The sequence below is a fragment of the Rana temporaria genome, chromosome 1, assembly GCF_905171775.1.
Source record: "Rana temporaria chromosome 1, aRanTem1.1, whole genome shotgun sequence".
NCBI classification, from domain to species: Eukaryota; Metazoa; Chordata; class Amphibia; order Anura; family Ranidae; genus Rana; species Rana temporaria.
Genome location: NC_053489.1, coordinates 471,096,357 through 471,240,535, shown reverse-complemented (window position 1 = coordinate 471,240,535; position 144,179 = coordinate 471,096,357). Strand labels below are relative to the sequence as shown.

The following is a 144,179-nucleotide window of genomic DNA, read 5'->3' as shown; positions in this document are numbered from 1 at the left end:
GTTCTACAACAGCTGGAGGGCCGCAGTTTGAGGATCCCTACCCTACAGCAAGCAGCTTGCTTATGGGGCCACCTGAGCCGAGCCACAGCTCTGTGTCCTTGCAGACACAGAGGTGTGGCTCGGCCTGCCCCGCGAAGCGCAATTGGCTCCCACTGCTGTGTCAGCCAATGAGGAGGGGAGTCCCAGACAGCTAAGTCTCTTGTGCAACATCTCTTAATCAAGATGGGCTCAGGTAAGTATGAGGGGGGCTGCTGCACCCAGAAGTTTTTTTTTTTCTAATCACATTAAGATAAAAAAACTTTACAAGCACTTTAAAGGAGAAGTTCAGCCTGAGCTTTTTAGGCTGGGCTTCTCCTCTGGGTCACAGGAGTGCAATTCGTTTTGCACTCCTGTGACCCGTTTTCAGCGGAGAGGGGGGTCTGTGCTGATAATCAGCACATTGATTATCAGCACAGCCCCCTCAGATGTGCAAATGAGCTACCAATCGGTGCCCCAATAAAAAAAAAACTGCAAGTGCCCACCACAGTGCTAATCCGTGCCCGGTAGTAACACCTGTCAGTGTCCATCAGTGCTGCATATCAGTGCCACCTATTGGTGCCCATCAATTCTACAAATCAGTGCTTTTTCATCACTGCCCATCTGTTCCACCTTTATGCACCACATTAGTGCCCATCAGTGAAGGGGAAAACAAAATTTTATGACAAAAACGAAGGAAAACGTTTTTTTCCCCCTAAAATGTTGGTCTTTTTTAGTTTGTTGCGCAAAAAATAAAAACCACAGAGGTGATCAAATACCACCAAAAGAAAGCTCTGTTTATGGGAAGAAAATGATAACAATTTTGTTTGGGTACAGTGTAGTATGATCGCGCAATTATCATTCAAAGTGTGACAGTGCTGAAAATTGTTCTGTGCAGGAAGAGGCAAAAGTGCCTGGTGTTGAAGGAGTTAAATAAGATCTACCCAAACAGTTGATGTATTCAGGGCCAGGGCCAGCGCTAGCGCAAGGCAACATGGGCACTTGCCTTAAGGCGCCAGGGAACAGGGCGGAAAATTGACCGGTCCATGACAGTCGCCCGATCATCGCGATAGAGTGTGTGTGGTGTGGGCTGCTGCTGCGGGCGGCATCTAAAGGACGAGTCCCCGCAGCGGCACTGACCTGTGCAGTCACTCTGTCTGTGTGTGACAGTCTCACTGTCTCGTCCTTGGCTACGCGGCCTAAGCGGTGCCTACGTCCTACGTCAGTGAGTGACGTAAGTGGCCCTGCCCCTGGTTCCCCTTGCCGCATGATGTGAAGGAGCGAGGGCTGCAGGAGGCGGAGCAACGGACGGACCAGACGCGCACCAGCAGGCAATGCAGCCTGCGGCGTCATTCTGGAGGCGACGGCGACCTGTTGAGGGACTCGGGGCGGGAGCCGCCTGGTGCACAGATTGGTGTTCAGAAACAGGTAAGGGGGACCGACCTGCTTTAAAGTTTCCTGTTTAACCACTTAAGCCCCGGACCAAAATGCTGCCTAAAGACCCAAGGTGTTTTTACAGTCCGGGACTGCGTCGCTTTAACAGACAATTGCGCGGTCATGCGACGTGGCCCCCAAACAAAATTGGCGTCCTTTTTTCCCCCACAAATAGAGCTTTCTTTTGGTGGTATTTGATCACCTCTGCGGTTTTTATTTTTTGCGCTATAAAAAAAAATAAAGCGACAATTTTGAAAAAAATGCTATATTTTTTACTTTTTGTTATAATAAATATCCCCCAAAAACATATATAAAAACATTTTTTTCCCTCAGTTTAGGCCGATACGTATTCTTCGACCTATTTTTAGTAAAAAAAATCGCAATAAGCGTTTATCGATTGGTTTGCGCAAAATTTATAGCGTTTACAAAATAGGGGATAGTTTTATTGCATTTTTATTAATTTTTTTTTTTTTTACTACTAATGGCGGCGATCAGCGATTTTTTTTTTTCATGACTGCGACATTATGGCGGACGCTTCGGACAATTTTGACACATTTTTGGGACCATTGTCATTTTCACAGCAAATCTTAATTGTGAAAATGACAGTTGCAGTTTGGGAGTTAACCACAGGGGGCGCTGTAGGAGTTAGGGTGCACCTAGTTTGTGCTTACAACTGTAGGGGGGTGTGGCTGTAGGACTGACGTCATCGATTGTGTCTCCCCTATAAAGGGGATCACTCGATCGATGCGCCGCCACAGTGAAGCACGGGGAAGCCGTGTTTACATACGGCTCTCCCCGTTCTTCAGCTCCGGGGAGCGATCGCGACGGAGCGGCTATAAACAAATAGCCGCGCCGTCGTCCCGGATCGCTCGCATGTAGCGGGGGGGGGGGGGCCGAAAATGCACCTTTGTCTGAGTTGTCAAAAATCCTTGCACCGGCCCTGGACGTATTCATAATCTCTCTTCTGTTGGTCGGTCACTGTATCTATATGTTGCCATCGGCAAAAAGAAAGTGATACGAATCTTGGACTAACTCAGACTGAAAATGAAAGCATTTTAAAAAACGTTGAGTTTCCTTGTCATGTCTTAATAGAAGCTTTTATTTTCACACCACCAATGCCACCCTGTTCCTGGAAAATAAATCTACAGATTCCATTGTGGATATATTAAAGCTGTAGTAAAGTCATGGTTGTAAACAGGGCCGATCCTGACCTCCCTGGGGCCCTAAGCAAGATGACATGTAACATTAAAGTTGAGAAGCGGGGGGGGGGGGGGGGGCGCTGTCAACAGTGACATGTCACATTAAAGATTAAAGTTGAGATGTATGGGGAGGAGGTGTTCTACTGTCGGAAATTACATCTTACATTAAAGTGAGAGACGGGGGGTGCTAATTTCCTACCTCTTCTCCCATGCAGCCAGCGAGTTGAGAAGTGGGGTGAGGTGCCGAAAATTACTTCTCACCAGGCGGGGCTTCTAGTAATTTGGGGGGCCCTAGGCGGCTTGCATAGTGAGCCTATAGGGCGGATCGGCCCTGGTTGTAAATAACAAAAATGGGCCCCTTGCAGGTTTAAGTCATAATATACTTGTATGCACCCCAGCACTTCCATCTTCACCTAGTCTTCCTTCCTGGTTCGGAATCTTCGACCGTTTGGATGGCCGGGCAGTGGTGATGTCCCTCCCACGCATGGGAGTGAAAATACTGCGGCATGCAGAGTGGGCCAAAAATATGGCTGAGCTGCGCATGTGCGGCTCAGATCACATTACTCGCTGACAGGCAGGAGGGAGATTTTATGACAGAAGAGACCTCTAGGGTCTGTTACAAAAGCCCTGTCTGTCAGCAAATTTTTTATTGCTTCAGTTTGTCCTTCAGACCCGGCTGATCACAGATCGGGGTAAAGGCCCAAACACAGCGGCCCTTTACCATGTGATCAGCTGTCAGCCAATGACAGCTGATCACAGGATGTAAATAGAAACCGGTTATCGGATTTTCTCTCCTCACGCTGACAGCGCTTAGGAGAGATGAAGAAAGCCGATAACCGGCTTCTGTAAAAGGGACATTGGTCCTAACATTGCCAATTGGTGCCCACCAGTGTCGCCTATTAGTTGTGCCCATCAGTGCCATCTATCAGAGCTCATCAGTGCCTACCACTGGTACAGCCTCTTCAGTGCGGCCTCATCAGCGCACATCAGTGAAGGAGACAAATGACCCGTTTGCTAAATATTATAACAAACTAAAGGAGTACGCGCCAGAACTACACAGTGGCGTATACATGTGATGGGTGGATGTTAAGGCCTGTCCACTCTCCTGCCACATATATGTGTACAGTGGTTGTAAACGGGTTACACTACACTTAAAATGTTCTCATTATCAGTTCAGCAGACAACAGGGGTTATTTACGAAAGGCAAATCCACTTTGCACTACAATTGCAAACTCCACTTGAAATTGCACTGAAAGTGTACTTGGAAGTGCAGTCACTGTAGATCCGAGGAGGACATGCAAGGAAAATAAAATACAGCATTTTAGCTTGCACATGATTGAATAATAAAATCAGCAGAGCTTCCCCTCATTTCAGATCTACCCCTTTTTTAGATTTACAGCGACTGCACTTCCAAGTGCACTTGTAATGCAATTTCAAATGAACTTGTAGTTTGCACTTGTAGTATTGCAAAGTGGATTTGCCTTTTGTAAATAACCCCCAAATGTCCTGTTCCTTGTGAACTGCTTATAGGTCTTTGGGATCCCTTCAGGTAGCTCTCCCCCAGTGGCGGCTGGTGCTCCATTTTTTTTTGGGGGGGCGCAAACAAAACCCCAACCAACCCCCCCCCCCCCCAATGTCACCCACAGACAATGTGACCTGCATTTAGACAGAGGGATAGATTGGATAGGACAGATAAAGAGATGGATAGATAGATAATCAATCTATCTATCTATCTGATTATCTATCTATCTAATTATCTGTCTGATTATCTATCTATCTGACAGATAATTAGATAGATAGATAGATAGTCAGACAGATAATTAGATAGATAGATAATCAGATAGATAGATTGAATATCTATCTAATTATCTGTCTGACTATCTATCAATCTATCTATCTATCTATCTATCTATCTATCTATCTATCTATCTATCTATCTATCTATCTATCTATCTATCTATCTATCTAATTATCTATCTCTCTGTCTGATTATCTATATATCTATCTAATTATCTATCTATCTATCTAATTGTCTGTCAGATATATAGATAGTCAGACAGATAATCAGATAGATAATCAGATAGATAGATTGAATATCTATCTATCTGATTATCTGTCTGACTATCTATATATCTGACAGACAATTAGATAGATAGATAGATAATTAGATAGATATATAGATAATCAGACAGAGAGATAGATAATTAGATAGATAGATAGATTGATAGATAGATAGATAGATAGATAGATAGATAGATAATCAGACAGATAATTAGATAGATAATCAGATAGATAATCAGATAGATAATCAGATAGATAATCAGATAGATAATCAGATAGATAATCAGATAGATAATCAGATAGATAATCAGATAGATAATCAGATAGATAATCAGATAGATAATCAGATAGATAATCAGATAGATAATCAGATAGATAGATAGATAATCAGACAGATAATTAGATAGATAGATAGATAGAGAGAGAGAGAGAGAGGGACAGAGAGAGAGAGAGAGACAGAGGGACAGAGAAAGAGAGACAGACAGACACAGACAGAGAGAAGGACAGAGAGAGAGAGATAAGAGACTTGTAAAGCATGGCTGTAGGTCGCAGAGCAGGGAGCCCTCCCTCACACACACAGGAGAAAATGTAATGAAGGCTTCAGCACAGATCGGGTGAAGCATGGCCCCCCCTCCACTCTCCACTCTCGAACACAAGCTGACAATACATCCAGCACAAGGTGCTGCTCTATGTGGATGGAGTGGACACTGGACAGACACTGGGTTAAAAGAATAAAGGGTTTTAATAAGAATATTTTACTTACCTCCATGTCCTGGAGCCAGAGAACTGAAACTGAAAGTGACACAGCCGCCCACCCGGGAAAAGCACTGCTAATTTCCTAGCAGTGCAGAAGGAACCAATGTGAGGGGCTGGAGAGACACAGGACCGATGTGATTGGCTGGAGTGGCGTCCTGCACATAGCCACAGAGCTTAAAAAAAACTTGCAAATGAAACGTCTTGCTGCAGCATTGGCAGGACGTTTCAATGATGCCTATGCCTTAACATCGCACTGTTCCCGGCGCCCAGAGCCCGCGCCGAACACTTAAAGGACTTTTTTTTTTCTTAAAGGGCCAAAAAAAAAAATGTTTTTTTTCATTTTTTTTTTCATTTTTTTTTTATTTTCTTTTGTTAGTGGCTTTGGGGTGGGGGGCGGCGCCCAGGCGCCCCCTATGGACGGGCCGCCACTGCTCTCCCCAGTATTGATTTAGCTGTGTTGGACCAAGCCATCAGTGTTACCAGTACATGAGAATTCGTTATATATCCATACTCTGCATTTAATATGTCTTGGTCTATACTGGATTCTCCATATGACATTTAAGGGGAATCCACTTCAATAGGTGGCCAGCTGAAGATCTCCCTCTCAGTCATAACTGGATTGCATAGAACTTAAAGCGGGGGTTCACCCTATCGACGGGAAAAAAAAATTTTTTTTTTTCTTTTACCTTAAAATCAGGCATTGTAGCGCGAGCTACAGTATGCCTGTCCCGAATTTTTTACCCCCGTACTCACCTTGTAGTCGTCCATCGAAGATACCGGGGAATGGGCGTGCCTATGGAGACGGAGGATGATTGACGGCTGGCTCTGGCGCGTCACGCTTCTCCGGAAATAGCCGAAATAGGCTTGGTCTTCACGACGCGTGCGCATAGCCTGTGCGCAGGCGCCGTGAAGAGCCGAGACCTACTCCGGCTGTCTTCGGGGAGAGTGACGTGCCAGGGCCGGCCGTCAATCATCCTCCCTCTCCATAGGCACGCCCATTCCCCGCGGGAGCCGAAATCTACGATGGACGACTACAAGGTGAGTACGGGGTTAAAAAAATCGGGACAGGCATACTGTAGCTCGCGCTACAATGCCTGTCTCGATGGTAAAATGTGTCGGGGGGGGGGTGAACTACCGCTTTAATAAATGATGTGGGGGAGCAAACCTTTAATTATCTACTTGTAGACAGTTTTAGGTAGAGTTTTATATAGAAAGCCCTTCCCTGTTCCAGTTATAGACAGTCTTGGTAGTGTAAGGGGTTAGCTCGGTAGCGGGGTGTGTGACCCCTTGGGTGGGTTCACTACACACTGAATTTATACAGACAGGCAGTCGAAGACGGTTGAAAACAAAGATTTTGGTTTATTCTTCCATCTTGCTGGAAACAAGTGCAAGCATCCAAACAGCATAAACAAAATCAAACATAAAATAAACCCTGGCCACTTGGGGCGTCTACCTTCCACACAGGAACCTATCTAGGGAGTCTAGCACAGCCTAGTGCTGGGCAGACACTGCTGGTCATACAGCAGAAAAACAATAGTCTTTTGATTTTTATCACACAGAAAAATTAATCACCTCCTCAGAAGACTTTCAGCACACTGCTCTCCTTGCTCACAAAGCCTCAGGATGCAGCAAATCAGTGGTAATCCTCTGGATTACTTAGAGGCCTTAATTGCCTCATTCTGAACAGCTGAAGTTTTCCAACGCCCTTAGACCTTTTCTGGCTACTTTTGCAGCCGACGCCTAATAACAATTGGTGTATTGTCTAAACAAGGCAGAAATGTATGTCCCGTCTGTGACAACACCCACAGATTTACCTAACTTCCTGTCACAGTAGTCATATGCTGACTTCTTCCTGTTAGGACTCCAGAATACACCTGCATAGTCTCATGCCTTGGTCCATGTGTCGGAAATCACTGAAACCATTGGAACAGCATGATAACCTTGTATTTTCAGGAGATGTTAGCAATGGAAGCTTCCATACTTCAAGGGGTTGTAAAGGTTTGTTTTTTATTTTCTAAATGGGTTCCTAGCTAGTGCCTTGTTGGTTCACTTACCTTTTTCTTTGATTTCTAAATGTTTTTTTTCTTTGTCTGAATTTCTCACTTCCTGTTCCTCCTCAGTAAGCCGTTCTGGCTGACTATCCGCCACTCAGATAATGGGGGCAAGCTTACTCAGGTGAAACAGGAAGTGAGAAATTCAGACAAAGTAAAAAAAAAACATTTAGAAGGGAAATCGAAGGAAAAGGTAAGTGAACCAACAATGCACTCGCTTAAAGAAACCAATTTAGAAAATAAAAACAAACTTTTACAACCCCTTTCAGTATAAGTGCATTTTTATCATCCATGATCCTTGGGCATCTACCGATACCTTGGTTATCCATTTTGGAAGGACTGGCCCTTTTAAAACATGAATGTCGTTAGTGTGCAAATACCATGTTTGTCCAATACTGGAACATAAATGTAGATTTTCCAGTGTGTGGTATTGTGTTGCCTGGAGGGAAATATCTTTTGCAAGAGTATCTATCTAACTCATGAAAGAATGCTGAGCTCACTGCTGACTACTATTGTCTGTAAAGATACTTATTTTTAAGGCCTGAATTTCTGGTTTGTTCTGATTTTCAGGCACTTGTATGCTTTCCTTTGCATTATACTAATTGCTGTTACATACAGGACTACTCCTCTTTACATATTATTTCTTGTTCCATTTTATTGTATAAAATATATTGCTACAGTTGTAAACTGTGCTATGTTTGTATTCCTTCTTGCAGTAAATCATCACCTCAATTTATAAAAAAGGTGACATTTTTCAGTTCTGTAAGAATGTGGGGATCAGAACATTTGCTACAAAATCCTGTACTAGACTCTCCTGTTGGGGTTGCCACCTGTATGGGATTCACCAGGACAGTCCGGATTTTGAATCCTGTGCCTGGGTTTTAGTCCACCTGAAACCCGGATACATTATTCAGACAGGAATGTGACTCAGAACAGGGCCTGACAGGAGGGTGAGGGGGCACTATGTGTGCCACATTACTATTCTCTTTGGAGTACCCAAAGGTGTCCCAGGTTGTTACAATCTTAAAGTGTATATTAAAAAAATAAAAAATTTGTCTGTGTGCCACTGAAGTGTTTTGAGTTGGGTTTGCCACTTTTTCTTGAAGCCAATCTCACCTGCAGCTCTGGCAGTGTCATATTTTAGGCAGTAGTGGTGAATGATATGGCATGCAAATTGATTTTCAAGTTCTTAGACAAAGAAGTCCTATAGGTGGGGTTCAGTGCCTGGACGCTAGGGATTGTTAATAGTATTTTTCTCCTAAAGAGAACTGTAGTTTATTATTTTTTATTATTTTTTTACAGTTACAATAAAATACAAGAGGGTTAAGAGGGCCTTGCTCATGAGAATTTACAATCTAAGAGAGTGTGGCAAGTGGTACAGAAGGTTGTAATTGTTGGGGATGAGCTGAAGTCATATGTTTTTTTTCTATGCTGCAATTTATTGCAATTTAAAAGGTGGTTTGAATACAGTGGGTTATACACTACAGTATCCATTCAATGGATTGGGAAAATGTATACCCATATGTTTAGCTTAAAAAAAACTTTTTTTAAAAAATTTTTTTTGTATATATTAAATGTTTTTTAAAATTAAAGCTGAAATCAAGCCACAGTAAATCCAACCCCTCCAATGTGACCCCTTACATTGGATTCCTTTTGTCTTTTATGTCTAAATCTAAATAGAATACATAGGCATTTCAGTAAAACTGTCGAAGTAGAAAAAAAATTTTTTTTACTAAACTACCACATGCCCTTTAACATTGAGCTGGAGCTTTGAAAACCATTGGTTCCTGGCGTGGACAGGCACCAGGCTCTTCGATACCCAGGAAAGGATTGCCAGCAAGATGGTGGCTTTTACTACCTACCCCCCCCCCACCCTTTTCCTTTCCATGGCGTGGGGAAAGTAGGTGTGTTGTTGCCTCCTACCTTGAGAACTGGTTTTAGGGGTACCTTGTGTGTTTTGTAAAAAAAAGAAACGCCCACACCATGAAAAATATGTTAAATACAGGGCCGATCCTAGGCAGGGTGCACAGGGTGCTCCGCACCCCGGCGCTGCAGAGGTGGGGGCGCCGAAGCTCCAAAGTGCTCCCCTCCCTCCTCGTCTGTGTCCAAAGCTGCTGCCAATCATCCCATACACTCCCAGAAATGCTCTCTGAGTGCCACCCTTCAAGTAACCAAAGATGCCACATATGCCCCCCCCCCTCTGTAATGTGCTTCTGCTCCCAGAGCGCCCAAGCTACAAGGATCTATTGGACAAGTACTGATCTATGGGGACACCTGATGTGGGGGACACCTGCTGGGGGGGGCTCTGATGGGGGACACCTGCTGGGGGGACTCTGATGGGGGACACCTGCTGTGGGGGGCTCTGACGGGGGACACCTGCTGGGGGGGACTTTGATAGGGGACACTAATGAAGACTTCTTAGGGGAGCATCTCTGTGTTTGAGTCGTAGCCATAGAAACATTTGTAAAGGGGAGGAGTTAGTAAGATGACCATGCCCATGTGTGGGCGCCAGAAATATTTCTGCACCCAGGCGCCTCTGACCCTAGGATCGCCCTGGTTAAATACATTTTTTCACTAAAGTTCATTAATATTTACAGTTTCAAAAATGGCTGAAGGTGTCTTATACATTGAGAGGAGCTCCGAGTAGAGGAGGGAGTATCGGCCATACCTGGCCAATGCCCCTGAAAGCTGGAAATTACTGAAGTAGACCGTGATACTCCAATGGTCTTCACTAGCTTTTATGTCCTGTGCTGAGTGGCTGCACTTCTGAATATTGAATGAACACAGGAGGTTGGCTACTTGGCATTGACGCCATTCAAAGAAATCTTTGCATTTTGTGAATGAATGCGAAGCGTTCTCTGATTGGAAGAGGTGAGGCGATGATGTCTTGCTCTCCATCTTGTCCAATCAGAGACTGCTTTGCTGATCATCCCACTGGTGAATAAAGCTGGAAGCATCAAGCATTTCAGACTTCTGGTTTCAGCTTTGTCCTTCCCCAGCAGTGCTGACAAGGGAATACGCTTACCATGCCCAATCTGTGCTTGATCAGCTTCAGTGGGGTACAGAAGTGACATTAGGGGTTTACTATATTCCTGATGTCTCTTAAAAGAGACTCTACTTGTAACGGAATGGCCTGTGATACCCAGAGACTTTTGAAGGATGCAGGGTACTCCTGTGCCAGCTTCACTAATGACTCTTGGGTCTAGGGTCATCCTATGTTTAATAGGGGCATAGGATGAACGAGAAATTATATTATGAATTACATGAGATGGGACAGTAATGATAATTCATGTATTGCAGGATATCTTGAAATATTATAAGTTGTTAATTCTGACCACAACAGGTCAATAGGAGAGTGTCTCATTCAATGTGAAACATAGACTGTTGTGGTGCTAATTAAGTCTGGCTTCTGAAGGACCTCTCATTGTGGGATGCTAATGGCACTGTATTGTGTGAAAGTTCTATTGATGATAGATATGTGTTGGCAGTCTGAAAGGTCAGATGTCTGACCTTTCAGGTGTAGTGGATTAGCATGTCAATTATGTTTACTAAAGAAATGTGTATTATGTAGCAGGTGAGAATAACTTATCGCAGAGTCAGAACGTCTGGGGAATGATTAGTGATTTGCTCATTTGAATGTCATTATCTAACGGAATGTGTATTGAGCACCCATTGTGTCATGTTGTGGGTGGAGTTGAGTCATTGTCCATATTTGGCTTCTAACTGTATAAAAACCTGAGAGTTTACCATTAAAGTGTTCATTCGGAACCAGAGACAGAGCTGTGTGTGTCTCGTTTCTGGGGGAAATCCAATGGATCGTGTCTGCTGGATTGTTGGAGTGTCGGATAAGCTGTCTTGGGTTGGTGGAATGGAATATCGTAAACGGCGTTAACCCCTGACCGTTACACTACTTATATGTAAACACATAGGGGGCTTGCCAGCCTCCTATGCAATGGCAATAAAATTAAGTAAAAAAACTTTAAAAATCAAAGTCAGACATATAAAAAAAAAAAGTTTGAAACCCCTCGCTTATGCACCTAAATGCACCTGTTCAGTGCACCTTCTTTTGAGGCAGCGATTATGCTACACATAACGCACACGTTGGAATGTATGCAAAAATCCAAAAGCCACCCACGAATAGTCAGGAGTTTAGGGCCTAGCAGGTGTTTATTGGCCCAGACTACAACCTTCATGCACCTACAGTAAACCAGGAGGATAGCATTGGTCACAACTGTGTGCCTATCTATTCACAAAGGGTATGCACTTGTAGGTGGTTGTTTAAGCCCAGATTCACACTGACGGCAGGAATGTAATCGTGCAAGTTCAGCAGAACTCGCACGATTTCATTCCTGCATGTCAGTCCCGACTTTGTGGGTGATTTCCGAGACATCTGTGCAGGTTGCTGCACAGATGTCAATGGAAATTGCACCCTGAAGTCACCAAACAGTACAGAAACTGCTTTTGGGAATCATTGCAGCACCGCAAATGAGGCGTCGCACCGATTCAAACGGTACCATTGCCGCCGATTTAGCATGCAATTTCACATGCCAATCCGCTCCAATGTGAACCAGGGCTAAAGGTGTCTAAATGTACGCGGGGTGGGGAATGCAAATCTGTTAGCTTGCCTAAGGGCTCCATTCTGCCTTTATCGGTTTCTGACTGGCCTGCAGGGAAGAGCAAGGTGTGTATGATATTGAAATTCATAGTTGGTATACCACTTTCATACAAAACATTGCAGCTTGATTTACTTCTCACTCATTTCAGCCACACCTATTGCACATGCTTTTACTTGGCATGTATCATAGAGAAAGGGTAATTTTTTAGCTTCTGGCATTGAATCAGCTAAGTATGAAGAGCTAGCTGGTATTTTTGGAAACTATTTTCAACTCTATTAGAATACAGAAAATTATTTATTATAACTGCAATTATATTATGTCAATCGGGATCAAAGTAGACCTGGACTCTGAAGATTTGCTATGTTATAAGGAACATTTTGAAGTGTTAATGGTGCCTAAGCAGAGTCCTGAAAAGTTTACCTTTTTTATGTCTGAAATTTGCCCTGAAAGTAGCAATGTACTTAGTGACATGTAAGGGGAAGATCTGTAGTCTAGTCTCGGAAGGGGCACTTCCAGAAAAAAATTTTTTGCAGGCAATTTTTTGGAGACATGGCTGGTGTTGGAGCTTCAATCATCCCGGCACCGTGGTTGTTATGGTGTCAGAATGATTGAAACGCATTATTTTTATTATTACATTGTTATATAAAATTAAATGGTTCAACTCGCCATAATGCAGAATCAGTGGGAGCCTGGAGTGTGTTGCTTTCCACGATCGCTTGCCACAAGTTAGGGATTGTCACAAGTTGCGGGTTGTCACTTGCCACGTCACCTGCCACACGTTGCGGATTGTCACTTGCAACGTCACCTGCCACACGTTGCGGATTGTCACTTGCCACGTCACCTGCCACACGTTGCGGATTGTCACTTGCCACGTCACCTGCCACACGTTGCGGATTGTCACTTGCCACCTCACCTGGCACGCGTTGCGGATTGTCACTTGCCACGTCACCTGCCACACGTTGTGGATTGTCACTTGCCACAAGTTGCGGATTTTGTCACTTGCCACATCACCTGCCACACGTTTGTCACTTGCCTGTCTGTCACACGTTGGAGATTGTCACTTGCCTGCTCCAATTGTCCCATGTTGTGTCCCAGAATCAGGCAGCAGAGAGATGATGTAACCTCTCTGCTGCCCACACCGAGAGGGCAGAAGTGCAGGGATGCAAGGCGGGCGGTAAGAGATGATGTAATCTCTCTGCTCCCCCACTCGCCTGTGCTCACTCAGACACTCACCAAGCTGCCCAGCTGCCCGGCCCGCACGCTCTCTCTCCCGCCAGCGGAGCCACCGGCACTTTTAGTTCCCCGGGTGCCAAGCTGCACGCTCTCACCTGCCCGCTCCCTTACCAGCCTGCCGAGCTGCTCAGCCCACTCGCTCTCATTCTCACCCGCCCACAGAGCTATCGGATCCATGGTGCCGCCCGCTCTCTCACCCGCCAACTCACCCACAGTTTCTCAGGGGAGGGGGAAATTGCCCCATTGCGCCCCCCCCCCTGGATCCGCCCCTGGCTGCTTCACACAATGTGTGGTGACCTGTGTTTTTTCCACACTGGATAAATGCAAGCCACCGCTAGGGCACAAAGAAAACAATAGTTTTCTATGTAGTCTTTTTACACCACAATGCTGGTATGATGTGCAGTGCAACACGCCATGCTACAGTGTGAAGACATGCATGAATTGTGACTATGTGACACTTAAAATAAAGTAAAAAAAAGAAAGAAAAGAGTCAGCAGTGCAATGTGCTGAAACATGCATTGCATCTCTGCCGGCCAGAGCTCACACCGACAGCTGCCCTCACAGTAAATGCTGCGTTTTACTGTGCAAGCTAGTGTGAATCCTTTGTCAAGGTAGTTTGAGAATAGCGGCACTCCAGGACAGATGAGAATAAAAGTATCTTTATTGAATTTTTTTTTTTTTAAAAGTCCAGGAAATACACACATTTCCAGGACAGTCAGTAAACACTTTTTCACACATCAGTGCTTATTCATTACTGAGTATTCCAAGGAAGACACAGCCCCAAATGATCCATACAGGTCAAATAGAATCGCATTGATACACATTCATGCACAAAATACATATAAATGATCCATGTACATAAATAGTAAAGAAGAAAAAGTTCCATATATACATAAAATAATCATAACTAAGGATGTAAATCAAAAAAGAAAAATGGGCGCTCAAACACTAGTCAACCAAATTGTAAATATGCACATAAAATACACCATATAAACCAAAAAGAGAAAAAAAATATATAAATTAAAAATGTAACAATATGAATGTAACAACCAATATACAAAAATAAAGTGTGTGTGTGTGTGTGTGTGTGTGTGTATGCATCTATATAAAAACACAAACACTTGCATTATTTTACACCCCTAGTGCTTTTGTAGATTCTGCTATGTTATCTTTAGATAACCCATGGTGCGCTGTGAATCCTTTGTCAAGCATTAAAGTTTGTATACAGTAAACAGTACAATATATAGTAAAAACGGATATATAAAACATTGGTTTTACAAAGTCAGCAGCTGCAGTATTTGTAGCTGCTGGCTTTTAATATTTTTTTTTTTTAGTGGCACATCCGCTTTAACACACATTAAAGCACCTCCAGGTTCAACATGCTTTTGCAATGCTTCACTGATGCTTTTTGAAAGTCTGGCAAATGCCCTGTGTGTGTTCATTTTCTATTTGTTTTAAAGGAGCCCCAGATCATTAGTACCCCTGTTAAGCAGATCTCCAGCTCCATTATTATCACCGTTCAACAGATCCACAGCTTATTAGTACAATCATTCAGCAGATTCCAAGCTTATTAGTAACCTCGTTCAGCAGATGACTTGCTCAATAGTAACCCCCAGCTCTGCAAATCCCCCCCCCCCCCACTCAGTAGTATCTCCCAGCTCTGCTGATTCCCCCCCCCGCTCAGCAGTAACTCCCAGCCCTGCTGATCGCCCCCGCTCAGTAGTAACTCCCAGCCCTGCTGATCGCCCCCGCTCAGTAGTAACTCCCAGCCCTGCGGATCGCCCCCGCTCAGTAGTAACTCTTTTTTTTTTTTTTTTTTTTTTTTACGGCCACAAAACATCTAACAGGTAGAGAAGCTTAGAAAAAAGGGGTGGAGATAAGGGCCGTCTAATGTGAGCCACCCTCACTGCGCGTAGCTGGAGAATAAATGTGAACACTAGTGATATTTATAAAATAAATGAATAAATTAATAAATATGCAAGAGCTGCTGCTTTAAAAATTATAGAATCCAAAATAGTTAATATGCAAATACAGTGATACCTATTATAAATAAGGTGCCAAATGTGATATTAAACAGCGCTCAAAAAAATATGTGAAAATGTAAATATCAACAAATATAATATTGGTACAGTGACATAGTGAAAAATAAATAAATAATCCACCCTCTAAGTGAGTCAATATATAAGTGTCCAAAAATCCGTGCAAAAATCGCATCAAAAAATACCAGGTTGGCAAATAAAGTCCATGAACTGTCTAAGTGAACAAAAAAATATATATAAATAGTTCATAAATGGAGAGCAAAGGAAAAGAAAAAATCCTTCCCGATCTTCAATAAGTGCTTTCACCACACCACAGTGACTGCGTGCTTCCACCACCCATCAGAAATGCAAACTCACCGCAACAAATGGCCTGACACTTTCGTGTTTAGGCACACAGGCTTGTTAACTGACCCCCTCAGTTTAGTTGATAGAACTCCTTCTTTTCATATAGGGTGGAGCATTCAGTTAAACAGATGGAGATCCGAAGCAAAAAGAAAACTCCAAGATAACAGCCATATGCAAATAAGAAAAAGAGAGCACAATAGTGTGATACTGTAACACAACTTTTAATAACACACTACAAATCTCCCAAAGAATGCACTCACAAAGGTAACTCTTGTTACAAGCAGTGTATAAATCCAAAAACTGACACGGTGTAAAACAAAAAATAAAGATATCCTCCAGGTGAACTAGTGGTCACAGCGGACCAACGAATAGCCCAAGTGTTACTCACAGCCCTTGTGCAGGTGTACTGGAGCTGCTGCTTAGGTAATTGAGCTGGTGGCAGATTAGACCATTCCACGTTCAAGCTTAGAAAGTTAGGTGTGCGGTTGTGACTTCAGTAATCACTCCCCGACATGTTTCATCGAAATGATTTCTTCATGGGGTTACTTACCAGCTGTCTAGTGCCGCTTTATATAGTTGCCAGGGTCCTCCCTCCCCCCTTGTGTTAATCAGTAGGCACGCATCATAACAAGCTGCAGCTGAGTGGACTTACGTTCCTCCCAGCCATGCTAACATGCAGCTGATCCGCTCATCCAATCAGAGCAGCATCATCGTCATGACGCTGTAGCTGGCATTCTTCCAACGTGGTGGAGGCCCTCAGTGGCGACGTTGGTGTATTACACCACATCCCACTGCCTAGTATCGAATGTAATGTCTAACCCCGATGGTTAAACTGGGGTATGACACTCAACCTGCCTGCAGTGTATTCCATAATGGAGGGATGAAAACCAAATATTGCTGACTGTCAGCTTTTCGGATGTCCCTATGACCACAAGTTACCTCTAGGGTCTATGCATACAGAGTATAGCAATATAAATTCAGAAACACAGAGTACATTGGCTCTCATTATTTAAGCACAAGAGCCAGCCAATTAGTGGTGTGTATAGTTATGAATGACATGTATACATATATAAAATATATATTATATAGCACTCTAAAATCTACAAACACATCTCTAGACAATAAGTGTATATACAAAATATAAATGATATTTTAAAAATTGTATATAAAAGAGTTGCAGATATTGTTATCCATATTAAAAATGCATAAAAATATTAGTTAAAAGATATTAATAGGAATAAACAATATATATAAAATAATACATATATTTTTAAAAATGTTAAAATTATTTAAAAACATTATATTAAAATGAATACTGGAAAAAGATAATAAACTGGGCCATGAGCTGTAAATGACATGTGTATAAATATACGTTAGTAAAACAAATAAATGCTCTGGTTTAGACGTAAGTGGGTGTACTACATCATCCCCATATGCATGCACTCATCAAAACTCTGATCATGACGGGTAGCCCAGTTGTTTGGCCCCCTTATATAAACATAGCTCATGATCATCCTATATATGTAAAAACGCATGTCTCAAATCTATTGCTCATAATTTAGGCATTGCTAATGAAGCAATTCACATCCAGTTCTATGTTTAGTCCCCTCGGAAAATGGCTTTTTAACAGGAAGATCCATTGAGTTTCGCGCTGCGACAGGTCTCTCACCCTATTTGAGCCTCTCCACGAAGGGTACACACAGTCAATGCCGCAGAACTGAGCTAACGAGGGGTCTTGGTTATGTTTTTCTTTAAAGTGGACTGACACACTATGATACTCGAAGCCTTTCTTAATATTCGCAAGGTGTTCAGCCACTCGAATCCGCAATAACCGCTTGGTTCTCCCTACATAAAGTAGCCCACCTGTTTATGGCTGAGTGGGAGGACAGGCACGTTTTTTATAACCGGAGACCCCAATTATTATTTTATCGGAGGTTTATAGACGATATTTTATTTATATGGGAAGGATCACAACAAGAAGCACTCCAGTTCCTGGGAGAACTCAATAATAATTCCAATAATATTAAACTGGAATACACGATCAGTGGAAATACTGTCAATTTCTTGGATGTGACTATTCAAAGAGAAGGAAATAAATTAAAGACTAAAGTGTATTTTAAAACCACTGATCGGAACAGTTACCTGTCCATTAATAGTGGACACCATCCAGCGTGGATTAAAAATATCCCTAAGGGGCAATTTTTAAGAGTTCGACGCAACTGCTCAGATGTCACTGACTATCTCTCACAAGCACAAATACTCAAGAATAAATTTGTTCAAAAGGGATATGATGAGCCAGCTTTGAATACTATGATTGAAGACATTGCTGTTATCCCTAGAGATAAATGCTTGGAGAAGAAGGCAGAAGAGCCAAACAATAATCAACACCAATGCGGATTCCTGTCTGGGTTTCATGCCCAATATAGGGAGGTAGAGGCCATTTTTAAAAATCATTGGCACATCTTGGGCAAGGACAGACACCTTGCCGAAATTCTTCCGAGTCAACCACGATTCATCTACAGGAGGGCTCCTAATTTCGGTGATAAGGTGGTTCGTAAGATTTTAGATCCCCCAGACCAACAGGCCCTTAGAATAGATCTTAAAGGATTTTTCTCCTGTAGGAAATGCATCTGCTGTAGAACTGTACGAACAAGTAACAGGGGTAAACAACAGGTCATGAGTAGTGATGGGAAGAGTTTTTCTATTAAAGAATTTATTACGTGTAACTCTTCTTACGTAGTATACCTGATCTGGTGCCCCTGTGGGCTACTTTATGTAGGGAGAACCAAGCGGTTATTGCGGATTCGAGTGGCTGAACACCTTGCGAATATTAAGAAAGGCTTCGAGTATCATAGTGTGTCAGTCCACTTTAAAGAAAAACATAACCAAGACCCCTCGTTAGCTCAGTTCTGCGGCATTGACTGTGTGTACCCTTCGTGGAGAGGCTCAAATAGGGTGAGAGACCTGTCGCAGCGCGAAACTCAATGGATCTTCCTGTTAAAAAGCCATTTTCCGAGGGGACTAAACATAGAACTGGATGTGAATTGCTTCATTAGCAATGCCTAAATTATGAGCAATAGATTTGAGACATGCGTTTTTACATATATAGGATGATCATGAGCTATGTTTATATAAGGGGGCCAAACAACTGGGCTACCCGTCATGATCAGAGTTTTGATGAGTGCATGCATATGGGGATGATGTAGTACACCCACTTACGTCTAAACCAGAGCATTTATTTGTTTTACTAACGTATATTTATACACATGTCATTTACAGCTCATGGCCCAGTTTATTATCTTTTTCCAGTATTCATTTTAATATAATGTTTTTAAATAATTTTAACATTTTTAAAAATATATGTATTATTTTATATATATTGTTTATTCCTATTAATATCTTTTAACTAATATTTTTATGCATTTTTAATATGGATAACAATATCTGCAACTCTTTTATATACAATTTTTAAAATATCATTTATATTTTGTATATACACTTATTGTCTAGAGATGTGTTTGTAGATTTTAGAGTGCTATATAATATATATTTTATATATGTATACATGTCATTCATAACTATACACACCACTAATTGGCTGGCTCTTGTGCTTAAATAATGAGAGCCAATGTACTCTGTGTTTCTGAATTTATATTGCTATACTCTGTATGCATAGACCCTAGAGGTAACTTGTGGTCATAGGGACATCCGAAAAGCTGACAGTCAGCAATATTTGGTTTTCATCCCTCCATTATGGAATACACTGCAGGCAGGTTGAGTGTCATACCCCAGTTTAACCATCGGGGTTAGACATTACATTCGATACTAGGCAGTGGGATGTGGTGTAATACACCAACGTCGCCACTGAGGGCCTCCACCACGTTGGAAGAATGCCAGCTACAGCGTCATGACGATGATGCTGCTCTGATTGGATGAGCGGATCAGCTGCATGTTAGCATGGCTGGGAGGAACGTAAGTCCACTCAGCTGCAGCTTGTTATGATGCGTGCCTACTGATTAACACAAGGGGGGAGGGAGGACCCTGGCAACTATATAAAGCGGCACTAGACAGCTGGTAAGTAACCCCATGAAGAAATCATTTCGATGAAACATGTCGGGGAGTGATTACTGAAGTCACAACCGCACACCTAACTTTCTAAGCTTGAACGTGGAATGGTCTAATCTGCCACCAGCTCAATTACCTAAGCAGCAGCTCCAGTACACCTGCACAAGGGCTGTGAGTAACACTTGGGCTATTCGTTGGTCCGCTGTGACCACTAGTTCACCTGGAGGATATCTTTATTTTTTGTTTTACACCGTGTCAGTTTTTGGATTTATACACTGCTTGTAACAAGAGTTACCTTTGTGAGTGCATTCTTTGGGAGATTTGTAGTGTGTTATTAAAAGTTGTGTTACAGTATCACACTATTGTGCTCTCTTTTTCTTATTTGCATATGGCTGTTATCTTGGAGTTTTCTTTTTGCTTCGGATCTCCATCTGTTTAACTGAATGCTCCACCCTATATGAAAAGAAGGAGTTCTATCAACTAAACTGAGGGGGTCAGTTAACAAGCCTGTGTGCCTAAACACGAAAGTGTCAGGCCATTTGTTGCGGTGAGTTTGCATTTCTGATGGGTGGTGGAAGCACGCAGTCACTGTGGTGTGGTGAAAGCACTTATTGAAGATCGGGAAGGATTTTTTCTTTTCCTTTGCTCTCCATTTATGAACTATTTATATATATTTTTTTGTTCACTTAGACAGTTCATGGACTTTATTTGCCAACCTGGTATTTTTTGATGCGATTTTTGCACGGATTTTTGGACACTTATATATTGACTCACTTAGAGGGTGGATTATTTATTTATTTTTCACTATGTCACTGTACCAATATTATATTTGTTGATATTTACATTTTCACATATTTTTTTGAGCGCTGTTTAATATCACATTTGGCACCTTATTTATAATAGGTATCACTGTATTTGCATATTAACTATTTTAGGTAGAGAAGCTTCCATTTTCTTATGGGAATGACAAATCCTTTAAATATATTCCTTGAAATGTGTCATAATGAATTTAAGGAACAATTCCCTGTCTCTTTTCCCTCTTTAGAGGTGACAAAGACAGATGTAGACAAGCAGACTGTGCCACGATCACCCCGCAAAAGACCCTTGACCATGGTAAATGTTACTGAGGTAGGTCATCACAAGATGTCAGGTGCAGTTCCTGCAGATGAAGACTATAAAAGCTCATCATCCAAAGAGGTACCAGGTGAGACATATGCCACTCCGTACTAGTTTGTTAACCTGCCTAGTTGGGCCTCCAAAAATATGGTACTAAAAGTAAAAGGATAACTGGCAGACCTCTGTGTTGTTTCATACAAGATGAATTGGTATACATTTGTATTGTTCTGTTAAATTTCTTCATCAAGCTTAGGTTATAAGCAGGGAAGTGCAAGCATCCATTATCTTATGTCTATTGAGGATAGCAACTGTAGCGGTACCCCCGTGGGGGCTACTGACTCTATACCCCACTGGCTACCCAGAATCTGCAAATTCTCTGTTACCTCTGACACCTTGGGTTCCATTTTGAAATGTTGCGTTAGTAATGAGAAACTGTATGATGTCTGTGAAGGTAGATTCACACCCGTGGAACTACAAGTCTCACCAGCCAGTCTGTAGAAAAGAACTAACTCAGCAATACCGTAATCTCTATCTGGATGGGCAGATGCCCTCTCACCACAAGGGACCCCAATAGATGTAGGGCTCCGGCCGCAATCTCCTCTGGTGTCTCCGTTCGATGAAAATGGCGCCGCCACACCTCAATGCGACTCCCGGTGGACTGAAGTGCAAGTGGTCCCAGATGCTCTGGAGCGCAGGCCAGTCCGCTTGCTGGAATAGCGATGCTGTCCTCCAAGGTCCCTCTGAGGCATACGATCTGGCTCTCCGCTGTGTAGGCCGCAGTCTCTCACTCCCTATCACACAGACCTCCTGCTGGCCGGTTCAGAATGGCATCCAGAGAGGCTGAAAACAGGCCGCGCCTGTCCTTTTATCTCTCCTCCCAGCAGGCTGTTCTGCGCGCTTTGCATTGTGCCCCCAGAAGCTGTTAGCCATAATGTGCTAGTATGCACAGCAAAAACTGAAAAACCTGGACCTAATGTACTGCCATTTAATTCCTGACAACTGGCCAAAGATCTAATCTAAGTATCTTTCCAGTACCATAATTACACAATGCATATGAATTGTATTAAATCCTGGGGAAATATAGAAGACCAACATCCCAATTAAGACACGCATAACTCTATTATGGGAATTTTTCAGGTATCAGAGTAACAACTCTTTTACAAAACGGCAACATATAATTGAGGTGACGCCAGTGGGATCTATACCATTAAAACATCTCATTGATTACATCCTCTAAAACTGCTATGTCATAGTCACTAAACTTCTCCATTACATCCTTCTTGTTACAAATAATTTAAATGCACAAATAATTGCTGAATATTCTGAATAATCTTATGTGTCATCACAGGTTCTTCTATGAAACAATAAAAACGTATCACTGTGCAGGACTGTGTTTCTTATATACCATATCTAGCACTACTCCCAAAGGAGCTGCTGGTTTAGATTTCGGCCTGCTGTTACCTTACTGTTCCATATGCTCGTTTCAGGGGTTCTCCTTGAAGAGTTGTCCACAAAAATGTCTGCACCAAACACAAAGTCTCTTTTCAAGCTTTTTATTGAACAAAGTTCTCCAACAGAGGGGTAGAGGGATGGGGAAAGACTCGGGTACCTTTGCTTTGCGGATCACGGATACAACTTAGATCGAGAGGATTAATTCAGTTCCACATTGGATTTCAGCCACCACCAGATAGGCCTACTCTCACTAGCCTAGCAGCTGGTGCGAAGCTCGTCAAAGTCTCTGCCACAGACTTGATAAGTGTTGCCAGGCGGTCCCACGATCTTCTGCCACAAGATCTTGTAACCACTCGCATACTTTGTATAGTTCCTATAAAGTACACCACTCACGGTGCCAAGAATCTTTCAGCCAGGCCGGCAGCACAGTGAGGTAAATTTGCCAGAATACGCCCTTTAATTGAATCCCACTGGTTCAGCTTCCTCCCGTAGGTAAGGTAGAGAAAGACCATCCCTGGATCAGTAGGCCCCAGAAACTCCTGGGCCTACTCTCAGTTGCGAGGCCTCGGACCAGCCGGCCCCGAGGCTATGAAACAGCTCACACATCCCTGAGGCCAGATAGACAACAGGTCAGGATCGGAAGACCCCGCCAAACGGCGTCCGTTTCTTAAGTACCCCTCCCCAGAATGCACAGTGGGTTGACCACGCCCGTTGAGCTGCTTCTGGGAAAGAGATACCCAATGCATCCAGCCTGCTGCCTTTCCAACCTTGACCTGTGGTAACAGCGACACCCACCGTCAAGGGGAAAATTTTGCAACCCAGCTGAACTGAAACAGAACCAACAATTCAGCATAATCCTTCTGAGCTAAACTACAGCTCGGGCAACTAAAATTTAACACATAGCACCTACTCAATGGGAGCATGGCGCTACATATAAAATTAATTCAAGTGTCATCCTGCACAAATAAATACCTATGTCAAAGCCCAACGTTGAAGACAGTCTGAATAAATTAAAGGATATGTATTGTCACAGAATACACTTATAAAGTCGCCATTGTAATAGCAATACAAACATTTATTTTAGACCATCCAGTATAAGCTTATTTGAAAAATCTCCTTTCGTGTTGTGTATGTTGCCTTTTTTAGGATGACCAGATATTTCCGATTTCAGGTGGCTGTTCCCGTAGTGCCCCCAACTTGTAAGCAAGTGCTGAAAAGGTGTCTGTGAATTTTTTAGCCCTGTCTACACTTTGGGCTCCTGTGTTAATTGCATTGTTGTTTGTGTATGTAGTGAGTCACAGGCTGCCCGGGTTGGGAAGGAGTTAATGCAACTCAGATTCTTCCCGGGCTTTTGTGGGCTGTGCCCTCTATGCTGTCCTCATATAAATAAGGGGGAGGGCCTAACAGAGACAAACAACTCACATGAGATCACAGGAGCAGGCTGGCTATACTATGTAGCCCACAGTAATCAACACAGAGAGAGAGAGAGAGAGAGAGAGAGAGAGAGAGAGAGAGAGAGAGAGAGAGAGAGAGAGAGAGAGAGAGAGAGAGAGAGAGAGAGACTTGTAAAGTGCAACACATGCAAACTGAATCGCCTCTGGGCGCTGTATTCATTTCATGGGTAAGGAACCCCTTGACCTCAGAAGAGATGGGTTTTAATCTTTCTCCTGAAGGCCAAGTGGTCCGACTCCAGTCGGATGGTGGTTGGTAGTGCATTCCACAGGCGGGGTCCTTGGACTGCAAATCTTCGATCTCCTTTGGACTTGTATCTGGCTTTGGGTATCTGGAGGAGGTTTTGATTGGTGGATCGCAGAATGCGATTGGGGTTATGGGCTTTTATTTTTTCGCATAGATATTGGTGGGCGTTGCCTTGAATACACTTATGTATTAGGCAGAGTGCCTTGAAAGTGATTCTGTCTTTTACTGGCAACCAATGAAGGGATCTCAGTGAAGGTGAGATTGATTCCCATGGTTTTTCCCAGTCACCAGTCGAGCGGCCGTATTTTTAACGACTTGCAGACGAGTGATTTGGTATTTGAGGATTCCTAGATAGAGGGCATTTGCGTAGTCGAGTCTGGAATTGATGATTGTTCCCACCACGACTTCAATGTCCTCTTTCGGGATAAAGGGCGTGAGTCTGCGTAGTAGGCGCAGCAGATGGTGGGATCCGTTGACTACTGACCCTATTTGTGCATCCATTGTCATGTAGGTATCGAAAATGTCTCCGAGACTTTTGACTTTGGTGCTAGGGGTGATAGTTTTACCCAGAATGGGTGGGGGAGTCCATGTTGACGCGGGGTGATTTTTCCGGTTAGCGTGAAACAGGAGAAGTTCTGTTTTCGAAACATTGAGTTTAAGATAACTGTTTGTCATCCAGTTATCTAATAGAGTAAGGCATTTCTCTAGTCCAAGAGAATGATCCTTTTTGTTGCAGATGCGGAAATACAGTTGTGTGTCGTCTGCATAAGAGTGATAAAGTAACTTCTGGTTACTGATGATTTCAAAGAGAGGGCGAAGATAGATATTAAACAATACGGGCGATAAGGGAGATCCCTGAGGGACTCCGCATGACACCGTACGTTTTTCAGAAGTGAAAGACCCCAGTTTCACTATTTGTGATCGGTTTTCCAAGAAGGAGGAGAACCAGGGTAAAACACCTTCAGCGACTCCGGCTACTTTAGCTAGCCTAGCCAGTAGTAGTCCGTGGTCTACAGTGTCAAAAGCCGCTCTTAGGTCCAGCAGTATCAGGAGACAAGATTCTCCTTCGTCTGCGGCCTCTAGAGCGCCATCCCATATTTTGAGCAGCGCCGATTGAAAGCCGACGGAAGCCTGATTGAAACGGATGGAGTAATTTATGGGTGTCTAAATGCAGTTGCAGCTGTTGTACAACTACTTTCTCCATTACCTTGGAGAAGACATTTAGAGCTGTTATGGGCCTCCGGTTGTTTGGGTCTTTGGGGTCGAGGGTAGTTTGTTTTTAAATTGGTTTTATTGTACCTTGTTTTAGCAAGGTGGGCACCATGCCCTCCTTGAATGATTGGTTTATGAGCTGCGTGATAGCTGGTGCCAGTATATCGGCACGTTCTTTCAGCAGTTTAGTGGGGATGATATCATTGGGTGCTGTGCTATTACGCAGAGTCCCGATGATGTTTTTAGTGGCATCGATGGAAATGGGTTTTAGAGTGAATTTTGGTGATTGCGTCGGATTTATGTGGGTATTAGGTTTGTGATTTGGGGGGGGGGGAGTTGGTGACGGTTCCATTTTGCTGAATACTTTCACGGATTTTTTCAATTTTATTAATGAAATAATCCGATAATTCATTGCAAAATTCTTGTGAATCAGAATTGGGGGCCTCTAAACAAGCTGGATTCATAGTCTGAGTGACCAGCTTGAAGAGTTCTCGGGGGCGGTTAAGGGCATTTGCGATGATGTTGGAGAAATTATTTTTTTTGGCCGTGAAGATTTCTTTGTGATATTTCTTTGTTATTATCTTGTAAATGGTGTGGTTTTTATCTGAAGGGCACCTTTTCCACGCAGCTTCTGCTCTTCTACGCTCTTGTTTTAGCAACGTCAGCTGGTCATTAAACCAGCTGGAGTTGTTTTTCCAGATGCAAGTTTTGCGTTTTGGTGCTACTAAGTCAGCTGATTGTAGTAGCGCCTTGTTGATGGCGTCAAGTGTTTCTGTGGCTGTTTGTTTTTGTTGGGTTGTTTTTATTTTGTTCCCTAGTGTTGTTTTAAAGAGTTCCGAGTGGAGCTTCTTCTGAGATCTAGTCCAGTGAGCTGTCACCGGTTTTGTCGTTTTTTTTTTGGGCTGGCATTTTTGGTGATTGTGAATTTGATGGCATGGTGATCGGTCCATGGTTGCGGCTCATTTCCCAGGACGTCAATTTCCAAATCTTGTTTGAAAATGAGATCGAGCGTATGGCGTGGGGCCTTGTATTAGCTGCTGCAGACCTAATCCTTCCAGATGGTCGATGCAGGCGTCGGCTACGGGGTCCAGCGAGGAGTTGGCCCAGAGGTTGAAATCCCCAAGCACCAAAAGGTGTTTGATGTTTAGGGTATATGTAGAGATGAATTCCGTCAACGACGTGAGAAGGTGCGTTTTTGGGCCTGGTGGTCTATAGCAAAGTAGCATATGGACCGTATCTTGGGGATTTGTTTGTAGCTGCAGAGTGAGGGTTTCCATGAATGGAAGCGAGTTTTGAAGGACTGGTTTGGTGATCGAGAGGTGAGTCTTGTGGATCACCGCCAGGCCCCCCCTCTTTGCCCCACTCTGTTTTGCATTTGAATGCGATAATTTGCTGGCACCAATTCTGCTAGAATGGTGTTGCAGTCGGCTGTCAGCCAGCTTTCTGTGATGAAGAGGCAGTCTAGATCGTGTTGAAGGATGAAATCATAGATTTCTTGTCAGTGTTTTACTGCCGATCTTGTGTTGACCAAAGCGCATATTATTCGCTTGGGCTGGGGTACCTGCGCGTAGTTTTTGACTGTTGATCGTCGATTGATTCTCAACAGTCGCTCATTCCTTAGAGCTTTTTTGGTGACAACTGGGAGTATAGAGGCTCCCGGATTGTTTCTGCAGAGTATTTTAGGTAACCCATGGTCGCAGGGAAGTAATGTTGATTGGGGGGGTCTTATATGGTGATGGGCGGAAGACTGTCCAAGTGAGCCGTCACTCGTTGAGTCTTCTCTCCCCGATTGGTCCAGAGGAAGGCGAAAAACCCCAGGCGTGCTGTGCCAATCTGCAGCGACCGGGGGAAAAAAAATTCCTTCCTGACCCCCTCAACGGGCGATCGGTGCAACCCTGGATCAATTGCCTAGGGGGGTGTGTGGGGGGGATATGTACCCCTGTGTTAAACTATGGGAGTCCTGTTTTTTTGTGCTGTGTCTGCAGCAGCCGAGAGCTGGGAGGACCCTGCCTGGCTGCACTATCCCTGGGGAGAGCCGACTCGTTTGAGAGCGTCTTGCTCTTACTATCCCTGGGGTGAGCAGACTAAGGTGAGAGCGTCTGCTGCACCGCTGAATCTACATATCAAGAGTTCCAACTTTATTAGCTGCAAGCTTGTTCTGGATCAGTGATTGAACAAAATAATGAAGACTCCTGTCTTAACTCCTGGTTTTTAACTCAGGCACTTTTGTTCAAATAATGCACTTCTGGTCAGAGTCCACATGTGAAGCCACCATCAACTGGGAGCCAGCTCCTATGGGAGTTTGTACAGCCACTTTATACTCACCTGTGAAGACCTGTGAACAAACACACACCTGTGAACAATTAAACCCTCCCCTTAATTAGCAGAAAGGAAAAAGAAAAAAAAAGCTGTTTAAAAAGTGTCAGAGAAAGAGGGGGAAAAAAAAATCAACCCTTGCAAGCAGAAGCAGTTGATAGCAAACTCCTGGTTTTTAACTCAGGCACTTTTGTTCAAAGAATGCACTTCTGGTCAGAGAGTCCACATGTGAAGCCACCATCAACTGGGAGCCAGAGTTAACCCCAGGGGAACCACACCTGGAGGCAGAACTCTGTCTCTGGGAAAGTTATGCACAGTGCAGCCTGCATCTACATAGTTAGGGAGAGATTAATGTTTGTTGTTTTTCATGTTGCTGGACTGTGCTTCTAAGAGGATCAGTAAAGTTTTACTAACTGTTCATTCCCCAGTCTAAAGTTATTGCAGAGGAGTGCATGATTGTACACAGCGTATAACAAAAAACTGGGCCTGTCTTATACATGCAGGGTGAAGAGAAGGACATGTAGTTACTAAAGTCAAGAGATACAAGGGAATAAGATGCCAGACAGTGGGGGTATAGTACCATCAGGGGTGACAGGTTTTCTGTACAGAGAGGGGATCAGTTTGTGTTTCCCTCCCTAGTGGTTGGTGCCACAGCAACCAGGACTGAACCTGCGTGGTGGAGACCTCGGGGACCTAGCTGCAGGTACAGGAAGAGTTAATGAAGTAAGATGTGCACACACGTGTGTGTGTGTGTGTTTGTGTGTCAGAACCTGTACTCTGTCACTGGGAGTGAGGTAATAGTAAAGCTGGGCTGGTGGAATCGGACACAAGCTAAATGCTACATTACAAGTGGCAAGGTGTGAAACTCAGGGATGAAGTGATTCATGGTGCAGAGCCTCAGGTTACGGTACAGTGGCATTGGGTTTATGGCTCACTTCTAAGTGAGAAGTGCCACCTTCATTTTAAGTTCACATGAACGCAGTTCCACCTGGTCCCCAAGCCTTGGTGAGTGCAAGGAGAGTAGGCCCCACCCACAAACTGGGAGCTGTATATAATCCCTATACCTCCCAGCTTTGTCCGTGTGCCATGTACTCTCACCAAACTATCTATGTGTGCATTATATACACACAAACCCAAACCATCTTCTATTGGAACAGTACAATGCTAGGTGAATAAACACAGATCCCATACATATTACTACCTGTGTACCTGAACCATCTACTTTAGGAGAGCAACAGTATAGTTCTGTGTGTAAATACAAGGGTTCTATCTATATTGCTACCTGTGTTTCCAAACCATCTACTTTAAGAGGGTGACCGTATAGTGCTGTGTGTGTATATACTGTACAAGGGTCCAAACCAAGTATTTTGGATGAGGCCAGTACAGTGCTGGGTTTGTATATACAGAGATCCAATTCATATTACTACTTGTTTAGTTAAAGTGTTACTAAACCCACAACAGTAAAATCAGTCTGTATATGCAGTAAAGCATGCTTGTTATACTCAATGTGGAACCTGTGGAAGGGGTTAATCCACTGCATTTTGTAAAAAGGCTGTTTGATCCTGTCTTCCACAGTCCCAAATCCATTTCCTGATCAAACGGATCCTTGCGCGCACTCTGCAAATGCTCAGTTTGGTGTGCATTGCTAGAGCTTTTTTCTTGGGAAGGGGGTCAGCACATGGCCAATCGGCAATGTCCAGAGGGAGGGTTAGGGATCATGCAGCTCATAGGACAGTCAGAGCAGAATGAAAACTTCTCCTACAAGCTACTGATGAGAAAGGGTATTTAGAAGTTTATATTTACAAAAATAATTGCATTTCCATGTTGTATATGCGACCAGATAAAAGGAATGCAGGGTGGCCATCGGTTAAGTAACACTTTATTCCATCCATTATAAGGGGATGGAAGTACAGTGCTCTGTATATAGTTGGTCCCAATTACAATACTACCTGCGTATCCAAACCATCTACTGTAGGAGGGTGACAGAACAGTGCTAAGGATCCCGTCAACATTACAGTATATTACCATCTGTGTACCCAAACCATTGGCACTCTATATGTTGTGTTGTTTTTTTTACTTACTCCTGACTGTTGCATACTATAAACTGTTACATAACCCTAAATAAAGTATTTATTATCTTGCATACATTCAGGTGAAAAACCATGAGACTTTACAATGGTTGTTGATTTTAATGAAATTCTTCTTAAAGGTGGGCAAATGTAATGGAAGAGTTAAACATTTTTTTAAGGTATTCTTTACCCTGAGGTTTATGTCTGTGAGACTGTGTCATATAGCATAGTAATTAGGAGAATTTTGTAAATACAAGGGCTGAGGCATATGTGTGCAGTGTATACAGTGACCAGGCACAAGATCTGTCATCCCCATGACATCCCCATGACAGTAGTCATCCAAACTACTGTACTTTCCTACCTGGCCATTCCTGACACTTCTCATGTCAAAATCAGCATTTTTTGCTAGAAAATGACTTGCAACCTTCAAACATTAGATAGAGGCCCCAGAGAATAAAATGGTGGGTGTTGCAAATTTTATGTCACACAATATTTGCAGAGGCAGGTTTTCAAACACAATTTTTTGGGAAAAAAAATACTTTCATGAATTTTAGTGCACACAATATAATACCCACTTTTTTGGAAAAATATAAAAAATGATGTTACGCTGAGTAAAGCAGGGTTTGACAAATTTGCTTGGAATCTAGGAGCCAGCTAAAAAAGTTAGGAGCCAGAAAACGCACCCCGTCCCGACGAGCTTGCGCGCAGAAGTGAACACATACGTGTGCAGCGCCCGCATATGTAAACGGTGTTCAAACCACACATGTGAGGTATCGCCGCGATTGGTAGAGCGAGAGCAATAATTCTAGCCCTAGACCTCCTCTGTAACTCAAAACATGCAACCTGTAGATTTTTTTAAACGTCGCCTATGAAGATTTTAAAGGGTAAAAGTTTGTCGGCATTCCACGAGCGGACGCAATTTTGAAGCGTGACATGTTGGGTATGAATTTACTCGGCGTAACATTATCTTTCATTAAAAAAAAAGTGTATTTTTTTCCCAAAAAAGTGCGCTTGTAAGACCGCTGCGCAAATACGGCGTGACAGAAAGTATTGCAACGATCGCCATTTTATTCTCTAGGGTGTTAGGATAAAAAATATATATAATGTTTGGGGGTTCTAATTAGAGGGAAGAAGATGGCAGTGAAAATAGTGAAAAATGACATTAGAATTTAACTTGTAATGCTTACCTTGTAATACCAAAGGCCACCACCAGATGGCGCCAGCTCACACAAGGAAGAGCTGGGGACTTCACAAAAAAAAAATATATATATTTTTTTTTTTTGCCCACCCTCCAAGCCAAGTCGCCAGGACGCTATTTCTAGTCGCCCTGGCGAAAGGGATTTGTCGAGCCCTGGAGTAAAGAGATATCTAACATGTCACGCTTAAAAGTTGCGTACGCCCCTGGAACGTTGCCAAACTACGGTACCTAAAAATCTCCGTAGGCCAAAATTTAAAAGAGAATTACAAAGGAGGTCTGGTGCTAGAAAAATTACTAATGCTCTGACGTTTGCAACCATACCTCACATGTGTGGTGTGTGATCACCATTTATATATGCGTGCGGGACTTGCGTATGCATTCACATTTACGGGAGCACTTTACATTTTTTTTTTTTTTTTATTTAAAACTTTTTTTTACACTGTCCCTTTTTTTTATTATCAACTTCATTGCTATTTCAAGGGATGAACAACATCCCTTGTGATAACATGGGCCTTGACAGGTCTTCTATATGGAATTTATTAGACCCTAGATCTCTCCTCTGGCCTCCAATTATGCAGCTGGTCAGACACAAGATTGGTCTGATCGGCTGCTTCACTGGCCATTAACAGACCAGGAAACAGAGAACCAAAACCGGAAGTGAAAAAGTCTGTTCCTCTGCAATACACTAGATGCTGCTGGGCAAGGCACAGCGCAGGGGGGGGCCTGGAGGGCACAGCGCAGGGGGGGGCCTGGAGGGCACAGCGCAGGGGGGGGGGCTTGGAGGGCACAGCGCAGAGGGGGCCTAGAGAACGTGGAACTGGGGGGGGGGTCTGGAGGGCACATTACTGGAGGGTTGCTGTGACACAGCTACTTGTTCTGGTGCTCTGATCCCTGCCGGTCTCCTCTCAGGTCACGTAATGTCACCCACTTGAAAGAATTGGAGGGGAGGACCGGCAGGGATCAACGCTCTGCAATCAGGGCTACAGGAGCCCAAATTAGCCAACAGTGAATCTCCACATGAAAGGGGTGTGCTGCGGGTTGGGGAATGCCTCTGCCTAGAACTGGCTATGCTTCCCAGCTTGAGAGCTCAGGCGGTAAGGCACCAAGGCACCTTGGCTCTTTCCTGCTCTGCCAATCGATTGAGGGGGAGGAGCACTTGCGGGTGGACAGGAACTTGATGGTGATCTACCAGTCACCTGCCCACGGTCGACAGGTAGATCGTGACCCCCGGGTAGCCGACCTCTGCTCTCCACCTTGTTCAAATAGAGAATGCTTTGTATTAATCGGGGGGAAATTCAAAGTACCTAAATGGCACCCATTCCAAGGCAAGCGACCTCCTTACAGTGCAGCAGGGCATCTGCACAGTGCATCAGGGCATCTGCACAGTATGGGACATGGTAGCTAATGGAGATCACTGTAGAAGCGATGCTCAGTTCAGTGATTTTTAGCTTCCAAGGTAACCCCCCAGGTATGGCACATACATATACATTGGTCAGAGCTGCATTGAAAATTTTGATATTTTTCAACTTTCAAAAGTTTTGACTGGCGTTCTGGTTTAAAGATTTCTGAAAAGTACAAACTTATGTCATATAAAAACAGCATTTTAGCTAATTTCAATCTCGTCACAAGTTGTCATTGAATGTGTTTAATCACTTCTTCTGACCAAGTATATAATCTGTGTGATCCGCATTGTTGGGAAGATAAAAATACATGGATAAAAGCAGATATGTACCAATCCTACTCATTATAGGGCATTTCTTACCTCGCATGACTAGCTATGGGTCAATCTATCATCTGACTTAGCATTTTGTAATCGAAAATCAGATTATATAACAATAAAACCTGTAAACTGGCAGAATTCCAGTAACACTGGAGCCTAAAAGGCAAACAATCATTTTCATTGTTTTCTATTAGAAGAGTAGTTTCTGAATTAAACTTTTACTTTTGGAACAAAGGTATACCTCTGCTACCTCGGTGTAAATAAAAATCTTTCAAATATTTGATTGATGTGAGAATACAGTATATGCTAAAAATCAAACACCCACTGTGTTGCCACAAGTAAAAGCAATGTATTTATGTAAATGGTGTTGCGCAAGCTATAGTGAATCAATCACATCTATCTATCTATCTATCTATCTATCTATCTATCTATCTATTAGGGGTGCAACGGATCGTCATTGATCCGTGATCCGAACCGAAAAAGATTGATCCGAACCGCACACACGTGATCCGAGGATTGTTTTCTAAAAAAAAAAAAAAAATTGCGCATGTTCAGTCCACACACAGCGTGGTCATGGCGAACGGAGGAGCTTGAATGCCCCGCATCATTTAAATCCCCTGTATGGGAGCATTTTGGTTTCTCTGTCAAATATAATGATGAAGGAAAGAGGTTAGTGGATAAATCCGTGACGGTGTGTAGGCACTGTGGCACAAGAATGCCATATGACAGTGGGAACACATCATGTATTGTCACTAGGGGTGCAACTGATCCGTACGGATCAGCACCTTCGGGTCGGGACACACGGCGATCCACGGGCCTCCCGGTCCATAGGAAAGGCCGCGGCTTCGGCCTAGCTATCGAAGCGGTGGCCATCGAGGATCTACCCGGTGCGGGGGATGCAGGCTGCTCCTCGGAAGTTTGTGGGCACTTGAGCTCAATATGTCATTGACTCCTAATAGCCCAGCGATGAGCTCCATGCTGCACCTTGAGGAATCCACACGGGGAGCCGCTGCTGCCGCCGCACCGGGCGTCCTGCTGCTTGCCAGAGAAGAGAGAGGAGGCGATCGGGGGGATCTGTATGGACTGAGCACGTAGGGGGGATTTTCACTAGACACTCAGCCCGCCGATCAATGACACTAAAGGGATCTGATGATTGGGATAGTTCAGGTCACAGTAGGGAACTGATGACACCACTTTCGTACATGGGGCTGCGACTTCCACTTGGCTGCACATATAAGTATTGCGAGATGCAGTTATTTCAACACAAAACAGAGCTTATACGCTTAAATACAGTATTTGTAAATCTGACGGACTGTTTAAATGTGAAAATCAGAGGTGTTCTGTCACATTAGCAATAAACAGTCCGTCGGATTTCCAAACACTGTATTTAAGCACATAAGCTCCGTTTTGTGTTGAGAAGAACTGTGAAATCTAAAACTCTGGTGGGTGTAACAAGATTTGTCTTTTTTTTTTGCTGATCCGAAAATGATCCGATCCGTGACTCCTGATCCGAGGATCGATCCGATCCGTGAGTTTTTTGATCCGTTGCACCCCTACTATCTATCTATCTATCTATCTATCCCACTTTCTTTAAGAGAATCAATTGGTGTGTGTGATAATGTGAAGACAATTGGTGTACTTCCACCTCCCGGTGACACCTATGTGCTCCCAGAACTCTCACCTTGAATGAAGAATCAAATGCGCATTTTGGAGGAGTGATACCTTGGTACCTTATTTGGAAAGATTATACTAGTCATCAGTGTCTTGAATCGTCTATTTGAGACATCCATTCCTTAAAGTGGAGGTTCACCCAAAAAATCTATTTTTAACATTAGATTGAGGCTAATTTTACTAAGCAGAATCGGGTGTTTTTTTTTTAAATGAATGCCGTACTTACCGTTTTAGAGATCGATGTTCTCCCGCCGCTTCCAGGTATGGGCTGCGGGACTGGGCGTTCCAATTTGATTGACAGCCTTCCGACGGTCGCATACAGCGCGTCACGAGTTCCCGAAAGTAGCCGAACGTCGGTGCGCAGGCTCCGTATAGAGCCGCACCGACGTTCGGCTTCTTTCGGCAACTGGTGACGCGCTGTATGCGACCGTCGGAATAGGAACGCCCAGTCCCGAAGATCATACCCGGAAGCGGCGGAGAACATCGATCTCTAAAACGGTAAGTACTGCATTCATTTAAAAATTTTAAGCTGGCTATAGACTGAGCTGATTTTGGTGAAATCGAGGGAGCCAATCAGTAAATTTTCAACCAAACAGCGGCTGCATCCACCGAGTCAGATGCAGCTGCTGTTCAGGTATTCCTAAAGCTGTTGGTACCAGCTGTCAGAATACAATTGTTGCCACTGCAAAAATGTCATTATATGGCCAGCCTTAGATTGAGCACTGATCCTATTGTGGTGACGGATCGGATATGTGCACTGAGGTGGATTACACTTGCTGACTGAATATAAGAATCACAGCAGGATATGCACTGGAGATGACAATTACTTTTTTTTTAATTACATTTTTATTGTATCATTATTTATTAATATTTATGGATTGTGCTATTATTATGCATATTGCCATTTAAAACTTGAGGTGGTATATGGTTTAATTTAGTGATGCATTTTTTTTTATATAAATATAAATATTTGCTTCCTAGGAAAATGTTTATACACGGAAGTATTTAATATTTGTTTTATGAAGTTGAAAATACAAATGTGAAACCTGTTTTGTATTTTATGGTCTATTGCAGATCAGCAGGAAATTGACGGAAGAATAGTGGAGAACAAAGGTACATTCTGTCTCCTTTTTTTTATTTTTTTATACAAGACTATTAAAGTGTGTGTAAACCCTAAGAGCTGGTTCACACAGGGGCGACTCGTCCGCTTTGTTCAATGGAACCTTTCTAATAGGAGTGACTCAAGTCGCTCCGACTTAGAAAAAGGTTCTTATACGACTTTGGGGGCGACTCAGGATGACTTGCATTGACTTCAATACAGAAGTCATTTTGCAAGTCGCCCCTGAAGTCGTCTTGAGATCACCTTGCCGAGTCGCCCCCAAAGTCGCGCTGCCCCTGTGTAAACCGGCTCTAAAGCTGGATATACATATTCAGTTTTTTTTCGTGGGTGGAACAGAAAAAAAATTGACAGGTCTCCGTGACAATAGAAACAATGTTGATGCAGGGATCTCCCCTGCCACACTTTTGTATTGTGACAGGAGGGAAGTGCTGATCGAATGCTGGCTTTCCAGCATGACCGTTTGACAGAAGCCAGAACAGACCGCTATACACACAGACAAAGCCTACCCTGCTTACAATAAACTTCTCTTATTTTCCTATTTTATTCCCTTTTTGTTTTGTTTTATTATATCATTATTTTATTTTTTTAGATCAAAACCTTTTTTTATTGACAAGGATAATGGGTAACTGTAAAGTACAGCAAAAAGATATACATAGAAAGTAGCAACATAAACGTATACATTATGTATATTCCCAAATGCAGAGATTGCTGTTACTGGTACCAAGCTCATATAATATCATTATTTATTGATATTTTTGGATTGTGCCATTATTTGTTATGCATGTTATCTTTTGAAATTAGAGGTGGTATTTGGTTTATGATAGTTGTGCACTTTTAAATATTTTATATAATTTAATTTAGTAGTACAACTTTTGGAAAAATGTGTGTTTGTGATATACTGTAACCAAGTTAAAGGGGTTGTAAAGGTTTGTTTTTTATTTTTTAAATAGGTTCCTTTAAGCTAGTGCATTGTTGGTTCACTTACCTTTTCCTTCCATTTCCCTTCTAAATGTTTTTTTTCTTTGTCTGAATTTCTCACTTCCTGCTTCTCCTCAGTAAGCTTTCCACCATCATCCGAGCGGTGGAAAGTCAGTCAGAACAGCTTACTGAGGAGGAACAGGAAGTGAGAAATTCAGACAAAGAAAAAAAAATTTAGAAGGGAAATGGAAGGAAAATGTAAGTGAACCAACAATGCACTAGCTTAAAGGAACCTATTTGGAAAATAAAAAACAAACCTGTACAACCCCTTTAACTTGTATTATTTGTTTTATAGTGTTATGAATAAAAAAAAAAAAAAAAAAAACCACAAAACCTGTTTTTGTATTTTATGATCTGTTGCAGGTCGGCAGGAAGTTGACAGCAGAAAGGTGGAGAACAAAGGTAAACCTTGTCTCTTTGTACAACATTTTTTTTAATAAGTGTGCATACAATACCTGTTGAGCTTGCAACAAAAACTGTTCTGTGTCCTCTGCACACTAGCCTTAATTTGGCAGAGATGTGAGTGGTTGAGAGGAGGGGTGACACCACTCAGTTGACAAAAATGCTGTGTGTTGTCAGCTGAAAACAAGGCTTGTAATCATTAATAAATCTTTTAGCCCTGGTTCACATTAATGAGATATGCCAAACCGGTGTCAACTGCCGGCAATGGCAGCGTCCAAATCGGTGCAACGTCGCCTTTGCAGCACCACACCGATTTCCAAAAGTAGTGTCTGTACTACTATTGCCGATTTCGGGGTTGCGATTTCCATTGACATCTGCACAGAAACCCACACAAATGTCTCTGAAATCGCCCCTGACTTGCACTGACATGCGGGAATGAAACTGTTCGTGTTCAGCTGTTTTCATTCCCGCAGTCAGTGTGAACCTAGTGTGGTGCTGGGACCCTGTGCGACCTTAACCACTTAAGGACCGCCTAACGCCGATATACGTCGGCAGAATGGCACAGCTGGGCACAATCACGTACCTGTACGTGATTGTTAAATGCCCAGCCGTGGGTCACGCGCCCAGGTTCGAAGCTCCGTGACCACAGCCCTGATCGCCGCCGGAGTCCCGCGATCGGTCCCTGGAGCTGAAGAATGGGATGAGGTGTGTGTAAACACTTCTTCACAGTGGCGCTGTCATTGATCGTCTGTTCCCTGATATAGAGAAAGGCGATCAATGACGTCACACGTCCAGCCCCGCCCCCCTACAGTTAGCAACACATATGAGGTCACACTTAACCACTAGGGGGCACTGAAGGGGTTAACTCCCAAACGGCAATTGTCATTTTCACAGTAAACAATGCATTTTTATAGCATTTTTTGCTGTGAAAATGACAATGGTCCCAAAAATGTGTCAAAATTGGCCGATGTGTCCGCCATAATGTCGCAGTCACGAAAAAAATCGCTTATCGCCGCCATTGGTAGTAAAAAAAAAAAATTATTAATAAAAATGCAATAAAACTATCCCCTATTTTGTAAACGCTATAAATTTTGCGCAAACCAATCGATAAACGCTTATTGCGATATTTTTTTTTTTTTTTTTTTACCAAAAATAGGTAGAAGAATACATATCGGCCTAAACTGAGGAAAAAAAAGCTTTTTTTATATACTTTTGGGGGATATTTATTATTGCAAAAAGAAAAAAATATTGAATTTTTTTTCAAAATTGTCGCTCTATTTTTGTTTATAGCGCAAAAAAATAAAAACCCGCAGAGGTGATCAAATACCACCAAAATAAAGCTCTATTTGTGGGAAAAAAAGGATGCCAATTTTGTTTGGGAGCCACGTCGCACGACCACGCAATTGTCAGTTAAGGCGACGCAGTGCCGAATCGCAAAAAGGGGCCTGGTCCTTTACCTGCATAAAAGGTCCGGGGCTGAAGTGGTTAAAGACTGTTGGTTTACGCCAGCTTTTGGCCTATTTAGTTCTGACCTGACTATGGCTCAGAGCCCCACCCAACAGACAGGAAGTCTGTTCCTGGGAGTCACGTGGACTCCCATCCCTCTGAGAGGAGTCAGAGGCTGCATGTCTGCAGGAGGCAGATGTCATTGGTGAATGAGCAGCAAGGCGCTGATCAGGAGTAAGCTATGAGAGAGCTTAACTCTAGGAAACTGTTTGTTCTGAGGAGCAGAACTTAGGCTTAGGCTAAAGGCCTGAAACAGCCGGATGGCAAGAATGAAAGCCAGGAGGCTAAAATGTTGAGTATGCAAGATACAGTCATGATGGAACCCCCTGTGAGGGCTACTCATGTATTTCTGAACTTTATGTGCTTTTAAATAAAAGTGGGCTACCAGGCCCTTAAACTCAGTTCTGGACTGGCGTACTCACTAAAAACGCACCTACCGCTGGAGTCTGATCACCCCAATCTTACACTAGGCTAAATGTATTTTTGCAATGCAAGCAGTGTATGTACCTGAGTTTGACCTTGTAATGACTCTGAATGAACAGTCATTTATTTAAAGACCAATTCCAGAAAGAACAATTCCAAGCACAGTGCTTTTTTTTTATCTTTTAGGCTGGGTTCACACCAGTGCGAATTGGAGTCCTGTGCATTTTCTGGTGTTTTTCAGGTCCGAATTCAGCCAAAAATTCGGTCTAAAATCAGATCTGAAACATTGAATGGAGACACACCGGACCCCCTGCTGTGAGCCGCTGCATTCTCCAGTGTGAACCCAGCCTGAATATTCGTTTTTTCAAGTTTAAACTCACAATTGTTTTTTTTTTTACTTAAATAGCTGTTTCTAAGCTACACTGAGCTGATTCCAGAAAATAGCGGGATTATACTTTATACTTTTTTTTCAGCATCACTCAGTGAAGCTCAGAAACTTTAATTTAGATACAAAATATGAAACAAATGTGAGTTATAGCAATTATTAAAAACTGTAAAGAAATGTATAAAACCCAGTTCCTGGAGCTGAGATTTAAGTGACTTGCACTCAAACGCTTTATTATGCCCCTGTGACACTATCTGATTGCTTTATCAGAAATAAACATATTGCTTCACACGCAGAGATGCTACAAATGTATACATGATGGAACTTGTTTATAAATATAAAATAATAATAGTGCAGCGCAAAACAAACAATTTTAACCTCCCTGGCGGTATGATTCTGTCAGAAAAAAGGTGCTGAAAGCGGTACCATTATTTGCAAGGAAATTTGGCGTTTTATATTGTAGGTCTGTAATTTTTAGAAATAACTCACTTAAATCTGACCAAACAAGAATCTAATAGGCATCCCGGGTATGACATTTTTTTAAAAACAAAATTATAAATTATAATATAATAAATAATTATAAATAATTATAACAAATAATAATATAATTATAATAAAAATTATTCAATAATGTAATCAAATTAAAATCACTGAAATTTGCTCAGTTGCAGAATTGTTGCTGTCATTATTTTTTTTTTTTTATGACGAATTTCCCCACAAATCGCTATCGCACAATTCTGCAAGTGATTATAATTTATTATCGCTGTTTTTTAGCTGATCTAAAACTATTTTTGACATAAAGGGACACTTTTGGTTGCTATGGACAATCTACAGTTTGCAGGGAGAAAGAAACGTTTTTATTATATAAAATGACATGCATGACACAGGACAGACCACTAGGGACAAGGGGTGTGTGTATTTTTTACATACAGTACTGTAATCTATAAGATTACAGTATACTGTATGTAAAGTGTTTGTTTACGTTTTTGAATTTGGCGCCGTTCTCCGTCCCCGTGCGTCGTAACGTCGCAGGGAACGGAGATCGGCGTCACACGGAAGCACTATGTGAATCGAGCGAGGTCCCGCTCGCTCACACAGCGCGGTGGCATCGCTGGATCCAGGGACAAGGTAAGTAAAAAGTGCCTGTGGATTCAGCGAGGCGAGCCCGAGACTGACTCGGGGTTACCGATCGTAGCAGGAAAATCTAACCCCGAGTCAGTCTCGGGAAGACCGCCAGGGAGGTTAAACTATACATACAGAAAGTTAAAACATATGATATATGATGTATAATTAAAAATTATATAATAAAGTCCATATAAAGTGCTCAAGTGCAAAAAGATGATCCAAATCGGAATATAATAGTGCAAAAATCCAAAGGGTGATATCCAGAAGGAACCTCCACCAAATAGCAGGAATGGCCTCTCACCTTTTTTTAAAACTGAAGGAAATGCAAAAATGGTTTCTATTCTATCCTGCGACTGAAAAATAAAAGCTAGAATCCTACAAGTTCATAATTATTTTAAAACTAATTTGACTTTATATGATCACAAACCTGACTAAACTGAAGTCCAGTATTTTTCTGGGTATGCTCATACCAGCTGCTGCCTTACAATACAGTGGCTGGTGTGCATTGTGGCCGGATCATTGTTCACTTTTTTTCTTTTAAACAAACTTTATTTAAATGTTACACAGTCGTCCATAAAGTTCAACTGGCCACCACGCAGTGTGAAGCAGTAGATTGTCTCACACTGCACTGAAAAAAAGTATTGCATGCCCTAATTTTTTTTCAGCGCACACCACCACAATACAATGGTGTGAACCAGGCAGATAAGGAGCCTTGTCATGCAGTGGGACTGCAACGGAATAGCCGCCCAATACAGTCCCACCACATCTGGAGTGAACTTACCCTATACCATGATTAGGAAATCTTTTAGGCTTGTAAAAATGTTGTAGCATTGATGGAGAGATTGCCCCTTCTTGTACCAGTGGCACAAGAAGCAGCGAGAATAAATTCTTTCAACAGACTCTGACAGCAATAAAACTTGGAAGAAACTATAACCCTTCCTAAATCTATCCAAACCGTAACAACTAAAGGTTTTAAGTTTAAAGAGAGAATAATGAGAGCTGGCATTGTTGTCCACCATCTGAAAATGCTACTTCCCTGGCTGTCTGTTAATCTGACCAACAGGCCTCAATACTTGGAGTCAAACAAATATGCAGATCAGGAAGGTCCGAATAAAGTGAGCTATATGAAATTATTTAGGACCAGTATGTCAAACTATTAAGCAAGTGCAAGGAGACTATTCCCCAAGAAAAGTCTCCTAAGCGAAGGGCAAAACAGTGGAATAGCTCTACCCTGAACAGATTACACATTAAGTAAAAAATATGAATTTTATTGATATATAGAAAACATAGTGAAATATCCAGATACAAATTATGACAAAAACTAGATAAAATCTATACAAAGTTCACATTACACTGGTACTCCATTATGGAACATAGGAGTTGTAATATTCCTCAGTGCACGAACATTCCATCCTCTACATGTTTCGCTGCTCTAAACCGCCATTAGGAAATCTATATGAAGTACCTTCCTGTACCCATGGGCACCGTGGGCAATGCGGGGTAATTATTTTCACTGTATCTGATTGTCTGGTTTTGGGGGGATCATATAAGAGCGATGTCCTGGTACGGGCCAATGTCCAATTTAAATGTCTTCCTCAAGCCTGTAAGGGAATAGCCCCTTAGCAAGAGGCGCTCACTTAGGGTGTTATCTTGTATATGGAAATCTCCTTCCTCCATGCAATTTCTACGCAATCTGAGAAATTACATATAAGGAATGCTACAGACAAGAGGTCTTGGGTGTGCACTAGAAGCATTCAACAGTGTTACCGGCTGTAGGTTTCTGGTCTAAGTCCATGGCAAGTGTGCCATCAGGATGTTTGATGATCATAAAGTTTAAAAACAGGATATGCTCGGGTCAAAATTAAAGGTAAAGTACATATTTAAGTCATTGATAATAAGTTGCTGGATAAACTCAATCAGGAACTCTTTAGAGGCCGTCCAGATGAAGAATAGATCGTTTATGAATCTGTACCAACAGAAAACATGGTTAAGATAAGGTAGGTAACGGTCTTCTAAAAATACCATTCTTTCCCAACCACAGAGGTAAAGATTTGCATAGGAAGGGGCACATGAGGTGCCCCTGGCTACTCCTTGGACCTGTTAAAAATGTTGTTCCATAAATACAAAATAATTGTAATAGCTTCAAAATTAATCCATTGAGAGCCCAAGTGGTCTGATCTTCAGCCATCTGTGGGGGATACTGGAGTACAATGCCTTAATACTAACATCAACAGCCACAAACAGGGCATCCGGAGGGACCTGAATCCACTCTATATGTTTGAGCAAATCTGTAGTGTCCCATATGTAAGAAGGTAGACCTGTTACATGGGGCATGAGGAAGGCATCAACAAATTTACTGGCCGTGTCAGTTATCATTGCTATTTGGATGATCATGGTACCCCCAATTTTTTACCCTATAGTTAGTTATCTGGAGACCTCACTGATATTCATAACTATTAAGCTAGATGGCCAATTTGGAAGCAAGAAATGTAGCATTTTTAGGAGAAGAGACCAGTGGTGGCAATCTCCATGCTTCACTCGCAGTAGATCTCCTTTAGCAAATGGCTATTTTAAATCTTTTTTTTTTTTTTCAAGTGAACCTTACTTTTTAGGCGGGTCCTTAGGCTTCCTGTACTTACCTTTTCAATGTCCCTTAAGCACCCCAATAAAAAAATAAAAATAGATCCCAAATTTCATGAGGTCTCAGCATAGCACACCTGACAGCACCAGCCTGACATGCCCATGAAGGTTTGAAAGTGTTTGGGCACCCCACCATGACATCAGTCCATGAGCTTTTCAGCATTGGGCCAATTCTTTAAAGTGGTTGTAAACACTTGCATATACCCAGTGAAGTGACTAGCCTCAGGTTAAACAAATTCTTCTATATAAGTTGTATCTGCCTTCTCTCCTCTACATCAGTTAAAAGAACAGAGTTTACACAGCTTTTTGGAGCTTCTGGAAGGCAGGAGACAGGGATCTGATGTCACAAACAGCATTGGCCCTACCGAACTGGCTGAATTGTGATCCTTGTATGGCCAGCATTAGAGATAGCAGTAAGAACACTAGAAGGTGTGTACCCTTAGCAGGACTTTTGTAGCTGCTGCTGTGTGTAATGTTTTAAGTTTTAACGTGGAACTAAACCCTCCTATGCTTTACAGCCAAGGCAGCTGCCATCTTGGATACTATCTAGTATATAAGATCTCTGCTTTTAGAAAGCTAATAATCAAATTCAGTGAATGTTGAAATATGTACTTTGGGGTGGATTCAAGAAGCAATTGCGCCTGTGTAACCATAGGTTACACAGCGCAATTGCTTACTTGCCCCGGCGTAACGAGTGCTCCTGATTCAGGAACCTCGTTACGCCGACTGCAGCCTAAGATCTGCGCGGCATAAGGCTCTTATGCCCGCATATCTTAGGCTGCATTCTTGCGATGGCCGCTAGGTGGCGTTCCGTTGTGCTCAGCGTATAGTATGCAAATTGCATACTAACACCGATTCACAACGTTGCGCGAGCCCTGCTTACGCAATTTACGTCGTTTCCGTACAGCGGTTTTTGCGTAAGGCTGCCCATGCTATTAGCAGGGGCAGCCAATGTTATGTATACCCGTCGTTCCCGCGTCGCGAAATTTGAATTGTACGTAGTTTGCGTAAGTAATTCGTGAATGGCGTTGGATGCCATTCACGTTCACTTTGAAGCAAATTACGTCCTTGCGACGTCATTTGCCGCAATGCACGTCGGGAAAGTTTCCCGACGGAGCATGCGCTCTACGATCGGCGTGGGAACGCGCCTAATTTAAATGATCCCCGCCCCCTACGGGATCATTTAAATTGCGCGCTCTTGCGCCGGGCATTTTGCCGGCGCGCCCGCGCAATTTACGGAGCTTCTGCTCCGTGAATCAAGGGCAGCGCAGCAAATTTGCGGGGGCGCAGGGCAAAAACGTTGCCCTGCGCCTCCGTAAATAATGCGCAATTCTACCTGAATCCGGGCCAGGGTGTTTTATTGGTCCATCCACATAGACATGAGAACTAAGTATTGTGGGGTAGAAAATATGAGCAGGACCATAGCAGTAAAGGGCTAAAGGCTGTTTTTCTTATAGTGTGACTGCTAAGATGTAGCCTAGTGATTACCATTGTTTATACACACTTTTTATTTAACTTGACAGATGGAAATTTCACAGAGACAGATGCGTGTGTGTCACGGTAAGTGAACATTTGGTAAATATTGATATTTAGTTGATGGGCGTTTATTGTTTAGTTGTTTTTAACCACCCCAATACTGGGCACTTTTAACCCCTTCCTGCCCAAGCCATTTTTCAGCTTTCAGCGCTGTCACACTTTGAATGACAATTGCGCTGTCATGCAACACTTATACCCATATGAAATTTTCCCCCACAAATAGAGCTTTCTTTTGGTGGTATTTGATCACCTCTGCGGTTTTTATTTTTTGCGCTATAAACAAAAGAAGAGCGACCATTTTGAAAAAAAATTCAATGTTTTTTTTACTTTTTGCTATAATAAATATCCCCAAAAATATATTAAAAAAAAAACGATTTTTTTTCCCTCAGTTTTGACTAGGGATGCACCGAAATTTCGGCCGCTGAAACATAATCGGCTGAAAATGGTGTTTTCCCCACTTTGCCGAAACAGAAAATGTTACCGATAATGGTGCCGAAAAAGTTGCGGGGTCATCCCGCTGGGTGCCGCACGTGTCATCCCGCTGGGTGCCGCCCCTCAGAGTCTCCCCTCTCTCCTTCTCACTCCTCAGAGTCTCCCCTCTCTCCTCCTTCTCGCTCCGTGCAGCAGCTGCAACGATGTCTCTGATCCAGCATCGCCGGCCGCCTCTCTCCGCCGGACACAGCCCGGCGAATGACGCGGCTGAAGCTGTGACATTTCTTTTATTGGTGAGGCGGGGCCACCCGTCACATGACCCCACCCCCTCTGACGCAAGGGGGAAGCCAGGCTTCCCCAGTGACATAGCAGAGGGTGCGTCAGAGGGGGACGGGGTCACGTGACGGGTGGCCCCGCCTCACCAATAAAATGTCACAGCTTCAGCCGCATCTTTCGCCGGGCTGTGTCCGGCGGAGAGAGGCGGCCGGCGATGCTGGATCAGAGACATCGTTATAGCAACTGCTGCAGGGCAATTCAGATCCAGCTTTGACACACAGTGTGACCTCATGGGCACTGATAGGCTGTACCTCCTGGGCACTAGCAAGCTGCACATGATGAGTACTGGCAAGCTGCACATGATGGGAACTGGCAGGCTGCATGTCATGGGCACTGGCAGGCTGCACATGATGGGCACTGGCGGGCTGCATGTCATGGGCACTGGCAGGCTGCATGTCATGGGCACTGGCGGGCTGCATGTCATGGGCACTGGCGGGCTGCTGCATCTGATGGGCACAAGGAATTCAGGAATGTAGTTGTTGTCCTGCGATTCGTCCGGGTCCAACCGATAGATGTGAGTATCCTTGGGTCTCTATCACAGCGCTGGTGTTTTTGTAGGTGTAACCTTGCTGGGTCCATGCGCTTGGTTGTAGGGATTGTAGGTGCACAGATGTGCCGATGGAGACGCCGGAGCGCACGTTGAAGCGCACGCTTATGGATGCTATGGTTGCGGGGACCCAGCAAGGTTACACCTACAAAAACACCAGCACTGTGATAGAGACCCAAGGATACTCGCATCTATCGGTTGGACCCGGACGAATCGCAGGACAACAACTACATGCCTGAATTCCTTAACTTAATGTGAGTACTTTTATTTCAAACACTGAGTAAAAGCTGTACAGTTCACCTAGTGGCGCCTGCTTTTTTTTTTTGTTGTTTCTTTTATCATATGTACTTGGAGTGTTGCTTCAGCTCCCCCTGCATGGCTGCCCGGTAAAACAAACTGTCACTCATGGTACAAGCTCACCTAGCTTACAGGACTTATTGCTCAGAGGACTCTCTTTTTCCTTTACAGGATTTACCACATGCGCTTTACTGTATATAATTGTCCCAACCTATCACATAGGCTGTGCAGAGAGCCACGAATAGCTACTGCCGCTGGCGACCTTTCATTATAGTGAACACAGCTAGCCGCTGAGAGCTGCAGCAGGAACTGCCGCTACAATTCAAACTGGCCTTAATCGCCAGTGTGAATGCAGCCTATTTATTTTATTTATTTATTACTATTTGTTTGTGAAGCGCACATATACCACCATTCGGTGGTGCCAAAGCGCTTTGTGACAGATAGCCCGGATGTTCTGGCGAGGGTAGTATAAATAAAAGAAACTGCGGCGGAGCAGGAGGTGAGATAAAGGGGAAAAGAGAGGAGGCAAAAAGGAAAAAAGAGGAGTGAGAAAGAGACAGAGATCAGTGAGTGGATAAGCGTAGAAAAATAGGCCTATGATTGAAATGCTTGGCAGAATAACCAAGTCTTCAGCTTCTTCCTAAACATAAAAAGACTTGGGGAGATACGAATGTCAAGAGGGGTTTGGTTCCAGAGAGTAGCCCCCGCTGAGCCAATCCTTTTTCCTCCTATAGAAATTAGCCTAATACCTGGTTGCCCATTTTCATGGATTGTGTCTAACATATTTATTGTAGACTGCATTTCAATTTTGCTGAATATTGTAATACTGTTCTGTCTAGTTTTGTAATTGCTGTTCTCTTTTTTTTTTTTTTTCTGTTAGGCCCCTTTCACATTGAGGAGTTTTTCAGGCGGTACAGCGCTAAAAATAGCGCTGCTATCCCGCCTGAAAAACTCCTTCACTGCAGACTCAATGTGAAAGCCCGAGGGCTTTCACACTGAGGCGATGCGCTGGCGGGAGACAAAAATATCTCCTGTCAGCAGCATCTTTGGAGCGGTGAGAGGAGCGGCATGTATACCGCTCCTTCACCGCTCCTTCCCATTGAAAACAATGGGAAACCGCGGCAATACCGCCCGCAATGCGCCTCTATAGAGGCGCATTGCGGGCGGTATTAACCCTTAATCGGCCGCTAGCGGGGGTTAATACCGCACCGCTAGCGGCTGATTCTCGCGGCAATCCCGGCGGTATAGCGCCGCTATTTTTAGCGGCGTTATACCGCCACCGCGGCTCCCGCCACAGTCTGAAAGGGGCCTAACACAAATGTTAAAAATTAAGTGTTTGACTTTAAGAAATACTTGACTCAGGTAGGCAGGAGAAACAACATAACAGTTAATTTTTAATTTTGTCTGTAAGATACTTTACCTCAAACCCATGGGGTGGATTCAGGTACGAATTGCGCCCTCTTACGGAGGCGCAGCGTACCATTTTAACGCTGCGCCTCCATAAATTACGTGCGCTACGCTTCATTCATGAAGCAGTAGCTACGTAATTTGCGCGGGCGCTCCTTAAAACTGCCCGGCGCAAGGGCGCGTAATTGAAATGATCCCGTAGGGGGCGTGGATCATTTAAATTAGGCGCGTTCCCGCGCCGAACGTAGTGCGCATGCTCCGTCGGGAAACTTTCCCGACGTGCATTGCGGCAAATGACGTCGCAAGGACGTCATTTGCTTCAACGTGAACGTAAATGGCGTCCAGCGCCATTCACGATTCACTTACGCAAACAACGTAATTTTCAAACATTGCGACGCGGGAACGACGGGTATACTTGGCATTGGCTGCCCCTGCTAATAGCAGGAGCAGCCTTACGCGGAACCCGACGAACGTAAACGACGTAAAATGCGTACGTAGGGCGCGCGTACGGTTGTGAACCGGCGTTGGTATGCAATTTGCATACTCTACGCTGACCACTACGGGAACGCCACCTAGCGGCCATCGTAAGAATGCAGCCTACGATACGACGGCATAAGAGCCTTATGCCAGTCATATCTTAGGCTGCAGTCGGCGTAACGAGCTTTCTGAATACAGAAAAGTCGTTACACCGGCGCAACTAAGCAATTGCGCTGCGTAACGATGGTTACGCAGACGCAATTGCTTGCTGAATCCACCCCCATGTGTTTAGAAAATCATCTTGATAAACACATGAAGAATTAGATATTTATTCAGTCAAATCTTCAATTTGCTTTTGATCATTTTGTAAGGTCCCCGGCACTTGATCCAGCTGCAGAATATAAAATGAAATATGGACGCCGTGGATTGGCTTTAATCTTCAACCATGAATGGTTTAACTATCGCTTAAGAATGCCTGAAAGGAGAGGTACCACAGCTGATCGATTTAACCTTGAGAGAAGGTAAGTGCAGAAAAAGGTGAACTAAAGTTCCAATATCCAGCTGTCTAGATCAAGCTAGAATGCACTGGATGTAAAGTTGGCCAAGAGATGTACCAGGGGTCCTCAAACTACGGCCCTCCAGTTGTTCAGGAACTACAATTCCCATCATGCCTAGTCATGTCTGTGAATGTCAGAGTTTTACAATGCCTCATGGGACTTGTAGTTCCGCAACAGCTGGAGGGCCGTAGTTTAAAGACCCCTGATGTAAACTAATGACAGTTGGGTTACTGGTGCTAAATCTGGTGCAGTTCTACATAGAAACCAATCGTCTTACAGTTTTTGGGCTTTTTTTGTCAAAGCTTAACCACTTGTCCTCTGGAAGATTTACTGCCTTTCATAACCAGGCCATTTTTTTGCGACACGGCACTGCATTACTTTAACTGACAATTACACGGTCGTGCTCTACCCAAATAAAATTTGATGTAATTTTTTTCCCCCACAAATAGATATCTTTTGGTGGAATTTGATCATCCCTGCGTTAAATTTTTTGCGCTATAAACAAAAAAAAAAACAACAACAATATTGGAATAAAAATAATATATTTTTTACTTTCTGCTATAAAACACATCCAATAAAAAATTAAAAAAATCAAATGTCTTCATCAATTTAGGCCAACATGTATTCTGCCACATATTTTTAGAAAAAAAATCCCAATAAGTGTATATTGATTGGTTTGCGCAAAAGTTATAGCATCTACAACTATGGGATATCTTTTTTTGTACTAGTATTGGCTGGGAACAGCGACTTTTAGCGGGTTTGCGACATTGCAGCGGACAGTGGAAAGCTAACTGATGCTTTTGACACTTTTTGGGGACACTAATACAGTGATCAGTGCTAAAAATGATGCACTGTCACTGTGCTATGACACTGGCTGGGGTGGGGCTAACATCAGGGGCGATCAAATGGTTAACTGTTTGCCTAGCTAGTGATTAAGTGTACTGTGGAAGGCATGGATCCATGTTTCTGCTTTGCAAGAACACAGGATCGATACCTTCCCTACTAACAGAACAGTGATCTGCCTTGTTTATATAGGAAGACCGCTGTTTTCCCTCTGTACCGAAGAATCGACAGGTGCCTGGCGGACATCGAGTCCGCAGTACCAGCTGATCAGCTCCCGCATGCTCGCCCCAGACCTGGAAGTGTTGGATCACATACTAGGTACGTGATCCAGCGCAGCAGTGCCACTTTGCTGCCGTATATGTAAGTTATACGGTCAGCAAGGGGTTAATTAAACAAGCGGTAGTAAGAAGCTGATTGGCTACCATGCACAGCTTCAAGAATATTTGCACTGTCCAGTTTAAAGCGGTGGTTCCCCCTTAAAAACAACTTTTTTTTTATTCCACTGGCCCCCCACATTACAATCGAATTAAGGCTATTATTTTTTTTTGGCTGCTGTACATACCTTGATACAGCATCTTCACCCGTGCATCCGGGTTGCGAGTCCCGCGGGAGTGGGCGTTCCTCACATGTGTGTGTTTGACATTTTTCACAAAAACGAGCTCCCCCTTGTCGCGTAAGCCGCGTCACGGTTGGCGAAAGGAGCCGAACGGCGAGTCGGCGCTATACTGCGCATGCGCATCGCCGTTCGGCTCCTTTCGCCAATCGTGACGCGGCTTAAGCGACGGGGGGAGAGCTCGTTTTTGTGAAAAATGTCAATCAAACACATGTGAGGAACGCCCACTCCCGCAGGACTCGCAACCCGGATGCACGGGTGAAGATGCTGTATCAAGGTATGTACAGCAGCCAAAAAAAAATAATAGCCTTAATTCGATTGTAATGTGGGGGGCCAGTGGAATAAAAAAAAGTTGTTTTTAAGGGGGAACCACCGCTTTAAGTAAATCAACCCCACAATCACAATTCTGCACATAGGTTAAAGGAGTTGTAAAGGAAAATGTTTTTTCACATTAATGTAATCTATGCATTAAGGTGAAAAAACATCTGATGCTGCCGCCCCCCCTTATACTTACCTGACACCTCGAAAGTCCCGCGCTCGGTCCCGAGATCCTCTTCGCCGCTCAGCCTGGCCGCTGATTGGCTAGAGCGGATGGATTGAGAGCAGCGCAGCCATTGGCTGGCGCTGCTGTCAATCACATCCAGTGACGCGGCATGCCGAGGGGCGGGGCCGAGTGATACAGTGAGCGGCTATGGCCGCTCGCTGTATCACGGGAGCGCACCCGCAATTATTGACCACCATGCAAGCTTTCTCACATGACTGTGGTGAGTAATTGCGGGGAGGACCAGAGACAGCCACCGAGGGACCCCAGAAGACGTGGACCGGGGCCACTCTGTGCAAAACGAACTGCACAGTGGAGGTAAGTATAACATGTTTGTTATTTTAAAGAAAAAAAACATTTCCTTTTAGTAACCCTTTAAAAAGACGTGTCCATTGAGTTCAACGTATTAACTGTTTACTTGTTTATTCAGCTTAACTCAGCTCGGCTTTGAGGTAAAGCACTACTTTAACTGCCCTGCAGCCGAGGTACATCAACACATCCAAGATGGTAAGTGAAACTTACTTAAAAACCTTAATGATCTAAATAAATGCCTATATCAAATTGTATATGGCATCCTTCCTAACAGTGGAGGTTAAAGATGGGACATTTTTGCTTTCAAAATTGTCTCGAACAAAGGGTTCAGCATTTGTGTAGGACCCTTAGCATTGCTCATATATTAAAACTATTTGCATTGTCCTTTTTGCCTATATATTAACGTAATAATGACAGTATTTATTAATGACAATAATTATCCAATCATTCCACTCTAGCTGCAACAAGTGACCACAGCGACGCCGACTGCTTCCTTTGTGTCTTTCTGAGCCATGGAGAAAATGGTCAAATATATGCCCATGACTGTGCAATTGAAGTTAAGGACTTGACAAGCCCTTTCAAGGGTGACAAGTGCCCAAGTTTAGCAGGAAAGCCTAAAATTTTCATATTTCAGGTAACTGTAAGGTATTGTTTTTCATTTTCAGCCCTCAGCGCTGTAGTGTAAAACTTATAAGAGTAGATGATGTATACTTAAAGGGGTTGTAAAAGTTCGTTTTTTTATTTTCTAAATAGGTTCCTTTAAGCTAGTGCATTGTTGGTTCACTTACCTTTTCCTTCGATTTCCCTTCTAAATGTTTTTTTTCTTTGTTTGAATTTATCACTTCCTGTTCCTCCTCAGTAAGCTTTTCTGGCTGACTAACCCCCCAGCCAGAACAGCTCAGATGATGGGGGCAAGCTTACGGAGGAACAGGAAGTGAGAAATTCAGACAAAGAAAAAAAACATTTAGAAGGGAAATCGAAGGAAAAGGTAAGTGAACCAACAATGCACTAGCTTAAAGGAACCTATTTAGAAAATAAAATACGAACCTTTACAGCCCCTTTAAATGGTAAAGTGTAGGAAATACTTACAATACTTACATACTTTTTGGCTGTTTTATTTTTGGCTCCCAGTGACAGTGCATATATTTACAACTGCAAAGTATACACAGTGCTGCTTCTTTATACATCATCCATATACATTAATGCTGAAGTCCAACAATATATTCGGTCCTTCAGGAACTAAATTTAGGTGATGACAAAAGTGCAGTCCTCAAAGTGCCCGTGCATATAACTTGCTATATCCTAAAGTGCTGAATCTACAGTGCAGTGCTACCCTCTTTTGTTCCCACTCACCGGAAATATCAGGAACAGAGAATTTAGGTAACACCTCCTTGTGTTGTAACTGGATATGCTGTTCAATAAACTTTTTTTTTTCCTTCACTCCTCCATATCTCATGTTAATTTCAATTTATTATTACATTCCATGAAATCATAGAAGAATCTCCATAGTGTAGAACTGTTTTATTGGGTTAAAAATTATATATTTTATATATATATACACACACACACACACACACACACACACACACACACACACACACACACACACACACACAAATACGCTTACAATTAAGTCATTTAAACAGAGCATGTAGACCGGTTATGACCGCCGGGGTCAAACTGCCGGCTGTACTTCACTAGGATGTGGTCTCTTGACTCGTTTCACCCCTCCCATTGGGCGTCTTCAGAAGCTGAGGCCTCCCTGATTGTTCTCCTTTTTATATAGTGCTCCCCCCTTCCCCTGTGAACCTAGTTTTAGCACTGATCACAGTATTGGTGTCCCTGGTTCCCAAAAAGTGTCAGTTAGTGTCCGATTGACTGCCACAATATTGCAGTGCCGCTATACGTCGTTGATCACCGTCATTACTAGCATAAAAAGTAAATAAATTCTAGTTTATGTCCCATCGTTTGTAGACGCTATAATTTTTGCACAAACAATCAATATACGCTTATTGGGATTTTTTTATCAAAAATACGTAGCAGAATACATATTGGCCTAAATTTATGAAGAAATTATATATTTTTTATTTTGTTATTGGATATGTTTTGCAGGAGAATGTAAAAATAGGATTTTTATATACAGCTTACCTGTAAAATCCTTTTCTTGGAGTACATCACGGGACACAGAGCTGCTTAGTAATAACTATGTGGGTTATATATCCTACCTTCAGGTGCTGGACACTGGTGTAATCAACCAAACAGGAAGTCCCCTCCCTATATAACCCCTCCCATACTGGGAGTACCTCATTTTTTGTAGCAAAGCAATAAGTGTCCCAATATCCCCAAACAAGAGGGGCGGGAGCTCTGTGTCCCGTGATGTACTCCAAGAAAAGGATTTTACAGGTAAGCTGTATATAAAAATCCTATTTTCTTTATCGTACATCACGGGACACAGAGCTGCTTAGTAATAACTATGTGGGATGTCCCATAGCAATGCCTACTGAGGGGAGGGAGACACCAACAATGCAGACCGCCATGAGAGGACTTATAATGCTGCCTGCAGCATACTGCGCCAAAAAGCTGCGTCCTCCTGCCGTCTTATGTTCACCCGATAGGAATTAATAAACGTAAGTACAGACGACCAAGTTGCGGCCCTGCAAATCTGAGTTATAAAGGCTTGGTAATGCATTGCGCCAAGCGATTACTATCTTGGTAGGGAGCCCCTGAAAAAAGCCAGGGGGAATCCCACTCTATAAACCACAAGCCTGAATAATAACCTGATGAATCAACATTGAAAATAGTTGAATTAGACGTTGCCTGCCCTTTCCTGGGGCCTTCTGGCAGCGCAAACCTCTCAGCTTTCCGTATCCGAGTAGCTGCTTCAGCTAGGGCTTGACCCTTCTTACGAGAGGGAGAGAGAGAGAGACCATCTTAATAGCTGATCTGAATACTGCCTGCCCATATCTAGGGTCTTCTGGTAGCACCATAAAACGCCAGCTTTCTATATCTGAAAACCTTCAGATAGATTGTTAACTGCTCTCATCTCTATTGAGAGAAAAAGCAATAACCTTCCTTCCGCGGACCAAGGTTTTGAAAAAGGAAGGCAAAAATATCTTGGATTCAAAAGAACACTAGATCCTTCTAGTAACTAAGGTTGGGTGAGAATTAAACATCACCCTTCTTGTGCAAATAATTAAGTATGGCTCTATACAAAGATAGTTGCCAATACTTTCTTGCAGATGCAACTGCAAACAAAGAACACCAATTCCTTCTAGTATGTCGCATCAGCCCAAGGTGCTGACCTTGTAAGCTGACACACCTAGATCCAATCTTTCGAGCCTAAGGGTGACCTAACTGGTGGACTTATACCCGTCACCCCTTGTATAACGGCCCGGATCAAGAGTGTGACACAAGCGACCCTTGAAAATATTGACAAGGCAGAGATTGGATCATTGATGGAACTTAAGGCTAGCTCCATCTCCTTACCAATGTAGGAAGGCAAGACTCTTACTCGAGACATACTACCAAGGATGCCACCCCTTGGTTTCACACCAGGAACATGGGCCTTCCAGATCCTAGGATATCTGGTCCTGTAGGCCAGCTCTCCTGTATGAATCAAGGTAATTGCCGCTGATTCTGAAAACCCTGATCCTCAAGAATGCGGGCTATAACAGCCAGACAATTAATACCCCTGTATGCAAGACAGGATGTAACCCTGCGAATCAGGCCTGGACAAGCCGTAAGGAGCCCTGGTTCCTATACGATCACTTCTGCTGTGCCTGCACAGTCAGGTCACATGGGCTATGCCGGAGCAATTAGGTCAGCTTCCGTTCTTCTGGTGTAGCATGGACGCCACGAAAGTTGAGGCCTTGGGGGGAGAAAACACCTACCCAGCGATGACTGGTCCCCCAGGATCACTAACACATCTGTTCCGCATGTGGATGGATCCTTTGTCCTTGCCACAAAGTTGTTCAATTTCTTGCTGAACCTGGACGTCAATACCCCCTAAGTACAGGGTACCGTTTCTGTGACATTTGGTCAGAAACAAGTTGGGGTGTAGAGGTTAATCCCCCGGACATAATCGTAGACGGCTCAAGCGAATCGCCTGCCAATCTAGTATTCCATGAATTGACGATTGACAATAGGCCAGGCCCAAGCTCCTCCCTGGTAAATAAAGAAAAAACCACCAGAGAGGCACTGTCAGATTGTATTCAGACAGAGCAACCCTTTAAACATTCAGGCCCGTAAGCCAGATGCTCCATCCGCAGCTCTAGAAGGCTTAGGCCCCGTACTCACGACCAAACATGTCTGCTGAAACTGGTCCGCAGACCAGTTTCAGCAGACATGTTTGGCCGTGTGTTGGCCCGAGCGGACCATTTTGGGACGGATCGGACAGGTTTCCAGCGGACAACTGTTTCCCGGACTTGTTTTAAAACAGTCCGCTGGAAACCTGTCCGCCCGGACATGTACGGTCGTCTGTACAGACCTACCGTACATGTCCTGCCGCCCGCATCCCTCGCATGCGTCGAATGACTTCGACGCATGCGTGGAAGCATATTTAAGGCGGCCCGCCCACGTCGCCGCGTCATTGTCGCGGCGACACCGCGTCATCGACGCGGCGACACCGCGGACACGCCCCGCGTAATGTTTACGCGCGGGCTTCTGTTCGATGGTGTGTATAGCCATCGAACAGAAGTCCCCGGGCAGTCCCCGGCCAGACATGTCCGATGGAAACGGTCTGCAGACCGTTTTCATCGGACATGTCCTGCCGTGAGTACAAGGCCTGACAGATAAAGCTCCATTGGAGCCTGAACACCTTCCCTGTGCCGTGGTCTCTTCCAGGCCTGGATTCTATCCTTAGAGGCCAGCCCTCGCAACCTGCTCCCAGGTAAAGGGTATGAAGGATCTTCCCTTCTGTCAATCATTCAGTCAAACACCCTCAACTGAAATTCCAGCATATCCCTGGGACCAGACTCCTAGGATAATGCTAGGTTAGGATCCACTTGTTCCAGGCCGACCGAAAAATGTCTATATCAGCCTTGATTAAAACTGAGCATAGGGAACTGTCTCTGAATGAAGCCAGCATATTCCCACTAGACTGGGATCCTAAACCAGGAGTTCCAGATATTTAACCATGCTGGACTCCCCAAGGCCCAGCCATGCTACTGACTGATCTGTCAGCAGGAGCTTGCCTCGGTATGCCATTACTGCTATACCCTGGGCCCTTAGGTAGAGGCGGGCCCTAGCCCCTCGTAAATAAACACACCTGCAAATGGCTCCTCATATGTGCATGTGGCCAGCTTTCAAAGGCCACATGCCTCTATGGCAGCGTGTGTACATGGAAATATGAATCATGCAAATATGTTGTCGGCAAAAAACATAAAAGGGGGCGTGCTGCATACACTTATACATATAGCATGTGAGCTATGAATAAGCATCTTGCAACCAAGTATGCGCTATGAACGTGTTATGCAGCATTGCACAACATGCACCCCTGCAGACCCGAATTCCTATGTAAGGCCAAGGAATCCTGTATAATTAAGGAAAAACTTAATTATCATGCCCCATAACTCAAAATTTAGGCAAACATGCATCCTTATGCGATTCAGCAATTATCATGCGATCCAACATCTATGCATTTTAAGCACTCCTGTGCGGACAAGTACCCTTGTGTGACCAGGGATTCTTGTATGATCAAGCACCCCTGTGCGATCCAGCATTCTTATGCACTTAAGCATTTTAATGCGACTTTTAGCATTTCTGCAACTCTCTGCATCTTCATGCGATTTTAGGCATTTCTGTGGAAACAAGCCTCTCTGTATGACCCAATATCCTTGGGTAATCAAAGACTCAGGTTATCAGGTAACCATGTGTGATTCCGCATCTCTATGCACTCCCGCATCTTTATGCGATTTTAGGCATTCCTGTGGAAACAAGCCTCACTGTGTGACCAAATATCCTTGGGTAAACAAGAACTCGGGTTATCAAGTAACCATGTTTGATCCCGCATCCTTATGCACTTAAGCATCTTTATGCGATTTTAGGCATTCCTGTGGAAACAAGCATCTCTGTGTGACCAACTATCCCTGGGTAATGCAGGACCCGGGTTATCAAGTAATCATGTGTGATCCCGCATCTTTATGCACTTAAGCATTTTTATGCGATTTTAGGCATTCCTGTGGTAACAAGCCTCTCCGTGTGATCAGATATCCTTGGATAATCCAGGACTGGAGTTATCAGGCAACTATGTGAAATCCCGCATCTTTATGCACTTAAGCATTTTATGCGATTTTAGGCACTTTGCTGTGCCACATACAAACAAAAAAACATGTATACTTATGTGATCAACAATAAAACATGCTTTGTTACCCGTTTTTACCCCACATGCATTTTGAACTTTCCAAACTCATGTATATCATGCAAACATGCGGACTGGTAAAGAGGCAGTTGTGCTCTGCAGACATGCGATTTCGCCAACCTGCAACATTAGCCATGTGCACAGCAGCAACTGTGCACCCCCCCGTTGTGCATTCGGTTAGCCTGAAGCCAACACCAGGATGAGGACCTCATAGAGACAGAGGCTTTGGCCGTTTTAGGCTGAGGGAAATTATATGCTGCTTGAATCTTTGAAAAGACTGCATCTGCAACCAGAGCCTGTGGGGCTTCCGATAGATTTCCCCTCATTAGGCCGACCTGCTATTGTTCTCTGATAGTGAACCTTCATCCTCAGGTCTTTCAATCCCCTGGTTTGGGAATTTAGAGCAGGGAAAGGGACACACCCTGTTTTCTGCTTGTGAGGCTGTGAATATAGCAGTTAACCTCTTATAGACCTATAGATGCAATGCAACAAAACATATGCAGAGAGACTTCACTTGGGGAAGGCTACAACACCTGGCAGGGCTGGTCGCTCATTGTGTGAGCTTTCTCCTAAGCCAAAACAGAGGAACTTAACCCCTGGTGCATCCTTAGTCTAGCAAATAATGCCTGCTAACCTGCACAGCCAGGTGCTGAGTAGGTGTCTTAGATGAATCTGTATCCAACCTCCACAAGGTGTTTTATATGCCCAGGCTACTGTGTCCCCCTGGCTTTATCGAGCTCTGACGTCTGGGCCTATCTAAGGGGCCGCCTGCGTCTGCCAATAGTGAAGGCGGGGGGAGAGAGGGATCCCCCAAGGAGCGCCGTGGACCCGGACTACGAGGGACCCCCCCCCCCCATCATGGCAGAGCTTGAAGCGGAGGAAGTAAGCTGCACCATAGATCAGCTCACCTTGAGCTTCCGTTCTGGAAAGCATGGTAAGTGAAACACCAGGCATGCTTTTTACTGCCTTTAGTAGTGGAGAACAGAAAGACATGCAGCTACTCATGGCCATCCAGCCCTCTCCAGGGGAGACATATGGGTACTACAGCCATCCTGTCTTATTAGACATTGTGGTTTCTTTGCTCAGGCGTACCTGCATTATAGGCAAGACCCAATAGCCCCCACAGGAGAGGGCTAGGACCAGTTCGGGGAGGTATATGGGTGCTAGAGCCATCCTGTCTACAAAGACATAGTGGTTAAGTTGCCCATGCATAGCAGCATTATACAGGCCACCCCATAGACCCCGAAAAAATTGAAGGACCTACTGTCGGACCAAGTCCCGTAGGCACCTTCACTTACCTCTCCACGCTGCAGGGTGTTGCTTTAAGCAAGAGGCCCAATCGTCACCCCTCACCGTGGGTTTTGTCAAAGACCTTCAGGGACCGGGGTCCATCCGTAGGAACACCACCCCCCTGGACCTATATAGCACCCTGGCAGCAGAAAAACATTTGGTCTTTGGTATCGACCAATGTTCTGGAACCCAGGGTCCAGCTCTCAGAGAGAAGCATTATAGGCCAAACCTCGTTCTTCCAACCGAGGCCCGGGTACCGACCACTTTGGCTATGAAGCACTTTGGACGGATCCGGATTTATGGAGGCTTTTTACATCCAGCATGGATCCCTCCAGTGGAGCTCCTAAGAGCACATGTTCGTTCGTGACCAACACCTTCAGACACTGATGAAAAAACTGAGGTACTCCCAGTATGGGAGGGGTTATATAGGGAGGGGACTTCCTGTTTGGTTGATTACACCAGTGTCCAGCACCTGAAGGTAGGATATATAACCCACATAGTTATTACTAAGCAGCTCTGTGTCCCGTGATGTACGATAAAGAAAAATATTTTTGTTTTAAAAATTGTCTGTATTTAAATTTTTATTTTATAGCGCAAAAAAAAAAAAACGCAGAGGTGATCAAATACTGCTAAAGCTCTATTTGTGGGAGAAAAAAATGACATTAATTTTATGTGTACAGCATTGCATGACCGCACAATTGTCAGTAAATATCTGGTTAGGAAGGGGGGTAAATATTTTGGAGGGCAAGTGATTAAGAAACACTGCTTTTGGGTATTAATCTTTTTTGTGTACGTCCTATACATCTTTCTTTTCTTTTAGTTTTTAATCTAGAACTGTTTGTCTTCTATAGGCATGTCGGGGAGATCAACATGATGAGCCAGTCCTTGTTACAGATGCTACTGACAGTGCTGGAGAGCCTGAGGTTAACAGAGTTGAAGTAGATGCAGCTGCTCTGTATACTCTGCCTGCTGCTGCTGATTTTATAATGTGCTATTCTGTTGCAGAAGGTAATGCTTTTCTAAAAAGAAAAAAAAAAATCAATAAGATGTGATATCAGTGCCTATGGAGACCAAGGGCCAGATTCTCAGAGGAGATACGACGGCGTATCTCCAGATACGCCGTCGTATCTCTGAGTTGCGTCATCGTATCTATGCGCCTGATTCTTAGAATCAGTTACGCATAGATTTCCCTTAGATCCGACAGGCGTAAGTCTCTTACGCCGTCAGATCGTAACTGCATATTTACGCTGGCCGCTAGGGGGGTGTACGCTGATTTACGCGTCAAAATATGTAAATCGGCTAGATACCCGAATTCACGAACGTACGCCCGGCCGACGCAGTACAGTTACGCCGTTTACGTTAGGCTTTTTCCGGCGTATAGTTACCCCTGCTATAGTACCAATGTTAAGTATGGCCGTCGTTCCCGCGACGAAATTTGAAAATTTTACGTCGTTTGCGTAACTCGTCCGTGAATGGGGCCGGACGTAATTTACGCTCACGTCAAAACCAATACGTCCTTGCGGCGTATTAGGAGCAATGCACACTGGGAGATTTCCACGGACGGCGCATGCGCGCGTTCGTGAAAAACGTCAATCACGTCGGGTCACACGTTATTTACATAAAACACGCCCCCCCTGTTCCAAATTTGAATTAGGCGGGCTTTTGCCGGCCGATTTACGCTACGCCACTGCAACTTACGGAGCAAGTGCTTTGAGAATACATTACTTGCCCGTCTAAGTTGCAGAGGCGTAACGTAATTCGGATACGTTACACCGCCGCAAAGATACGCCGCTGTATGAGAATTTGGCCCCAAGAGCTCACTTCTATACTGACCTTTATCTAAGGACAGTCATTCTAACAGCTGAACTTCAGGCAAACAGTGATTACAAGATGCTAAAATCAAATTCAAGTAGTTACACTGCTTGCTGTCTTTTATATCTAGCTTGAAGTTCTTTTTGATCCAGAGGCTTCACACATTTTACTGTACTAAAAACCACCTACTCAAAGTATACAGTATGTTCTCCCATAACAATATATTATATATATATATATATATATATTATATATACACACACACACACACACACACACACACACACACAGAGGGTAAAATAAGTATTGGACACGTCACCATTTTTTTAGGTATGTATATTTCCAAAGGTGCTATTGACATCAAATTTTTACCACGTTGGTAACAACCCATACATACAAAGAAACCAAAACAAATGAGCTCGGAAATTAGGTTATGTGTAATAAAATGGAAAGCAATCCTGCACCTTGTCAGTGGAAATTAATATCAGCTGGTTCAGTATTCACTGATGGCCTATAAAAAGGTGTTTCCATTACCAAGGTGTCGCACAAGAAATATCTCATGATGGCCCAAAAGCAAAGGGCTCTCTCAAGACCTTCGCAACCTTATTGTTGCAAAACCTACTGATGGCATTGGTTACAGAAGGATTTCTAAACTTCGGAATGTTCTAGTGAGCACTGTTGGGACCATAATCCAGAAAGTGGAAAGAACATTGTTTCACCATAAACTGGCTACGACCAGGTGCGCCTCACAAGATTTCTGACAGAGGAGTGAAAATAATTCTCAGAAGATTTGTCCAAGAGCCAAGGATCACTTGTGGAGAGCTTCAGAATAACCTGAAATTAGGAGGTACAATTGTTTCAAATAAAACAAGTAATGCACTTAACCACCATGGCCTTTATGCACGTTCACCACACAAGACCCCATTGCTGAAGGAAAAGCATGTTGAAGCTTGTTTAAAGTTTGCTGCACATTTAGACAAGCCTGTGAAATACTGGGACAATATAGTCTGACCAGATGAGACCAAAATTGAACTCTTTGGATGCCATAATACACACCATGGGCCAAATCCACAAAGATCGTGCCTAACTTAATTTTTTACATTTAAGTTACACTGCCCTAAAATGTCTACCTAAGTGCCCGATCCACAAAGCACTTACCTAGAAATTTTGGGCTGTGTAACTTAAATTCCGCCGTCGCAAGGCGTTCCTATTCAAATGGGGGCGATTCCCATTTAAATTAGGCGCGCTCCCGCGCCGGCCGTACTGCGCATGCTTGTGGCGTCATTTTCCCGATGTGCATAGCGCGAAATTACATTACGACGAGCTTTGTGGATTGCGACGGGTCAATAAAGTTGCGTCGGGAAAAAAAAAGATACGGCGCGAAAAAAAAAATTCAAATTCGAAAAAAAAACGCGTCGCTAGACAGAAGGGTCTGCTTTTACAAGGTGTACTAACTTTACACCATGTAAAAGCAGCCCTAATTTTGCGTATGCAACTAAATACTTACGGAGAAAAAACGAAGCAGAAAAGCTTCGTGGATCTCCGTAAGTCCTAATTTGCATACCCGAGGCGGCATTTCGACACGAAATGCCCCCAGCGGCGGATGCGGTACTGCATCCTAAGATCCGGCAGTGTAATTCAATTACACATGTCGGATCTTCTGCCTAACTATGGAAAACTGATTCTGTGGATCAGTTCCATAGTTAGGACCAGGGATACGACGGAGTAACACGGAGTAACAGCAGTTACTCCGTCGTATCTCTTTTGAGGATTTGGCCCCATGTTTGGAGGTCAAATGTCGGTGCACATCACCCCAAAAACACCCCCCATACCAACAGTGAAGTTTGGAGGTGTGGGGCTGTTTTTCAGAATACGGTGCTGACAAACTTCATATCGTTGAAGGAAAGATGAATAGCAAAATTTAGCAAGACATTCTTGATAAAAATCTGCTGCCATCTACTGGGATGATGAAGATGAAGGGTGGACATTTCATCAAAATAAAGATCCCAAACAGATCAGAGTTCATAGACGAGGCCCAAAACCTTCAAGATTTGAATACGGTTTGTGTGGAAGAATGGGGCCAAAATCACACCTGAGCAATGCATGCGACTTGTTTCTCCATACAGGAGGGCCTGGATTCAGAAACAACTTACAACGGCGTATCTCCAGATACGCCGTCATAAGTCTGAATGTATCTTGGCGCCTGATTCAAAGAATCAGATGCGCCTCACTGTTGCCAAGATACGAGCGGCGTAAGTCTCCTACGCCGTCGTATCTTGGGGTGCATATTTACGCTGGCCGCTAGGGGCGCTTCCGTATATTTCTGCGTTGAATATGCAAATGAGCTAGGGGTAAGTCATGTTAAGGTATGGACGTCGGAACAGCGTCGTTTATTACGTTGTTTGCGCAAGTCGTACGTGAATGGGGATGGGCGTAGGTTGCGTAATTTACGGAGAAAATTTGACGTGATACTGAGCATGCGCTTGCATGCGCCGTTCGTTAGGCGCGTCATTTACGTGGGGTCACGATTCATTTCCATACAACACGCCTCCTACTTTGAATTACGCGGGCTTACGCCGGCCCATTTACGCTACGCCACTGCAACTTACGGAGAAAGTGCTTTGTGAATACTGCACTTGCCTGTCTAAGTTGCGGCGGCGTAGCATAAATAGGATAAGCTACGCCATTGTATCTGAATCTGGCCCGAGGTGTCTTGAAGCTGTCATTACCAACAAAGGATTTTGTACCAAGTGTTAAATACATTTAAGTTGGCATGTTTAAAACTTTTCCCCTGTTTCATTCCATTTTATTACACATAACTTAATTTCTGAACTTATTTGTTTTGGCTTCTTTGTATGTATGGATTGCATGGGTTGTGGCCAACATGTGGTGAAAATGTCATGTCAACAGCACTTTTACAATTTTAGCTGGTAGGCGTTCTGTCCTTTCCCTACTCTACTAAAAAGTATTTGTCTGTGTTGCATTAGAGATTTACCCCTACCAAGTCACAGATAACGGTAAAACCTGACCGAGGTTTTAACATTTTCCCACTTCGTCAAAAATTGAAAAAAATTTAAGTTTTGGCTCTTTATAAACTTTAAATGATTTTAAGCTGCAAATGTTTTTAACCACCTCAGGTCCTGATTCTTATGTTTTCCCATGATAGGTAATTATTATATTGTAAATAATATATATATATATATAATATAAAGAAGCATAAAGCAAAACTCCACGTTCACAAAAAAGTGATATATGGTATGCATATTTGCTACGCAAGCCATATTTTTAAATAATGTAAGGCCCTGTCTGTCTGCTGTTAGGTGTGTTGTCGAGGCCTCAGTATGCTAGACACGTTTGCCATCTCTCCTAGACACCTTTCCTCCTGGAAGCGCCGTTTTGGCCAAAAACAACGCTTGCCACTTATAAACATGTGAAACGCGTAGAAGCATCAAGTGCTTAGGAGTTTTATTAATTTCATTGGCCAGAATTAGTGCCGTTCTCTGGCTTTACATAGAGGATGGCACTAATCTGTCTGAATAAACCCTAATATTTACTAAATTGCACTAGAAATATTCTAGCAACCGACTTACTCTATAGACAGCAGTTCCATTCCTAACCAGCCCATTCTGTAATGACAAGAATTTTGAATGGTGATGAGGAAGCAGAAAACATTTGTGTTTATAATATACATTAATAGACATCCTATTTTTAACCCCTTTTTAGGCTACTACTCTCACCGTGAAACCGTAAATGGGTCTTGGTACATTCAGGATCTGTGTGAAGCGATAAGGATGCATGGCAAGGAGCTGGAATTCACAGAACTGCTAACGCTGGTGAATAGGATGGTTTCCCTGCGATCTGTTGAAGGCTGTTTAATTGTCGGTGCGAATGGGAAAAAACAAGTCCCTTGCTTTGCTTCCATGTTAACCAAAAAGCTGTATTTAAGACCCAAATAAAAGTGACATAACTGTTTTAATACACAGTGGAATAAGGGAAGATCTTACATTTTGTCCTTTTACAGTTTACCATTTGTACTAAAGTCGGCACTATAGCTTAAAATACTTTATTATGGATTCTCAGGGAATTACTGTCCAGAGTTGTTGCTTTATTTTCATAGACCGTAACTGTTTGTACACAATTGTTAATCCTGTTTAATGTTGCCATTTTTAGAAAGGGTTGTACACGTGTGCCTTAAGCTGACACTGTTTTGTAATGAGGTTAAAATGCCCAATAAATCGTTTCCTTTATGTATTGATTCATATCATTTCTATTCTGATGCTGACTGTGAAGCATTAAAGAGGTTGTAAAGGTTTGTTTTTTATTTTCCTTTTAAGCTAGTGCATTGTTGGTTCACTAACCCTTTCCTTTGATTTCCCTTCTAAATGTTTTTTTTTCTTTGTCTGAATTTCTCACTTCTGTTCCTCCTCAGTAAGCTGTTCTGGCTGACGAACCCCCAGCCAGAATGGCTCGGATGATGGGGCAAGCTTACTGAGGAGAAACAGGAAGTGAGAAATTCAGACAAAGAAAAAAACATTTAGAAGGGAAATCAAAGGAAAAGGTAAGTGAACCAACAATGCACTAACTTAAAGGGGTTGTAAAGGTACAATTTCCCCCCCCTAAATAGCTTCCTTTACCTTAGTGCAGTCCTCCTTCAATTACCTCATTCTTAGATTTTGCTTTTAACTGTCCTTATTTCTTCTGAGAAATCCTCACTTCCTGTTCTTCTGTCTTTAACTACACACTGTAATGCAAGGCTTTTTCCCTGGTGTGGAGTGTCGTGCTCGCCCCCTCCCTTGGACTACAGGAGTGTCAGGACGCCCACTAACACACAGCTCTTTTCCCTATCTGCAACGTAGAGAGCGTCCTGACTCTCCTGTAGTCCAAGGGAGGGGGGCGAGCACGACACTCCACACCAGGGAGAAAGCCTTGCATTACAGTGTGGAGTTAGACACAAGAACAGGAAGTGAGGATTTCTCAGAAGAAATAAGGACATTTAAAAGCAAAATTGAAGGATGAGGTAAGTGAAGGAGGACTGCACTAAGGTAAAGGAAGCTATTTAGGAAAAAAAAATTGTATCTTTTACAACCCCTTTTAAAGGAACCTATTTATAAAATAAAAAACAAACCTTTACAACCCCTTTAAACAAAAAAAATCAAATAAAGTTTATTGAATTTTTCAAGCTTAGATACACATGCAATAAAGAAGGCAATGAGGTGCATACTGGCAGGTCCTCTAGTGAAGATTACAGCAATTAATTATCAAAGAGCAATACAGTGCAAAATGCAAATTTAAAAAAAAAATTGCAAAGGGTTGACCATATACAAGTTGGTCATGTGATCACTGTACTTGATTGAGCATCAACTGCCTCCACTACCATCAAAATTGTATATTCTAGTTTGGAAAAGACTGATACTTTTTTTTTTTTTCCTCTCAAATAACAGTATTTTTAAAACGGCTTACCCGTAAAATCCTTTTCTTGGAGTACATCATGGGACACAGAGCCTTTATCTTTACATAATGGGTTAAGGGTCACCAGCGGTGATTGGACACTGGCACAACCAATTGAAGACAGTTCCCCTTCATATAACCCCTCCCATCAGGGAAGCAGTTTTGTAGCAAGCAATAAGGTTTCCATAAGAAGGGGGGGGGGAACCTCTGTGTCCCGTGGTGTACTCCAAGAAAACGATTTTACAGATAAGCTGTTTTAAAAATCCTGTTTTCTTTATCGTACACCACGGAACACAGAGCCTTTATCTTTACATAATGGGACGTCATAGAGCAATGCTCCATATGAAGGGGGGGGGAGACACAGATCAAGCAGGCCACCATGGACCAGAAGCTTTATACTTCACCCGCAGGCGGCATCCTGCTGTCCCTTCACGTCCGCCTGATGATAAAATCTGGAAAATGTGTGGACTGAGGACCAAGTTGCAGCTTTACAGATCTGAGTCACCGAAGCCTGGTGGAGCACTGCCCATGAAGCGCTTATCGCCCTGGTAGAGTGCGCCTTAACAGAAAAAGGAGGAGTTCCATTCTTTAAACCATAGGCTTGAATAATTGTCTGTCGAATCCACCTGGAGATAGTGGATCTTGATGCCGCTTGTCCCTTCTTGGGAAGATCTGGCAAAATAAACAAAACATCTGTTTTACGTATCTGAGCGGTTGCCTGCAGATACGCCTTTACTGCTCTCACGAGATCTAGAGAGTGTAATAATCTTTCCTCCGCTGTCTGCGGATCCGGAAAAAGGGAAGGCAGGACAATGTCCTGATTTTAAATGAAAAGCCGACACCACCTTAGGTAAAAAGGCAGGATGGGGTCGTAGTACAATTTTGTCTTTATGACAAACTAAATAAGGCTTTTTACAGGAAAGAGCTGCTAATTCAGATACTCTTCTAGCCGAACAGATAGCAATCAAAAATGCTAACTTCCTGCTTAAAAGAATCAACGGAATCTGGCGAATCCGTTCAAAAGGTTGCTTCTGCAACACTGACAAAACTAAATTCAGATCCCAGGCTAGGTGTGTATGGGTCCAGGGTAGCATGCTGGGGAGGTTATTGTAGAAAAATATAAATGTAGGCCAAAAAAGGAGCTGGAAAACCTTATAGCATGCATAAGGACAAAAAAGACATTCACAGCATATTACAATATTGATAATTATGTAATCAAAACATTGAATAAAAACTTTCGCAAACAGAAATACAGTGGAACCTCAGATTACGAGCATAATCCGTTCCAGGAGAATGCTTGTAATCCAAAGCACTTGCATATCAAAGCGAGTTTAGTTCCGCATTGACTTCTATTGCAAGCAATACTGCATGTGGCTAGAGGTGGGGGGGGGGGGGGCGCAAGAGAGCCTTGGAAATACTCGGGGAAAGCTTGGCTGAATTTGGAAACACTCAGGAACTGAGTGTTTTCGAGTACAGTGGAACCTTGGTTTACGAGTAACTCTGTTAACAAGCTTTTTGAAAGACAAGCAACTTTTTTTTAAATAATTCTGATTCAAATGTTCAAAGCCATTCGGAAATACAGTGTAACCTTGGATTACGAGCATAACCTGTTCCAGGAGAATGCTCATAATCCAAAGTACTCGTATATCAAAGTGAGTTTCCCCATTGAAGTCAATAGAAACTAAAATTATTTGTTCCGCATTGACTTCAATAGCATGCAGCCGGAGCTGAGCAGAACCGAATGTCGCCATTTGGAAATGCATGAAAAGGCCCGAGGACAGCTCGGCTGACCTTGGCAAATCTCGGGAATTAAGTCTTTCCGATGTTTGCAGAGGGTCAGCCAAAGTGTCCTCTGGACTTTTCAGCCGTTTCCGCTCTCCGGCGCCCCCCGCCTCTGGCTGCATGCTATTGAAGTCAATGCGGAACAAATAATTTTAGTTTCCATTGACTTCAATGGGGAAACTCACTTTGATATACGAGTACTTTGGATTATGAGCATTCTCCTGGAACGGATTATGCTCGTAATCCAAGGTTACACTGTATTTCCGAATGGCTTTGAACCTTTCCGAGTGTCACTGGCGCCCCCACACCTCTGGCCAAATGTGGTACTGCACACCCCATTAGCTTGAATTATGCTCGTTTTGCGAGACAACACTCGCAAACTGAGTCAGGATTTAAAAAACAAAAGTTGCTTGTCTTTCAAAACAGCAGAGAGCTGCTGAGTGACAGTCAGAGCTGAGAGAACGGAGCCATCAGCGTTGTTCGCTCGCTCGGTTCTTAGTGCAGAGCTGGTGGGGGACCGATGCTGCAGCCACCTAGGTAAGTATGAATTAAAAAAAACAACATACTTCTCTTTTAATTTTGTAATCCCTGTATCTCCCTGTCTGAGTCTGCACAGTGGTGTAGTGGTTGGCACTTCTGCCTGGCATAGGGTTGCCACCTTTTCTTCAAGCTAAACCTGAACACTTTAGCGGTTCACAATTTTTTTTTGAAGTATACACTACAGGAGTGTAAAAGACCTGGCACACTTTTGGCAGGGACGTGAAGTGAGGTCAGTGGCTGGTGAGGCACTGGATTGTATCAGAGCTTGATACATACAGGTTACATACGCCGCGATCATTACAACAAGAGCAATAATTCCAGCACTAGACCTCCTCTAACTCTAAACACATAGGGAACCATGTTCAGCTTCCAGTTTTTTTTTTTTTTTTGTGAAAGCTTAAAGGATATCTAAAGGTTTTTGTTTTTTAAAAACAAACATGTCATACTTACCTCCTCTGTGCAGTTCGCTTTGCACAGAGTGGCCCCGATCATCCTCTTCTGGAGTCCTTCAGTGGCGCTTCTGGCTCCTCCTCTTCTTGAATGCCCCATTGGAGAGCCACTTTCCTTCGGGCACTCTCCTGTGTCCTCCTGCTGCTTCTATTGACACAGACAGCTGGGACTCGGCTGGAGCTGGTGTGCTCGTTCCCAACGCTGGAAAGACCGGTGAAGTAATTCTTACAATAAATATAAACTATTCTTCCGAAGGTGGGAACGGATTCCCTCTATTTATTGCATATACAGTCAGGTCCATAAATATTGGGACATAGACACAATTCTAATCTTTTTGGCTCTATACACCACCACAATGGATTTAAAATTAAGTAAACAAGATGTGCTTTAACTGCAGACTTTCAGCTTTAATTTGAGGGTATTTACATCCAAATCAGATGAACGGTGTAGGAATTACAACATGTATATGTGCCTCCCACTTTCAAAGGGACCAAAGTAATGGGACAATTGGCTGCTCAGCTGCTCCATGGCTAGGTGTGAGTTATTCCCTCATTATCCCATTTACAAGGAGCAGATAAAAGGTCCAGAGTTCATTTCAAGTGTGCTATTTGCATTTGGAATCTGTTGCTGTCAACTCTCAATATGAGATCCAAAGAGCTGTCACTATCAGTGAAGCAAGCCATCATTAGGCTAAAAAAAAAACATCAGAGAGATAGCAGAAACATTAGGTGTAGCCAAATCAACTGTTTGGAACATCCTTAAAAAGAAAGAATGCACCGGTGAGCTCAGCAACCCCAAAAGACCCAGAAGACCATGGAAAACAACTGTGGTGGATGACCAAAGAATTCTTTCCCTGGTGAAGAAAACACCATTCACAACAGTTGGCCAGATCAAGAACACTCTCCAGGAGGTAGGTGTATGTGTGTTAAAGTCAACAATCAAGAGAAGACTTCACCAGAGTGAATACAGAGGGTTCACCACAAGATGTAAACCATTAGTGAGCCTCAAAAACAGGAAGGCCAGATTAGAGTTTGCCAAACAACATCTAAAAAAGCCTTCAAAGTTCTGGAACAACATCCTATGGACAGATGAGACCAAGATCAACTTGTACCAGAGTGATGGGAAAAGAAGAGCATGGAGAAGGAAAGGAATTGCTCATGATCCAAAGCATACCCCCTCATCCATGAAGCATGGCGGTGGTAGTGTCATGGCGTGAGCATGTATGGCTGCCAATGGAACTGGTTCTCTTGTATTTATTGATGATGTGACTGCTGACAAAAGCAGCAGGATGAATTTTGTGAATTTGATGAATCCATTGTGGTGGTGTATAGAGCCAAAAAGATTAGAGTTGTGTCGATGTCCCAATATTTATGGACCCGACTGTATGTATTCATTTTTCTAGACCTATAATTAGCTAGTCTATTATAACTCTGACCAGGTTACCGTTGGTAACACAATAATATCAGTTTAGCTATGAAAACACACACACTGCTTAGTAAAACAATGTTTGATTTATTTCCCTAGAAAATAGGAATATGCTAACATCAAACACTAACGTAAAGTATAACAACAGAACATCAAAGTTACTGATCACAACGCTTCCCTCGAGATATTGTTTCGTCAGCTGGTCTCAGGATGGCAAAAGAGCCAGAGCCATGAGGCTCAAGGAAGCAGGTTAAAAGCCAAATAGGGACGATTTCACTTCTGTGAGTACTTTTTACACATTTATTCACACCCACTCGTAACCACCCCCACTTGCCTCCTGTCAAATTAGATATTGCCAAGAGGTAGTCCTTTTATTATATTTCTTTTTTTTTCATTCAAGTTTAGGTTTATTTTCAGAAAAAATAAATCAGTACAATGTAATGAACATCAATTAAAATTATTACATTGTGGCATACAGTCAAAAACAACAAGGTACATTTAGTTCATTTCCTGCCCTTCCATTCCACATTGAAACAAAGTACCATTAAAACGTAAAAGAAATTGTGAATAACAAAAAAGAATAAATATATTGAAGAAAACAAAATCCAACCCAATTGTCCTCCCCAACCTCCAGAGATACTATAATCCGTATAATCCAATCCAGACCCATGAAATTTAAAAAAATATAATAGATTGTTTGTTTAGATCTATAAGGAGGATAGATGCCTAGGGTAAACTCCACCCCCCGACACCCCTAATGGGATCACTCTGTGCCCTAAGAGGCAGAATAACCCCTATCATCCCCCCTCTCTTTTAATAGATAATAAGAATAACCCAATAACAAGAGGACAACTTCAAAACCATCCTCCATATAACATACCTAAGAGGGTTTAAGAAACCATTACAATTAGGTTCAATCAAACCATTTTAAAATAAAATGTAACATATGGGAAGAATAATAAAGAATATATTATTCTTGTCAAAATAAAGGAAAAGAACAATATATGTATGCAAAACTTGTTCCTTATTCATATAATAAAAAAATAATAAGAGAGAAAGAGAAATAATAATAGAGAAAAAAAAAGACAGCATAATAAAAGAAAGAAAGATAGAGAAAGAGAAAGGAGTTGGAGAAGAGATAAAAGAAGGACAAAGAGCCTACCTGTCAAAAGTGCACATCAGTCCAAAGCGAAAGCTAATACTAAATCCGCAAGGTATATGAGATTCCTATAAATTTCAACCAAGGCTCCCATATTTCATTGAACTGGGTAAGTTTATCCATCATGGAGCCAATTCTTTTTTCTTGTTCCATTATCCATGTGACTTTTCTTTTCATACTTAGTATAGAAACCGATGGTTTCTTCCAGGCAGCTGCTATAGTAATTCTAGCACCCGTCAGGATAAATAATATCAGTTTTCTGGTAACCTTTTGAACCTGAGGTATGAATCCATTCAGCAAAGCAATCGCCGGGGACTGATGTAAATTACAACCCGTGACCCGTCTAATAATATGGAATACCTTGTTCCAGTATCCACGTATCCTTGGACATTCCCACCATGTGTGTATCATAGAGCCCACCCCATGGCATCCTCTTAAGCACAGAGGTGAGGAGGAGGGATAAATAGATGCCAATTTTAGAGGAACAAGATACCACCTGGTAAATATTTTCACATTTGCCTCCATAAGAGGCACACTCATAAAGCCTTTAATAGATCTAATAAAGTTTCCACACCAATCTTTCAAGTCCCATTCATCATGAAGTTCCCTCTCCCAAGCTAGCATATGAGGTAATTTATTATCAGTTGTGGCAAGTGATTTATATATAACCGAAATAAGTCCCCTTCTCTCCGAAGCTTGATCACATTTATGCTCATATGGAGATAGACGTCCAGATACAATTTTGTCTGTCCAAAGTTTCTGAGCATAATCGTATATTTGAGAAAATCTCAATTTCTCAGAGGAAGGAAGATTAAAATTATCCACAAAATATTGTTCAGAAAGGGGACCTAAATGTGAAAAAAAACGCCCAATACGGTACACCCCCTTGTCACGCCACCATTTAAATGATTCGATATCAACATTAGAGGTAAAGATCGGATCTTGAAAAATATCAGCCAAAGGTCGACCCTTCGAGATTATGGAAGGATTATTCCTAAGTGAATCCCAGAGAACTAAAGCCTGTGAAAGAGCCGGGGACAGAATAGAAGGTCTACGTTTGGGGATACACCACAATAAACTTTCTAACGAATACGCTGGGGATGCCTGTTCTTCTATATTAACCCATTCAGGACGATCCTTTGTGATGTATACGTCCGATAGTTGGGCCAATCTAGCAGCTTGGTAATACCACCACAAATTTGGAACTCCCAGACCCCCCTGTTCAGGGAGATTAAAAAGACAACGTGAAGAAACACGTGGACCCTTTTTGTTCCAGATACATTTGGTAATTTTACCCTGAAAGGACTTCAAATAATTTTTTTTTATCGGTATAGGTAGTGAGCGAAAAAGATATAGAAGTCTGGGGAGAAGGGTCATCTTAACCGAATTAATCCTGCCTATCCAGCCAATGTTCTGAGTACCCCAGTCGCACAAATCCTTTTCAAGTTTCTTATACATAGGAGGGTAATTAGCTAAATATAAAGACTCGAAATTCGGAGTCAGATTAATACCCAAATATTTAATAGATGAATTGTTCCAGCTGAATTTATATTCATTTTTCAGTAAGGATACCATAGTTTCAGGCAGCGATACATTAAGGGCTCTAGATTTGGCCATATTGACTTTAAGCCCTGAAACTTCTGAGAAATTGTCCAGCAAAGAGTAGATTGCAGGTAAAGAGGAGGTTGGTGAGGTTATGAATAGTAACAGGTCATCTGCAAATAACGCACATTTATGATCTTTTTGCGTACAGTTAACCCCCCTGATATTCGAGTTACTTCGAATAGCTATTGCCAAAGATTCTATCACGATCGCGAATATCAGGGGAGACAAGGGACATCCCTGCCTCGTACCCCTTTTTATTTTAATAGATTCCGAAAATATACCTTGTAATCGTATTTTAGCCTCAGGAGAAGAATAAAGTGCAGATAAAATTCCCATAATTCTGGAACCAAATCCCCATCTCCTCAGTACTGCAAACATATATGGCCAAGAAACTGAGTCAAAGGCCTTCTGAAGGTCTAATGAAAGAAGCATACCCTCTTGCTTATGTTCCCCAGTCCATCTAGATTGCATTATAGAAATTAGATCGACAGCCCTCCTTATCTGGTCTGGACCTTGCCTCCCGGGAATAAAACCGACTTGATCCTTATGAATATATTGACCTATGAAAGATGACAATCTATTGGCCATTATTTTAGTCAAAATTTTAAGGTCATTGTTTATAAGGGATATTGGTCTATAATTCTCAACTTGACTGTGGTCCTTGTCAGGTTTCGGGATTACCGAAATATATGCCATATTGAGTTGTTTACCTATAGGGTTACCATCCGTTAAGTAATTATAAAACTGTGCGAGATAGGGCGACAGGACAACTGAAAATGTTTTGTAGTAAGGAGAAGAAAACCCATCCGGACCGGGAGCCTTATACGTTTTCAAATTATTGATCACCGTCTGAACTTCCTCGGCCGATATGGGAGCCTCCAATACCCCTCTATGTATCTCTGTCAATTTAGGAAGATCTAAGCCATCAAGAAACTTCTCCACTTTATCAGATGCATAGTCGTCATCAAAAGCGTAAAGTTTGGAATAAAAGTTTTGAAAGGCTGTCATTATCCGCCGAGGGTTCAGAGTAAATGAACCATCTGCTTGTCTAATTTTGGGTAGAAACCTTGATCTAAATCTAGGGGACAATTTATTCGCCAGCATCGGGCCTATCCTATCTTTTAACCGGTAAAATCTAGCACCAGTCCATTTCATAGCCTCATCTGCCCTTACTGTAAGCGCTAGATTCAATGCAGTTCTAGCTGAATCAAGTTTGGAAGTAGGAAATTCAGAAGGATCTAATTTATGTTTTCTACTCAAGTCCACATATGTCTCTTCAAGTTTTTCCACCTCTAACTTCCTCATTCTTTTTACTCTAGATGCAATCTGTATAATTTTGCCCCTAACAGTCACCTTATGAGCAGCCCATAAAGTTTCTGGGGACATTTCTTCTGTATCATTAAAATCAAAATATTCTTTTATAGCTTGTTTGATTTCTGCTACTAAAACAGGATCCTTTAAAATTGACTGGTTAAGTGTCCAATGAGACACTCTTTGGGTAGAATTCTCTTTTCTTAAAGATAACAGAACCATAGAATGGTCCGACCAAGAGACATCCACAATAGTAGATTTTATAGCTGAAGGGACGTGACGATTGGAAAGCAATATATGGTCTATTCGTGAATATGATTGGTGGGGATTAGAAAAGTGAGTGAAATCTTTAGTTTTAGGATTCAATTCCCTCCATATATCAGTCAAACTAGATTGGTTAAAAAAGCGCCACCTGTGTACTAGCTTTAGTTGGTCTAATCATTTTAGCATTATGTTGTTTAGATTTATCTAATCCCGAATCAAAGGCTAAGTTGGAATCTCCACCCATAATGATGATACCCTCCATAAAAGGTTGGAGAACATCAAACATCTGATAAAAGAATCCCTTTTGTCCCCTATTAGGTGCATAATACGAGACAAAAGTATACAGATTTCCTTCCAGGGTTCCCTTTACCAAGACAAATCTACCCTCCGGGTCCGCGTATTCCTTAATCAAGTCAAAATTGCAGAATTTAGAAAATAAGACGGCTACCCCTTTAGTCTTATTTTCTGCTTTAGACAGGTAAAACACCGGAAAATGTGCATGCAAAAAAGAGGGGGCGTACCGTTTTGGGAAGTGTGTCTCTTGTAGGAAAAGCACATCGACATGAAGGGACTTGTAGGCTTGTAGGGCCTTTCGCCTTTTAATTGGAGAATTCAACCCCTGAGTGTTGTGTGAAACAACACGAAGGGGTGTAGAAGGGTTATTTGAACCAGCCATGAGTCTTGATCAGTACCATGGACTGGTTGCATAACGATGGCTGTGTACACAATCCAGTAAAACCACTAATTGGCAGGTAGGCTGACATGGTAAATAAGGTAGGAGAGAAAGAAAAGGTATAAAAGTAGAAGATGAAGAAATAAAAACAAAAACATAAACAATATAGTAAACTGTAGGATAACAGAAGGTCAAACCATGACCCAGAATGAAGGGAGAGTATATCCTCCCTCCCCTCATTCAAACACATGACCTTAGAACAGCCCATATAAAGGGCTAGGTACCTACTCCCTAGGACGACCAAATGTCGACCCAAGAAGCAAGCTGAGGCCCAATGCCCCACCGCCGGCCGCCGACGACGGTTAAATAATCATAAATTAAATTCTTGTGTAAGAAGAAATCGACCCAAAAAGGCATAGTAAATATAACAAATATTAAAATGAATTTTCCCAGATTGGCACAAATAAAAAACACACATTCCAACCCCTCCCTTAACCCTTCAAAATATATAATCATATGCTAAAAAAAAAAAAATGGAAAATTATATATTAATCAATAAATCTAAGTTTATATATATTTAAAAAAATATCAAAAAATCCATGTTCCCTGGGAAAATGCAGACAAAAAATGTTTTGGTGAAACCATTTCTACCAATCGTAAGAAGAAAAAAAAAATTAGCCCGAATTCTTCTACCTGGAACAGAGTCAAGCACAGGAAGGTTAAGAATGACTTTGCTACCTGAAGTTGAGATACATTTCTTTGCATTCTTTTTTTTTTCCTTCGTGTGGTCGTCCAGTACAGGGAAGAATGGCCCCCCTCCCTGTGAGTCCAGTACAGGGAAGAACTGCCCCCCTCCCTGTGAGTCCAGTACAGGGAAGAGCTGTCCTTCTCCCTGTGAGTCCAGTACAGGGAAGAGCTGTCCTTCTCCCTGTGAGTCCAGTACAGGGAAGAGCTGCCCCCTTCCCTGTGAGTCCAGTACAGGGAAGAACTGCCCCCCTCCCTGTGAGTCCAGTACAGGGAAGAACTGCCCCCCTCTCTGTAAGTCCGGTACAGGGAAGAACTGCCCCCCTCCCTGTGAGACCGGTACAGGGCAGAGCTGCCCCTCTCCCTGTGAGACAGGTACAGGGCAAAGCTGCCCCTCTCCCTGTGAGACCGGTACAGGGCAGAGCTGCCCCTCTCCCTGTGAGACCGGTACAGGGAAAAGCTGCCCCCCTCCCTGTGAGTCCAGTACAGGGAAAAGCTGCCCCCCTCCCTGTGAGTCCAGTACAGGGAAGAACTGCCCCCCTCCCTGTGAGTCCAGTACAGGGCAGAGCTGCACTTCTCCCTGTGAGACCGGTACAGGGAAGAGCTGCGAGTCCAGTACAGAGAAGAACTGCCCCCCTCCCTGTGAGACCAGTACAGGGCAGAGCTGCCCTGCTCCAGTGTTGCCAACCGTCCGTATTTTTATGGACAGTTCGTAAAAATGGGCACTTTTTTCCCCCGTTCGTAAATGTCTGTGGTTGCGGAAATGTGCCAGTAAAAATAGCCGAGATCGGTTTGGCTTGGAAATGCGCATGAAGATTGGAGGCAGGGGGTGATTGGAGGCAGGGGGTGATTGTGGCTGCAGTGACACAGCAGAGGGGGATAGAGGCAGGGGGCAATGGAGGCAGGGGGAGATTGGAGGCAGGGGGTGTTAGTGGCAAGGGGTGTTAGTGGCAAGGGGTGTTGGTGGCACCTCAGAGGGTGGGGGATGGAGACAGGGGTTGTTGGTGGCACCACAGAGGGGGATGGAGGCAGGGGACGATGGAGGCCTAACATACTTGTTTGTAGCCTAAATACTGAAATTTGCACCTAAATTTCAGGTGTCGTGCCAGTACATTTCAGTCTGGTAGGTTGGCAATACTGCCCTGCTCCCTGTGAGCCCAGTACAGGGCAGAGCTGCCCTGCTCCCTGTGAGACCAGTACAGGGCAGAGCTGCCCTTCTCCCTGTGAGACCAGTACAGGGCAGAGCTGCCCTTCTCCCTGTGAGACCAGTACAGGGCAGAGCTGCCCTTCTCCCTGTGAGACCAGTACAGGGAAGAGCTGCCCCCCTCCCTGTGAGTCCAGTACAGGGAAGAGCTGCCCCCCTCCCTGTGAGTCCAGTACAGGGCAGAGCTGCCCCCCTCCCTGTGAGTCCAGTACAGGGAATAGCTGCCCCCTTCCCTGTGAGTCCAGTACAGGGCAGAGCTGCCCCCCTCCCTGTGAGTCCAGTACAGGGCAGAGCTTCCCCCCTCCCTGTGAGTCCAGTACAGAAGCGCTTCCCCCCTCCCTGTGAGTCCAGTACAGAAGAGCTGCCCCCCTCCCTGTGAGTCCAGTACAGAAGCGCTTCCCCCCTCCCTGTGAGTCCAGTACAGAAGAGCTGCCCCCTTCCATGTGAGACCAGTACAGGGCAGAGCTGCCCCCCTCCCTGTGAGTCCAGTACAGAAAAGCTTCCCCCCTCCCTGTGAGTCCAGTACAGAAGAGCTTCCCCCCTCCCTGTGAGTCCAGTACAGAAGAGCTTCCCCCCTCCCTGTGAGTCCAGTACAGAAGCGCTTCCCCCCTCCCTGTGAGTCCAGTACAGAAGAGCTGCCCCCTTCCATGTGAGACCAGTACAGGGCAGAGCTGCCCCCCTCCCTGTGAGTCCAGTACAGAAGAGCTTCCCCCCTCCCTGTGAGTCCAGTACAGAAGAGCTTCCCCCCTCCCTGTGAGTCCAGTACAGAAGAGCTGCCCCCTTCCCTGTGAGACCAGTACAGGGCAGAGCTGCCCCTTCCCTGTGAGACCAGTACAGGGCAGAGCTGCCCCCTTCCCTGTGAGCCCAGTACAGCGTCAGAGAGACTGTCCCAGTACAACCCGCCTGCAAACCTCCCTATGTATCTCTCCAGTCCCCCTGATCCTGAGGTGAAGCCCCGCCCACTCCCTCTTCCACACATACACATCACTTCCCCCGCCCCATCATGAGTCTGGAGTGCTGGTGTACGGGGGCGCGCACACGGAAGGTCTCCTGTGAGGAGTAGAGCGCGCATAGGCGCGTCCCCTGGCTTACAGTGTGCGCTCCCGGGTCAGTATGCCATGGGGATCTGCTGGACGCGGTGCTGCAGCCTCCTCCGTAGGAATAGCAGCCGGTTACAGAGAGCAGGAGGAGGGTGAGTGCGGGGACAGGTGTGTGGGCATAGTGACAGTGGGCGGGATTCTTAGTGCCCGGGCTGCGGCATTGCTGTATCCGGGTGTATTGTGCTGTGTGCTCGGGGTGGAGGGAGGACAGGTACTGTGATGTCATGGTCACCAATCAGGACACAACTTCCTAGCTGAGCTCAGTCATGTGACCTGGGGCTCATCTACTAATACACATCACAGCTAGAGACCTGTATGATTGTCAGCTCTTCAGTCCTTGTCTTATCAGGTCACCTGTGCCGTGGGGATGTGCGACACCTGCGCCGTGGGGATGTGCGACACCTGCGCCGTGGGGATGTGCGTCCCCCTGCGCCGTGGGGATGTGCGTCCCCCCTGCGCCGTGGGGATGTGCGTCCCCCCTGCGCCGTGGGGATGTGCGTCCCCCCTGCGCCGTGGGGATGTGCGTCCCCCCTGCGCCGTGGGGATGTGCGTCCCCCCTGCGCCGTGGGGATGTGCGTCCCCCTGCGCCGTAGAGGTCAGTGAGCCTCTCCTCCTGATTGATGAAGGTATATCTCCATGGAAACCATGCCACCCTTCCATGTATAGTACATATAGTGGTGTCCATGGCTGGTGGTGTTGGAACCCTGGATGGTTGTAGTCATCCATCACTTCGTAGGTTCCCATCTATATGGTTTGGTTCCAGTTGTTTTGTGATGGAATGGTCTGGTAAGTTGTAGTCATATTCCGTCTTCCACTTTATTTCAGATCGGGTACTGTCCAGAAACAGGATACCATTGCTGGTGGTCTGGCATTGATGAGATGAGGAGTGGGACAATGGGACTGTCCAGTGATGTCATGTCTATTACACTGACTCATATGGGACACATGTTATAATTGCCTCCTTCTGTGCAAGGGTTTTCCACAGAGTGGCCCCGATCCTCCGCTTCTGGCTCCTCCTCCTTTTCGAATGCCCCCTCGGAGACCCACTCTCCCTGGGGGCACTCATGCAGGTGTGTTCCCGAGTCCTGCTGCCTCTATTAACACAGACAACAGGACTCGTCCCAGCTCCGTGTCTCTGGATTTAATTGACAGCAGCAGGAGCCAATGGCTGTGCTGCTATTAATCTATCCAATGAGGACCCGAGACACCGGCTGGAGCTGCTGTGCTCATCCCCGTCGATGAAACGATCAGGTTCAGGTAAGTAAAAGAAGGGGGCTGCTGCTCTACCAAGATGAAAAACCTTGAGGGTTTACAACCCCTTCAAGGCTCGGGCACACCAGTGTACAAGCCACTACGTTCAGATCCGTACAGCATATCGTTTATGTATCTGAAGCACAAAATTCCATGGTGCATTTAGCTCCAAACATTCCTAAACTTGGAGATCTTTGTTTAAAGTGTTTACTTTTACCACAAAACTGCCTATGCAGATAAAGGACGTCTATATCTACCGTGCAGCTTTGACTAAAGTTGGATAATGCCCTTTCTATAGGTGTAGGCCATCTATGTACATACCTTCTGAAGCCTGACTGGAAAACTCCCAGGGATCTCACCTTGTTTGAACATAATTCTGAGTCCACACCAGATATCCCGTCAGGAAGCTGTCACTGCGGACAGCTAATCATAAGCAGCAGAGACATTGCCCACCATGGGGCATATTCGAACATGTTTGAGTTCATCCCTGCTGCTTTTGTTGCTAAGGATATTGCTAAGACTCTTCCAGCCATTACTGTCCACACCCCATCACAGAAGCAAGTTCTTTCTCTAAACTCGTACCCCCTGTTCACTCCCCTCCCCCTCACAGTACCTCTAAACTTCAAGATGCTGTGAAGGAGGAGATGGTGAACCATGCATGTGTGTGGGTTTTGGAACTCAGTTCTGCGATGGTGGGGATGAGCGGTAACCGCTTTAGCAACAAGTGACAGTGGGTGCGGGGAGAAGATCCCCGGCTCGCCCTCACAGGGAGGCTGCAGATGCCGGAACACATGGGACGTTCTACCCTAAAAACAGGGGGAACGTGTGGCATATTCCAAAAGTCAATTTATCCTTTAAGTCAAAGCTGAACAGTTTGGTTTTATCTACTGGCGACCCATACCTGCATAGAAGGTGTGTTTTTTTTTTTTTTGTAAAGGTGAACTAACCTCTTAGATTTTTTGTTTTTACTTCCTGGTTTTCAGTAGGCACTGGTGACTAGAGATGAGCTGGGCATGTTCAGATGCTCTTTCAAACCCACGTGACTGAGCCTGCCAGGAAGCTGTCGCCTGCAATGGACCATTTATTTGTAGGAGCCATGCCCTGCCCCATAATTTTTATATATATATATATATATATATATATATATATATATATATATATATATATATATATATATATATATATATATATATATATATATATATATATATATATATATATATATATATATATAATATATATATATTCTATGGCTGTTGGGTGGGGAGTGCCACTGCTGCAGATGATTGGCCCACTGCAAGTGACAGTTTTCTGGCTTGCTTGACCACATGGTAGAACTGCACGATTCTGGCTAAAATTAGAATCACATTTTTTTTTGTTTAGAAGATGGATCACGATTCTCACGGCGTAACATCTTTCACATTAAAACAAAAAAAAAAAATGGGCTAACTTTTTTATTTATTTTTTATTATTCATTCAATTGTATTTTTTCCCAAAAAATTGCATTTGAAAGACCGCCGGGCAAATACAGTGTGACATAAAATATTGCAGCCATTGCCATTTTATTTATTCCCTAGGGCAGGGATCCTCAAACTACGGCCCTCCAGCTGTTGCGGAACTACACTTCCCATGAGGCATTGTAAAACTGACATTCACAAACATGACTAGGCATGCTGGGAATTGTAGTTCCTGAACAACTTAAGGGCCATAGTTTGAAGACCCATGCCCTAGGGTCTCTGCTAAAATATATATAAAGTTTGGGGGTTCCATGTAATTTTCTAGCAAAAAATATTTTTTTTAATTTAAGAAACGAGTGTCAGAAAAAGATTTGGACACCTAAGGCCCCTTTCACATGTGCGGGGACCGTATGTCCGCATTTTCATCCATCCGTTGCGGATGAAAACGGGACATACATTGGTCCCTATGTGATTGCGGGTGTCAGCGGATGAACATCCGCTGACACCCGTAATCACCCGCCTCCGCAAAGCTCAGATTTTTCGGACGGAAGAAAATCCTATTTTTCTTCCGTCGATCGGATCGGGTGAACACGGACATACGGTCTGTGTTCACCTGATCCCCGCCCCCCCCCATAAGGGAGAGCGGAGGAAAGACAGGGCTGTCCCTGCACAGTGTGCGTGGGGACCGCCCTGTCAGCCGACAGCTCAGCAGGGATTTTACGGAGGATCCCCGCTGAGCTGTACGGACACATGGAGGCGGATCATTACTGATCGGTCCCGTGTGAAAGGGCCCTAAAGGAGTTGTAAACTAAAACATTTTTTCACCTTAATGCAATCTATGCATTTAGGTGAAAAAACATCTGAAGATGCTGGCCCCCCCCCCCCCCCCCCCCAGCCCCCGTTTTTCTTACCTGACCCTTCGAAAGTCCCGCGCTCGGTCCCGAGATCCTCTTCGCCGCTCAGCCTGGCCGCTGATTGGCTAGAGCGGATGGATTGAGAGCAGCGGAGCCATTGGCTGGCGCTGCTGTCAATTACATCCAGTGACGCGGCGCGCCGAGGTGCGGGGCCGAGTGATACAGTGAGCGGCTATGGCCCGCAAGGACTCGCCACCATGCAAGCTCATTCGCATTAATGTGGTGAGTTCTTGCGGGGAGGACAAGAGACAGCCGCCGAGGGACCCCCAAAGACGTGGATCGGGGCAACTCTGTGCAAAACAAACTGCACAGTGGAGGTAAGTATAACATGATTTTTTTTTTTTTCTTTTGAAAAAAAAAAAAGAAATTCCTATAGTGACCTTTTAAGTGGTTAAACTTCCTGCATTTACACACAGAAGTTTGCTCTAAGAAGGAAGTTCGCTACAATGTTTCACATTGTTTCAAACTTGGCAGACTGCTTGGATTTTTTTCTTTACACATACACACACAGAAGTTTATCCCTTTGATCCAAGAAGGAAGCGTTAGTTACAATGTTTCCTGTTAAGAACTTGACAGACTGCCCGGATATTTTCTTTTGACAGCTGAGTGAGCAGATAAGTCTCTCCACTTGTTATATGAAAGAATCAGAATCGTCAGGGGGGTTGAATCGAGATCACGATTTCTTAACGTTTAATTGTGCAGCTCTACTACACGGGTTTGGAAGAGCATCCAAACATGCCTGAGCTCATCTCTACTGGTGAGATAACTAGTGCTTCACATATACCAACTCCTCAGCCAGAAGTAACTTTTAATGGAATGTACTTTCTTTGAAAACAGTGGGTATTGGTATTCACCAGTTAGGCTCCAGCTGGATTCAGATAGGTACCTAATACAGAAGAAATGACTGGCATTTACTGTAATTATTAAAGTGGTTGTAAAGCTTCAAGGGTTTTTATCTTATTGCATTCTATGTGACATTTGGCCCCCTGTAATGCCTAACAAACCTAGCTGATCCTGCCAGTTTCTACCCTCTGTAAACTGACCACGGTGTATCATGGCTGCTGAGCCCTGACACCGTGGCAAGTTTACGTGCCTCCATAATCCGCAGCCTGCTATCTGCTCTCCTCTCTGCTCCTGTGTTGTCCTCCCCCTCTCTGTCTGTCTGCTGGTGACAGTGCCGCCCCTCCCCCCTCTTGCTGCCTTCATAACACTAACCTGTTTACACCATCAGCACTGCCTTCAATTGCAGTGTCCCCCCTGTAAATGATATATAAATGCTGTAAATACCTAATTTAAGGGCTGAGATTGCAATCTCATGATCAGCCAGCTCTCGCCTCCTCCCCTCCAGACTGACATCAGCAGAGGAATCTCAGCCCCGCCCACTGCATCTCTGAGGAGGCAAAGAGAAAGCTGGCTGGTCATGTGATCATAATCTCGGCTGTGGAATGAAGTATTTGCAGCATTTTTTTTATTATAAATCACACACAGAGGGGGACGCTGCAATAGAAGGCAGTGCTCAAGGTGTATACAGGTTAGAGTGGCTTAACAAGAACTTTAACCACTTCCCGCCCGGGCCTATAGCAGATTGACTGTAAGAAGTGGTTCTGTTATCCTGCCTGGGCGGCTCTCCCTGTCAGAGGGGGAGGTCTTTGCTGATAATCAGCACATTGATTATCAGCACAGCCCCCATCAAATGTGTGCCCATCAATTCTACATATCAGTGCCACCTCATCAGCACCCATCAGTGAAGGAGAAAACAATAATTTATGACAGAAACTAAGATTTTTTTTTTTTTTTTTTTTTCAAAAATGTCGGTCATTTTTTAGTTTGTTTAACAAAAAATAAAAACCACAGAGGTGATCAAATACCACCAAAAGAAAGCTCTGTTTGTGGGACGAAAATTTAAAAAATGTAGTTTGGGAACAGTGTTGCATGGCTGCGCAATTGTCATTCAAAGTGCGATAGTGCTGAAAGCTGAAAATTGTCCTGGGCAGGAAGGTGTGAAAGTGCCTGGTATTGAAGTGGTTAAAGGACAAAAAGTGTGGAAAAAGAAGAAAAAAATTAGCCACTCTATCTAAGGACCTGTGAACTGCAATAGTATACATTTTTGTTCTTGGGTTTAGATATGCCTCAATCATATGTTCAGTCGTGCAGCCTAGTGGCTTTAGAAATTAACTGAAGTCTCCTTAAAGAGGAAGTAAACCCTAGTTTTTCCCTTTTTGGAAAAAAAGCCACCTGCAAGAGAAAGTCATAATGAGCTAGTATGTACAGCATACTAGCTCATTACGTGTCACTTGCCTAAGAAAGAAGACCCCGAAGTCCGCCTCGGTCCCGTCCACCGCCACCGCCATGTCCCCTGGAGCTTCTTCCTGGTTTTCGCCACTCCGGCGCTGTGATTGGCCGGAGCGGCGATGACGTCATTCCCGAACATGCGCGCTGGATCGGCATTAACCCAGTTGATGCCATTCACGGAAACGCCACCGCTCAGTGTGCCTGCGCCGTTGTCTACGGCGCGCATGCACTGTAGACAACGGAGCAGTTTCTGTGAAAATATCTCCTTAACCGTGTAGGTTAAGGAGATATTTCTTGCACCTACAGGTAAGCCTTAATCTAGGCTTACCTGTAGGTGCAAGTTGCAAGAGTGGGTTTACAACAACCACTTTAATTTAATTGCAGTAATGTTTCCACATTTGCATTTTTGGGGATCTCGGTCTTCAGTCTTGTATAGAAAGTTTAGAAACAAGGAGCTGGATTTAGCATAGCTGTAAGCAGCGTAATGGTTTTTATCCTCATGATCTTGTCTTTCTCTGAATTAACAACATCTCTTCTTTCTGACCTTGTGCAAAGCATCATTACATTAGCATGTGACATTCATAGCTTCACAAGTTGAGAAAAAGCACTATGAGCAGAGTAGAGCTAGGCACACAATGCTACTCTGTACAATTCTAAATGTTTTATAGCCGTGTTCGTGACTTGTGACTTCACAGAAAAACGGCGGAACCTTGGTAAAGAAAAATACCTTGATGAATCGCCTAAATACAGCCCTTAACCACTTTAAACCCGCACGCTGTCAAATGACGTCCAAAAAGGTAATCTGTTATCCCGGGTGCCTGTCATATGACATCCTGTACTTTGTGCGGGGATATCTGAATGATACCTGCACCTAGATGCATCATTCAGATATAATTTTCTTCTGGCGGCGATCCTGCGGACCGTAAGAACGATCATAGCAGCGGTTCCACCGCTTGATCGTTCTTACAGGCGTCAGACATCCCCCCCCCTCCCGCCGCCATCCGGTGCTTCTCCGGGCTCTCCCGTCCCATCGGGGGCCCGGAGAGATGATCGCCGTCCGTCGGATGTGTAGCATAGAGATGACTGGTGACCAGATGGTCATCTCTATGACCGTCGGAGGCCCGGGCGCGGTGTGATGACCTCACGCCCGGGTACCCGTAAGTAAACAAACCGCAATTGTGGCTAGTAAGAATGAGATCTCTCCTTAAAGAGGACCTGTCACACACTATTCCTATTACAAGGGATGTTTACTTTCCTTGTAATAGGAAAAAAAGCAATCGAAAAAAAAGTGTAAAAAATAAAAAAATTAACCTCTTGACCACTGGGCACTTAAACCCCCTTCCTCACCAGACCAATTTTCAGCTTTCGGTGCTCTCACAATTTGAATGACAATAACTCAGTCATACAACATTGTGCCCATCTGAAATTTTTGTCCTTTTTTTTCCCCCCACAAATAGAGCTTTCTTTTGGTGGTATTTGATCACCTCTGGGTTTTTTATTTTTTGCGCTATAAAAGAAAAAACACTGAAAATTCTGTAAAAAAAAAAAAATCTTGTTTCTGTCATATTAGCAGGTATTGCGGAGTGTGGGGGGGGTATTGCAGAGTGTGGGGGGGGTATTGCAGAGTGTGGGGGGGGTATTGCAGAGTGTGGGGGGGGTATTGCAGAGTGTGGGGGGTATTGCAGAGTATTGATGGTACTGCAGAGTATTGCACAGGGAGGGATGAATGGATCTGTGACTGCATTTGTCACAGATCCATCCCACAGCAGCTGCTGACACCCCGCGCTCCCCCCCCCCCTCCTCTCACACTGTACCGATCGGTACAGAGAGGAGAGGGAGGAACCGGCGTCATTACATGACGCCGGTTTGTTTACAAGTGATCGCTCCGTCATTTGACGGAGCGATCACGTGGTAAACCGCCGCCATCGGCGGCGATTTACCGCGATCTGTGATGCGCCGGGTCTTCTAGACCCGGCGCTCACAGATGATTCCGGGAGCGCGCCGCAGGGGGCGCGCGAGTGAAGGATTCTGGGAGGACGTCCCAGGGACGTCCTCCCGGAATAACTCAACCGCTCTGTAGACGTCTTTTGTCTATGGAGCGGTTGGGAAGAGGTTAAGTAAAAAAAATTAAAACGCCCCTGTCCCAGGTAACTCGCGCTCAGAAGCGAACGCACACGTAAGTCCCGCCCACGTATGTAAACGTCGTTCAAACCACACATGTGAGGTGTCGCCGCGTGCGTTAGAGCGTGTGCAACATTTCTAGCACTAGACCTCCCCTGTAACGATAAACTGGTAACCTGTAAAAATGTTAAAGCGTCACCTATGGAGATTTTTAAGTAACGAAGTTTGGCGCCATTCCATGAGTGTGCGCAATTTTAAAGCATGACATGTTAGGTATCTATTTACTCAGCGTAACTTCTTCTTTCATATTTTACCAACAAATTGGGCTAACTTTACTGTTTTGTTTTTTTAATTCATGAAACCATTTTTTTTACAAAAAAAAGGCGTTTGAAAAATGATTGCGCAAAAACCGTGCAAGATAAAAAGTTGCAATGACCGCCATTTTATTCCCTTGGGTGTCTGCTAAAAAAAACATATATAATGTTTGGGGGTTCTGAGTAATTTTCTAGCAAAAGAATGATGATTTGTACATGTAGGAGAGAAGTGCCAGAATAGGCCCGGTATGGAGGTGGTTAAAATCCTGAAGGACCTGGTATGCTCATGGAAGGGGAACCCATGCCGTTTTTTGTCTTTTTTTAATATATAATAGGTGTGGAGTTCCCCCTAATCGGGGATCAAAGTCAGATCCCTGGTCATGGAAGTCAGACTTCAAGTTGCAGGGCAAAGTCTGATCCACAGTCGTATTACTGTTTTGTGAAATCGCGCGACTTTGCAATCGCACAAATGTGAAAGGGGCCTTGGTAACACTTGAAGGCCGGGTTCACACAGGAAGGGAGTGCTTTACTTCTCCGGCAGCTGTCCATTCCTGACTGTAGTAGGGGACAGTGTGGTGCACAATTCAGCTCCCTTTTTTTGTTTTTTGGGTTTTCATACAAACTTTATTTGAAGTATACAAAAGCACACTTCATTCATGTCGCTGTACAGCAGTGTCATGCAGTTCTGTACTGTGCGCTGCAAAAAAAGCAGCATGTCTGCATTTAATCACAGCTCTGTACTGTATTGCAGTGTGACTGGGACAATTGTTTTCTGGGTGTCCTTGTGGTGACAGGAGTTTTACAATGCAGTTAAATGCCTATTACTGCACATAGTGTAAATTCACCCTTAGGAATTGTTGGCACGCATAAATAAGCGTACTCCAGTGCAAGAGCGCGGGTTGCCTGCACAGGAATGCACTAGTGTTACTTAAAGGGTCACTAAAGGAAAACAAAAATTTTGCCTAAAATTAATGGCCCAGATTCAGCATAGCTTGCGCTATATTTGCGGGGGAGCAGGGCAACGATTTTGCCCTGCGCCCCCGCAAATATTTTGCGCTGCCCTCGATTCACGGAGCAGTAGCCCCCGTGAACTGCGAGGGCGCGCCGGCAAATTTGCCCGGCGTAAGCGCGCGCAAGTTAAATGATCCCGCCAGGGGCGGGAATCATTTAAATTAGGCGCGCTCCCGCGCCCAGCGTACAGCGCATGCTCCGTCGGGAAACTTTCCCGACGTGCATTGCGGCAAATGACGTCGCAAGGACGTCATTTGCTTCAAAGTGAACGTGAATGGCGTCCAGCGCCATTCACGAAGCACTTACGCAAACGCCGTGAAATTCAAATTTCACGGCGCGGGAAGGCCGGCTATACTTTAGCATTGGCTGCCCCTGCTATTAGAAAGGGCAGCCTTGCGCTAAAGTTGCCGTACGGAAACTCCGTACCTGGCTTGCACGGGGCCCGCGCAAGCTTGTGAATCAGTGGTAGTATGCAATTTGCATACTACACGCTGATACACAATGGGAGCGCCCCCTAGCGGCCCCCGCAAGAATGCAGCCTAAAATCTGCGAGGCATAAGAGCCTTATGCCGCGCAGATTTTAGGCTGCAGCCGGTGTAACGAGGTTCCTGAATCAGGAGCACTCGTTACACCGGAGCAAGTAAGCAATTGCGCCGTGTAACTTATGGTTACACGGGCGCAATTGCTTCTTGAATCTGGGCCAATGTCTGCAAGGTAGACAGACAGAATAGTGTAATGATTCTGTTAAAAAATAAGTAAATACCTATTAAATTCCTTCATCTATATCACCTCCGGCATTCTAGTTTCTGTTCTCTCATTCACTTCCTGGTTTGCGGCGCTCGTTCATGTAATAACTACATTTCCCAGTATGCATTGCGGCACGCCCAGTAATTCCCACCTCCTTGAAGTCTCTAACACGTAGAGAGCGTCCTGCCATACAGATGTAGTTCCCGGGAGGGGGTGAGCATGTTACTGACCACCCCAGTAAAGCCTCCCATCACGGTGGTCAGTAAAATCAGACAAGCAGGAAGTGAACAGAACAGAGAAGAAATAGAGCAACTTCTGAGCAAAAACAAACAATGAGGAAGTGAAAAGAGGAATTCTGCAGGTAAAGGATGCTTATTATGAAAAAAAAAAAATGTTTCCTTTACAACCCCTTTAAATACACCTATGTGAACAAGGCCTTGTATAATAATAATAATAAGTTTTATATTGCTCCAACAGTTTGCACAGCGCTTTGCAACATGGGGGCAGGCAGTACAGTTACAATACAGGGGGAATCAGAGGCCCTGTTAGAGCTTACATTCTAGTTAGGAGTGATCTAACAGCTTCCAACACAAACGTTCTCAACTGACCAGTCATGTTAGACAGTTGAGGCTGACATACTGAAAAAATCTTTTGTGCCATGGGGAAAAGAACTGCAACACCCGTGTAACTGTTTGATTATGCTACGCAGTTACTTCTTTCCCCTGTAATTGGATTTCCTTAGTTTGCCATTAAAGTCCTGTAAGGATTTGACTTCCTGGTGACATGCCGGCATCGACAGTTTCACAGACACAAGAGACAGTTGCTGAGCGGATGCAGGCAGAGGTTAACAGTGATTTGCCTCAGTCTGCCTCCTCCCAGAAATCGTTCTGTTTTTCAACGTTTATGTATAGCTTATCAGTTTATTTATTATTGCTTCAGTGATCTTTCTGAAAAGAGCTTCCTTCACCAGTGACCACTGTCAGAACTGACATTGAAGTTTAGGAGAAATCAGTTTAGCATACTAAACTGAAAATAAGCAGTATAAAGTGATTGACATGGTCTCCTCCTTTGTACAGAAAAAAAAACAGATGCTCAAGAGTTCAACCAGTCCTCTAGGCAGGAAAGATAACCCTTGCCGTAAGCCCCATACTACTAGCGTTCAATGCTTGTTAAAGAGGAAGTAAATGTCCTCTGCAAACTTTTACCTATAGGTAACCCTCTAAGGTGCATTTTTATAGCACTGATCGCTGTATAAATGTCACTGGTCCCAAAATAGTGTCAAAAGTGTCTGATATGTCCGCCGCAATCACGATAAAAATCGCAGTTTACCGCCATTACTAATGAAAAAAATAGAAATGCCATAAATCTATCCGCTATTTTGTAGACGCGATAACTTTTGTGCAAACAAATCGATATACGCTTTTTGCGATTTTTTTTATTTATTATTTTTACCAAAAATATGTAGAAGAATACGTATCGGCCTAAACTGAGGACGAAATTTCGTTTTTTTTATATTTTTGGGGGGGATATTTATTATAGAAAAAAGTAAAAAATATATATTTTTTTTCAAAATTGTCACCCTTTTTTGTTTATAGCGCAAAAAATAAAAACCACAAAGGGGATCAAATACCACCAAAAGAAAGTGCTATTTATAGGGAAGAAAAAACTTCAGTTTTTTGTTTGGTTGTAATGTCACACGACCGCGCAATTGTCAGCTAAAGCGATGCAGTGCCTTATTGCAAAAAGTGCTTTGGTAAGCAAGGGGGTAAATCCTTCCAGGGCTGAAGTGGTTAAACACCTTGTTGCATCTATGTCACAAAAAAATATGCAATTCCGAAGGCAAAAAGATGTCCAACCCGGTACTAGCAAAGTTTTACCTAAAATAGTGGTCGGTGAGTATATATTTAAACTGTTCACATCACTTCCAATGCTAGGACTTTTGCAGGTTCACCCATGTACAGACAGATGCCAATTTCTAAGGTCTGAATAGCAAAGGTTACATAAGCTGGCCATACATGGATCGAAATTCTGCCGTATCAAAAGGGACTGGCTGAATTTGTCCATATGTGGGCAGGCTGGTTATACACAAGTCTATTGATTCACTTGTATACAACCAGCCTGTCTGTTTTTTTCCAGAATGATCCGTGCCGCCACGTGTATTCTGATGGTGAGGAAGGCTCTCTTTTGTCAGAATAAAAAGACTGTGGGAAGAATTTCTTTGTCCACCTTGAATTTGCCTATAGGGGAATTTGATCCCCCTCCTCCACCCCCCCCCCCCCCTTCAACCTGCCGCTTGATCAGTGTATGGACCGCCTTATTCTTATGGCTAAATTGTGGACATGATAAAGCCCCCGATTAGACGGCCTGGAACTTGTAAGAGTTTCTGCTTGCTCTATCGCTGTGAAATGTATTACTGTTCTCAACACTGAAGTCTGCCAGTTATGAGAGAATATTTTTTCTGCCTTGTAGGACTGAATACCAATTCTGGACTTTTATTTACCGGTACCTAAATCTAAACTTTATCTAGGGGGATTGAAAAAAGGTACAAATACCTTATTACTCACAGCTAGTACTCTTCCCTGATGCTCCTAGGATGTAGATGGGCACTCAAGAGTCCTTACATACAATGCATGAGTGCAGGCCCTGGGTGAAGAAGAGCCTGCAATGGAGAGGGGGGGGTCAAAGAAATTGGGTTTGCTTCGAGGTCCGGTCATACAACTTAGAGGCAGAAACAAGGAATAAGGTAAGTATTTGTACAATACAAGCATTTAGTCCATGCAGTGGGGAAAAGGGACTATCTGGTTATATTTGACAGCAGCCCATAGTTGGCATTTAGTTTGCATGTCATTCGCACCACATCCCTGTGCACGTGCGATGCAAATTCAGCCAAACGATTTCAGCTGAAATCGCATTTGCACCAAAATGGTGCAGGACCCTTTTTTGGTCCGCACTGGAATCAGATCTCATGGGTGTTCTGTTACATGTGATCCGATTCCACAGTTTACACTGCGTTCTGCGAACTGATTTGAGGGAGTCATTGACTTTATATTCACACCCGCAGCGGTTCGTAGAGAGCAGTGTGAACTGCCTGCGATCCAGATGTGATGCGGGAACCCGCACAGGAATCGCTGTGGTTTCTGCATCGCACCAGTGTGAACCAAGCCTTATGCCGTGTACACACGACCGTTTTTCATGATGAAAAAAATGCCATTTTTTTTAATTGGTCGTGAAAAACGGTTGTGTGGGCTCCCGAGCATTCTTCTCAACAAGAAAAATGGGCATTAAAAATTTAGAACCTGCTCTATTTTTTCTCGTCGTCGTCTTTCTCGTTGTGAAAAACGGTCATGTGTAGGCTTTAACGAGGGGGAAAAAAACGCGCATGCTCAGAAGCAACTTATGAGACAGAAAATTGGCATAATCAGCCCAAAGGGTGGCACCATTCAAATGGAACTTCCCCTTTATAGTGCCGTCATATGTGTTGTACGTCACAGCGCTTTGCTCAAGCATTTTTTCTCACGATCGTGTGTATGCAAGGCAGGCTTGAGCGGAATCGCGTCAAGAAAAACTTTTTTTTTTTCCATGACAAGAATAATGGTCGTGTGCACGCGGCATCAAAATGGTTGTAAAGGTAAAAGATTTTGCATTATCTGCATTAAGGTAAAAAAAACTTTCAACAGCTGCTTCCCCCCGATTCAATTCAGTGCTGTGCCCATCTGCAGCAGCTCTTCTCCCATCTCTCTCTACTCACAGGAGACTCGGAAGCAGTGGAAACCATTGGCTCCTGCTGCTGTCCGGAAAATCCTGTGAGGAAGGAGTGGGGGGTGCGGCCGAGCCATGCTGTGCATCTACAGGTGCACATAGCCCAGCTTAGGATCAAGCCCCCGATGAGTGCTGCTTGCTATGGGGACACTCAAGAAAAGAGGAGGAACTGAAAGTGCCAGTGGGGGACCCCAAAAGAGGAGGCTCTGTACAAAACGATTGCAGGGAGCAGGTAAGAATATTATGTTTGTTAAGCACTTGCTTGTTTTACTGCAGCAAAATGGCATGGCTGGGCGAAGCAATGTTGCTTTATGTGGCTTCACCTTTTTGCTACTAGGGGCGTGCGCGCCGGTGGCTCTCCGTCAGAGCCGTTGCAAGTGCCCGGCGGGCGCAATGGCTCGTGACAGAGCAAGAACCGTGATCTGTGTGTAAACACACAGACCCCGTTTCTTTCAGGGGAGAGGAGACTGATCGTGTGTTCATACAATGTATGAACACTGATCTCTCTCTTCCCCTAGTTAGTTCTGTCCCCCCTACAGTTAGAACACAGTTAACCCCTAGATCGCCCCCTAGTGTTAACCCCTTCCCTGCCAGTGAATTTCGGCCCTGTATTAAGGCTACCCCCCCCAGATGGCTCCGTGGTCTGGAAGAAAAGCATTGTTCTGTGTATGACTGTTTGTTTATGTACTTTAAGTACCCTCTGGGGCTTCTCTGTGTAATTACACGTATCAGTCCACCTATTCAAGCTATCGGACCAATCCCTGCTGACACTGTTTCAAGTCCTCATTTGCATGGCCAAGAGGACCTAAGTGAGGACTAGAGTGTACTTTACAATTGACCAATAGTAAAGTGGTTGTTGGCGCAGGGTGTTCAAACTGCTATGTATAAAAGTGTGCTGTTTGAACTTACATACAGCCTGCCTGGTGTTTCTTCTGAGCTATCACAACTGGATTTGAATGGCACATAGCTGTAGTTCGAAACCCGGAGCATCGGATGACCAAACCATTAGACGTTGCAATTTGATTCAATATCCGCAGAGGAGTATCGGGAGAGTGGAATCAAACGAGCAGGGGCTTGTTACATTTATTATAGCAAAAAGTACAAAATATTGTGTTTTTGTTATTTTTTTAAATTGTCGCTCATTTTTTTGTTTATAGCGCAAAAAATAAAAACCTCAGAGATGATAAAATACCACCAAAAGAAAGCTATATTTGTGGGGAAAAAAAGGACGCCAATTTTGTTTGGGTACAACGTCACAGGACCACACAATTTTCAGCTAAAGCGGCACAGTGCTGTATCGCAAAAAAATATTATCATGTCATTGGGCAGCCAAATCTTCAGGGGCTGCAGTGGTTGGGAAAAAAAAAAATGCTTTATAATCACTTTTAATATTCTACTATAATGATATTCTGTGTAGCAGAACATAAATAATGTAATGTTACCATTTTTAAGATCAAGCTGCAAGTTCGCCACCTGGTACCCTATGCCTGCTAAGTGCTGCAGGGTAGCACCGGTGATCCACATCCCACACATTGGAAAACATTGCTTAGGAGATTGTATGTGTTTGGGAAAGGGAGTGAATTTCACCAATACGCCTTGCTGTAAGTTATATTACTGTATAATTGTGAGTCTGGTGGGTTTTTTTTTCACTATGTGATGAGATGCCTGATAAGGGAATTCAGATGATGCGCATTTTAAAGTGTCTGACTGCTTTTTACCCAGTAACCATATTCTAAATGGATGGAAAGTACTTTCCTCACGTCTGAAAAGATGCCAAAGGCATTTACTGGAATCGTGGTTAAACAAAAACATTCTCTGCATCTTAAAATTCTATTGTTGCTTAGTATTGTTTTTTTTTCCTATACACACTTTGTTCAGCTATGAGATTAGAATGCCCTTGTGACACTGATAAATGCTATAAATTTATAGCTCCAATGTTTTTAGAAAAAGTTTGTGTGTGTATAATATATAAATTACAGTTGTGCTCAAAAGTTTGCATATCCTGGCAGAAATTGTGACATTTTGGCATTAATATTGAAAATATGACTGATCATGACAAAAACCGGTCTTTTATTTAAGGATACCAATCACATGAAGCCATTTATTATCGCATAGTTTTTTGGATCCTTTTTAAATCATAATAACAGAAATCACCCGAATGGCCCGGATAAAAAAAATTGACATACCCTGGAATGTTTGGCCTTTGTACAGACACAGAAGGTGACACACACAGGTTAAAATGGCAATTAAAAGTTCATTTCCCACATTTGTGGCTTTTTGAATGACAATTTGTGTCTTTGTATAATTGGTCAATGAGCTCTTACATTGATGCACTAGGCAGGCTAGACACCGAGCCACCAGGAGCTAGAATAGAACAGTCAAAAGACCTGCGTAACAAGGTAATGAAACGTTACAAAGATGGAAAAAGAAAAAAATACCAAAAGCCTTGAATATGCCAGTCAGTACTGTTTAATCGCTTATTAAAGCGGAGCTCCACCCTAAAGTAATACTGTACTGCACTAGCTTCATTTTTAAATATGATTAAAAAAGTTCTGTGAAATATTGTAGTTTTTGCCCCGTTTCTCGGCTCTGTCGTTTTTGCCCCATTTCTTGACTGCATTTTGATTTGAGTAGTAAAACTGCCATTGATTACATATTTTACTGAGCTAGTAAAATATCTATCTGCAGCTCAGACCAAAACACATAAATGATTCATGAAAAGCTTTTACTAATTAATGTGGTTCTTTCTGAATGTTCCCTAACCCCGTACTGGTTCATTAGTTAATTTTTCAGTAGGCGTTGTGTTTGCTCAGGTTGGGGTTTAATGTAGAGCACATTAATGACCTATTCGCCTGCTTCTTCAGTCAGGAATTCACAGCAGTTTTGTGACGTTTATTAAAATCTTTGCTTTTAGTTTTTTTTTTACTTCTCAATAATTCAAGTCTGTCATGAATTTTGCATTGCAGCTTTTGTATTGAGACTAGGTTGGAAAAGACTACAAATGGGTTTTCTCTCCTATTGTTTTGCAGGAAAATGTTATAATGTTTTATATTACAATGATTTTGCAAACATTAACAGATTCTTACTACTTTTCTATTTCTGAGAAACTATAGCCATTGTATAATATGCTATGTTTTTAAAATCAGTTCCAGCTGTAGGAAAATGAGTGGATCAATCCAGAAGTGAATTTAAAAGTTGGAGTACTATTCAATCGGGGTCTACACCTCTGGTAGAGTACTACTCCTCAGGAAATCAAAAAAAAAAAAGGGAAGTGCACTAGATTAATTTAAAGCGGAGATTCACCCTAAAAACATTTTTCTAACATTAGATTGTGCTCACTTCCAACATTGACAGTATGCTGATTTTTTTTTTTCTGTACATCCCGTCGTATAGCTATTCCCCCCCCCCCCCCCGGCTTCTGGGTAGAGGCTCCCGCAGGAGTGGGCGTTCCTATGCAGAGGCTAAGTGATTGACGTGATGACAAAAACTTCCCCCCGGCGCATAAGGCGCGGCACGATTTTCCGAAAGAAGCAGAACTGCGAGTCGGCTCTATACGGCGCCTGCGTACCGACGTTCGGCTTCTTTCGGAAACTGGTGACGCACCTTATGCGCCGGGGGGAAGTTTTTGTCATCGCGTCAATCACTTAGCCTCTGCATAGGAACGCCCACTCCTGCGGGAGCCACCTTCCCGGAAGCCAAGGGGGAAAATAGCTATACAACGGTATGTACAGCATACTGTCAATGTTGGAAGTGAGCACAATGTAATATTAGAAAAATGTTTTTTGGGTGAACCTCCGCTGTAAGTAATGTGCTGGCTGGTCCGATGCTCCATTTTTAATGGCGGACCAACGGCCGATTAATCGTTGAAGAATTGCGATCTCAATTCACCCCCCTCTTCCGCGAGCTCCAGGCTGGATTAGCTAGATTTTTTATTTTTATTTTTTATTTTTTATCTCCCCGTCGGAAACCACGGAACCAGTGTGGAACGCAAATGGCGCCGATACCCAAACTGGCGTCAGCAGAGAGCGTGATGCGCCGGTGTTCTGTCAGATTTTCCAACATCCGCTCCTGCGTATGCGTGACCGTGTCCACAAGAGTGTCAATGTTATTCACGTCGTCTTCCTATCCCCTCCCGTCATGTACGAAATTCAAAGCAATACATACAAAGCACTTTAACACGCTTGTCCCCTGTCTATAATAAATACTTTAACACCACTCGCCACTGCACTGCGCATGCACACCTGTCGCCTATGAAATTCAAAAGCACTGCACTCTACACTAAAATAAATTAAATACAGCAACGAATTTATACAATAAAATCCCACTAGATGGCGCTACACCATGTAACCGTGCCACACAATGTATTGTGTTGGAAAAAAACATATACAACAAACCTTCTGTGCAGCTGTAGACCACTAAGGAACATGGAAAATAAACAAAAAACACTATGGGGAGATGGCAGGAATTGCTTCCAAACAGTGGGTACCATCTTCCCACACTATAGTGTGCCCACTGTTTGGAAGCAATTCCTGCCATCTCCCCATAGTGATCTTTTTGGTTTCAACTTTACCATCTCTATACCATTCCTGTGTATGCACTGTGGACTGCCTTCAGATTTTAATCATTTTATAAACTTTGCTATTATTGCTCCTACTTTTCAGTTCATGTTCAGTTTTTCGTGTTTCAACATTTACAGACTATAAAGTGATATTTACTAAACCACTGTGCGCTGTATCTTTTGTTTTTTAAATTAAATACAGCGCCTGTCGCCAACCACTTTTTTTTTTTTTTTTTTAATTTGTTAATGTATTTAATTTATTTTAGTGTGGCGTGCAGTGCTTTTGATCAGTGCTTTTGAATTTCATAGGTGACAGGTGTGCAGGCGCAGTTCAGAGGCGAGTGGTGTTAAAGTATTTAATATAGTCAGGGGATTAGCATGTTAAAGTGCTTTTGTATGCATTGTTTTGAATTTCATAAGTGACAGGAGCAGTGCAGCCGCGAGTTGTAGATCTGTGGGTGGTGCATGGTGACATAGGGAAGACCGAGAGAATCGTGATCTTCATTCTAAGCAAAAGAATCGTGATTCTCATTTTTCCCAGAATCGTGCAGCTCTACTAACAGGACCGGCCAGTAATGTCAAAACTTGGTGGACATCCAGAAAAAAAACAGACCATGCATGATATACTGCCAGCTGTACAATAACAAAGTATAAAGTGCAAAATGTAATAACACCACCACGCCCAAAAGTGATCGTATGGAATCTGTCAACTATCGCTCTATAAAATCTATCACTAAAAGTAATACACCTAGAGCGAACACACCATATAAAAATAGAATATGCATAACATAAAAATGCATTAAAAAGTAATAAATTATACATAAAAAAATCAGTGAGGTCAGATATACAGACAAGGTATTGAGCATAAAGTTACAGAAGGTCCCTTTCTCATTAGGGCGTTTTTTTTTATTTATTAAGAATGATGCATTTGTGCTTACCTAACCTAATTCTCAAGGTTCTTGGGGTGTGTTCTTCATACATTCCACAGATACAAAACAAAGTACCACTCGGATGAGATGGAGCAAGAAATAGAAATATTTCAATATAATTTTTTTTTTTTTACTTTTTATAGAGGTTGTACAGTGCATCCAGGAAACTATTCACAGTGCTTCACTTTTTTCACATTGCCATGTTACAGCCTTTTTTCAAAATGAATTAAATTCATTATTTTCCTCAAAATTGTACAAATAATGACAATGTGATAGAATTTTGTTTTTAGATCTTTTCAAATAAAAAAAACAAACAAAAACATACAATTACTTTAACCACTTAAGCCCTGGACCATTTTGCTGGCCAAAGACCAGGCCACTTTTTGCTAATTGGCACTGCGTCGCTTTAACTGACAATTGCGCGGTCGTGTGACGTGGCTCCCAAACAAAATTGACATTGTGTTTTTCCCCCCCCCCCCCCCATAAATAGAGCTTTCTTTTGGTGGTATTTGATCACCTCTGCAGTTAATTTTTTTGCGCTCTAAACAAAAATAGAGCGACAATTTTGAAAAAAAATAAAATGCTATTTTTTTTGCTATAATAAATATCCCCAACAAATATATAAAAAAAAAATAGTTTTCCTCAGTTTAGGGCGGATATGTATTCTACATATTTATGGTAAATCACAATAAGCGTTTGGTTTGCGCAAAAGTTGTAGCGTCTACAAAATAGGGGATAGTTTTATGGCTTTTTTTTTTTTTTACTAGTAATGGCGGCGATCAGCGTTTTATTTATTTTTATTTTTTATCGTGACTGCAACATTATGGCGGACACATTGGACACTGTTGACACCATTTTGGGACCATTGTCATATTTACAGCGATAAGTGCTAAAAAAATGCACAGATTACTGTAAAAATGACACTGGCAGTGAAGGGGTTAACCTGTAGGGGGCACTGAAGGGGTTAAGTGTGACCTCGGGAGTGCTTGTAACTGATAGGGGGGCGAGGCTTGCCGTGGCACGTCACTGATCGTTGTTTCCGATGACAGGGAACGCGATCAGGGACAGTGTCACCTAGGCAGAACGGGAAGATGATGTGTTTACACTAACATCTCCCTGTTCTTCAGCTCTGTGACCCGATCGCGGGACACTGGCAGCGATCAGGTCCTACGGGTGCGGTCATGGAGCTCACGGCAGGGTCGCAAATTAAAGGGGATGTACCTGTACGCCATTTTTGCCCAGCCGTGCCATTCTGTCGACGTACATCCTTGTGCACCAGTCGGGAACCGGATAAAGCACATTTGGCACCACTTACAGCCTCAAGTCTTTTTTAATAAGATCCTACAACAGTGGTTCTCAACCTTCTAGGGCCGTGACCCCTTGATAAAATTTCCCAAGTTGTGGGGACCCCTAACAGTAAAATGATTTTCGTAGCATGGGTTGTCAGCACCCAAGGCAACACAAATAATTTATGCCCCTAACCCGCAGACATTTAGCGCTCCCTGAGTCCTTTTAATGGCAACTATAATCGCAGCTAGTGTCACTCGCTGTCTCCAGCTCTGTGGTGTCTTGTAGCAGTCACACCTATGCCGAAATCAGGAGATAGGGTCTCCTCCAGCCCCTCCCACTTCACATTCCTCACCAGTCAGCTGACCTCTAGTCTTCCCCCCCCCCCCCCCCCAGCCATGCCGTAAACTGAATGGGCACCTGCAAACATGCTGAGTGGGTGGGAGCGTGCACCAGGAACAGCCCAGATGGGTGGCCACATGCTCCAAGGATAGCCCTGCTGGGTGGCTGCAAAAATGCAGTGGGAGAGCGATGCTGGCTTCAGGAACAGCCCAAGATTCGGTGACCCCTGGTAAATCATCATTTGACCCCCGAGGGGGTCCCGACCCCCAGGTTAATTATTTTTTGGGCTTTCTCCCATTCCTCTTTACCGGACCTCTCAAGTTCCTCCAGGTTGGATGGGGAGCATCGGTACAAATCCATTTTCAGATTTCTCCAGAGTTGTTCAAACGGGTTCAAGTCTGGAATCTGGCTGGGCCACTGAAGGACATTCACAGAGTCAGAGCCACTCCTTTGTTTGTCTGCTTAGGGGTGTTGTCCTGTTGGACAATGAACCCTCTCCTTTAGTCTGAGGTCCAGAGCATGCACGATTGCCTTCATGGGAAGCAGCTTCGCAGGGCAAAAGGATTCAGAAGCGCTGGCGGGGGACCCGAGAAGAGGAGGATTGGGGCTCGTGTGTGTGTGTGTGTGTGTGTGTGTTGTTTTTTTTGTTTTGTTTTTTAAATCACTTTAAGGTTTATATTCAAATGTTTTTTTTTTTCCTTGCAGATCAAAATACTTCAGAAACAGTTCAAGAGGAGAGCATTTTACTATCGAGGTTAGTATCTGCACAAAAAAGACTGATAGAGATAGAGATAGAGATAGAGAGAGATATATATATATCTCTCTATCACATGCAGTATATGTATTATGCATAGCTAGGAACTTTCTGGAAATGGCCCAGCAGTACTGGAAGTTAACTCCGGTTGCTGGGTCATTACCAGGTTACTTACGTTTTCAGAATTCCTGTTCTGGAGATCTAAAAGCACAGCAGGTGTGACATAAGTTACACATGCTGCACCCTGGGTTTACCGGCTGTCCCTGGAATATTAGGAGGCAAAGTTGAAAAGTTTTAAAATAATCTGCTGTGTCTAGAGCAGCCGTTCTTAACTAGGGTTCCCGCCACATGTTGCTAGAGGTTCCATGAACTGTGACTGGTTGATCTCCCATCTGATGGTATTTAAAGCATCCCTCTGGGGTAAAAAGGTGGCTTGCCTATAGTATTTAATATCCAGGGCACTTCATTTTTCCACACTCCCTGCTCTATATGACAAAATTATTAAAAAAAAATAAGTGACTACAGCATCGGCCCCCTGCCGGCTCTAGACTGAGAACCAAGTGACCAGTTCAAAGATTTCTGATTGCTCGGTTCTCAGTTCCATGATCAGAGAGCTGATGACTGTCAGTCACCGGCTCTCTGCTCTGTCCTCCTGCCCCCACTATGACGATGGGCTGTGGAGAGGAAGGGAGCAGCTGGCTCAGGCTCTCAAGAGGCTGAGCCAGGTGCCGGTCCAGGGTTGTGGGCAGATCCTGACTTTATTGTCGTGAGCTTGCCCCAACCTGAACTGGCTCCCTGACATCAGCCGATAGCGGTCTTCTGTCCGCCATCTGCTGAAAACGGGTCACAGGAGTGCAGAACGGACTGCATACCTGTGATCCACAGGAGAAGCACAACCAAATGAGCTTTGGCTGTACTTCTCCTTTTTTTAACATCTTGAAATTGGCAGTAACAGAAAAGAAGCACACACTGAAAATTGTTTGTCTCCTTACATGATTGGTCAGTGTAGATATGATCCATTACATGGATGGTGAGTGAAAAGTTGCCCCTTTGCATTGGTAGGAACAAAAATAGTTTTTGGACAGCCGCACTCTGAACAAGTTGTAGCCTTTATTAAAAAAAAAAGGACAGCACTACAAGTCACAGCAACATAAAATAAAACCCGACCACTGACGCGTTTCGCACTGAAACTAGTGCTTAGTCATAGCTGTGACTAAGCACTAGTTTCAGTGCGAAACGCGTCAGCGTCAGTTTTTTTTAATAAAGGCTACAACTTGTTCAGAGTGCGGCTGTCCAGAAACAATTTTTGTTCCTGCTTTGCCAAGTGCATTGCCTGCACCTGAGTTGTCTGCAACGGAGGATATTCATCCGGGTTCCCACCTGGAGCGGCTACTCCCTTTTCTCTTTGCATTGGTGGTCAGCGTAGGTGGGAGACTAGGTACCCTTCACAACCTCCTGAAACCTTAGTTGGGAAAGGCTGCTCTTGGGCTTTGTTTGGTTTTTGGATGTATGTTCTATGTATTTGACCATTGTTTTTCCTCCTTTCACATTTTTTTCCCGTTGGTAAAATGCATTTAATAAGGCTAGAAAAATACTGTCCCTGTTTCATCTTCCATGTAAGTATTGTTTGTAGATAACGGGGAACCTGACACAGACGAGTTATGAAGCATCCTATGATTCATAAAAAACAAGCGAACTAGAGGCCTTAGGATATTCACTGAGAGTGGATAATAGCCTGATATAATATAATTTGAATATACTATATGCATGTTTGTCAATTATAATTAAACATTTATATTTTTCTTTTCTACTTTTTAAACAGTTTGAAAATCTTGTAGAAAGCGATGAGGTAAGTAGACCCCTAAAGGATGTAGAGTAATGATCAGACTGTATCGTTTTGAAATCTCCCTCTATGTATAATAGCAGCTTTTATGCATTTTGTATTACTATTCTGTTATTCTTGTCAATTAAACCATTTGAAAAATATTGGTAAAGTAGAACTCCTGCTTTTGTTAGACTTTACATAGTTTGTCTGGGCCAGCTTGGCCCAAACAAACTATGTCCCTCAAGTGTGAGGCCGCTGGATGTGTGGTATAAACTGTATGCAGCTGATGCAACATATAGCATACCGCACGGTGTTCCGGGTTGGAGCCGAAAATTCCTGTCTCATACAGTGCCTTGAAAAAGTATTCCTACCCCTTGACATTTTCCACATTTTGTCATGTTGCAACCAAAATTGTAAATGTATTTTATTGGGATTTTATGTGATGGACAAACACAAAGTGGCACATAATTGTGAAGTGGAAGGAAAATTATTTATATACATATATATATATATATATATATATATATATATATATATATATATATATATATATATATATATATATATATTTACAAATTAAGATCTTAAAAGTGTGGTGTGTATTTGTATTTACTCTGATACCCCTAACTAAAATATAGTGGAACCAATTGCCTTCAGAATTCACCTAATTAGTAAGTGGAGTCCACCTGTGTTTAATTGAATCTCTGTATAAATACAACTCTTCTGTGAAGCCCTCAGAGGTTTGTCAGAGAACAAACAGCATCATTAAGGCCAAGGAACACACCAGACAGGTCAGGGATAAAGTTGTGGAGAAGTTTAAAGCAGGGTTAGGTTATAAAAAATAAAAAAAAATATCCAAAGCGTTGACATCTCACGGAGCACTGTTCAATCCATCATCCAAAAATGGAATGAGTATGGCACAACAGAAACCTACCAAGACATGGCCGTCCACCTAAACTGACAGGCTGGGCAAGGAAAGCATTAATCGGAGAAGCAGCCAAGAGGCCCATGGTAACTCTGGAGGAGCTGCAGAGATCCACAGCTCAGGTGGAAGAATCTGTCCACAGGACAACTATTAGTCCTGCACTCCACAAATCTGGCCTTTATGGAAGAGTGGCAAGAAAGCAATAAGAAGTCCAGTTTGCGAGAAGCCATGTGGTGGACACGGCAAACATGTGGAAGAAGGTGCTCTGATCAGAGGAGACCAAAATTAAACTTTTTGGCCTAAAAGCCAAATTATATGTGTGGCGGAAAGCTAACACTGCACTTCACCCTGAACAAACCATCCTCACTGTGAAACATGGTGGGGGGCAGCATCATGTTGTGGGGATGCTTTTCTTCAGCAGGGACAGGGAAGCTGGTCAGAGTTGATGGGAAGATGGAGGGAGCCAAGTACAGGGCACTCTTAGAAGAAAGCCTGTTAGAGTCGGCAAAAGAGACTGGGGCGGAGGTTCACCTTCAAGCAGGGCAATAAGATCAAAGCATATTCATGTGTTAGAATGGCCCAGTCAAAGTCCAGACCTAAATCCAATTGAGAATCTGTGGCAAGACTTGAAAATTGCAGTTCACAGACACTCTCCATCCAATCTGACAGAGCTTGAGCTGTTTTGCATAGAAGAAGGGGCAAAAATGTCACTCTCTAGATGTGCAAAGTTGGTAGAGACATCCCCAAAAAGACTTGCAGCTGTAATTCAAGGTAAGGTGGTTCTACAAAGTATTGACTCCGGGGGGGCTGAATACAAATGCACCCCACACTTTTCAGATATTGATTAGTGTAAATTTTGAAAACCATTTGTCATTCTCCTTCCACTTCACAATTTTATGTACCACTTTGTGTCGGTCTATCACATAAAATCTCAATAAAATACGTTTAAGTTTTTGGTTGTAACATGACAAAAATGTGGAAAATTTCAAGGGGTATACTTTTCCAAGGCACTGTACACAGAACACAATATAGCCTATATCTGATCAATGCTCAGCCAATCAGAAAAAGTGAAGTATTCCAGCAATGAATTAAAAGCTTCCTCTGATTGGATGAGTCCGAGGCGGCCTGATGTCACTACCTCTGTATTGTGTTCCAGGTGCGAGACGGGAAGGTCTCTGCTTGAACCTGGCCTTGTAGCCTCAGCTACATACAGTTTATACCGCACATCCAGCGGCCTCGTATGTTGGTGAGAGACAGTTTTTCTTTATCGTACATCACGGGACACAGAGCGGCATTCATTACTATATGGGTTATATGGAGTACCTTCAGGTGTAGACACTGGCAATCTCAAACAGGAAATGCCCCTCCCTATATAACCCCCTCCCATAGGAGGAGTACCTCAGTTTTTACGCCAGTGTCTTAGGTGTTAGTCATGGTTTAGCTTGCCTCCGCATCCTTGGGATTAGGTGAGCTACCGGTTCTGTCCAAAAAAGCCTCAGCGCTAAAGTGGTCAGTAACCGGACCCCAAACCCTTGGGGTATAGCCCATAATGCTTTTCTTTTTAGAGAGCTGGACCCTGGGCCCAGAACTTAGAAACCTTTGGGTACCTAAAGTTTTCTGTTGCCAGGGTGCTATATGGGCCCAGGACAGTGGATCCTTCATAGGAACCCAGGGCCTGAAGGTCTAGACATCCCCACGGAGATGGGGGAAGATTGGGCCTCTTGCTTGGCAAAGTCCTGCGGCATGGAGCAGGTAAGTGAGGGGAAAACTTGCGGAACTTGGTTCTTAGCAGGTTTTTTTCTGGGGGGTCACAGGGGACATGCCTAAAGTTATGCACTGCATCCGGCAAACTAGTCACATATCATAAAGATAGGATGGCTCTCTATGTATTATTCCCCATAAGATGTGACCTCCCTTGTAGTGTTGGAAAAGCATTGAGTGGGGCCTGTGTTATATAAAAATATATGTGTGTGTCAGAGAGCTTTGCTTACCTGCAGGCCTCCAGGCGATGCTCCATTCAGTCTTCCTCCTCAGAGCCTGCAAGCAGGCAAAACGCTGACCTCCTCATGGTTCCAGGCTGCAGGCTGCAGTTTGCTGGAACAGAGAGGTCCCTTCCTCCCAAAATCCCCCCCCCCCCCTCCCCCTGTCGGGAGGGGCATTTCCTGTTTGAGGTTGCTGGGGGGGAAGGGCGGGTCAGTGGCTTAAAGGAAGGGGCGGCCCTTCTTTGTTTGTTCCATCAATACTTTGGAACTGAGGAGAAAGACCAGAGCGGCAGCACGGGGCGCCGAGGACACACAGTGGCCAGAAAGGATATTGCAGTCTTCAGAGGACTGTTTTGTCAAGCCTAGAAATAGGCTGTTTCTTTTCCATCTCATAGTTTTTCTTTGCAATACTACTCAGGGGGACAGAATGTTTTTTCTTTCCTGGATTTGAAACAAAAACGAAAAAAAAAAAAAAAAAAAAGTCATCTAGGGGAGAGGAAGCATTTTTTTTTATCCCCCAAACAGGTGTTTGGACAATTAACTTTTATAGTTCCAAATACCAATAGGTAGCAGGTGTACCTCGGTATTGTACCATGGTATGCCGCTGTTTTCCCTACAGGGAGCCTTGGGGCCATCGGGATCTGGGGCTGGAGCTGACGCGGGTCAGTCCAACCCTAAGATGGTCACGGAGGAGGTATTACTCACCTCTTTAAAAGAGATGCAGAAAAGCATGGGAAAAATGATATCCGCAGCTATGCGGGGCAGTAAGCGGAATAGATCTCCGTCGCCCGAGCGCGGACCCTCAGAAGAGGAGGTCCTTTCCTCAGGGGAATTGGACGACCTCTTGGACACGGACCAAGTAGGTTCAGGGATCGAAGACCCGGATACAGAGGAGTCTGGGGCAGTCTCCCTGAGGGAGAGCTGGTGGATTCAAGGATTGTCGGACTTGGTCCATAGGACATTCAACTTGCCAGTACCAGATCTCCAGGTATCGACGGTTTCAGCTTTGGGCTCACTGAGGGCGCCTCAAAGCAATGCTGTGTTTCCGATCCATCCTCTATTAGAGGGAATTTTGTTCCAAGATTGGAACAAGCCAGATAAGATCTTCTTACCACCTAAAAGGTTCTCTGTCCTATATCCTATGGAAGAAAAATTTTCCAAAAGATGGGCTACTCCTGCAGTGGACGCAGCCATCTCATGTGTTAACAGATCGTTAACATGCCCTGTAGAAAACATACAGGTGTTCAAGGATCCAGTTGATAAGCGCTTGGAAGCACTACTTAAGAACTCCTTCACTACTGCAGGGGCAGTAGTACAGCCAGCTGTGGCTGCGATTGGGGTCGCTCAAGCATTATCGGATCAATTTAAGCAGATGCTTAAACTTATTCCGGCCCAGCAGGCAGAAAAATTTTCGGATGTCCCTAAGGCCATATGTTTTACGGTAGACGCAATCAAGGATTCTATCCAGCAAGCGTCACGTTTATCGTTATCCCTTATCCATATGAGAAGACTCTTATGGTTAAAAAGCTGGGAGGCTGAGCCCCCATGCAAGAAGCTCCTGGTAGGGTTCCCCTTCCATGGAGGACGACTCTTCGGAGAAGACCTAGATAAATACATTCAGACCATTTCAAACGGCAAGAGTACTCTCTTGCCAACTAAGAAGAAGGTTCAGGGACCTGCGTTTAAACGACAGTATTCCCCTGGGCAGGGGCCCTCTAATGCCAAGCAGTATCGACGGCCTCCTGCAAAAGCAAACTTCGGCTTCAACAGCAGATCACAAGGACAGGCTGTTAGAGGCAAAAGGCAGTGGTTTCGCAAACCAGCAAAACCAGCCCCCAAGCCAACCTTATGAAGGGGCGCCCCCACCCACGAAGGTGGGGGGAAGGCTGCGACTCTTTTCAGAGATTTGGGAAGCCAGCATTCCCGACGAGTGGGTACGGTCTTCCGTGGCCACAGGCTACAAATTAGATTTCCTAAGGTTTCCTCCTCCTCATTTCCAGAAGTCGAGGATTCCAAACGATCCGGAAAAGGGAGCCGCATTAAGATCGGCATTAGATCATCTACTTTCCCAGGAAGTAATAGTAGAGGTACCAGTCCTGGAACAGGGGCTGGGTTTCTACTCCAACCTATTCATCATCCCAAAATCCAATGGAGATGTCAGGCCAATTTTGGACCTAAAGATGGTAAATGCATATCTAAAGATCCGCTCATTTCGGATGGAATCCGTGCGGTCAGCAGCTGCCACACTCCAGAAGGACGACTTCATGGCGTCCATAGACATAAAGGATGCCTACCTTCATGTTCCAATTTATCAGCCACATCAAAGATATCTACGCTTCATGGTGGCTTCGCGTCACTTCCAATTCGTGGCGCTTCCCTTCGGGTTGGCTACGGCCCCCCGGGTGTTCACTAAGGATCCAAGGGGTCACGATCCTAGCATACCTGGACGACCTCCTAGTCATAGATCACTCGTCTCCCGGCTTGGAGCGAGCAGTGGCCCTCACGGTCCAATACCTCGAGAGGTTCGGCTGGGTCCTAAATCGAGAAAAGTCAGCTTTCCAGCCCACAAAGCAGTTGGAATATCTCGGCATGAGATTAGACACAGAACAACGAGTGTTCCTACCTCTGAGGAAGGTAAAAGCCATCAAGGAATTAATCCTACTGGTTCTAAGCAAGAAAGAACCGACTATTCGCCTATGTATGAGGTTACTAGGCAAGATGGTGGCCACATTCGAGGCGGTACCATACGCCCAGAGCCACACTCGCATCCTACAGGCAGCCATCCTGTCAGCATGGAGCAGAAGGCCACAGGCCTTGGATATCCCGTTGCCGCTCTCATCAAGAGTCCGACAAAGTCTGTGTTGGTGGTTAGACCCTCAGAATCTACTGAAGGGGAGGTCTTTCAGCCCAGTGGCTTGGAAGATAGTGACCACAGACGCCAGCCTGACGGGCTGGGGAGCAATTTTGGATGGTTGCACTCGCCAAGGTACTTGGGCAAAGCCAGAGAAGCAGTTGCCCATCAACATCTTGGAGCTCAGAGCTGCTCGACTAGCCCTCAGGGCTTGGACGTCAAAATTGCAGGGGTTCCCGGTGAGAATTCAATCAGACAATGCCACGGCCGTGGCATACATAAATCACCAAGGGGGGAACCAGGAGTCAAGCCGCTCAGAGAGAGGTGAGCTTGATTCTTCTATGGGCAGAGGCTCATGTGCCCTGCATATCGGCAATATTCATTCCAGGAGTGGACAACTTTCAGGCGGACTTCTTAAGCCGCCAGACTCTATGGCCGGGGGAATGGTCTCTGCATCCACTAGTCTTTCAAGCACTCTGCCAAAGATGGGGAGTGCCGGACGTGGATATCATGGCATCGAGACTCAACAAGAAACTAGACAGGTTCATGTCCCGCTCAAGGGATCCGATGGCCTGCGGAACCGATGCGTTGGTTTGCCCTTGGCATCAGTTCAAACTTCTTTATGCGTTTCCCCCGCTCCAGTTACTACCCCGCCTGCTGCGCAGGATCCGGGTGGAGCACATACCAGTCATCCTGGTAGCTCCAGCATGGCCCAGAAGGGCATGGTACTCACTAATCTTAAGGATGGTAGTGGGAGACCCTTGGACTCTTCCTCTACGGCCAGACCTGCTATCGCAAGGTCCGATCCTCCACCCTGCCTTACGGCATCTAAATTTGACGGCCTGGAAGCTGAATCCCTGATTCTCAGGGGTAGAGGTCTGTCTCAGAAAGTAATCTCTACCCTAATCAGAGCCAGGAAACCGGTCTCTAGGGTGATTTATTACAGGGTCTGGAAGGCCTATGTAGGCTGGTGTGAGTCCAAGAGATGGCTTTCTCGCAAATTTACCATCGATAGAGTATTAAGTTTTCTCCAGCTAGGAGTGGATAAAGGATTGGCATTAAGCACAATCAAAGGACAGATTTCTGCTCTGTCAGTGTGGTTTCAGCGGCCGCTGGCCACCCACTCGCTGGTTAAGACCTTCCTTCAAGGGGTCTTACGTATTAGACCTCCAGTTAAATCCCCGCTTTGTCCGTGGGATTTAAATCTTGTTCTGTCAAGTTTACAGAAACAACCGTTTGAGCCGTTGGCTGATATTCCTTTGGTTCTACTGACAAGGAAGTTAGTATTTTTGGTTGCCATAGTTTCCGCAAGAAGAGTTTCGGAGCTGGCAGCCTTATCCTGTAAGGAACCATATCTTGTTTTTCATAAGGACAGGGTCGTTCTCCGCCCTCATCCTTCCTTCCTTCCGAAGGTCATATCCAGTTTTCATTTGAACCAGGATTTGGTATTACCATCCTTCTTCCCTAAACCTACTTCCAGAAAGGAAGGGTTGCTGCATACCTTGGATATTGTCAGGGCCATGAAGGCCTATCTTAAAGCTACAAAGAAGATCCGGAAGACAGATGTGCTGTTCATTCTACGGATGGGCCCAAGAAGGGGCAGGCAGCTGCAAAGTCCACCATTTCTAGGTGGATTAAGCAATTAATCACTCAGGCCTACGGCTTGAAAGGGTTGCCTCCTCCAGTATCATTAAAGGCTCATTCTACTAGAGCCATGGGCGCCTCCTGGGCAGCACACCACCAGATCTCTATGGCTCAAGTTTGCAAGGCGGCAACCTGGTCTTCTGTCCACACGTTTACAAAATTCTACAAGTTGGACGTAAGAAGGAATACTGATACTGCCTTCGGGCAGGCAGTGCTGCAGGCTGCAGTTTGAGACCCTCGGATTCCGGGGGCTCCTCTTGTTCGAGTTAAATTTAAAAATTTTATTTTTCTCAACTAAGTTGGATTTATTATGATTTGAGTATATCTCTAAATTAAATCCTTTTGTCTTGGAGATGTTCTCCCTCCCCTCATTGTAAGCATTGCTTTGGGACATCCCATATAGTAATGAATGCCGCTCTGTGTCCCGTGATGTACGATAAAGAAAAAGATTTTTAATACAGCTTACCTGTAAAATCTTTTTCTTGGAGTACATCACGGGACACAGAGCTCCCACCCCTCTTTTTTGAGGACCATTTTGGGAGGCATACTGCTTGCTACAAAACTGAGGTACTCCTCCTATGGGAGGGGGTTATATAGGGAGGGGCATTTCCTGTTTGAGATTGCCAGTGTCTACACCTGAAGGTACTCCATATAACCCATATAGTAATGAATGCCGCTCTGTGTCCCGTGATGTACTCCAAGAAAAAGATTTTACAGGTAAGCTGTATTAAAAATCTCTTTGTTTGGGCCAAGTTGGCTCAAACAAATGATGAGTTTACCAAAAGCTGGAGTTCAGCTTTAAATGATGCATCCTTATCTTAGTAGAATTATGGATCATAAAGTGGATGAATGATTAATGCACTTCCCATGAATAAATAAATAAGCCAAATCAAATAATTGTTTTAAGTGGAAAAAGTACATTTGTTTCTCACGAATGCAACTCTTGTGACCTAATGTTAGCTGCAGTTGGGCTTTAGTTTGTCACAGTATGTGATTCTGCTAGTCCATCTAGCACTCGTCTGTCCCCGGACTGACAATGCTGCTGTCCAAATATGCTTCCTGTGATCATCCACTGTAATACAGGTGGTGTATTACTGGCCAGATCAGCAGCCACTACATCTAATGAGCAGAGGCGTAACTAGAAACTTCAGGGCCCCGGTGCAGGAAATCATGAAGGCCCCCCCTGAAATAGCATAATTTTGATAATTTTTTTGAGGGGTGTTGGGGGGGGGCGCATCAGTGGTGGTGGTGTTGAAGGGGGTGGCAACGGTGGTGTTGGGGGTGGCAACGGTGGTGTTGGGGGTGGCAGCGGCTGTGTTTGATGAGGGGTGGTAGTGATAGTGTTGAGAGGTGGTGGCAGTGGTAGTGTTGAGAGGGGGTGGTGGTGGTGTTGAGAGAGGGGGTGGCAGTGGTGGTGGTATTGAGGGGAGGTGATAGTGTTGAGGAGGGGTGGCAGCGGTGGTGTTATTCCTCCTCAGAACTCTGTCACAAGTGAGCCTAGGGATGCCTTTTCCTCATGGATTGCCAGCTCCTCCCTCTTCAGGTGATTGGTGTCAGCTGACTTTTTTTTCAGTGACCTCCCTCGCCTCCCCACATTCTCTCTGGATAGGGGCGGGGTAGGGCAGGGCAGGGCGGTCCACGTCCACTGTCTCAGCTCTGCCTACTCTCCTATCATCCTCAACAGTATCAACGGACGAACCCCCCCCCCCCTCCTCCCGTGGCGGAGCTAACTGGCGGGCCGTTCACACTAGCAGATGGACGGGTGGGGGGGGGTTCTGCGGCACCTCACACTGGCGGACGGATGAAGGGGGGTCTGCGAGCCCCCCTAAAGTAGTGGAACTGCGGGGCCCAGTGGCAATTGGAACTGCCGCGACCATGATAATTCCGCCACTGCTAATGATTGATAAGCTGTCATTTTATTACATTTTTTTTTTTTTTTTTTTTGGGGGGTTTAATACTACTACTAATAAAGCGGAACTTCACTCTCTCAATCAACATTGGTTATTTGTAATCATTTTGCTCCTAGCATTACCAATAAGTTAGGAAGTTATATTATATATACGTGTTTTACATTTCTTCAGCTACTTCCTACTTTTCTTGCCCAGGCAAATGATGTCATACATCCCAGGAGTCTTCAGGAGGTGAAGAGGGTCTTTCTCAGCTAAGCACACACTCCTGCCTACATTAGGGTGACCACATTTCCAAACTGCCATTCTGGGACACCCACCTTCCTAAAAATCATCTTGTGCTGTAACGAATCGCAGCCCCCTCCTAAAAAGGCAGCTGCATTGCCACTTTACTCACTGACGCCCGTTTTACCTTGTTCCACTGCTGGCTCTACAGTGATTAGACACAAGAGGCGGGATTTATGATTTCTCCAATCACAAGCAGGGGCGGTACACTGACAGGTACTTGTCCTGGCCTCTTCTCGGCCAGGACAAGTACTGTCAGTGAGTAAAACGGCAATGTGGAGGCCTTTTTTGGGGGCATCAGATCAGCTCTGGGGGGGAGGGGGGGGGGCAATCCGGGACTCTTGGTCACCCTAGCCAGGAATGCTAGGAAGTGATTTCTCAGAATATAAAGCATGGAGACATAAATGGATGGGGGAGTTTACTTTGAATATTAAAAATAAATGAAATTGTAAGCTTGAATTGTATTGCAACTATACTGTCTGATATTATGTTGTAAAGTGCTGCGCAAACACCATTGTACATGGACAGTTGGACACCATTATATTATTATTATTGATAAAAATAGTATTTTTGGTTTGTCGTGCTCAGATGCAGTGTAGTTCCACTTTAAGCAGTCGGAGTTGCCATTGATATTGTGTTTTAGCAAATTTGGTACCACCCTACTTGTTCTGGGTGTCGCCATGCTGACCTCCTACTTCTTTCTGACCTTCATTTATAAATCTAAAGGAATTTTACCTTCTTTGTTGATAAAAAATTGCAAATCGGACTCGTATACATTCGTGGATTAAAGTAGAAGGCAATTTTTTATTTTATTTTTTAATTTTGGATGGTATAGACATCCCTTTTATTATAAATTATTTCTGTCGGCTGATATTTTCTGATTTGACATTGTTATAAAAAGTAAAAATTATTAATTTATTATTTGGTTTTACAGGGTGAAAGTCCAGGAAGTAGTCAGAGGTAAGATATCGTTTACAGTTTTATTAAACCCAAATGTCCAAGATTTATAGTGGCAATACATTGTCAATTCTGGTTCAATCTAGTACTCTGACCGCCATCAGCCCATGTTTTCCTAGAAATCGGCCAGGGTACAGCTTTAATAATCAGTTGCGCACAAGGGCTCCTTCACATCTTTCGAGTTTTAAACACACATTTCCATTGAAATCAAGCACATGAAAAGGCAAAATCAACGTGGGTCTTGGTATGTGTATTAATTTTGTTAAAGCTTAGTGAATTGAATCTCTACTCTAGTATGCAAGCGGAAGATATCTGAAAATAATTTTGAGGATGCTTGATTTTAAATGTCTTTTTTTTTTTTTTTTTTTTTTTCTCCAAAGTCCATTAACCACTTCCTTACTGGGCACTTAAACCCCTTCCTGACCAGAGGACTGTTTGCGATTCCAAACAAAATTAACGTCCTTTTTTCCCCACAAATAGAGCTTTCTTTTGGTGGTATTTGATCACCTCTGCGGTTTTTATTTTTTGCGCTATAAACAAAAATAGAGCGACAATTTTGAAAAAAAATAATTTTTTTACTTGTTGCTATAATAAATAGCTCAATTTTTTTTTTTTTACGTTTTTTTTTTTTTTTTATCCTCAGTCTAGGCCGATACGTATTCTACATATTTTTAGTAAAAAAAAAAATCGCAATAAGCGACTGGTTTGCGCAAAAGTTATAGCGCCTACAAAATAAGTGACAGAATTATTATTATTTTCTTTTTTTTTTTTACTAGAAATGGCGGCGATCTGCGATTTTTTATTGGGACTGCGACGTTATGGCGGACACATCGGACACTTTTGACACATTTTTGGCGCCATTCACATTTATACTGCAATCAGTGCTATAAATATGCACTAATTACTGTATAAATGTGACTGGCAGGGAAGGGGTTAACACTAGGGGGTGAGGAAGGGGTTAAATGTGTACCCTAATATTAGTGTTCTAACTGTGGGGGAAGGGGGGTGACTGGGGGGGGTGACCGATCTGTGTCTCTATGTACAAGAGACACAGATCCGTCTCCTCTCTCCCCTGACAGCACCGCTGTCTGCGAGAGCCGGGAATGAGAGATGATCTCATATGTAAACATGAGATCATCTCTCATTGGCCGCACAGATCGCCTAGGAAACGGCTGCTCCGATTGGCCGTTCACGGCGATCTGTGACTGGCTGTGTCCAAGGGACACTGCCAGCACAGCAGTTCCCCCGCTGCGCGCTTGGGAGCGGCGGCCGTAAAAAGACGGCCTGTTAGAGATTGGGAGCCGCGCTGCGGCCATACAAAGTCGTACGGCCGTCAGCAAGTGGTTAATGACCTCTTAAAAGCTCTTAGTGGGTGTCCTTGACAAGAGTGCAGATGCTGTCTAATGCTCATGGTCATTCACAAAATGAGTAGAAAAGGACCCAAATGTTAGCACACACTCATACTGTAACACATTGAGGTTTCCCAGTTGTCTTCATAAAGAAACAATCTCTACTGGTAAAAACGTTTAGGATTATTGAAAGGTTTAAAAAAATTAACCATTTTAAAATCTATGGCGAATGTAGACAAGTGGTTAAGCTCTGTGCTCAAGAAGGAGGAAAAACTGAACAGACACAATGCCACCAAAATGACATCTGTTCAAAATCAGCACAAGGGAAAGATCTTTCTTTCATCCTCCTGTCCTTCATTCATAGTTTGCTTTTAATTCATAGACGCTATAGTATGACTTCCAAAGATGGGGGCAGAAACATCTAATTGGCATACTTGATAAGTGCCTATGACAGGTCCAGCACATGTATTAACCCCGCAGCACCAGAAAATTACAGCTGTGGGGTTATGGGTTGCAGAAGACTTCAGATTAAAACTAGAACAGCCAGCAGCAGCACAAGGGGACACTTAACATTAGGAGCCCTTTCACAATGGCTGTCGTGGTAAAGCGTCGCTAGTTTTAGCAGGCACTTTACCATAGTTTTAGCGGCGCTTTTCGGTCGCTAGCGGGACACTTCTAACCCCCACTAGTGGCCGAAGAAAGGGTTAATAGCGCCCGAAAAGCGACGCTGCCAAATCGCTTTGCAGCCATTTTTGCAGCGCTGCCCATTCATTTCAATGGGCAGGGGTGGTGGAGGGGAGCGGTGTATACACTGCCCCAAAGATGCTGCTTACAGGACTTTTCCTAACATCCTGTAAGTGCACCGTCCCAGTGTGAAAGCACTCAGGCTTTCACACTGGGGCTGCAGGGGGTGTGTTTTTCAGGCGTTTTACATAAGCTATTTTTCGGCCAAAAGCATCTTAAAAGAAAAAAAATGGACTGATTGGGTCCATCTGTCAGTTTTTCAGGACCCTCCTCCTATGGAGCAAAGGGTCTGTTGACACCCGGCGACATCCGATCCTATCTGCTAAAAACAAGATGTTCCCAATCTGTCTGGTGGATTGGATCGGATGACAGTTGGGTGTCTACGGACAGGCCGTCTGTTAACATCTGACCACCCATAAAGGATAGTGGGCCGTGTCTGCTCTGCATAAGCAGAGATGACGCAGATTAGCCATCTTGCCTGCTCAGCGGAGATCAGCGGACAGATCCCTCATGGTGGACTCCAATGGAGCCTGCTTCGTGTCTTAGGGGCCTAAATGTAAGTACTGTCCCTTTTTTTTTTTTTTTTTTTTTTTTTTTTTTGTGCTGATTTTATTTGATTTTTTACCTAAACTTTTGAGGCCCATACACACGATTAGACTTTTTGACAACAATGGTCCGTCGGACGTGTTTGATCGGACAATCCGACCTTGTGTATGCTCCATCGGATAATTGTTTTCGCTTTTTCATCGGACAAATGTTCGGTGTGAATGCTCTCAAACTTTTCGGCAACAAATGTTCGATGGAGGCTAATCCAATCGTGTGTACACAAGTACAAACACGCATGCTTGGAACCAATGCTAAAGATCAGACAACAATAGCAGAAGTTGCCCAAAGGGTGGCGGTAAAGAGCTGAAAAACCATGTGATTTGGTGAAAGTTGTCTAAAAATGTCCTGCCGTGTGTATGCAGAACAAGTTCACGGCCAACGCTCATTCGGACCAAAATCCATGGAAAACTCAGATGGAAGTCCGATCGTGTGTATGAGGCTTTAATGGAAAGATCAAGATTTGCATTAAAATTCAGTTGTTTATATATCTCTCTCTGTATATTGAATTAGTATGCAGTTTTCATTAAATGCAATCCCTATTTTTTTATGATTTTTTCCCTTGTGTCATTTAGTTTTTATCACCTAGGTTTTTCTTTGCAGGTTTACGGTACATTTAAAATGGAAAATATATATAATTTTAATATATATATATATATATATATATATATATATATATATATATATATATATATATATATATATATATATATATAAAATATATAATTTTTTTAAAGGTCTAATTTAGACAAACCAATAAAAAAAACACATTTTGGAGACCCAAACTCTCTTTAACCGATTAACGACCGCCGCATGTATATGTACATGTACATGTATATGTACATGTATATGTACGTCCACAAAATGGCACATACAGGCATATGGGCGTACATGTACGTCCCTGCCTTTCCCGGGGTCGGGGGTCCGATCGGGACCCCCCGCGGTACATGCGGCGGTCGGAAACCCGCGGGGAGCGATCTGGGACGAGGGCGTGGCTATTCGTTTCTAGCCGCCCCCTCGCGATCGCTCCCCAGAGCTGAAGAACGGGGAGAGCCGTATGTAAACACTGCTTCCCCGTGCTTCACTGTGGCGGCTGCATCGATCGAGTCATCCCTTTTATAGGGAGACTCGATCGATGACATCAGACGTACAGCCACACCCCCCTACAGTTGTAAACACACACTAGGTGAACCCTAACTCCTTCAGCGCCCCCTGTGGTTAACTCCCAAACTGCAACTGTCATTTTCACAATAAACAATGCAATTGAAAGGCATTTTTTGCTGTGAAAATGACAATGGTCCCAAAAATGTGTCAAAATTGTCCGAAGTGTCCGCCATAATGTCGCAGTCACGAAAAAAATCGCTGATCGCCGCCATTAGTAGTGAAAAAAAATAATAATAAAACTATCCCCTATTTTGTAAACGCTATAAATTTTGTGCAAACCAATCGATAAACGCTTATTGCGATTTTTTTTATTCCAAAAATGGGTAGAAAAAAAATTATATATGTTTTTGGGGGATATTTATTATAGCAAAAAGTAAAAAATATAGAATTTTTTTTTTTAAATTGTTGCTCTATTTTTGTTTATAGTGCAAAAAATAAAAACCGCCTGGGCATTTATCTGCCTAAAGGTCCGGGGCTTAAGTGGTTAAATGAGAAAAAAATTGATATTCAGTGTACTTTGAGGGCCCACTCGCACGTGTCTGTTCCTTTATGTTGTGTCGTGCGTTAAGGTTCATTGCGTAACGCAGCCCAATAATTTTGAATGGCTTGCCAAAGTACAGAAGAAAATCGGCATATTTTCCATGCAGTACACAGGCTGCCTGAAATGCACAGTATTGTCTTAAAGCCATCACTACGACCCACCCCTTTATATGCTGATACTGTCATGCTAAGTGATGGAGTATAGGTTGCAGAATTGGCTGTTCTTTTGGTGCTCACTAAGAATAATCAAAACAATCCTGCCTCTCTCTCCAAACTAGCCTGAGTTATTGAGTGAAGTGTAAGAATACCTGTACATTCCTACGGTATATCAAACTGGAAGTGACACCACAATACATACTACAAAGCTGTTCAGATATGCCAAAAGTTTTCTGGGTGCAATGCAATGTAGAGATGCTAAACCCTTGATACCTCCATTGATCCAGTGCTGTGCCTTCTGCAGCCCTACTCTCCTCTACCTCTTCTCACAGGCCACACTGAGAGCAGCAGGAGCCATAGGTTCCTGCTGCTGTCAGTCAAATTTTGTGCGGAAGGAGCAGGGGGCGGGGGCCAAGCCATGCTGTGTGTGTCTATGATCGCACACAGCCCGGCTTGGGATATCGCCCGCACGGGTGCCCCCCTCAGCACACGAGTTTCTGAGGGCACACTCGGAGAAGGAGGAGGAGCAGAGAGCAACGGCAGAGGACTACAGAAGTGGAGGTATGGGACCTCTCAATGCAATACCATGGGACAGAACTGGTTAGTTTGCATTTTAATGAGAAAACAAATTGGGTTTAGATAAGTTATCACTTTAAGGCAGTGTTTCTCAATTCCAGTCCACAGGCCCCCCCAACAGGTCAGGTTTTCAGGATTTCCATTATTTTGCACAGGTGATTTGATCAGTTTCACTGCCTTAGTAATTACCACAGCCTTTTCATCTGAGGGAAATCCTGAAAACCTGACCTGTTGGGGGGGGGCCTGAGGACTGGAATTGAGAAACGCTGCTTTAAGGTATTGTGTGGACGTATGGAAGCTGCACTTGAGGCCCCCTTTATTTACGACATTGACTTCCGCTAAACTAAGCTGTTGTATATACCTATCCTGTGGAAGCACATCTTTGACAAAACAACTACTCGCATTACTTCACCAATCTATAGCTTTCTCCCTAGGGCACAGTGCAGCAAAATATAATGAGACCCACTGATCTGCAGTAATATGCAACAACATTTTCCATTTTTATTACTGGCGATTGATCGCCTGCCTGCCTTATATGTGAAAGCTGTTTGCCTAAATAGGTGAAGATTATATGGACTGGAAGAAAATCCCCCCCCCCTTTTTTTTTTTCCCATGACTTCAAATTAAGTATTCTGGATTTGCGTCCCAATCTATACTAGACCATTAACAAATGAAATCCGTTGTCATGTGCAGCACTTTTATTTTCCTAGACCATATTCTTCTTTTTTTTTTTTTTTTTTTTTTAGCCCATATAAATAGCAATGCTTCTATTGAGAAAAATTGTCATAGGCTACCCAATATAGTTAATTTTCAGCATACAGTTAAGTGTGGGATGTTGACAGATGAAATGTCTGGATAAGGCTCCGTTGATTTAATTATTTTCTCCTTTACTTTACAGACCTTTAAGTGAGGAAGAAATATGTGATTTAAAGGAACGTCACTACGACTCTATTACTAAGAGACAGAAATCCGATGATGTCCGGTTACAGCGTGAGGTAATGGAATATTTGCTTGTGGCATTTATCTTCTGATCTCCCGGGTTTGGGTTACTACAAGGCTTTAGTTTTCCAATGTGAAAGGGTCCATGTATCTAGCACTATTTTGAACATGCTGTCTGATACATAATCATTTTATCGTATTTTGTTTTGGCAGCTGTTCTGAATATGCTTGTGTTTAGTTTGCTTTTCCAGAGACCTGAATCTCAATTTCTGTCGTACAAAAAATTATTTTCACCTCCATACCCCATTCCACTAACTGCTGTTTGAAAATCAGCGACAGTCCTAGTTTTTCCTAGTCAGATTTTTCCTTAGATCATTTTAGTGTGGAAGAGGATAACGACGGACTGTGCTGCAGAGTCTGGGCTTTCAAGCAGCAAAACGGGTGTGGAGGTGATTGTTTACTAATTAAATTTTACTCCATGAAGCCTCCATTCACACTGGTGCAACCTGTCATGCAATTTGACAGTTCCAAAACGCATGACAAGTCACACCCTATTGCCAGCAATGGAAACCTTAATATAGCCGCAATTTATGAAAAGTTTCTGCACTACTTTTTACCAATTTCATTGCGACTTGCATTGATCTCAGTTAAACAAAGTCACAAACCACAATGAAATCTGCAGTGCAAATCACACTGATGTGCGGCTTTGAAATCGCGCTGAAGTAGCACGATTTTCAAAGCCGCGCCTGTGTCGGATCAGGGCTAAATGGTGCTTCATAGAGGAGTTCTTAAACTGTTTGTGCCATTCTTTGTCACCTGTAAATCTATAGTGAACAAGATCTAGCCTAAAATCTTTGTAAACTAACAATATTGAAGTGCAGATACCTTGCGGTTCCTACAAATACCCATCTTGGTAATTAAGTTGATCCCTGAGTAGTCCCTTGGATCCTAAGTTCATCCTAAGTGTCTTTTGAAGCTTCAACTTAAAGTAGATTGTTTTGAGGTAGGTTTAACCCTTTTACTGCCACCAACGTATGTATTAACACTTTGGGGAGTGTGTGTAAATCTGACAAGCCGGTTCTCGGCTCTCAGATGGAAGCGATCCAGCAGCTTTGCAGCCACCGGATTGCTTCCAGACACCCTGGTACCTGCTGGTTTGCCCCCTACCCCGGTAAGTGCCAGTCTGCACTCCATTAGATTTATTGGAGGGCAGATGAGACCTTGGCAGTCTTTTAGACTTGCACTTGGCTTCAGTCAAAAGTGGACAGGCTTTGAGGCCACATGTCTACACCAATGTATTCCACAGGGACATAATCGTTTTGAAGATTAACACAGGTACTTGCAGACCAGTCTTTTTTTTTTTTTTTTTTCTGTCACATGATTTTAATTTTTTTTTTTTTGTTAATGCCCATTAGATGTGGTTTTCATACAAAATCAGACAAAAGATAATACCAATAAAATATATTTTATAGTCCTCAATGTGTGTGTTGGTAGAAAAGAAATCTAATGATGTGTTAAATACGTTTTGCCCTAACCTTATCTTGCCTCTCAAGTGCATAGTTGCATGTATAGAGTTGCTAATGGTCCTATTTCTGTTTTTGAAGGGAGGGCATAGTAGTTTCATGTCATTAGTGTGGAGAACAATTTGTTCTTCTTTTTCTCTTAGTGCACTAAACACATGAAAAGAAGAATATGATTGTTTATGCCTTCAAGCAGATTTCTGCATTTGGTATGATACTTTAATGAAATGCATGGTGCATAATACCCTTTTCTGGTAACCACTAATGTTATGGTGTTTGTTTTAACACTTCATAGTCTTATTCTAATTAAGAATAAAATGTAAATTTTAATAAAAAATATCTCTACAGGAGCTCCCTCTACAATGTAAATGTAATGACTACAAATAAATATTTTCATATTCAGGGATGCCAACTTCGTAGAGATACTGGGTTACTCCTCTGCTTGTGTATAAAGAAGAGGAGCTTTCTTCATTAAAAGTGCCTGCTCCTCTTTTCTGCTGTTCAGGGCTGTCAGATAATTGTTTCCAAAACCGGGTCAATTTGGTTATTATAGTATTCATCTCATTGCTGTTGCTATACTACAGAGTTATTCCTGCAGGTACTAATGTACCTCGATTTCAGAAAAATTAAAAACTCATACAGAGATATAAATTGGGCCTGATAGCTGAGTGTCTCCATCCACTCCCCCCAATGTACATACAGGGGGTAAAATAAGTATTCAACACGTTACCATTTTTCTATGTAAATATATTTCTAAAGGTGCTATGGACATTTAAACTTTCACCACATATCGGTAACGGCCTATGCATCCCATGCATACAAAGACGCCAAAACAAATTAAATGAAGTTCTGTTATAATAAAAAGGAATGACGCAGGGAAAAGGGTATTGAACACGCTAACTGAAATATATTTAATAATTCGTACAAAATCCTTTGTTGGTAATGACAGCTTCAAGACCCTCCTGTATGGAGAAACTAGTCGCATGCATTGCTCAGATGTGATTTTTGGCCCATTCTTTCACACAAATAGTCTTCAAATCTTGAAGGTTTCGTTTGCCTCTTCTATGAACTCTGATCTTTAGTTCTTTCCATAGATTTTTTTATATTGGATTAAAGTCAGGTGACTGAGCCATTATAGCAACTTTTATTTTTTTTCTTTGAAATCTATAAAGAGTACCCTTGGCTTTGTGTTTGGGATCTATATTTTGCTCAAATGTCCACCCTTGTTTTAATCTTCATCATCCTGGTAGATGGCAGCAGATTTTTATCAAGAATGTCTTGTACATTTTTTTCCATTCATCCTTTTTTTTTTTTCAATGTTATCAAGTCTGCTAGTACCATATGCTGAAATACAGCCCCACACCATGATGTTCCCACCTCCAAACTTCACTGTTGGTATGCTTTTTCTTCAGTAATGGTCTTGCGTGGTGAGCGTTCATACAGGCCATGGCGGTTGAATGCCTTACTTATTATTTTCCTTGAAAGAATTGTACCTGCTAATTCCAAGTCTTTCTGAAGCTCTCCGCAAGTGATCCTTGGCTATTGGACAAGTCCTCTGATTATATTTTTCACTGCACTGTCGGAAATCTTGCACCTGGTCGTGGCCGGTTTATGGTGAAATTATGTTTCTTCCACTTCTGGATTATGGCCCCAACAGTGCTCCCTTGGAACATTCAGAAGTTTAGAAATCCTTCTGCAACCAATGCCATCAGTATGTTTTGTAACAATAAGGTTGCAAAGGTCTTGCTTTTACCCATTATAAGATGTTTCTTGTGTGACACCTTTGGTAATGAGACACCGTTTTATAGGCCAACAGTTAAGACCGAACCAGCTGATAATTTACACTGACAAGGGGCAGGATTGCTTTCTAATTACTGATAGATTTCAGCTGGTGTCTTGACTTTCCATGCCTTTTTGCACCTCCCTTTATTCATGTGTTCAATACTTTTTCACTGTATCTTTCAATTTTATTACACATAACTTTAATTTCTGAACTTATTTGTTTTGGTTTCTTTGTATTTATAGATTGCATGGGCTGTTATCGACATGTGGTGAAAATTTCATGTCGATGGTAGCTTTTTAGAAATATATTTACCTAGAAAGATGGTGACATGTTCAATACTTATTTTACCCACTGTATATAAAGGTGGCCAAACATTATACACTTTGATTGTTCAATCTGTTAAATTTCCTTTAGATTCATCAAACTATGAAATAGTAGGACCCCCCTATCTATCCATTCACTCTGTGTCCAATCAGGCAGGTCCTTGCACTACATCAGGAGTGTCCAACCCGCGGTCCCAGAGAGCTTAGCGTGTGGCCTGGGCTCGTCTGGAGGAATGCTGGGGATGCTGTGCAAGCATAGCAGCTGTGGCAGCTTACTCTGACAACCCAGACAAATGCACACATGGAGGGACACTGGGGATGCCATGAAAACCTAGTTGGTGGGTGCCGGATGTGTGTAATGAGGTTAGCTGCTAAACTGCTTCCTGTGTCTTTCTGGTTCTCATGTTCCAAATCTGCATACTAGGAAGTCATAAAACTGATGTATACAGTGGGGAAAATAATTAATTGATCGCCTTCAGATTTTGTTTGCACACTTACAGAAAGATTAAGGGCCGTGAATTTTTATCATAGGTGTATTTTAAGAGAGAGCGAGAATATCAGCCAAAAGCCCTGAAAAAAACATGTGATACAAATATTATAAGTTGAGTTGCAGACCGGTGAGTAAAATCAGAATTTGATCCCCTACCAACCAACAATAATTTTGACTCCCACAGACTGGCTACAGTATGTGCTCATGCAGGACACGGATTAGTCCTGTCAATCAATTGCCCTCAGTCTGGAGCTCCATGCAAGATTTTGTCTCATGGGGTAAGGCTATTCATAAGAAAAGTGAGCGCTCAGCCCAGAACTGCACAGGAGAAGCTTGTAAATGATCTCAAGGCAGTTGGGACCACAGTCACCAAACAAAACTGAATACACCAACATGGATTGAAAACCTGCAGAGCCCACATGGTCCCCCTCCTCAAGAAGGAATGTGTACGGGCCTGTATGAAGTTTTGCCAATGGACATCTAGATGATTCAGAAAAGAATTGGAAGAAAGTTCTGTGGTCAGATGAGACCAAAATTGAGCGCTTTGGTATTAACCCAAGTCGCCGTGTTTGGAGGAAGAAAAATGCTGACTATGGCTCTATGGTGACTAAGAAAACCATCCCTACAGTCAAGCACAGAGTTGGAAATGCTTTGGGTCTGTTTCTCTACTAAAGGTACAGGCCAGCTTTGCTGCATTGAGGGACCAATGGACGGGGCCATGTATTGTAAAATCTTGGATGAGAACCTTCTTCCCTCAGCCAAAACACTGAAGATGGGTTGTGGATGGGTCCTCCAGCATGAAAATGACCCAAAACAACAAAGGAATGGCTAGGGAAGAAGCACATTAAGGTTATGGAGTGGCCTAGCCAGACTCCCTTAATCCTATAGAAAATGTATAGAGGGAGCAGAAACTTCGAGTTGCCAAGCGACAGCCAAGAAACCTTAAGGATTTAGAGAAGATCTGTAAAGAAGAGTGGACCAAAATTCCTCCTGAGTTGTGCGCTAACCTGGTAACCAACTACAGGAAATGTCTTACCTCTGTGTTTGCTAACAAGGGTTTCTCCACCAAGTTCTAAGGGCTCTGTCACACGGACGCCGGTTCAGGTCCGCCTGCCAGTTTTTTATGAAGATTTGAATGGGCGCTCCGTGCTCCTCTATGGAGCCGCGGATGTCAGCGCTGACATCCGACCCGATCCGCCAAAGTGTGACGGAGGAAAAACCTACTTTTCCATCCGTCTATCGGATCGGGTGAACACGGACAGACGGTCTGTGTTCATCCGATCCCCCCCCCATAGATGAGTGTGTGAAAGGGGCATTAGTCCTGTTTTGCTTGGGGAACAAATACTTATTTTAGTCACTGAACTGCAACTCAATTTATAACACTTGTATCGTGTGTTTTTTTCTGGGTTTTGTTTGTTTTTTAAATACACCTATGATAACGACTATAGACCCTTCATTTCTTAAGTATGCAAACTGCAGGGGATCAAATAATTTCCCCACTGTATTAAATGTATATAGGGGAGCAACATTTTGGAGGAAAAAAAAAAAGTTGAACTTAGCCTTTAACCCCTGTGCATTAAAAATACAGCCCCTACCGCATGGATAAAGAAAAGAAAACACATAGGACTTGTGTGGCTTCTCCGCATATTATAACTGAGAACATCTTTTAATATAAAAAATAAATGTATGCTTTTGGTAATGAAATTGGGACTTTCTTGGCTTTGTTTATATATGCAATTTTTTTTTTCTTTTTTTTGGTTATCAGAAATGCAGTATATTGCATTAAATGGAAAGGAGTTAGATGTTATATTAAGCCATTTAAAAGCAATAATTGAAATGCAACAATTTAACTTGATTTAACTACCAAACTTTTAGAACTACTGATCAGTGGTAATGGAACAGCAAGGAAAGAGCAATGTAAACAGGTGCCGAAATGGAGCAGTGGCCCACAGCTTTGCTTTATGTAAAAAAAAAAAAAAAAAAAAAAAGACTATAGGGAATACCAATATTACTACTTACACAGACCATTCGTACCGTTTTACAGATGTTCTCTAATGGTTTACCATATGGTACATGGTTACAGACTTCAGATAAGTTTGAAAAAAGTTTGCTATCCATTGAGTTTAATCTTTAACGATTTCTGAAGCTTTTGTTCAGAGGATGTAAATTTGCATAGTTTCCACAAGGTAGTAATTAATTTTAAAGGGAAAAAAAAACTCAATGTTCGATGCACCTCTTTTTTTTTTTTTTGCCATTTGGTTAGATTTAGGAAAGAAAATGTTAGTGTTTTACTACAGATGTAAACCATTTCTACCAAGAAGCTGCTTGTTTACATGCCCACACCTCAAGTTTTGGTGCCTCCTATATTTCCATTTTAATTTTTAACTTCTGTAATACCAAGAGAAACTGAATAAAATGTGTGACAAGTCTAATGTGCTCACTGGTTTTGTGCCTTAGTTTCAGCATCAGTTGCTTAAACCTGTTTGTTACTCTAATTGCATATACAGTTTCCCTAGATTACTGGTGTTATCTGCATCATTTAGGGTATAGCCAATAGTGCCCTAGCCTCAGCTTGGCTAACTATTATATAGTTTTAGAAGTAGTCTCTACTAGTTTTTGTCTTCATTCACTATGCATGTATTCATTTACTGTGATATCGTAAGTATTTTTTTATTACATTTTTTTTAAATCATTTACTTGCATGTTTTTGTTTTTATTTTTATTTTTATTTTATTATTATATGCTTTTGTTCTAAAAGTGATAGCAGGTAGACAGGTTCTTATTTTGTTAACCCTTATTGTTTTGTTCATGTGCAGTTAGCGTTACAAGAGGAGAAGTTAAAACTAGAAGAGGAGGCTTTATACAATGCAAAGCGTGAAGCTGCCAGGGCAGCCAAGCAGAAAAAGATATTGGAGGTGAGGGGAAGTGGAGCCCCGTTATTATAGACAATCTTTATATATGTGCCATTTGTTCTTTTTATTTCATTTTTTACTTGTTCATTTATTCATTGTTAAAAAATAAAAATGCAGTGCCTCACCCTGTAAGTGATATGACCTGTAGGAATAAAGCGGAGTGAAGCTGATGTACAGTATATGTGTATCCATAACAAAGGTGTGAGGGTATCATGGGACTCGCCACTATATTTCATCAAGTACTCTTCAGTCATCCTAAATTAAATTTCAGTAGATAATTTCAAAGTAGTGCACACTCGTGATATTACAAGTGCCCTAAGATGACACCGGATTGTGAAGTCTCTTATGGCTGCTCTCTCTATAGATCTTTTACGTTTTTGGCCTGGTTTAGAGTGACAGCATGCAATATACTGCAAATGACTAAACCTGTGACACTGAAATCTTTAGATGAAGTGTTTAGTTTTAGAGGAACACCATTAGATATGCATTTGTTAATGTTAATGCACCTATAACATAAGATAAAATTTGGGGCGATGCCCTAATTTCTTATAGGTTGTGATTTATTGAAGATATTCTGTTTTTCATCTGCATGTGAATATGGATTGATGTCCTAAATCCCTGTTATTGATGTAGACATCACTATATTACTAGATAAAATGAATTTGCATGGGTAATTTGAGTGTTTCATATGCCTTTTTTAAAGATAGTACGAGTTATTGCTTAAATACAGCAGCATTTACAAGCTTCAACATATATACGAGTCTACAAATGGTCTTCATCGTTTAAGTAGAACTTTGGCCAGCATATGGACATTCAAGTATATACACTATGGGCCAGATTCTCAAAGGAGATATGACGGCTTGTGTGCCCTCCTGTGTGCTCTTGTACACAGGCCCTGTCATTAGTGCATAATAAAACCGGGTATGTCCAACTTATTAGGGTTGATTTATTAAAGGCAAATAGTCTTTGCAAGGGAAATTGCATCATGCAAAGGACTTTTCCCTGGATCTTATTGAATGAGGTGAAGCTCTGCTGACTTGCATCATCCATTCACGTGAAAGCAATTATATGCATTATATCCTTTAAAGAGGAACAACAGTCTGCTCACATAATTTGTAATAAAAACATCTTTGCCCTTCTGAAGCTTCCCTCCAACCACTTTGCATATTTTATATATACTGTGCTTGCCAAATATGCTGCAGGAATCTCCCTCCACCAAGTCCGTCTGCAGCCATTTTAAATGCGGGCAGCTGAATCTGTTGCCTGTTCCCTTCCTTCAGCTCTGCAACTCTCATTGGCCAGCTTATAACCACCCCCCCCCCTTCCCTCCTGGCAAACTCTCACAAGAGTGATAAGAGCTGTGCATGATGTCATAAGCCTAGGCTTTTTTCCAGACAAACAGGAAGTGGGCTGTATAAGGTATTTATTGGCAGAAAAAAAATGTTTTAGTATCCAAAGTTAAAACAACAAGGGCAGAAGATTTAATTGATGGAAAGTTAAAAACAAAATGACTGTGTCTGCCTTAAGGAAGGCCCATCCAACTTGTTGCCTTTGTAAATAAAGCTTAGGATGATGGCTGTACTGTTGCACTACCAGGTAAATAGATTAGACTCCATAATTTCAAATATTCTATATGAGTTGATATATTCAAGGTACGGTGTAGGTAGATTCACCTTTATGTTTTCTCAGTTCATTAGAAGACCTTATAACAGTTATAACATGAATTTAACTACATTATAGCGTGTTAGAGGGTCAAGACACTTAAAGTTAAGTACATACTACCTTCTATTATTTTTAGGGACTACAGAGATCTCTTGTGTTTGGTCTACCTACCTACCTGCTACAGCCCCCATGAGAGATTTTATTCCTTTCTATTGGATTTTCATTTGTTCCAGATTCTGGAAAATCGCATCAGTGAAGGGTTATTTGGAGATAGTCAATTGTTCAGTTTTAAATGCAATGAATTCCAACATGTATTATCTTATCAGTAGAATCATCGGGATTGTAGAGAATTGCCCACAGTAGAAAAAAAAAACATGCCTTCCTGGAATGGAGAAATCTGAGAGCGAACTCTGGCAAGTCATTGCCAGGGACAAGCATGTGGACATCAGTTAATATTTTATCTTATAAAGTATGTAAGATGGAAAACTATTTTTAACTGAGGTTTAGACTTTGATGTATTATTTAATTTAAGGGATTTCTGTTAGAAGATCAGAGACTGATTCATCAGTCATTTATTTTATTGATTGCCTCATTTGCTAACAGGCTCTTTACTGAGCTAAATGTGAAGAATTTCCAGTAAAATATTTAACATTTGAAAGGAAATTAAGCTTGGTTGTGAATTGATTAAAGGTAACAGTCAGTCTGTAAAACACATAATTAGGAAATGCTGCATCTCCACAAGACATTGTCAGTGTTGGCAACTACACACATTCCCTTAAGAGAGAACTCGGGGTCAACAAAAAGATGAGAAAGATGTTCAAATGGAAAACCGCTTCTGGTTGAATAAGTTATTTTTCTCTCGGTACCATAATTTGATATCTAATCGGTGCTTAACAAATCTTAGAAACCTTAGAAGTTAAACCTCTGTAAATATATTGAAAGATTTCCTATTGTGCACCTAAATGAATTGAGCACTAGTTTAACATGAATAAAAGACTTCTGTATCCATTGTACATTCCACAAATTTCCGTGTCATGGATGCCATTTGCAAATAAAGATCTCACAAAGGATCTTAAGGTCATATGGTCCTTTTTAATGCATTATCAAAGATGGCTGACTGCATTCAGACACACGACACATCTAAACAATATACACGTAAGTTTCAATCCTTTACCTCCTCATCTGCCCCTTGTCCATTTTCTGCTTTGTTTTTTGTTTTTTCACTCAAAATTTTATTGAGGAATAACAAGTACAAAGGTGCAGGGAAAGAAAGGGGGCCCAATGGGCCATACCAAACAATACGATAGCAAAGGTAAACAAATTACTTGCATGGAAAAATATTTGTTCCCATTAGAGATGATCAGTACAGCCTCTGTAGCAGTGAGAGTCATGTTCAGATTAAATATACGAATAACTCACCAATTTAACATTGAGGTCCCTAATGAAGAAATAAAGGGCAATACAATGGGGGGGGGGGTTAAGGGGGTAGCATCATGGAGTGAGTTGTGATCCAAATGCAATAGGGGCCCAGAAGACGAATCCACATTAAAGCGAGAACTTTGATTATTTGGTTAGACTTTCGATAGAGGGTGGCGTCAGTGGCTTTTACCTGTCAATCTGTACAGGAGGGTTCAGGTGGCCAAAAGGGGAGAATAGCAGCAGAAGAGGGTGGAGGGAAAGGTGAGCATTAAAAACGGAAGCATGGGAACCAACTTAGGAAGTTGTGCCAAGTACACTTCAAACTGAAGTAGAGGGGGGGGGGGTGTAAAAAGAAAAAACATCGGGCAAGAAAAGATGAGGAATAAAGGTAGGGGAGGGAGGAAGAGAAGGGAAGTAAACTAGTCCTCCAGTTACCCGTCCCCATCCATAAACACCTGCCCTAGGAGGTACCCCCCCAGGGTGGCCTGGAATTTCGCTGAAAGTGGGAACAGTTTTACAATCGCTTAGGGGAGGTATCCTATAATTGGCCCAACCTCCTTTTTTCTGCTTTTTTGCTGGCGAATTCTCTCAAAACAGTCAATTTCTACTTGATAATGCAACCTTGTCCACAAAAGCATTTCTGTAGTATTGAGGTCCATGTAGAGACAAAATTAGGATGCGAATAAGCATTTACTTCAGGGGGGATTATATGTACAAAGATCAACTGATGGCTAAACTCCAACGGATCCTTCACCATCTTTTGCCACCTGTCTGCTATTTCATAGGAACAGTGTGGAGGAGACACATTGGGGTGGCAAAGTACTAACAGAGTTATAACTTAACATTTCTGTCTTGCAGCAATATCGGCAGCAGTGGATAAAACAGAGAGCTCAAGCTACAAAGAATGGTGACAGGTACTTTTATGTTTTAAATACCCCTAGCTAGTAATGTATTTTAAAATGTTTAATAATTTACTGCCATCCACCACATGATATCCACATGCATTACAAAACTGGATAATAGTTCACTACAGGTCATGTTTGAGACCTATGGGCCCAATGGGGAAAGGCGTTGGATCCACTTTTATCTTTGTGACCACTGTAGCCTAGAGCTAAACCTTAAAACCAATCAGTTTTGGGGCATCTGACCGTTCTATAAAGTACTGTGAAGAGCACTTGGTAGCACGTCGCTGTAGCAGCAAAGTTCTGATATCTTTACAATATCCGTGGTACAGGAGTCATGCTAAAGAAAGGTAGGCCTAATTCAGCTTTGACTTGGCTTACGCTTTTAAACCTCAAAAAAATAAAAGTACGGTAGATATATATTGCTGGTTAACCACTTCAGCCCCGGACCATTTTGCTGGTCAATGACCAGGCCACTTTTTGCGATTCGGCACTGCGTCGCTTTAACTGCTTTAACTCGCTCCCAAACAAAATTGGCGTCTTTTTTTCCCACAAATGGAGCTTTCTTTTGGTGATATTTGATCACCTCTGCGGTTTTTGCGCTATAAACAAAAATAGAGCGACTATTTTGAAAAAAAATGAATATTTTTTACTTTTTGCTGTAATAAATATCCCCCAAAAATATATAAAAAAAAAAAAAAAAAAAAAATGTTTTTCCTAAGTTTAGGCCGATGCGTATTCTTCTACATATTTTTCTAAGTTTAGGCCGATGCGTATTCTTCTACATATTTTTCTAAAAAAAAATCACAATAAGCGTTTTAGATTGGTTCGCGCAAAAATTATAGCGTCTACAAAATATGGGATAGTTTAATGGCATTTTTTATTAATATTTTTTTTTTTACTAGTAATGGCGGCGATTTTTATCGGTACTGCGACATTATGGTGGACACTTTTGACACATTTTTGGGACCATTGGCATTTTTATAGCGATCAGTGCTATAAAAATGCATTGATTACTGTGAAAATGCCACTGGCAGGGACGGGGTTAACGCTAGGGGGCGAGGAAAGGGTTAATTATGTTCCCTGGGTGTGTTCTAACTGAAGTGGGGGGTGGACTGACATGGGGAAATGACAGATCGCTGTTCATACATTGTATGAACAGACGAACAGTAATTTCTCCCCTGACAGGACCGGGAGCTGTGTGTTTACATACACAGCTCGCGGTTCACGCTCTGTAACGAGCGATCACGGGTGCCCGGCGGTGATGGCGCCCGCCAGTCACGTGCGTCGGCACCAGGGGGGAAGCAGGGGGCAGCTGGAATGCGAAATGACGTATAGCTACGTGATTTTGCGCAGCCGAGCTGACCTGCCACCGTATAACTGCGGCAGCTGGTCGGCTAGTGGTTAACAGAAGTGTTCCCCTCGAAAAAAAAAAAAAAAAAGAAGTAAAATGCATAATGTTTTTCATTGTATTGTAACTGCATTAGTTGGCTGGCACCATAGTTGCTGCCCACAAAAATTGTATTTGGTCTTCTTTTAATGTTTAGGTTAATATTCTTTTAACACAATAAAATAGAAGAATGGAAATCCCCTCAATTGAAAAGGAGGTCTTTGACTCTCCTGCCCAGTTACGTAATGTAACATTGTTCTTGGGACTTTATTGTGAGTTTTAAGGTAAATATCTGGAGAAGCTGTAATTGTGTAAAATGCATGCTGGAAAATATTACAAGTATACGTATAGCAATTTGAATGGGCTAACTGCACCTAAATGTTTTATTACTGCGGTACCCTGCGATCTGGTGCAGGCAAACGGACTGTGTTCAATCTGTGTTTTGAGTGTCATTAGGGAAATGTTGACATCCACAGCAGATGGCATACCCCTTTTTTTTTTTTTATTATTATTATTTCAGTGTGTTTGTGTGTTTTTTTTCTGTCTCTTCTAACCTATGCTCACACCAATTTTATTTGTATAGTAATAGCAGCATAGTATGGAGATCAGTCAGTGCTTTTCATTGAAAATTAGATGGCATTGGAAGACGGTTAGAGAAATTGTAGATTTTACCCCTTTTCCTCTTGCCGCCTACTTGTTGCCAGAATTATTTGCTTGAAGGCAATGTGGCATATTTGAGAAGAGAAAACTGAACAGAAAAAACAAATCTAGAACATGTTTATAGGCTTGGCCATCTAACCGCAGTCTTACGATATATCTTTTTACTTTTTATTGCAGCTCTGTCCCAGAAGATTTTGAATCCTATTTGCATAGTGTAAGGTCTCAATATGAAGCTGTCAGAAATAGCAGTAAGTTGTGTGTTTGTTTGTTTTTGTATCTTTGTTTTCTAGGGATATCGTCTAATACAAAAAATGAGCAGCTCTATTTTAGGCTCCATTCACACCGGCAACGAAGGTCGGTGCAAATTGTGGCTGCAGTTCCTGCCATGGCTAGCTACAGCCTCAGGTCCCGTTCAGCATAATGACAGCTCTCTGCACATCCAGCAATTACCTGCTGTGATCGCTGCTGGATACACACTCTGCAGAGAGCCGTGAACAGCTATAGCCACTGGTGACCCGTCATTATAGTCAACAGAGCCTGAGGCCGCACCTAAGAATGAAAGTTGCAACAGGAATCTCGTGATTTCTGCCACTATTGTTCACACAGGCTCTGATCGCCAATGTTGATGTAGATTGAAGATGGCATTTTTTAATTGTGAATAGAAAAGTGTATGCATTCTTTATGCAATTTGAGACTCTGATCAATGCACATAAGAGAGAAACTACTCCCAACTATAAAGTGCAAGCATATAGAGGTGCACATACCTGCAGCAGTCTCTAAAGCTCCCAGGCAAATCTGACAGGTAAAACTTCTTTACCTCCTAAATGTATTTGGCATGGCGACCAATTATTTGGTGTTACTGGACATTTTAGAGGCTGCTGCAGGTTTTTACTTTAACAAGGCTGTGTACTGCACTATATGTACCTCAAGGCTCAAATATTTAAATGAGACTGAGACTTTGCTGTAACCTTTGTTAGCCATCAAAGTGCTAATAATGTTGTTAATTTAAGTATGTTGTTAGGGGGGGTTATTGGGGGCATGTATGGTACAGTTACCCTTTAACTGGCATCCTGAATCTGCAGTATTGGCCACACTGGTGCATAAATAGAAACTTGCTTGTCACTGCTAATTTCACGAATGGCTAGGAATTCTAGATCCACCATGCGCCTGTTTTTTGCCAGAGCACCCCGCAAGGTTTGAGGCGTTGCACTGCTGAACAGCTCCCAGGTCTCGGCCCTCAAGCACGCCCGTGTAGACTACAGCTGACCACTTTCAGAGCAGCACAGGAATGCTAGAAGCACTAAGGTGCACTTTTTTAGGAATGCCAGAGTGCATAGGGAACACAATGGATCCAACGCTAGATGCAGCTGGGGTGCATAGAGAACACATTGGAGTAGGAATGCTGGCTGCGGCTGGAGTGTACAGGGAGCGCACTGAAACAGGAATTCTGGATGCAGCTGGGGTGCACAGGGAACACAATGGAATGGGAAGTTTGGATTCAGCTGGGGTGCACAGGGAACACACTGAAGTAGGAATACTTGGTGTGGCTGGAGTGCACAGGGTTAAAAGATGCAGGAACATTGGGACATACAAGGATACAGGGTCTGTAGAGGTGCAATGAATCCTTTCTAGGAACACTGTTGGATATCTAGGCATACTTTTGGTACAAGGAACACTGGGGGGTCATTAGGAATACTCTGTGGTACAAGGAACACTTGGGATCAATAAGAATACTTGCAGGAACTGTGTCTAGGAACACTAGCTGTTGCTGGGGTGCAGATGTGAGGCAGAGCTTGGCTTAAATTGAGAGGGAGATTGCCAGGTGAGAGGGCTGGCTATGTAGCCAACTATATCCAACAGCAGGAGAGAAAGTCCTATCCGCAACCTCCAGTCCAATGGAGGAGCCAGGCATAATAGCCTTGCATATATTGGAACTAAAAGTACCAGATCCAGGCTGTCTGTGGATGTAATCAGATCATGACAGATCAACTTTGAGCCCAGGTTCACACTGGCTGCGGGAGTGAAGCCGTACGAGTTCACCTGAACTCGCACTATTTCGCTCCCGCTGGCAGTCCCGATTTCGGCCGCGATTTAAGAGACATCTATGTAAATCACGGCCCGAAATCGCAAAAAGTAGTACAGGAACTACAGATGCGGCGTTGCACCGATTAGGACAGTGTCATTGCCGGCAAATGCCGCCGATTTGAGATGCGATTTCACATGTGAAATCGCATCTCAAATCGTACCCAGTGTGAACCTGGGCTGAAACTGATTTCCAACAGCTGAAGAAGGATTAGGAGTTCTGATTAGCTGGTAGAGATCATGTGACCAAGTGCCTTGGCCTTCAGGCATGCAACCTGTTTTGAAGGGAATCTGGAGCAGAATATTCTTCAGGAATTATTATTCTATACCCATTACAGCAAGCATACCTCCCAACATTTTGAGATGGGAATGAGGGACACCTACTATAGCAACGTATGTAGGCATAGGACACACCCCCTGCCACACACCCTTAAAGGAGAATTAACCAAAAAAAAAGGTTAATTAAATCCACAAGGACTTTTTTTACCACTACTATTCCTTTATATTGGCTTTTAAATGTACAAATGCAGCAATTTAGAAAATGGATGAAAGGTTTAGCACTGGAAAACACTTTTTTAAAAGATAAAAAGTGCATTTTATACATAACGATATAGATCAGACCAAAATGAGGGGGAAAGAGGGACATTACTTGAAATCGGGGACAGTTGGGAGCTTTGCAGTGAGAATGTTAGCAGTGCTTTGTGGCAACGGAAGTTCCCATTTCAGTAAAATGCATAATTTATAAAAGGTTTAAACTGAACTTTAGTCACACACTGGGGACTGAAACTGCCTATGCTCAAAGAATGGGTGTTGAATAATGCTGGGTAACCGAGGACTTCTAGAGACAGAATAAAATACTGCAGGAGAAACCTCTGGTTTAAAGTTGAAAACTTCTTTATACTCTAACAAAAGTGAGTACACCCCTCACATTTTTGTAAATATTTTAATATATATTTTGATGTGACAAAACTGAAGAAATTACACTTTGCTACAATGTAAAGTAGTGAATGTACAGCTTGTATAACAGTGTAAATTTGCTGTCCCCTCAAAATTACTCAACACGCAGCCATTAATGTCTAAACCGCTGGCCACAAAAGTAAGTACACCTCTAAGTGAAAATGTCCACAAAGTGTCAATATTTTGTGTGACCACCATTATTTCCCAGCACTGCCTTAAACCTCTTGGGCATGGACTTCACCAGAGCTTCGCAGGTTGCAACTGGAGCCCTTTTCCACTTCTGCATGATGACATCACAGAGCTGGTGGATGTTGGAGACCTTGTGCTCCTCCACCTTCCGTTTTGAGGATACCCCACAGATGCTCAATAGGGTTTAGGTCTGGAGACATACTTGGCCAGTCCATCACCTTTTACCCTCAGCTTCTTTAGCAAGGAAGTGGTCATCTTAGAGGTGTGTTTGGGGTCGTTATCATGTTGGAATACTGCCCTGCGGCACAGTCTCCGAAGGAAGGGGGATCATGCTCTTCTTCAGTATGTCACAGTACTTGTTGGCATTCATGGTTCCCTCAATGAACTGTAGCTCCCCAGTGCCGGCAGCACTCATGCAGCCCCAGACTATGACACTCCCACCACCATACTTGATTGTAGGCAAGACACACTTGTCTTTGTACTCCTCATCTGGTTGCCACCACACACGTTTGACACCATCTGAACCAAATAAGTTTAATTTGGTCTCATCAGACAACAGCTCATGGTTCCAGTAATCCATGTCCTTAGTCTGCTTGTCTTCAGCAAACTGTTTGTGGGCTTTCTTGTGCATCATCTTTAGAAGTGGCTTCCTTCTGGGACGACAGCCATGCAGACCAATTTGATGCAGGGTGCGGCGTATGGTCTGAGAACTGACAGGCTGGCCCCCCCATCCCTTCAACCTCTGCAGCAATGCTGGCAGCACTTATGCATCTATTTCTCAAAGACAACCTCTGGATATGAAGCTGAGCATGTGCAGTCAACTCCTTTGGTCGACCATGGCGAGGCCTGTTCTGAGTGGAGCCTGTTAAATCCTGTTAAACCGCTGTATGGTCTTGGCGACTGTGCTGCAGTTCAGTCTCAGGGTCCTGGCAATAATGTAGCCTAGACAATCTTTATGTTGAGCAACAATTCTTTTTTTCAGATCCTCAGAGTTCTTTTCCATGAGGTGCCATGTTGAACTTGCAGTGACCAGTATAAGTGAGTGAGAGCAAAAACGCCAAATTTAACACTCCTGCTCCCCATTCACACCTGAAACCCAACGAGTCACATGACACCGGGGAGGGAAAATTGCTAATTGGGTCCAATTTGGAAATTTTCACTTAGGCGTGTACTCTTTTGTTGCCAGTGGTTTAGACATTAATGGCTGTGTGTTATTTTGAGGGGACAGCAAATTTACACTGTTATACAAGCTGTACACTCACTACATTGTAGCAAAGTGTCATTTCTTCACTGTTGTCATTTCTTCACTGTTGTCACATGAAAAGATATAATAAAATCTTTACAAAAATGTGAGGGGTGTACTCACTTTTGGGAGATTGTGTGTGTGTGTGTGTGTGTGTATGTATATCATATTTTATAGCACTGAAGCATGAGAATGTCTTGAAACACCTGCTTTATTATACTTAGCTTGGGCAAAATATAATAATTTCTTTGAGTGGCACACTTTTTTTTTTTTTTTTTTTTTTTTTTTTTTTTTAAGATGTGAGAATGGGAAGTCGGTACTAAAATGTACTGGATATTCAATGCTTCCAAATTATGCTTTTCAATTAGGGCTATCATCCGATGCAAATCTCCTCACGCCTAATACAGAGAGTAGTTGTGATTTAACAACTAGAACAAAGTCAACAAGTGGGAACGATGACAACACCTCACTGGACCTTGAGTGGGAAGATGAAGAAGGTGAGCTATTCTTCTTTAGAATATAATATCCTTTTTGGTGCTCTGCATTTTTAATGTACATTGAGGTCTACAGAGATCAGATCATGCAATTCATGGGTGTGCCTAAAGTGTTATGATGCATTGTAGCTCTGACATAGTCATTTTTATTGGTCATCACTTGTGAAAAGATTCAACTGGTGTTGGCTAAATGTTTTTTCTTTTTCAAGAACGTTTTTTAAAAGGGCAAGTAAATGTGTATTTTCGGGACATTATGACAGAAGCATTGATTAGTTTGTTCATTTACCATTTGCTCAACTTGTTTTGAGCATTATTTTTATTTTTTTTATTATTATTATAATACAGGATTTATATAGAGCCAACAGTTTGAACAGCGCTTAACAAAATTAAGGCAGGCATTACAGTTACATTACAATTTTTGTACAAAAGGAATCATTAGATTGTAAGCTCATTAGAGCTTACAATCTAAAAGGGAGCGTCAATTAATACAAAAGGCAATAATTGTGGGGGATGAGCTGATGGAGAAAGTAAAAAAATTGTATTATTTAGAAGCAGGATAGGCTTCTTTAAAGAGAAGGGTTTTCGGGGATCGTCTAAAGATGGCTAGATTAGGGGACAGTCGGACAGATTGAGGTAGTGAGTTCCAAAGGATGGGAGAATCTCTGGAGAAATCCTGGAGGTATCAAAAGGGAAGCTAGTCTGGTAGTACTACACGCAGTAGTAAGCAACAAGTGTTAACTATAACTGATAGGCGCTGCACATGTCGCAAGCCAGTTCAGAGACTGTGAATCAAGATGGCAGACAACAGTGTTAGTGTGTACATGGAGCGGTGTGTTGTGACAAAGGCGTAAAAAAACGGATATCTACAGAGGACTTCAAGCACAGTATAGTAATGAGATGCTTGGCCGCAGCAAGACATTTAAATGGTGTAAATGGTTCAAAGATGGCTGTATGTCTGTCAGTGATGATCCTGGCCATGGTGGTTCCCAGTCCACAGCAGTCATTCCTGTGAACATTCAGCTTGTTTAACGCCTGATCCTAGATAATCAACACTTTTATTTATTTCAGGTACTTGTATAGTGCCGTCGGTTTACACAGCGCTTTACATATACACTGTACATTTACATCAGTCCCTGCCCTCAAGGAGCTTACACTCTAATCTGTTGTGAACCTGCACAAGAAACAAATCTTTGTGGGAACGGTGGACACAATCATTGCCAAAATTTTCTATTTTCGAAAAGCTAGCACACCCTGGGCGCCAAGACAGCTTTCCGCTTTTGACTGGTTGTCTGTCAAAATGGCTAATTCATCGAAATCTCCAATCATGTCAATTCCAGTTACTGTAAAGCATCAGTAATTAGAGATTTCGATGAATTGCTGTTTTGACACAACACCGGCACTGCGGTACAAGAAGAGTTTGCTGTTTAGACAGAACAGCAGTTAGGAGGAAAAAGTTGTCGCCACCTGGGAGGAAGCCATGTTATTGGTTAGTATCGGGCAAACTAACAGTGTCCGCTCATAATATCGTGTACACGCTTCCTGGTGGTGTGTCAAAACTGCAACTCGTTTAAATTTTCAATTACTGATACCTTACAGTAACCGGAAGTGACGTGATTGGAGAACTCGCTTAATTGGCTATTTTGACAGAACACCCCCCTATACAGACCAGACCACGCTCCAACTGTTTGGACCTCTAAAAGAGTTCCTCCAGAGGTCAGCATTTCAGTACTGATAACGAAATGAAGCAGGCCTCCATGAAGCTGTCCTAGGGTGGTTCAAGCATACTGACAAATCATTTTTTGCTGAATCTTTCAAGGCATTAGGGGCCAGATTCATGTACTTTTACGGCGGCGTAACGTATCCCGTTTACGGTACACCGCCGCAAGTTTTCAGCGTAAATCCTTGATTCACAAAGCACTTGCCTGTAAACTTGCGGCGGCGTAGCGTAAAGCCGTCCGGCGCAAGCCCGCCTAATTCAAATGGGGCGTGTACCATTTAAATTAGGCGCGTTCCCGCGCCGAACGTACTGCGCATGCTCTGTTTTGAATTTTCCCGCCGTGCTTTGCGAGAAATGATGTCGCCCCGACGTAATGTTTCGAACGGCGACGTGCGTTACGTCCTTTCGTATTCCCGGGCGACTTACGCAAAAAAAAAATATTGAAATTCGAAGCGGGAACAACGGCCATACTTTAACATGGGCTGTCTATTTTTACACCACCTAAATAGGCGCCGTAACTTTGCGACGGGAAAGGCCGGCTAGCGACGACGTAAGAGAATGCGGCGAACGCGCGTACCTTCGTGGACCGCCGTAAACAGCTAATTTGCATACCCGATGCGGAAAACGACGCAAACTCCACCCAGCGGGCGCCGAAGTATTGCATCCTAAGATCCGAAGGCGTACGAAGCCGTACGCCTGTCGGATCTTAGCCAAATGCCGTCGTATCTTTGTTTGTGAATTCAAATTAAAGATACGACGCGGCAAATTTGAAAGTACGCCGGAGTATCAGCAGATACTCCGGCGTACTTTTTCTGTGAATCTGGCCCTCTATGCTGGGATAAATGTATAAATATAGCAAGACAGTATGTCGAAAAATAAATGCAGTTTCCACTCCTTGACTTGGAACACTCCCCTCGTATGTCACTAACCTGGGAAGAGTAGGCTGTATAAGGTGAGAGCATGAATAAGTAGAGGTTGCCTTTTAAGAAAACTGAAAGTCAACACAATTACTAGATCCAGCTATACAGGCAGCCTAAAGTGGTTTATAAAGGATTTTTATTTTTTTATTTTAAATAACAAAAATGTCTATACTTGCCTGCTCTGTGTAATAGAACTGCACAGAGCGGCCCCAAACCTCCTCTTCTCTGGTCCCCTGCTGGTGCTCCTGGCTCCTCCTCTCTTGCGAGTGCCTGCAATAGTAAGGCTGCTTCCAATGGGTGTCCATTAATGCAGCCAGCAGGACTCGGCCCTGCTCCCTAGTCACTGGATTTTATTGGTCACCTTGGGAGAACATGACTCCCACTGCCTCAGCTAAAAACCACAGTTTAGCTGCGTCATTGCGTGTTTTCCCATGTTTTTTGTCATTTTTCATTAAAAACACTTTTTATACTGTGAAAACACCTAAAAACATCAAACGCGGCTTAACACATTTAGCCGTGTTTTTTTGGCGGTTTTAGTTTTTACAGCTCGGTTTTACTCTTCCTGGAAGCACAAGCTGTTGTGTTTTTTTATTTTTTTTTTCTGCCCCAAAACGCTTATCCCTCGAAACGCCTCTGACTGCTTATGTGCATGGACACATAGGATAACATGGAGGGGCTTTTAGAGGCAGTTAAAAAAAAATCAAATAAAAACACCACCAACTGCCCCTAACAGCTGTAAAAACATCCTGTGTGCGTGAGCCCACAAGAGCATGGTAGCCTTAAAATTATTAGAGCATATACTATGTGTTTTTTGCAGGGGTCGACAATCCCCGGGCGCCAGGTCGCAATTGCGACAAGAAATTGTGATCTGGCGCCCGCGGAGGCCGGTAATTGAGGCAGCAAAGCCGCGGCCTCAATTACCGACCACCGCGATCGCCCGGCGGGGGCGCACGGAGGCACAGGATCCTGTGGCTCCGTGCGCCCCCCACCTCCCCCGCCGTGCGATTGCGGCGGGCCCGCGAAGGCCGGTAATTGAGGCCGCGGCCTTGTGAAGTCCCTCTGTGTCCTTCTGTGAGCTGGCGCCATCTGGTGGTGGCCGTTGGCATTACAAGTTAAACAGCAATTCTAAAAGTGTCATTTTTCACTATTTTCACTGCCATCTCCTTCCCTCTAATTAGAACCCCCAAACCTTATATATATTTTTTATTCTAACACCCTAGAGAATAAAATGGCGATCGTTGCAATACTTTGTCACGCCGTATTTGCACAGCGGTCTTACAAGCGCACTTTTTTGGGAAGAAATACACTTTTTTTTTTTTAATTAAAAAAATAACAGTAAAGTTATCCCAATTTTTTTTTATATTGTGAAAGATAATGTTACGCAGTGTAAATTGATACCCAACATGTCGCGCTTCAAAATTGCGTCCGCTCGTGGAATGCCGACAAACTTTTACCCTTTAAAATCTCCATAGGCGACGTTTAAAAAATTCTACAGGTTGCATGTTTTGAGTTAGAGGAGGTCTAGGGCTAGAATTATTGCTCTCTCTACCAATCGCGGCGATACCTCACGTGTGGTTTGAATACTGTTTACATATGCGGGCGCTACTCACGTATGTGTCCGCTTCTGCGGGCGAGCTCGTCGGGACGGGGCGCGTTTTCTGGCTCCTAACTTTTTTAGCTGGCTCCTAGATTCCAAGCAAATTTGTCAAACCCTGTTTTATTGCTGCAGGTATAAGAGAGCAGGAGGACAGCTACAGATCGGTATGGTCTCCTTACATAAGTTACAGAGAGGGAGCTCTGCGGGGGTGAGGCGGGGGGGGGAGGGAGGCGTCGAGGGGAGGTGAAGGCCTATCGAGTGGTGTTTTTTTTTTTTTTTTTGTTTTTTTTTTTTTTTTGGGAGGTAGATGGAGGGGGGCGGGTAGGTAAGGGATAGGGTAAGGGAAGACGAGAGACGGTTGTGGTGTTGTTCGTGTTTGTTTGAATGTCATACAGAGAAGCTTTGAGTGTCATAGGAACAATTTGTCAATTTGTGTTAAAGCATATCTAAGATATATGTTATGGTTCTTTGGTATTGGTGTGCGCTAGTGAATTTGGTATAGAGAAGTTTTAAGCGTGCTAGGAACATTTTGTTAATTTATGTATCATCATGCCTAAACCATATGTTATGGTAAAAATGGAAAATATGTCTGTTTAAAACTGGAAAAAATATAAAATAAAGAATTGAAAAAAAAAACAAAAAAAAAAACCCTGTTTTATTGGGTATGTTTTTGTCATGCACAGAAGTCTTTCTGTTATCTTTCAATATGTGCCTTTTGGGTACAGATATTTGGTGATCCTTCCAGTCCCTCTCCGTTACTTTTCCAAACTGATCATGCTAAGCACAGAAGTGGATCTGTTTCTGCGTGGTCAATTTGCATCCCTTTCTCACTGATAGAGATACTACAGGCATTGTGCTCAGCGCCTCTGCTGCAAGAATGCATAAAATGACATATGGATAATGAAGTAAAGAACAGAGAATGAACAGCAAATATAGGGTACATTTTCCCTTTTAACATGATGTTGGTATATAATCACTATAAAATGAAACCTTGCTGTCCTGAGCTATGATTGCATACCAGTCATTGAAGCCAATCGAGTAAGCTACAGCCCATTTTGAAGAACGAACAAAGTGCTCAATAACAGACCCCCTGTCATCTGTTTTTTTTGTTTTGCTCACACATGTAAGTCATGAATATACGCATGTTTTTCTATTACGCTATTTAATTTTTTTCCACATCCAGGAATAAACCGACTAGTTCCAATGCGGGAACGCTCAAAGACTGAAGAGGATATCCTCCGGGCAGCCTTAAAATACGATGATAGAATACCCGAAAGCCAACGAGCCTCTGCCTCGGATGACTCCAATGGCCTGGAGTGGGAGAACGATTTTGTGAGCGCTGAGATGGATGATAATGGGAACTCTGAGTATGCCGGGTTTGTAAACCCTGTGAGCGAACTTTCTGCAGACCTGCAGGACAGATAGGAGCTGCTTTGGACCAAGAATTGTTTTCATTACCAAACAAAAAAAGCTTTCTGCTCTCCCTTCTGCGGGGTAATGAATGTACATAATTTTCAGAGCCTTTTTTAGTTAAAAAAAAATAAATTCAATAAAAGAGCAACAAGAAATGAGAAACTGGACAAAATAAGTGCAATTCTTATTTTTTTTTCTTGCCACAGAATTTTTCTCAATTATAAATCGTGGGGTGGGGGGTAATTAGAATATTTCACATTGTCTCCGATCACTAATAAATGATATGCACTATTTGAAGACTGAGATTTCGGCAATTGTTTTGCACTTGTCTCCTCTGGACCAGATTGTTTTTACTTGTTTACGCAGATAGCACCTGTTGAATGTAAATGTGGTGGAAGAACATGTTCATGTGCTAAGCCTGGAGTTCAGCGGAACAAAGTTGTTTAACAAGATAATATGGTGTCTGGTCTCTTTTTTTTTTTTTTTTGTACTTTGCACTGAAGTAGACATTACCTTTTGATGATATTATAATCTAACGCTGTTCGGACTAGTGTTCATGGGCATCTAAGGAAAACCTGGATATCACGTTCAGCATTGTCTTTATTAATTCAGAGGTAATACATGTCCATGTACAATACTTACCATGCAGGCACATACACAAAGGAGTGCTTTTTTTTTTAAATAACTATAGCTGTCAAGACAAACCACTTTTAGTATTATGAAACACAGTCTAACATTGTAATGCAGAAAAACACTCATCGGTGTATATTGATGTGCACAGTTGCACGTTTAGGTGCACTGATTTGCATTTTTGCATTAGAACATTAACTGACTACTTTTTTTTTTATGTGAAACACATCAGTGTGAATGCAGTCTCAGTATTTTTCCATATGCTTGATAGCATAAAAAAAGTATGATCTTTATACTGTATTCGGCTTGCTGGCCGTCGTCATAGGTTTCCCTGGATATGTATTGTGGTATTCTATATGGTGTACATAGTCTGCCACATCTTTAATATGCAGCATAGGCTGGGTAAGTTTTGCTTAACCACTAGCCGAGCAGCCGCCGCAGTTCTACAGCGGCAGGTCAGCTCAGCTGTGCAAAATCACATAGCTATACGTCATTTCGCATTGCAGCCAATAGGGGAGCATGCGCGGCCCCTGGTGCCGATGTGCGTGCCCGGGCGGTCGCAATCACCGCCGGGCACTGCGATCGCTCGTCCTGTCAGGGGGAGAAATGACGAGTCGTCTGTTCATACAATGTATGAACAGCGATCTGTCATTTCCCCTAGTCAGTCCCACCCCCCCTTCAGTTAGAATACACCTAGGGAACATAATAAACCCCTTCCCTGCCCCCTAGTGTTAACCCCTTCCCTGCCAGTGGCATTTTTACAGTAATCAATGCATTTTTATAGCACTGATCGCTATTAAAATGCCAATGGTCCCAAAAATGTGTCAAAAGTGTCCGCCATAAGGTCGCAGTACCGATAAAAATCGCTGATCGCCGACATTACTAGTTAAAAAAAAAAATTAATAAAAATGCCATAAAACTACCCCCTATTTTGCGCAAACCAATTAATAAACGCTTATTGCGATTTTTTTTTTTTTTTTTTTTTTACGAAAAATATGTAGAAGAATACGTATCGGTCTAAACTGAGGAAAAAAAATTGTTTTTTTTTTTTTTTTTTATATGTTTTTGGGGGATATTTATTACGGCAAAAAGTTAAAATTGTCGCTCTATTTTTGTTTATAGCTCAAAAAATAAAAACCGCAGAGGTGATCAAATACCACCAAAAGAAAGCTCTATTTGTGGGGAAAAAAGGATCTCAATTTTGTTTGGGAGCCACGTCACACGACCGCGCAATTGTCAGTTAAAGCGACGCAGTGCCGAATCGCAAAAAGTGGGCCGGTCATTTACCAGCAAAATGGTCCGGGCTGAAGTGGTTAAAGCATTTAACCCCCCAAAAAAACTCCTGTCAGTTTCTCCCCACCCCTCTGTAAACTGTGACCGCCGTGTATCATGGCTGCTGAGAACATATACCGTGGTCAGTTTACGTGCCTGCTATCTGCTGTCCTCTTTGCGCCTGTGTCCTCCTCCCCCTACTACTGCTCTCATAGCACTTGTATACATCATCAGCACTGCCTCCTATTGCAATGTCCCCCTCTGAATGATGTATAAATGCTGTAAATACCTAATTTAAGAGCTGAGATTGTGATCACGTGACCAGCCAGCTCTCTCCTCTTCCCCTCCATACTGATGTCAGCAGGGGAATCTTGGCCCCGCCCGCTGCATCTCTCAAAAGAGGAAAGGAGAAAGCCTTGTCAGTCACGTGATTGCAACCTCTTCAGTGAAATAAGGTATTTGCAGCATTTATTTTTATAAATCACACACAGCGGGGGATACTACACTAGGAGG

At 43.2% G+C, this 144,179-nt stretch overlaps 2 protein-coding genes across 6 annotated transcripts in view; both read left to right on the top strand.

Annotated features, from left to right (window-relative positions):
- The window catches only part of CASP6 (caspase 6), a 68,996-nt gene extending 4,546 nt beyond the window's left edge, over positions 1-64,450 (top strand). The window contains exons 2-10 of one of the 4 annotated variants that reach the window (XM_040329127.1): positions 20,860-21,018; positions 35,341-35,379; positions 36,728-36,766; positions 44,369-44,405; positions 48,249-48,398; positions 50,862-50,938; positions 51,202-51,377; positions 59,243-59,399; positions 63,927-64,450. In XM_040329127.1, the coding sequence (XP_040185061.1) occupies positions 20,860-21,018; positions 35,341-35,379; positions 36,728-36,766; positions 44,369-44,405; positions 48,249-48,398; positions 50,862-50,938; positions 51,202-51,377; positions 59,243-59,399; positions 63,927-64,159 (1,067 nt within the window). In that variant the 3' untranslated portion in view covers positions 64,160-64,450. The remainder of the gene's footprint in view (positions 1-20,859; positions 21,019-35,340; positions 35,380-36,727; positions 36,767-44,368; positions 44,406-48,248; positions 48,399-50,861; positions 50,939-51,201; positions 51,378-59,242; positions 59,400-63,926) is intronic. The other 3 variants (XM_040329136.1, XM_040329145.1, XM_040329153.1) reach the window with 3 other exon arrangements.
- Positions 64,451-77,814: 13,364 nt separating this feature from the next.
- AP1AR (adaptor related protein complex 1 associated regulatory protein) lies at positions 77,815-142,219 on the top strand. 2 transcript variants are annotated; one of them, XM_040329108.1, is made up of 10 exons: positions 77,816-78,000; positions 99,596-99,644; positions 101,467-101,493; positions 111,998-112,023; positions 118,051-118,147; positions 125,024-125,122; positions 129,059-129,114; positions 131,330-131,400; positions 135,992-136,120; positions 141,535-142,219. In XM_040329108.1, the coding sequence occupies exons 1-10, from the start codon at positions 77,927-77,929 to the stop codon at positions 141,774-141,776; spliced, it is 870 nt and encodes a 289-aa protein (XP_040185042.1). In that variant the 5' UTR covers positions 77,816-77,926; the 3' UTR covers positions 141,777-142,219. The 2 variants fall into 2 exon arrangements, with proteins under 2 accessions (XP_040185050.1, XP_040185042.1); XM_040329116.1 differs by lacking the exon at positions 125,024-125,122 and having other exon boundaries at positions 77,815-78,000.
- The last annotated feature ends 1,960 nt before the right edge of the window (positions 142,220-144,179 follow it).

Excerpts from the sequence above, each read along its gene's own strand:
- AP1AR (XM_040329108.1), top strand. The coding sequence starts at position 77,927 with ATGGGGATCTGCTGGACGCGGTGCTGCAGCCTCCTCCGTAGGAATAGC. Across the intron at positions 129,115-131,329 it reads GCTACAAAGAATGGTGACAG|CTCTGTCCCAGAAGATTTTG; the intron begins GTACTTTTATGT and ends TTTTTATTGCAG. Across the intron at positions 131,401-135,991 it reads TGAAGCTGTCAGAAATAGCA|GGCTATCATCCGATGCAAAT; the intron begins GTAAGTTGTGTG and ends CTTTTCAATTAG.